The 142,865-nt window shown below is 47.9% G+C and overlaps 4 protein-coding genes across 8 annotated transcripts in view; 2 read left to right on the top strand and 2 right to left on the bottom strand.

Annotated features, from left to right (window-relative positions):
- Positions 1–27,279: 27,279 nt before the first annotated feature.
- XCR1 (X-C motif chemokine receptor 1) lies at positions 27,280–28,293 on the top strand (the record flags this gene model as incomplete). The annotated part of the gene is made up of 1 exon (XM_082664436.1): positions 27,280–28,293. The coding sequence occupies exon 1, from the start codon at positions 27,292–27,294 to the stop codon at positions 28,291–28,293; it is 1,002 nt and encodes a 333-aa protein (XP_082520562.1). The 5' UTR covers positions 27,280–27,291.
- A 6,091-nt stretch (positions 28,294–34,384) lies between these two features.
- Positions 34,385–120,118, top strand: FYCO1 (FYVE and coiled-coil domain autophagy adaptor 1). 4 transcript variants are annotated; one of them, XM_082663129.1, is made up of 19 exons: positions 34,385–34,484; positions 43,912–44,054; positions 47,040–47,146; positions 48,760–48,885; positions 52,777–52,883; positions 62,352–62,495; positions 65,949–66,039; positions 66,988–69,360; positions 70,417–70,509; positions 71,211–71,329; positions 73,791–73,958; positions 75,919–76,068; positions 76,833–77,044; positions 78,436–78,580; positions 103,429–103,524; positions 107,036–107,246; positions 114,137–114,246; positions 114,689–114,828; positions 116,249–120,118. In XM_082663129.1, exons 2-18 carry the CDS (start codon positions 44,000–44,002, stop codon positions 114,789–114,791), a joined length of 4,410 nt encoding a protein of 1,469 aa, XP_082519255.1. In that variant the 5' UTR covers positions 34,385–34,484; positions 43,912–43,999; the 3' UTR covers positions 114,792–114,828; positions 116,249–120,118. The 4 variants fall into 4 exon arrangements, with proteins under 4 accessions (XP_082519255.1, XP_082519254.1, XP_082519256.1 ...); XM_082663128.1 differs by lacking the exon at positions 34,385–34,484 and adding an exon at positions 43,279–43,456; XM_082663130.1 differs by lacking the exon at positions 34,385–34,484 and adding an exon at positions 43,279–43,560.
- CXCR6 (C-X-C motif chemokine receptor 6) lies at positions 84,619–87,162 on the bottom strand. Its single transcript, XM_082663132.1, has one exon. The coding sequence runs from the start codon at positions 86,654–86,656 to the stop codon at positions 85,631–85,633; it is 1,026 nt and encodes a 341-aa protein (XP_082519258.1). The 5' UTR covers positions 86,657–87,162; the 3' UTR covers positions 84,619–85,630.
- A 15,774-nt stretch (positions 120,119–135,892) lies between the features above and the next one.
- Positions 135,893–142,865, bottom strand: part of CCR9 (C-C motif chemokine receptor 9) — a gene marked incomplete at both ends in the record, with an annotated part of 14,603 nt that continues 7,630 nt past the window's right edge. For both annotated transcript variants that reach the window (XM_082662758.1, XM_082662757.1), the window contains one exon: positions 135,893–136,981. In XM_082662758.1, the coding sequence (XP_082518884.1) occupies positions 135,893–136,966 (1,074 nt within the window). The remainder of the gene's footprint in view (positions 136,982–142,865) is intronic.

Here is a 142,865-nt window from a genome sequence, read left to right as displayed (position 1 = left end):
ATGACAGCTGGGACATATTAGCCATATTCTAGGCAGTGATGCCTAGCTAAAAATCCAGGGCTATATTATTTTGAGAGAGAATGAATAGTAGGGGACATCTCCAGTCTCTACTGGTCAGACCAGCATCCTCTGGAATCCGGAGCTGGAGATACCAGAGATGATTGTCTTCTTGAGAGTAGGAGGAGATGAAAGGTGACACATAGAAGAATCACAGCCATGAAGCCCAGGAGAGAAGTCGAGGGCATGGGCAGACTCCCTGTGACACCCAAAAGCGCTCCCACCCCTGCCCTCACAGCTGGGTGTCCTCTCAGGAAATCCCCTTCTTTTAAGGGGCCTGAGGTACTCAGAAGTCTTTGCTGCAAGTCCGGGGTATTCAGTCCTATTGTAGGTGAGGTCTGAGCAATGTTTTAATTGTGGTTCCATTCTCTAGATGAGAAAACTAAACCCTAAATGCTTCATCATCTGTCCTCAGGTCCCTTGGCCCTAATGAATCAAAGAAGAAAAGATACATCAGAAACTGTTGCTTTCAGCCTCTTGATTAGTGAGACAGAAACAAACCATCGATACACAGTGCTATCTGGCTTCCTCTGTGTGGAAAGTGCAGATGGAAATTTTGAGGGTCTCGTTTGCCAAGGCCACAAGCTCAGGGTGAGTCAGCCATATAATATAACAATAGAAAAGATATGAGGCTAGGATGTTTAATGGGCACAGAGCACCAGACACACAGGCCCTCGCTGAGGTTCCATGTGTATGAAGCCTCCCTTGGAGATCACAGTTCAGTCAGCCGGAGTGCACAGTGGTTCTGGGACATGTAGGAAAGGAGAATGGGGCCAGGACATAACTAGCGTGGAGGGGATAGGATTAGCCTTAGGTCTTGGGGGAAGAAGTCCTTCCCAGAAGGCAGAAATGGTTCTTGAAGGGGATGGCCAGGGTGACAGCTGGCCTGGCATTGTAACTTTTGAAGATAAGAGTCCAAAATCACTTTACAGGCCTTAACTGATCTACAATATGCATGAGCCAGTTGTGGGGAAGCTCAGAGGTGCAGACATCCTACTAACCCCGAGAGTGGGCGTCTGCCAGACACACTGGCCATAAACCAACTGCTCAGCAATAGTGAGAGTCTCCATTCTTGCCTAGATGGTCATCAGGTTAGGACCAGGAAGCATCAGGAGGACAGAGTGGGTGATTGTGGTCCTTAGCACCAAGCACCAGAGGTTCCAGCAGCAGCACAGGGCTTCAGCAAGGAAGGTAAAGGTGGTCCTGTAAAGCAACTACTGACCATTGCTGATGGATAAGTTAATCAGAAACTTAAACCAGCTTGCACCAAAAAAGGTCACCGTGGGCTATATAACCAAACCACACAGAGTGCACATTTGGGTACAGCTGGACCCAGGGACAACTGGATTTAGAGATTCAACTGTTGTCAGGACTTCCTATCTCTCCACCTACATCTTAATCAGCTCAGGCTGCTGTAACAAAATACCATAGACTAGGTGGTTTAAATAGCAGGCATTTATTTTTCATAGCTCTGGAGGCTGGGAAGTCCAAGATCAAGGCACTGGCATGTTTAGTTTCCACTTCCTGATTTCAGACAGCCACCGTCTCTCTGTATCCTCACGTGGTCTCTTCCTTGTATGAGTACATGTTGGGGGAGAGAGTATGAACTCTGGTGCCTCTTCCTTTTCCGATAAGTGCACTAATCCCATCACTGGGGGCTCACCCTCATGACCTCATCCAAACCTAATTACCTCCCAATCCCCACCTCCTAATATCACCACCTTGGGAATTAGGACTTTAACATATGAATTTGATGGGAGGGACACAAACGTTCAGTCCATAACAACGTATGTCTCTGATTCTCTCTGCATATTGGATTTATCCTCACAATTCAGCTGTCTCCACAAGGCCAAAGACATGCCTGCAGGCAGCTTTAAGAGAGTGTCTTTGCGGAACTTCCCTGGCAGTCCAGTGGTTAAGACTTCGCCTTCCAATGCAGGGGGTGCAGGTTCGATCCCTGGTCGGGGAGCTAAGATCCCACATGACTCACAGCCAAAAAACCAAAACATAAAACAGAAGCAATATTGTAACAAAATTCAATAAAGACTTAAAAACAAATGGCCACATCAAAAAAAAAAATCTTAGAAAAAAAAACAAAAGAGAGTGTCTTCGCCAACTCTGTATTGAAAAAAATCTCTAGGAAGTGTCTTGATTGGCTTTGCAAGCCCCTTGTCCATTCCTAGCCAGTCACTTTGGCCAAAAGGATGAGGCTGTAGTGATTGGCCCAGGAAGGTCACATGCTCATTCCCACAGGCACACGATGGCTGGAGTGGGGAAGAAGCAACTTGCCCCCAACGTGGGGAGTGCTGTTGTAGGCATTCCAAACAACAAATGCCTGTTGCAGAGGAAGCTGGAAGTGAAAAGAGATGAAGTGGGGACTGTGTTGAGCTATAGCTAATGAACCCATTGGTGAGTCCACATGAGACTCCTGGCAGTACCTAGAAATAATTCAGGGGACTTACTTTGCAGGGGACTGAAAACCATGGAATAACATCTTGTGAGCCAAAGAAATGCTGATTATTACTATTATCATGGAGGCTGGGGTGCCCTAGTACTATGACGTCTGCAGTTTATACTTCAGCACTGACAGCGTGGTCTAAATGTGGTTCATTCCTTTTTTTTTTTTTTTTGCGGTACGCGGGCCTCTCACTGCTGCGGCCCCTCCCGTTGCGGAGCACAGGCTCCGGATGCGCAGGCTCAGCGGCCATGGCTCACGGGCCCAGCCGCTCCGCGGCATGTGGGATCTTCCCAGACCGGGGCACAAATCCGTGTCCCCTGCATCGGCAGGCGGACTCTCAACCACTGCGCCACCAGGGAAGCCCGGTTCATTCTTTTTTAATCTATACCCTAGAGGAGGCCAGTTGCGCTAATCTGGGCAACTCCAAGGGTGGTAACTAGGGCTTAATCAGAAGTCCACACTCAAGAGGAGCTCTCACAAGTGCTTCAGCTATCTTTATAGCTGATCAGTACTAGAGGTTTTGTTAATTAGCATAATGAATGGAGAGAAAGGTGTTCACTGGTGAAGCATGGAGGAACTCCACAAACATATATGAACAGGGTATTAGAATCTAGTGACTCTTTCCTCCTTCCCTGTTAGGAATGTTGCCCACAGTCCAGCTGCTGATTCCAGAGAAGGTGGGCCAACCTGAATCTGACTAGATGGTTCTCCAATCCCACTACTAGAGTATTATCACATTTGCCCCAAGTGAAACTTCCTTTCACGTGTGATCTTGTTGGAGCACCCTAAAGGACAGAGAGTTTGGACTTTATCAAGCTCACAGGAGGTGGTGTGACTTGTGCTTATTTGCTAATCGTTGTCTCTTTGGGGGGAGAATTTAGTCTGAGACTTCCTTTAATGCTAACCTAGAGTGAGGCCATAAGAAGGAGCCAGCCCTTGAATCTTATAACTAATGGCGGCTGTTGATATTAACCAAACAGAACCTCATGGTTGTATGTGACCAAATTGGGAAGTGGGAGCTCCCCTTCCAAGTCTAGGGACTCATCAGTTTTCCTCAGAAAGACCTGTCATCCATCAGGTCTCAGGGTCCCAGCTGAGCTGGAGTCTGGGCAGGAATCCAACCCCCAAAGAGGTGGAGGAAGGGTGTTGGGTACAAGGCAGGGCTCATTCATAATGAGACTGGGGATTGAGCAGGCTTCCATGAGGGAGACAGGAGAAGACCCAAGAAATGAAGCAAAGATCTGGTACCCAGAACTGGAGTAGGCCTGGAGCCAGAGCGCACAAGGGGCCTCCATGGATGTGAGCCTCAGGATCTGGGCTGTAGCCTCCTTAGAGATCTGGCAGAAGTGAGCTGAAGGTAATGTTGGCTGTAGAAAGAACGAGGCTGCAGAGACTGGAAACCAGGCCAAGCCTGACAGCTGTCCATCCATCCCAGCAGCACCCTGGAATTACCACAAGGAAATGCAACAAGATTAGAACTCGTGATGCCTCACTCTGTGTCAGCAACTCTGACTCATCACCCCTACTTTTCGCTGATCAGCACTTTCAAGGTAATTGCAAAGACTATGGAGAAAACGTCTTTGTAGCTGCTGGCATGAACATTTCTTGGAGGAGAAACGGTCTTTGAAAGGTCCAATTTTCAAGGGTAGAAAGGGCCCTTCCAGCCTGGACTTGGAGCTTCTCCCCAGTTTTCTGTAGAAGGAAGGAGATTTTCTGGAACATGAAGGAGGAAGGAGAAGTGGGGCTGGGTGCTGTAGGCAGGAGGCCAGGGGAGAAGAGCGATGCCACCATAGCCCAGAGGAAGAGTTCAAGGGACTTGTTGGATACATGCATATGAGTTTAACTTTCCCTGGTCCACTGCCCCCAACTCAAATCTTTAGTCAATTCTCCACTGCCCACTAATGCACCTCCTACTCCCCAGTGTTAGAACTGACCTAAGCCACTTTAGTCCTTTATAACCGTTCAGGTCCTTTTGGTTAATAACAACAGCTGCCATGAGCTAAGGGAGTTGACAATCACCTACTCCCCTATAACCTCACTCAGTGTCACCAAAAGCATAAGTTTCAGAATGAATTTGGCCCTGAATACAGACATTTGTTAGCAAGAAGGCAGTACTTTGAAGTGCAATCGTTTGGGACCACAAAGAGATGGTGAGGATGAAAACAGAGACCTCAGGCAAAGAGGAACAGATCTTAGTGGGCACTATTATAAATGGATTTCCTGTGTATTTATTTATAAACACCTATTACTTCATTCAAAAACTCACTGGAGGCAGGGACTACTTGTTTTGCTTTTAAAATCCCTGTGTGACCTTACTCCCTAACCAGCTGGGGAGAAATATGACAAAACATGAACGACCTAAAAATGTGCCTTGTGCACTGAGAAACATGAACAATTTTTGTTCTGCTATAAACACTGCAGCTGAAAATCTAGGCTGTTGTCCCTCTCAAACCAAGCATTGTCCCCCAAGGTGTCCACCAGGAAGATCTATAAGGAGATTCCCTTCTGAGGGCAGAAAGGGAAGTGTGGGAGGGGCCTGTCCAATGCAGGTGCAGGGAGAAAGTCCAGTCCAGCAGGCAGGACTGGGTGTCTGGAATCTGGTACAAAAACACGGTACGAAAACAGACCTAAACCTAAACAGACCTAAACCCCAGCACTGGGGTCCAGCCAGCCAGGCACCAAGATGGGTAGAACTCAGAACACAACAAAGAGGACCCCAAGAGCAGTGGTCCTCACAAATCCAGGAAGATGGGCAGCAGTTAGGACGGCACCCGGACAACAGTGGATTATAAGGCTCTAGCCACTGGAGTGAGATTTTGGAAGTGGAGGGAACTGCAGCCCTAAGCAGGAACTGAGAATGACAGGAGTAATAAGAGTGGGTTCCAGAGGGACTGAGCCACTGTCAGGTAGAGGCTGAGTGCAGAGAGTGAGAGAAAATCCCAGCGTAAATGAACAAGGACAGATTCAGAGGCAACTTTGAGAGGCTGTTTCTGATAGTTGCAAAACAGTGAACGTATCTCAGTTCCTCTTTTTGGCTAGTTAAGGAATCAGTGGAGAGATTCTTTGGAAGCGTGCTCTGTGGGCATCTTACCAGGAGGTAATAACGATGGACTTTCACGTTTATGCAGCTCTTTGGAGTTTGTGAAAAGTAAACTAACTAATTTAAATGTCAGAACTAAAGGGCTAGGGCACAATTCAACCTTCACCGTGGCCCAGCACCTCCTCCTGGAATTCCTAAGACTATGACCCACCTGCTTTCCTTAGAAAGAACACTTATGGCTGAGCGCCATATGTAATGGGCACATTGTCAGGCACTTTCCTAATTGTCTCCACATTGTACCTTCATATGGGGACAGCAAAGAGGACTGGAGGCCTCTGAGCTACCACGTTCCTATGTTGGTCCTCCTTTTACTTGTCCCAGAGCTTCCTGTGATGGTCTCAGAGTCCAGTCTCCAGCAACCCTTTTTACAGCTGTTTTTAGCAGCTGCTGTCTTGACTCTTATCAGGTGCATCCTCTGGTTAATGGTTTTTCTTGCAGTGGGTATGCAAACAAAACCTCCTGATGGCTCTGTGAGATGGGCAGAGCAGATATTAATAATGGTACTAATTACTTCTAAGGTGGTAGCCAGCCTTCCTGATGGCCCCCAGTGGTTTGTACCTTCTGGTGTTCACATCCCTGATTAGGGTTGACTTGGATAACAAGTGAGATAGTGCAGAAATAACAGTGCTTGACTTCAGAGGTTAAGATATAAAGATCATAAAAGATACTGTGGCTTCTGTCTTGCTCTCCTCGATTGCTCATTCTAGGGGAAGCCAGCTACCACGTCAGGAGGACGCTCAAACAGCCCCATGGAGAGACTCATGTGGCAAGGAACCGAGGCCTCCTGCCAGCAGCCATGTGAACAAAGCTGTCTTGGATGTAGGTCCTCCAGCCCCAGTCAAGCCTTCGGATGACTGCAGCTCCAGTGGACATCTTGACCTCATCCCATGAAAGACCATGAGCCAAAACCACCCAGGTGAGTTGTTCTCAAATATCCGACCCACAGACACTGTGTGAGATAATAAATACTTACTGTTTAAGCCACTAGGTTTTGAAGGAATTTTTAAAAGAGTGATAGATAATTAATACACCCATTATACAAGTGAGAACTTGAACCTCAGACACATACAGTGCCTAGCCCAAAATTGCACAGCTAGAGTTGTAGCAGAACTGGGAAGAGAGCCCTCATCTTGTGACTGCTGATCCGCACCACACGGGTTCTCTTACAGTCCCATGATTCATCAGTTCTCTAATTTGGGTTCAGAAGAGGCAGAGATGAGGTTGCAGGCATGATGCAGCAACTATCCAGGCACCCGTGGCCACACTCAGGGCCTAGACTCACAGGGGTCCTTGACCAGGAATCCAGGGTAGGGAGAGGGGCTGAGACCCTTTGCTCCCACTCGTGTGTGGCTCTCATGAGGAAGAGACACAAGCCAGAAACAGAGACTTCTTCCCACCTGGGCAGACCCACACCTGTGCAGGCTCACACACATGTTCGGGCCTCAACCCAAACTCAAAACAAACTACAGCTGACCCATAATGCTGTAGTTCTGCGGGGGTGTGGTGGGGAAGATTTGTGGTGTTAGGGCTTGCACTTAAGATCCCTGCCTGCGACGCAGGGTCTGGCCTTGCCTCCCAGCTTCCCCGCCTCTGATTCATGTGTCCACTTTAGAGAAGTCACCCCACTGAGGGGTGCTTTCAGTTTCCATGTGACTCACCAGCCATGTGATCACTGGTCCCCACTCTGCAAGGAGGGCCTGTGGGCAACGTGAGCTGTCTGTAGTAACAGAGGGTGATGGACACAGGGTCAGCAGGTGATCAGTCTAGCTGGCTCTATTTGCTCATCCTTCCAGCTGGGTTGGACTTATTCCAGCAAGAGCTACGATGGCCCCCTGGGTGGGACTGGAATTGGACAAGTCTAGAGGATAGTTGAAGACAAAAGGGTGAGAAGGGCTCTGTAGTCACTGCTTGTCTCCACGGTCTCTATCCAGGCTGTCAGCGCCAGGGAGGAAGCAGCCAGATAGAGCCCTAAAGCAGGGCTGGGCTTCCTAGCAGAGATCAGAAAAATGCTTACGGGGTTGGCAGAGGATGCAAGAGGGAGTGGCCCCTGGGCTGTGCAGGAGACCTGTGGAAGCAAACAGCGAGAGACCTGAGGTGGTGACATTTCTTGATAAAGGACCTTAAAGGCCCACAGGACATAGTCTTGTGCCTGTGTCCTCTTGTGGCATTCAAGGACCTCCATAATAGGAGAAATTTTTTAAAAAGGGTATAGGACACCTGCATTCTAATCTAAACTCAAGATGCCATCACTTGGATCACCTTGGAAAAGTTGTTGGCCCTTGTGGGCCTCAGTTTCTTCATGAGTGGTCAAGTGAATGGTTTTCTAACTGGGTGCCTTGCAGACCAAGGGTTCTGCAGACCACCCTTAGAGTTTGCCATTAGGAGGGAGCCTCTAAACTTATACTGTCCAATAGAAATATGAAGTAAGCCACATGTGCAATTTTAAATTGTTTAGTAAACATATTTTTAAAAATCTAAAAAGAAATAGGTAAAGTTAATTTCAAGAGTGTCTTTAATCTATCCAGAATATCATTTCAACATGTAATCACTTTATTCCATTTATTAATAAGATATTTTACATTCTCTCTTTTGTACTAAATCTTCAATATCTAGTGTGTAATTTGTACTTAAGCACATCTCAGTTGGGACCTGCCACATTTCCAGTGCTCAATAGCTGGAGTTGTGTACCTGACCTGTGAAGAGGGAGGAGGAATCAGGCCTTAAGAGAAGACTTCCCCCTGGTGGAGAAAATAGGAAAATACATGCAAGACCAAAAGATTGGAATGAGCAAAATGTCTTTGGATTGTGAACTATCACATCCATTTCCTTGATTCAGTAATCATGTATAATATCAGTATTATATGTGTAGTGAGGGTGTTTGGAGGGAGCACATACAAATCAGAGAAGCAGGTCAAGGCCAGACTCCTGAGGAGTTTGGGAGTGAGAATTGATGGCAGAGTCTTTTGCTTCTGGGAAGAAAGTGAGTGTAGACTATACTTTCAAGGAATTTTACTGTGAAAGGGAGGGACCTATAAGGGATGGAGCATAGACTTGAAGGTGTTTTAGATGGGGAAAAAGTATTTGAACAAAATACAGGCTGCAGAACGATTGTCATGATCAGACCAAAGGAACCAGAGGCATTCAAGAGTCAGACCTGCAGAGCTGGTTAAGAATACAGACCTTGGAGCCAGCTTCACTGCTTCCTGACTGTGTGACTTCGGGCAAATTACTTCTCTCCTTGTGCCTCTGTTCTCGCATCAATACAATAGTACCTGCCTCTTGTGTATGCGCTGTGTTGAGTTGTGTTTGTTATGAGGATTGATTCTTTTTTTCAAAATAACATATTCAAATGCTAATAATAGACATAAGAAAGTAGCTATATTGTATTAGCTATGATGATTAGAGGGATTCCTTTAGTGGGGCAGCATTTTCTGTGAGTGCTGAAACAGCAGTCTGCGTTTTCCCCAGTGAGTCGAAGTTCACATGCTATTATTACATGGCAAGTCTGAGAATTCTCTCCTCGGAAGTGACAATATTGTTTCAACAGGGGGCAATGGCCAACAACATATTTCTCTAGCATCTTCAAACTGAAACTGCCAAGGCCAGCTTCCTGACCTAGTGGGGACATTCTGGAACATGGAGGTCCAGCCCCTTGTTTTACCTCCTTCCCAGGGAAATATGGAACTTACCAGGATTCACAGTTCTATTTTTTTAACTTTGATGCTGATGAATTCAATGATCTCCTACTTTTTTTTTTTTCAAAATAATGGCTACCATCTGTTGAGCCACTACTAAGTGGCAATCAGTGACCAACATCCCGTCTGATCCATTCAATTCTGCAAGGTGAGATTGGTTTACGTAAATGACATTATGCCATAAATATCATTCAGAATACTTTTTTATTCAATATGATGTTTCTGTTTTTGTTAATTAATTTATTTTTGCTGTGTTGCGTCTTCGTTTCTGTGCGAGGGCTTTCTCCAGTTGTGGCAAGTGGGGGCCACTCTTCATCGCGGTACGCGGGCCTCTCACCGTCTCGGCCCCTCCCGTTGCGGAGCACAGGCTCCAGACACGCAGGCTCATTAGTTGTGGCTCACGGGCCCAGTCGCTCCGCGGCATGCAGGATCCTCCCAGACCAGGGCTTGAACCCGTGTCCCCTGCATTAGCAGGCAGACTCCCAACCACTGCGCCACCAGGGAAGCCCCAATATGATGTTTTTGAGCTACAACTGTGCAGCTGTAGTAAATGTATTTCTGATTACTGCTTTGTCTTACTGTGTGTGAATGTTCTGGCATTTATGTATCCATTTCCTAGTGACAGACACTTAGACTGTCCCCGATCTTTGCCGTCAAAAACAATGTTGGAGTGAGCATCTTTCCATCTGTCTCCTTATGGCCTTATGCAGAGCTTCTCTGGATGAGGAGCCCAAGAGTGGAACTGCTAGATCAGAGGTATTTTCAGCCTTACCTTCTTCCAGGTTGTCCCTCAAATGCTACGCCAGTCCATACTCCCACCAGCCTTGCCTCCAGGGTTCTCACTTTCCTCATTCTCATCAGCCCTTGGTATTATGACTTTCTAATTTTTACCAAATACATGGGCAAAAAATGATGTCTGGCAGCTTTAATTTGCATATGCTATTGAAATCTCCTCATATTCCTAGAACCATTCCAGACTTGAATTCAAAGGGCTGTGCAAAGGGCAGTTTCCATCCAAGAACAGGTAAACATTTCTGACAGATGTGTAGCTTTTCACCAGGTGACTTCGTGTATCTATTGCTCCCACCAGGCCTGGGAAGTACTCACAGCAGATGAGACTCAGAGGGCTTAATGACTGACCCATGGGTCGTCCAGCCAGTTATTACTAGAACTAGGATGAGAATCAAGGTGTCCTGACCCCTCACCACAGCTCTTCCTACTCGACTGTGTTGTACCCGGAGCCCATCAGTAAGAGATGGCCTTTCCACCAAAGCGCAGGGTTCAGATGTTTGTGAGAGAGCTGGGTATTTTGTTTGTTTTTGTTTTGTATATTTAATCAGCTTCATTGAAGTGTCATTCACATACAAGAAAATGCACCCATGTTAAATGGGTGTTTCCACGAGTATACACCAGTGTAACCACAACCAATCAAGATATGAAACATTCCTGATACCCCCAAAAGTTCCCTTGTAACCCGCCTTTCCAGGTAATCACCCACCTTCCCAGATAATCACCCACCTTCCCAGATAATCACCCACCCTGGCAACTACTTATTTTCTTTCTGTTGGTGTAAATTAGATTTGTCTTCCGCAGATTTTCCAAAGTTTTGTTCAGAATATGTACTCTTTGGTGTTACTCAGCATAACATTTGTGAGGTTCATCTATTTTGTTGCACGAATTAGTAGTGTGTTCCTTTTTATTGCTGACTAGCATTTCATTGTATGACTATATCACAATTTACTGGTCCCTTCGCTAGTTGGTTGACAGTTGGTTGTTTCCAGTTTGGGGGTATAATGAATAAAGCTGCTAAGAACCTTTAAATCCAAGTCTTTATGTGGAGAACAGGGCCAGGAGCAGGTGGAGGCAATCTAAGATGCAAAATTTAAGGAGGACTCACTCTAAGGTTCAGGAAGTGCTAACTCTGCACTTCCATGGACCCGAGAGTGAGTGCCTCCTTAAATATCACACCCTTGGCTCCTTGCCTGCCTTACCCCGTCCTGGATCTGGTGAACATATATTTTTGTTGTAGAGGAGAGTGTTAACTGTAAACTAAGAGCTCAAGAAGAGAGCCAGAGTCTGAGTTTCTCAAAGTGTGACCTGAAGACCCCTCTTGGAGCCTAATCAACTGCTGAGCTCGTTAGATGTGCTGACCCCCGCCCCACCCCCTTACCTACTGTATCAGAATTTGCATGTTTAATACAACATTAGTGATACTTACCTACACTAAATTTGTAAAACCACTGCCATGGGCAGTGGGTAATTGGTGAAGCTTTTTGAGCTAAAAATAGCAAGATTATAGCTTTTTTGTTTAACTTTGAAATAATTATAGATTAGCAAGAAATAATAAAAATAGTATAGAGAAATCCCACCTGATTCACTCATTTTCCTCCAGTGGTTACATCTTCCATAACTATAGTACAGTATCAAAAACGGGAGTTAGACACTGGTACAATGTGTGTGTACAGTTCTGTTCCATTTTATCACATATGTAGATTCCTGTAACCACCACCCCAATCAAGATACAGAACGATTCTGTCATCACAAAGATGTCCCTCCTGCTACCCTTTTATAGTCACACCTGCCCCCACCATTCCTAACCCCTGGCAACCACTGATCTGCTTTCTATCTCTATGATTTTGTCATTTCAAGAATGTTATGTAAGTGGAATTGCTCAGCATGTGACCTTTTGAGATTGCATTTTTTAAACTAATCATGAAACCCCTGAGATCTCTGCAGATCATTGCATATACCAAAAGCTTGCTCCTTTTTATTACTAAGTAGTATCCCATGGTATGGAATTTAGCCATTCACCCATTATGGGACATTTTGGTTGTTTCCAGTTTGGGGCTATAAAGAATTAATCTTCTGTAAACGATCGTGTATTGGTTTTTGTGAGAACATAAGTTTTCATTTCCCCAGGGTAGATGCCCAAGAGTGTGACTGCTGGATCATATGGTGTGTGTTCAGTTTTTTAAGAGACTGTCCTACTCTTTTCCAGAGTGGCTGTGCCATTTCACGTTTCCTACAGCACTGTATGAGAGATCATTTCTCTACATCCTTGCCAGATTTTGGCATGGCCCCTGGTTTTTATTTTAGCTTTTCTAATAGGTATGTGGTAATATCTCATCATAGTCTTAATTTGTATTTCCCTCATGGCTAATGATGTTGAATATCTTTTCATGTGCCTATTTACAATCTGTATATTCTCTTCAGTGAAATGTCTCTCCAAGTTCTTTACCCATTTTTAACTGAATTGTTTGGCTTTTTTACTGCTGACTTTTGAGGATTCTGTATATATTCTAGACATGGGTACTTTGTCTGATATGCAGTTTGCAAATGCTATCTCTCAGTCTGTAGCTTATCTTAACAGGATCATTTGCAGAGCAAAGCTTTTTCATTTTGATGAAGTCTAATATATCTCTCTTTTGTTTATGCCTTTGGTGTTATGTCTAAGAACTTGTCACTAAGCTTTAGGTCCCCAATATTTTCTCCTATGTTTTCTTCTAAAAGTTTTTATAATTTTATATGTACATTTATATCCGTGATGCATTTTGAGTTAATTTTTATATAAAATCCAAAATTTAAGTTGAGGTTCTTTTTATTTACTTATTTATTTTCTGGCCTATGAATATCCAATTGCTCCAGCACCATTTGTTGAAAAGTCAGCTATCCTTCCTCCAGTGAATTGCTTTTGCACCTTTGTCAGAAATCAGATGGCCTTACTGGTGTGGGGCTATTTCTGGGCTTTCCATTCCCTTCCATTAATCTTGGTGTCCACCCCTCTGCCCATACTACGGTCTTAATTACTATAGCTGCGTAATAAGTCCTGAAATAGAACAGAGGGATTACTCCCATTCCTTTCTTCTTTTTCAAAATGTTTTATTTATTCTAAATCCTTTGCTTTTTATATAAATTTTAGAATAAGTCTGTCTCTGCCTACAAAAAATCTTGGAGGATTTTGCTAAAAATTTCATTATAACCATATATCATTTGAGGGAGAATTGACATTTTTACTATGATGAATCTTCCAACCCATGAATATCTCTCCATTTATTTAGATCTTTTTTATTTCATCAGCATTTCATAATTTTCAGTGTACATGTTTTGTACATTTTGATGATTTATGCGCAGGTATTTCTTTTTGGAGAGAGAGATTGTAAATAATATTGTACTTTAAATTTTGCTTTCTGTGTGTTTATTGCTAATATATAGAAATACAATTGATTTTTATATGTTGATCTTATATCTTGCAACTTTGCTAAACTCACTTATTATCCTAGGAATTGTTTCAGTTTTGTTTTGTTTTTGGATATTTGGCATTTTCTGGGTAGACCATTATGCTATCTGCAAACAGGGACAGTTTTATTTGTCCCTTTCCAACCTGTACGCCTTTTATTTCCTTTTGCTTACTGTGCTGCCCGAGGCTTCCAGTACTATATTGAACAAGAGTGGTTAATATAGACACCCTTGCCTTGCTCCCAATCTTATGCGAAAACATTGTCTTTCAACATTAGTATTTTGTCAGCTGGTGTGTTTTTTTGTTTTTTGCGGTACGTGGGCCTCTCACTGTTGTGGCCTCTCCCGTTGCGGAGCACAGGCTCCGGACGCGCAGGCTCAGCGGCCATGGCTCACGGGCCCAGCCGCTCCACGGCATGTGAGATCTTCCTGGACCGGGGCACAAACGCGTGTCCCCTGCATCGGCAGGCAGACTCTCAACCACTACGCCACCAGGGAAGCCCAACTGGTGGTTTTTAATAAGTATTTTTTATCAAATTGAGAAAGTCCCCCCAATCCTTAGTTTTTTCTGAGAGTTTTATCATAAAGAGTTGCTGAATTTTTTTTTAATAAATTTATTTATTTATTTATTTTTGACCGCATGTGGGCTTTCTCTAGTTGCGGCGAGCGGGGGCTACTCTTCATTGCGGTGCGCGGGCTTCCCATTGCAGTGGCTTCTCTTGTTGTGGAGCACGGGCTCTAGGCACGTGGGCTTCGGTAGTTGTGGCACGTGGGCTTCGGTAGTTGTGGCACACGGGCTCGGTAGTTGTGGCACACGGGCTCAGTAGTTGTGGCTTATGGGCTCTAGAGTGCAGGCTCAGTAGTTGTGGCGCACGGACTTAGTTGCTCCACAGCACGTGGGATCTTCCCAGATCAGGGATTGAACCTGTGTCCCCTGCATTGGCAGGCAGCTTCTTAACCACTGCCCCACCAGCGAAGTCCCAATAGTTGTTGAATTTTGTCAAATGATTTTTCTGTATCAGTTGATATGATCATGTGGTTTTTCTTCTTTAGCCTTTTAATACAGTGGATTTCACTGATTAAGTATTGAACCAGCCTTGCATCTCTGGAATAAACCCCATATTCTATTTGCTAATATTTATTAAAGAGTTTTTTCATTTGTATTTGTGAAGGATATTCGTCTGTAGTTATTATATGTACTTTTTGGTACCATCTTTATCTGGTTTTGGTACCAGGGTAATACTGGTCTCACAAAGTGAGGTGTGAAGTATTCTCTCTTCTTCTATTTTCTGGAAAGGGTTATGTAGAATGGGTGTTAATTTTCCTTTAAACATTTAAAAGAATCATCCAGTCAAATTATCTGGGCCTGGAAATTTCTTTCTCAGGAGTTTTAAATTATGACTTCAGTTTCCTTGAAGGGCTTATTGGGTGAGCCCTTTCATATTGGGTGAGTTTATTTATTTAGTTATTTCATATTGGGTGAGTTTATTTATTTAGTTATTTCATATTGGGTGAGTTGTGGTAACCTGTGTTTTTTGAGGAATTAGTCTACTTCATCTAAGTTATATAGATGTTCATACTATTTGATTATTATCTTTTTAAAAAATATTTTTATTTATTTATTTGGCTGCGCCAGGTCTAGTTGTGGCATGCAGGATCTTTTAGTTGCAGCATGTGGGATCTTTTAGTTGCGACATGCGGGATCTAGTTCCCTGACCAGAGATTGAGCCTGGGCCCCCTGCATTGGGAGTGCGGGGTCTTAACCACTGGACCACCAGGGAAGTCCTTGGTTATTATCTTTGATGTCTGCAGAATCTGTAGCAATAACCACTGTTTCCTTCCTGATATTAGTAATTTGTGTCTTTCTCTTTTCTCGTTAGTCTTTCTAGAGGATATCACTTTTATTGATCTTTTCAAAGAACAAACTTTTTTTGTTTCATTTCTCTTGGGTTTATGTTTGCAATTTTATCAATTCTTCTCTTTATTTTTTCTTTCCTTCTACTTACTTTGAGTTTATTTTGCTTCTTTTTCTATGTTCTTAAGATAGGTGCTTAGATTATTTATGTGGGACATTTTCTCTTTTCTAATGTAAGCATTTAGTGCTAAAAATTTCCCTCTCAGTGCTGCTTTAACTGTGTCCCACAAAGTTTGATGTTGTATTTTCACTTTTATGCCATTCAATGTGTTTTTTTTAATTCCCCTTGAGTCTTGTTTGATCCTTGGATTATTGAAAACTGTGCTATTTATTTTCCAGTAACTCACTTGTTGAAGATTTTCGGGTACAGTAAGTTGGTTTACTGTTTTTATTATATTCTTTTCAGCTGTTGATTTCATAGTGAGTGTGGGTTAGAAGGAGACCCATCTTTATCATTGAAGGAGTCCAGAATTTTGCCAGCCAACTTGTGTTGACATGGAAATCTGTACATACACACACAGGAACACACAACCACACACATGCATGTACACACACACCCCCATGGCATACTTATACCCACACCTAACCAGCAGAGCTCAAATTCTCATTTGCAAAAAACAAGGCTAATGGCAGAGACCATGGTAAGCAAAAAACAGGAAAAGGAAGCTGATTAGGAAGGGAAAAAAAAGTACCAAATCAGCATTGCATCTCTAAAAGAATTAGGCCAAACCAGAAACCTCCAGCAGAAATACCAGTGACATTTAAGGGTCTGAGTTGACTGTAGACAAGCTGAATTTCTTGTATGTTGGCAACCCCTGCCTTCTAAGTCAGCTTCTTCCCCACTTCCCACCATCACTGCCCCTATCACAACAAGGTCAGTCCAACTAATTCTGCTTCAGAAAACTGAAAGGAAAAAAGACACTACACTGACTACAATAGAATAGAAATTCCAGGAACTAAAGATGTATCAAGAAGAAAGCAAGCTATATCCTGCAAACCAATTCACTGTCTGACAGATGATAATACCCTCCTCAAATGACATGTGCTGAAAACCGTAGACATATTGTATTTATGTTTATATGCAATATATGTAAACATATGTTTATGAAGTCGTTCCCCATCCATCTGATAACTATTTCTGTTTTCCCCCTTTTTTGGTTTCACTTCTTACATTTCAGTCTATCTAGAACTTCATATGGTTGTAACTTTATAATACATTGACATATCTGGCAGTGTCTAGTGTCCCTTAGCAGCTAAGCCATGAAACTGAATCTCTGGGCTCTTAGCTCCAAACGTGCAGTGACACAACTTCACCTCCGTGTATAAGCTAAGGGCACCCAATCCGTTTAGACCATCGTTTCTCAACCTCGGTATTATTGCCATTTTGGTAATTTTCTCTCATGGGAGTTTGTCCTGTTTGTCAGCATCCCTGGCCTCTACCTGCTAGATGTCAGTACCTCCTTCAAGCTGTGAGAACCAGAAATGCCCCCCAGACATCACAAAATTGCCCCCAATGAAAGCTGCTTGTTTAGACATATGCCTCCTTCCTTCCTGATTTGGATGCTTTACAAAGCCGTGATACTTGGTGCCATAGCAGCCATCTTGTAGTCGTGAGGAGTGATGCTACAGAGGCGCTGAGGCTAGTACAAGAGGTAGAAGGGGCCGTGGTTCTTGATGACATCGCCAAGTTGCTGCACCAACCCTAGCATTACCTTCCTGTGGAAAATTAACAGCTTCGACCACTTAAGCCTCTTCAGTCCTGTGCTTTGTCACTTACAGCCAAGAGCATCCTAGTGAATCCACAGATCACCTTATTCCTCTGCTTAAAACCCTTTACTAGTTCTCCATTCAGGATGAATTTCAGACTCCTGAGCTTAGCACCCAAGGGCCTTTGCCTCCCTCTCCTGCTCATCTCCCAGCACCCCTCTCGGCACACATCTCATCTCGAGCCTAAGTTGAGTCCTTTGACCCAGCCTCAAGACCTCCTATCTCCTGATGTTTACATTTGCTGATCCCCGAATGGCACATCCTTCCTCCTCTTCTCTCCCTGTTCAGTCCTACTCACCTTTCAAGACTTGGCCCATGTCCTCTCCTTCAGGAACTTTTCCCTGAATCTCCATGTGGTGATTTTGAAACATGGACTCCAAATTATTTGACACTCCTCCACTTGAGAGTGACTTGGGCAGGGATTTGGACCTCTGTGACTTTTCATACTCTGGACACTGAAGCAGGGTGCTAACTGACTAATCCAGGGGACCGTTATTCAGTGACACACGAGGCAGTCTTCGTGATAAGGACGTGCAGTGCGTGAGATGAGCTAGTCAGACCTGAAGGCACTGGGCAACCCAACTCAACCCAGCCAGCTGATGCTGCTCATCTTTCCAGCCTCAAACCCTAGCGGTCTGCTTCTTCCACCACACGTCTCTCTCACTTCGAGTCATTGGGAGGCTCAGAATGTGCCCTACTGCATAAATGTTCCCCCACACCTGGCATTCAGCCCCCTTTCCCTGCATAACTCCTACTCATCCTTCAGATCTCCCTTTGACATCACCTCCTCTAGGAAGCCTTCCTTGCCTCTCCAAGGCTGGTATGCCCAGAGCCTGTCCCTCACATCACACTTAACACACTGTATCCTAACCACCCATTTCCACATCTGTGAGCCTGTGAGCATCTTAAGGGCAGGGAATGATTTATTCCTTTTTGAACCACCAGCACCTAGAATAATGCCAGAGCTTGCTATAAAAATAAATGTTCATGGCATGGTTGTGCCAGTGGTATGGCTGAACGTGTTTTGCTCTTGTCCTCCATTCAACAAACATTTATTGAGATCTGACCCTGTACTGAAGGTACAGCTTCCTGCATTGCATCTACTGCCATCGTCCGGTTATTGAGCGCTCACTGGGCGTTGTCCTAAGTACCTAACTCATTCACTTTGTCTAATCCTCATAACAAGTCCGTGAGGTTGATGCTGTAATTATCTGCAATTCACGTGGGGAAACTGAGGTGCCAAAATTCCATGGGCACTGAATCCTGGAGTCCACGTTTGCACCCCTGCAGCCTAACTCTGGAGCCCGTGGTATTAATCTCTACACTGTCTGGCTTCCTTCGGAACCCCCCGGACACTTGTCACAAATGCAGAGGCCCAAGCCTCACCTGAAGAGCTTGTCTCTATAGGTCTGGGCAGGGCCTGGGAATCTGTATTTCCCACGAGCCCCACATAGTGCAGAAATGATGGCTGTGCCAAGGGCATCCAGGAGCGTCCGAGGCTCTGTGAGGTCTGGCCCTGATGCACCTGTCTCACTGCCTCACGAACACATCCTGTACTTGCTCTTCTCCAAACTCTTGCTGCCTCTGCCAGGAACGCTGTCATGACGCCCACCCACCCACCCAAGTGTGCTTGAGGAGCACCGGTGGGAGTGAGAAGAGGGAGACCTTGCTGCTCAGGATGGGCTGGCAAAGCCCCAGGGACATCCGCACGCGGCCCCTTCCGGAGGCCCTGGAGAAGGTCAAGAGGCCTCAAGCCTCTCAGGCGTCTCTTTAGCCTGCGGTGCTGCCAGAAACGTCCAAAAGGCTCCATTCAGAACCCTGCACACCTTCAGAGCACACCCCCAGGGATTAGTCCTCTAGCTGCAACCCGTGTGGCCCTCGGAAGCTCCTCACAGACAAGTCCTGGTGATGCCAGCAGTGTTTGCTCTGCCTGGGACGGGACCAGCGGGGAGCGGGGCAGCAGTGGAAGCCGGGGCAGCCCTGGCCAGCGCCTGATTTCCCCAACCAGGCCTGTGCGTGGTCGGGTGGGCAGAGCAGGTCTCCAAGGAAAGGGCCTCTCCCCGGGAGTCGGTGATTTCACCGTCACAAAAGGTTGAAGGGGGCCATGTGACGATTTGGCAGTTGACCCAGAACCACTCAGCTCCCTTTGCTGCCTACAGAGCAGCCAGGCCTGCCCTTGGGGGATTTCCCAGCCATGTTCACATGGAAGCTCCCTTGAGTGGGCACCTCTGTTAAAGCCACATCAAAGGTGACTTGCTGGAGAGTCAACAAGACTCTGGGTGATGACAGTCGTCAAGGGGCACGTAGAACGTGGGATGGGTAAAGGTGGGATAGAAAATCAGCATAGGGATTTCCCCCTAACCAATACTATAAGTTCTGACTATTGTTGTGTAATTAAGCACTCTCAAATATAGAGGTCTAAAATAAGAGCCATTTTATTATATCTCATAAACTGTGACTCAGAAGCCTGAGCAGCACTCAGCTGGGTAATCCTTTTTCGTGTGGCGTCAGTGACGGTCCCTCGATGCCACTGAGCTAGGAGATGGAGGGCTGCTCCAAGGCAGCTTCCCTCCCAGGTCTAGCCCCGACGGAGAAGGCTGGAGAGCTGGGCTCAGCCAGAACTGTCAGCCGCTCCACATGTGGCCTCACCAGCACGGTGGCCTCATGGAGTTGGACTTCATAAACGGTGGTTCAAGGCTATCAATGAGAATGTTAGGGACCCAGCTGAAGTCCCAGAATCTCACTTTCACCACGTTCTATCAGTCAAGTACGTTACCAAGAGCAGCAACATTCAAGGAGAATGGAGTTAGACTTTGCCTCTCAGTGGAAGGAGCAGTAAAACATTTGCAGCCATATGTAATCTCCCATACTACAGACGAGCTGGGAAACACTTGCTAGGGTCCTTGTGAGGAGTTTTACTCCACATGTTTGTCAAGCTCCTAGTGTGTTCCAGGCTCTGTCCCGGGCACTGGAGAGAGAGAGCAATGAACAAGACAGAGACATGGTGCCTGCCCTCTGGAATACAGCCTAACAGTTACACAGTGCCTGGCGTGTGGGAAGTGCCAGTAAATGTTGGCTGCTGGTATTTTAATTGTTAAATGAATCATTATTGGATAAAAATGATAAGCATAATAAGCATTAGCAGAGAATTGCTTTGCAGAATGACAAGGTGTAAAAGAACACAGGCAACAGGAGGGTGAAGTTTAAGCCAAGGAGGAGGGGTAATGAACTAGCGGGGGAGGGAGGAAGCAGCGTGTGTGGCCACCGAGTGCAGTGGGCAAGGGAAGCATGCATCAAATGAGCTGGATGGGGACGGACCGCTTAAGTCTCTGAACTGGATGCCTTACTTCCGTCCCTCCAGGTCTGCCTTCCACTTTCCTCACCCGCCTCTGCTTCTGAGGCTCCCCTGTATGGGCTGCATCAACAGTCTCCCCTGCCTCCCTGCTGGTGCCAGTAGAAGGCACCAGCAGGAGCTTGGGTGGAGGGGGGTGGGAGGAGAAAGAGGTTGGCGTATTTATTCTTCTGGCTCTCTTTCTGTTGGGCAAGTGGTGGAAGTGAATACTTCCTCTGCCAAAATCCACATCCAGTGTCCAGCAACCTTCTTGTAGGGCCCGTCTCGCCAGGTCCTTCGGTGGCTCTTCCTCCTGTGCATTTAGCCCTGGGCTCAGTGGCAGCTGCCCACTCTTGCTGGCCCAGGGGTACTTCACCATCGCTGCTCGCATTCCCTACACCCTGCCCACACCTTTGTAAAAGTCCTTTCCCTGCATTGTCCTCAGTCACCCTCTTGAGAGGGCCACCTGTCCCTTTCTGGAATCCTGAATGATACCACTACACCAGCAAGGATAGGAATTTGGGACTTTATCTTTGGAGCAATTCTAAGAAAATGCTAACCTTCTATCCAGTGGTGTGCTGGTAAATCTTAACAACCAGCTCTCCAGAGGGAAAAGCCCTGATTTGCAGTGATTGCCAGATTCCAAGGTGTCAATACTTCCACCATGGTTGATTTCATGCTACTAATGCAACAGCAACCAACTTGTAAAATTCCTAAAAATGAAACGCACACAAGCTGGTATGAGCCAGCTCCAGCATACCTCTGCCCAGATCAAACACTAGCTCTAGTCTCTCCCACTAGGGCCACTCCAGCCAGGGGCTAGATGTTCCCACAGAGAGGTGGATGGGCCTTCTGGATGCTGTCAGCCTCCTCCCTCCTGTGCCCTGGGAATGTACTTCCCAGTGAAGCCAGGATGCTGTCTCCAAGGGCTCCCAAAGCTGCAAGACCTTTCATTTGCCCATGCCTGTGCCTGTTCTCATGTGCATGGGGCTGAGGCTCAAACAGAACCATCCATCCTGCTGGACTTGGTCCAATTAGATCATGAGACCCTGGGGATCTCGAGTCAGTGGTTCCCCTATTAACAGCAATTAATTCCCGCCAAGAGCCCCACTCTGATGCTGATGCCAAAGACCTCTGATGCTGGTCTCTGCCCTGGATCCCACTTGCCCACAGATGGGCCCAGACCCTGAATGTGATAACCAGGCCCCTATCCACATTGTGCTTTACCCAGAACTGAACTTCCCCTTCTGTATGTCGAGTCTGTATGAGGCTGGAACTCAATTCCGTCTTTGTCCAGCCTGACCAGTGTTTTAGAACTTTCTGTTTAAGGCGAGAGCATGAACTTTTTTCACAATGAAACCAAATGTGAGGAAATGTGAAAATGTTAGTTTCAAATTGTGCCTTCATATTTAGGGAACAAACATTTGTTAAACACTTGCTATATGAGTCCTTGCAGTAATTATCTCCCTCAGCAAGGAACAATTACACACACACACAATTGGATAATAAATCTGTAGAGAAAATTCCTGACTCCAAATAACAATATTTTAATCAAAACAACATGATGCTACAAGTATCCTTTCAGAATGAACAAAATTTTTCAAGTTAGTAACGCCTGATTTTTGACCAGGTATACACTATTTTGGAAATGTAAATAAATACAACCATTTTAGAGGTTCTAAATGGTAAGTATTTTGGCAGTACTTACCAAATGTAAAATGCACATTCCCTATGACCCAGAAAGGCACCACTGCTAGAAATCCATCCTACAGTAGTTCAACACCAGTACATTAAAGGTGTATGTATTAGATATACCTTTAATCCCTGCAGCATTGTGATAATTTTAAAAATTGAAAGCAAACTGGATGTCCATTGACAGGAAAATAGGTAAATCCTGATACCATAATGCAGTGGAACACTTTCCAGCTGTTATAAAGAAGAAGACTTGGAAAGGCTTTCATGCCATTTTGTTTAACGGAAAAAGGATAAATCAGTGTACATGAGACGATCCCATTTTTGCAGTGAAGATCAACAGAATTGGAGCCTTCATACATTACTGGTGGGAAAATAAAATGGCACAGCTCTGTGGAAAATGATTTGGAAGTTCCTCAGAAAGCTAAACATGGGGTTACCAAACAATCCAGCAATTCCACTCCTTGGTAAATACCCAAGAGCATGGAAAATATATATCCATACAGAAATTTACAAGTGAATGTTCAGAGCAGCATTATTCATCATAGCCAAAAAGTAGAAACAACCCAAACGTCATTCAATTGATGACTGGTTGAAATGTGGCTTATCCATGCAGTGGAATATTATTCAGCCATAAAAAGGAATGGAGTACTGATACATGCTACAACATGGGTGAACCCTCAAAATATTATGCTAAGTGAAAGTAGCCAGACACAAAAGGTCACATACGATTCCACTTACATGAAATGTCCAGAATAGGCAAAACCATAGAGACAGAAAGTAGATTAGTGGTTGCCAAGAGATGGAGCGAGGTAGGGAGTAGGATCTTCTGCTGACAAACAAGCATGAATTTCTTTTGGGGTGATGGAAATGTTCTGAACTGGATGGTAATGGTGGTGTACAACATTGTGAATATGCCCCAAACTACTGAATTATACAATTTAAAATGCTAAAATTTTTATTACATGAATTATTTCAATTTAAAATAATAATAAAGCATTACTGGTACATTAATCAAGTATAATTTTTGATAAGATTAAAATACCACTTTAAAAAAATACATTATCTTTTATGATCCCTTCCAACTCCAAAATTACCTGCATCTATCCTTGGTGGAACCCAGGGGCTTAGATGACCCCTAAGCTGTGGACCCCACCTTCCTGTGGAGACAGGCTGGGTGACCAGCTCTTTTCCAAGTGACGAGTGACGTAGCCAGGTTCTACATGAGGTCTTGGGTGGAGTGGGGGGTTGGGAGCAGATCAAGCCAGGACGCCTAGTGGTGGGAAGAGGGGGGTTAGGAAGACTCCCTGTCTCTCCCTCTGTCTCCCTCTGAGACTCTGCACATTAGCCTTCCCCCACCTTCCTCTAGCCTACTGGGCAGGGTGGGTGTTTCGGTTTCTTTGCGCAAAATATGAAACAAAGAAGCACCATTTCTGCCTCAAGAAGCGTGTAAAGAGGTGCAGATATAGGTGAGTTCCTTTACAAACATTTCAAACGTATGTTTTCCTCTACTTCTAATAGCCTACAGCAGGAGTTCTTAAACTCCCGGGTAGGTATCAGAACCACCTGGAGAGCAGGTAAATAATGCAGATTCCTGAGCCCTCCCTCCAGAGGCTCTGATTCCCTGGATCTGAGGATTCCCAAAAACCTGTATTGCTAAAAAGCAGGTCTGTGGACCGTGCTTTGAGTACAACTATCATATAATGCTTTGCTTTTCCTTGTGCTAAAGAAAGTGGAGGTGTTTGGTTATAAGTCTCTATGTAAGGCATTGTTATTATTAGTGTTTGGGTAATTGAGAGCTGTATTTCTCAATCCAAATTATAATGTGGACCAGAAAGCTAAAGTTACACTGCTAGAATTGAAGTGGGCTTCAGAGATGGGGTGGGAGAGCAATGACAGGCAAAGGGAACCAAACCCCTAGGATGTAACTCGGAGAGCTTTGGGGTTTGGCACCATTCTTCTTTCTGTGCCCAAGGCCTACCAGGCCCTGACTGGCAGCTCCTCTGAAATTTTGAGTGAATGAATCAATAACCAACAAAACACTGGAATGTTTTTTTGTAGGTACCTGATATCCCTTTTATTTCTAGTTTGCTGAGTGTTTATATCATGAATGAGTGTTGAGTTTTGTCAAATGCTCTTCTGCATTTATCAAAAAGGATCATACAGTTTTTGTCTTAATATGGTCACTTAAATTGATTGATTTTCAAATATTAAACCAACTTCATCTTTCTGAGATAAACACTTGGTCATGACGTATTAACCTTTTAAAATATATTGCTGGATTTGATTTGCTAATGTTTGGTTAAGGACTTTTATGTCTGTCTTCATGAGGGATATTGGTCTATAGTTTTCTGTTGTTGTAATATTTTTCTCTGCTTTGGTATCAGGGCTATGCTGGCCTCATAAAACAATTTGGGAATTATTCCATCCTGTATTTCAGATAGTTTGCCTAAGATCAGTGTTCTTTCTTTCTTAAATGTTTGACAGAAGGCACTAGAAAAATCATCTGGGACAGTTTTTTAGAGTTAACTAAATTACTATAATAAAGGTAGGACTATGTCATATCATTTCATGTCAGTTCTGGTAGGTTGAATTTTTAAGGAAATCTGTCCATTTCGTTTGTTGTTGAATTTGTTATAACTGATCATAATATTTCTCTGTTATTCTTTTAAAGTCTGTAAGATCTGTAGCAATAAGCACTCTTTCATACCTGGTATTGACAGTTCGTGTTCTCTCTCTTTTTGTTCTCAGTCTAGCTAGAGTTTTAGTACCTTTAAAAAAATTTTTTTCAGACAACCAGCTTTGGCTTTGTACGATATGAAGGGTGCTTACAAACCCCCTGTTCCAAAATATCTCCAGGAAATCCCAGATATTTGTATCATTTCTGATTTCATTCTAAACTGTAAGCTTCTTGTAGGTAGAGTCTATTATGTTCACACTATATAATCCAGCATCGATCATAGCACCTGACATATGTCATTGGTCATTAAGGGCTGTTGTATTGAGTCAGATAAGCTCTTCTTTAAAATGTAAGTACCCAATTTCTAAATGTCAAAAAAGTAAGACCATAAGACATAGTCAGAAACAGAATGGGTTGACCAGACTAAGTAAAGTGCTCTTAAAAATCCATAAGAAAAACAGTGTTATCCTAAGTAGAAAAATGAATAAAATCCATAAACACTAAAAATAAGAAACAGAAGTGGACGGGAAACATGCAAAAGCATACGTATCCCTCTCTAGATATCAAAAGAATACAAAACAAAACCACCATATTAATATTTTCAACTATCTTCACTTTTGTGTTTAGAGACACAAGTTGATTTATCTACCTAAAATAGGATACATTTTGAGACTGCACCCTCACCGCTATTTTTCCTCCTGTCCCAAACCAGGAAGTGGGAAATTATTTCTCCAGTTCTCCTCCTCAGAATACAAGGTCATAAAGCCTGGGTTCCAGTCTTGGCCCTCCTTGCTGCTTCCTGGCTTTAGAACATTGAGAAGGTCATTTTACCAGTCTGAACCTGTCTCCTCTTCTATAAAATGGAAATGGTCACGTCTTAAGAGAGAGCGTTGCAGGATTAAGGGAGCAGTTGAGTATAATGTGTTAGCACAGTGCCTGACACATAGTGGATGATGAGAGTTCTCTTATCTGTTTCAGGCAGCTGCTTCATCCAAGTCTCCCATCCTTCTCTGAGGCCCTGCAGCTTCATTTGCCCCTCTCTCAGTGAAACTTCCAGCCTTCAATCACTTCTCTTTTGTCTCCTTGGCCTTCTAGTCTCACTATTTCTTTTTTTTTTTAATTTATTTATATTTTATTTTTGGCTGCATTGTGTCTTCGCTGCTGCATGCAGGCTTTCTCTAGTTGTGGCGTGCAGGGGCTACTCTTCGTTGCGGTGCGCGGGCTTCTCGTTGCGGTGGCTTCTCTTGTTGTGGAGCACAGACTCTAGGCATGTGGGCTTCAGTAGTTGCGGCACGTGGGCTCACTAGTTATGGCTCACAGGCTCTAGAGCACAGGCTCAGTAGTGTGGCGCGTGGGCTTAGTTGTTCTGCGGCCTGTGGGATCTTCCTGGGAAGGCGGATTCTTAACCCCTGCACCACCAGGGAAGTCCTAGTCTCACTACTTCTAAAATCTCACTAGCACAGAGGATTAAATCAATTTGACCATATGTTTTCTTAGCTACTCCCCTCCTATTGGACACTTAGGATTTGCACTTGCTTGTAAGATACTCTGTAGATCAGACTCCCAGATGCTGAAGCTTCCTGCTCTGAGAGTTAATCCTCTGTGTTAGTGGGGATTTGATCTCCCAGATTCTCAACATTCACTGAAGTCTTGAGGTGATTTCATAATTGGATTTACGTGAGAGAGATGTTTGCTCCTTTTGTGTCCTCTCCTTTCGGACCAGTTCCTGGAGACAGCAAGTTTCCTGAAACAATCCTGCCATCAGGGTTTGTACACTTTACGGGAGGAAAAAGGAAGGAGCAGAGGAAGAAAGAAAGGAAGGGAGGGACAGAGGGAGAGGAGAAGGAAAGGCAGGTGGGCATAGTAAATTCTTAGTAGATATTTGTTGAATAAATGAAGGACTGACCCTGGGATCATTAGTGCTGTTTTGTAGATGAGGACCCGAGGTTCAGAAAGGTTAAAAAGCTTGCCCAGGAATGTGATATTGGGCCCCACCTTTGATCTCAGGTCTTTGAATCCAGTTCCACTGTCTTTCTCCTACACCTACTGGGACACTGGTCTAGCTTAGCGTTACTCAAATGACAGTCTTCAAGAAGGGAAGGGGCTTATGACATATTGTAAGTTAATGTGTCACTTCCTTCAAGAAAGTCTTGCTAAGAAAAAATGCTAACCAGACTAAACAGCATGCTCAGTGACTTCACATTTTGGCAAAAGTTCCTAATTTCCTTATAAATAGTTCGCTGCCCAGTAGCTGGAACATGGACTACGCTTTTTTGTATCATGGGTCCTATTGCTCTCTAGCCTAACCACATGGCTTTGAACTCCATGTCTGTATCACTTCAGATGCTCTCAGCGTCTGGATGGAGCCCTCAGACATCCCGGAGACCACCACCCCTTTTGAGTATGATCCTCAGAGCTTTCTGTGTGAGAAGAAGACCTTTGTCTTTGCCACCTTCAGCACCACCATCCTGTACTGCCTGGTGTTCTTCCTCAGCATGGTGGGCAACAGCCTGGTGTTGTGGGTCCTGGTGAAGTATGAGAGCCTGGAGTCCCTCACCAACGTCTTCATCCTCAACTTGTGTCTCTCAGACCTGGCGTTCTCCTGCTTGTTGCCCGTGTGGATCTTGGGGTACCACTGGGGCTGGTTGTTGGGAGACTTCTTTTGCAAGCTCCTCAACATGATCTTCTCCATCAGCCTCTACAGCAGCATCTCCTTCCTGACCATCATGACCATCCATCGCTACCTGTCCGTGGTGAGTCCCATCTCATCCCTGCGTGTCCACACCCTCCAGCGCCGCGTGCTGGTGACCATAGCTGTGTGGGCAGCCAGCATCCTGTCCTCCATCCCCGATGCCATCTTCCACAAGGTGTTCCCTTCGGGCTGTGATTATTCAGAACTCGAGTGGTTCCTAGCCTCAGTCTACCAGCACAACATCATCTTCCTTCTCTCCTTGGGGATTATCCTGTTCTGCTACGTGGAGATTCTCAGGACCCTGTTCCGCTCGCGGTCCAAACGGCGCCACCGGACAGTTAGGCTCATCTTCACCATTGTGGCGGCATACTTCCTCAGCTGGGCTCCCTACAACCTGATCCTGTTTCTGCAGACACTGTTGAAACTTGGCGTCATTCGGAGCTGCGAGGTCAGCCAGCAGCTGGATTATGCCCTGCTCATCTGCCGCAACGTTGCCTTCTCCCACTGCTGCTTCAACCCGGTGCTCTACGTCTTTGTCGGGGTCAAGTTCCGCAGACACCTCAAAAGTCTGCTCCGGCACTTCTTGCTCTGCCGGCAACAGGCACCTGGCCTTCCCCTGTCACCTCACCCCCCAGGTGCCTTCACCTATGAGGGCATCTCCTTTTATTGAGAGGGAGTTTGGTGGAGCAGGTGGCGGTAGACAGAGGAGCCGGAGGAGGTGGAGCTGAAGGAGAAGCAGGGCAGGAAGGAGCATAGAAGGCACAGCTCTGGGACACGCTACCACTGCAGCGACGGGGGTGAAAGAAGTACATTACGTCAAGGGGTCCTATATGCCCCCTCTTCTGTGGAAAATTTCCCCATCTGGAAATTTTATATTGCCATCCAGAAAAACGTTTCTTAGATTTTGAGAAAATCTTTTAGCATTTATTCTTTCATTCAGACATGGATTTCTTATCCTTGCTTAGTTCAGAAGGCTCTAAAATAGGAAAGCATGCCCTGAAAGGAGCATCCCTCAAGACTTTATGAGGGTCTGAAATTCAGCTGTGCAGATGTAGGCTGCTGGCAAGACGGTCTCTCCCCTCCCTGACGGTAGGGCTGTCCCAGCTGATTTTGGAGGGGGTTGGCTCCGGATGGGGCTCTCTGCAGAACAAAAGTAATCACATCCTCAAATAAGCACAGTCAGAAGGAAATCTGGACTCTAAAAACCCGCAGCTGGACTCGAGACGTGTTCTGTATCATAGTTCCAGTTGCTAGCACGTGAACCGGCACTGGCATATTTAGTCTATAATCTTAAGAATGAGTGCGATAAGTGCCATCTTCTGCCGGCATTTATTTGGAGGATGTAAAAATGAATGAGATGCAGACGCTACCCTCCAGGTGCCAACAGTCCAGCTCTGAAGCCCAGATAACCAAACACCCACCTTGATGAAGGCATCCAGCGTTGAAGATTCCTCCAGCATCGCCTCCTTTCCAGCTGGGTATTGAGCTGACATTTCCGATTCATCATGTTCCACCTAAAATGTTCTCCCCCTCCTGGGTGATGGTCCCAGCTTCCCCCTAAAACCAAGTTATCTTTGAGCCCTGCATTTCCTTCCCCTCCACTCCTACTCCCACCACCAAGTCCTGTTGATGTTACCTTCCCAGTGTCTCTCACATGCCTGTGGCTTCGTCCCCAAACCGCCTCACTTCCGCTGCACCTTCCTGCTGCTCATCTCTTTCCCCACCAAGCGTCCTCTGCATTGACATCAGGGTGCTTCAAAACCCTCAGTGGCTCCACGTTACATGGCAAATAAAGCCCAAACACCGTAGGCTTTATTTGCATGTAAATAAAGGCCCCTACGATCTGGTGCCAACTAACATTTCCATTCTTTCTAATTTTCTTCCAACCTAAGCCCCCACCCCCCAAGCAGCCTGGGATCCAGCCACAAAAGGCCACGGGTCCTCTCCCAGATACCCTTTTCCCAGTCTCCTCTGGGCCTTTGTCATGCTGGGCCTTCTACTCCCTAACCTACGAGCCCCAGCTGAAATGCCAGCTCCTTCAGGAAGGTGTCCACAACCTGTAAATCAGAAGAGCACTCTCTGGGTTGCCACAGCACTCCGCTTGTTCTCTCTAAAATAGTATTTGGCGCTCTCCAGCATGTCGTAGTTACACCCATGGGTGTCCTATCTCCCTGCCCCATCACACTGCAGGCTGCCGGAGGGCAGGAACCTGGTCTTGCACCCTGCCGAGCGGTGGACCCTGGTGTTCTATCACTGTGTACTGAGTGGGAGAAAAGAATGATAGCTGTGATTACTCTTACGATTTGTGCTCTTTGTGAGAGCCATGCTCATGTGACATGTTCTGCCTTGTCTGCCCAGGCTGCTGCTTTATAAATCTTAACCTTTCTTCGCTAGTCTCCACTCTCACAGCATGTTGCTTATCTCTCTCTGTGGCATTGGGTAAACTTGCCCTTGCTTTTTAGTTAGTGGTACACATGCCTGTCTCTTACACTGTCCCAGAGCTTCACATCCGAGGACATAGATAAAAACCACCCTCTGAGCTTCCCCATACCCCACAGACCTGGTCTCAATCTGTGAACCTGATTCAGCTCTGGAGAGGGGCCTTTGGAAAAGCTCCCCATGTGATCCTGACATGCATCCCAGTTACGAACATTTGGCTGCAACTCCTTGAAAATGGGAATTCCAGAGTCTTCCACAGTCCCTTGAGCAGGACTTTGCACTCAGCAGGCACTCAATACATGCTTGTTGAATAAAGTAGCTACTAATAGAGCCCTCACCTGGAGCCTAGAGAGCTTGTAAAGCATTTTCCCCTTCCCTTCCTGCTGCAATTGATCAATGATCTATTTGCCCCTGGGCAGCCAGCCTTGAAGGAGTTTGAGCCGACTGGGGAAGAGTGAGGGTCTAGTTTTAAGAATTAGGCCTGTAGCACCTGTTGGAGAGGGCTGGGTAGTGCACCCTTGAAGGGATAAAACTCCCGTGGACTTATAGCCAGTTGGTGGGGCCATCACTCACCACAGAAGAAAGGAACAGCAAAAGGAAAGACAGTTATGGGGTCAGAGCTAAGCCTATGAGCTTCTGGTCAGGCTAATCATTCTGCACTCCTTCAAATTGATATTATTACAATTTTATTCAACTTTTGTTCAGAGGGCGGGCTGAGCCCAGGGATCAGGAGAGCTGAGGACTCCACTGACACACCCACTTCGCCAAACCAAAGCAGGTTTTGAGCCCACTCTTCTTAGAAGGCAGGTTTGGGGAGCTTGTATCCCTACAGAGCATGCATGCCCTCGCTCCACCGTCTTCTCGCCCCATCCCATTCCTTTACATCCCAAGATACTTACCTAAGTATTCTTTTCAACACATATAGCTGTATCCCTGGGAGCACTTCATCAGTACAATCACATTTGTCTCTTTGCATTTCTAGTGATGTTTTGGCATCCCTAGTAGACTAGCTCCTGGGGTAATCTTTTTAATCCAGAGTCTTCTCCTAATCTAGCTCCTTGGGAATCCAAGGGAAGAGGCACAGAGAAGGAGAGGGATGAATGGGAAGATGGAGGGGCATCCGTCCTACCAGAAAGGGAACCTGGGCAGGACTGCTGAAGGAAGCAACCCACAAGCTGCACCCCAGTGACCACACCCCACATTTGTTGACCACACTCTTCATGGACCACAACCTCCTGCTTTCCCCTCCCCCTACCCACTGAAACCACTGCTCAACCTCAACTGGACCATTGTGGGCCTATGCCTCCTACTCCAGTCAAAAAATGGTGCCCTGGACCCGGTGCTGCAGACCTCCTACCACTCCTGGAGCATAAAAAAATCCACAGCAGCTCTGAGGGAAGATCCTCTTCACAGCATTTCCACCTCCACACTCTCGGACAAAATCAGCAAGAGAGAAACCTTGCTGATCTCTAAATAGGAACATGCCTGCAAGCCTGGGGCAGCCCCAGACCTCAGATGACCCAAGCCAGAGTGGAAGTTCCTTGAGGGCACAAACCCCATGTTGCATGTCTAGAACCTCCCTCAGTGCCCAGCAATGTTTGTGGTTGGTTGAGTAAGTGGATAGGAGACCATCTTTTTGACTCTTTTCTACTTCTGTTTCTTCTTCTCACACTTGCTTATGTCTTCCGGTCAACACCAGGCACCGCCCCAATGGGCTTCCCATGAGCTCTTCTCTTGGGCCCACCAGCCCGGACAGTGCCTGGTTTGTTGAACTCGCGGCTTTCATTTATGAAACCTGCCTGTGACGGGACAAATATGAATTATTCTTAAAATCATCTCATAAAAACAGAAAGCATCACTGTATCATATATGCAAATAAAAGATTAGCATGTACTGACTTACCTCAGACTGGTTATGTTCCCTTCATTTCTACCCAAGATCATTATTTAGGATTCTCAAAATTTCTCTGCTTATGAAGGATCTGGGTTAAGATCTTGGGTGAAAGGAGTGATACAGAAGGAGGACTGGAGATAAAGTGTCAAACAAGCCCTGTGTAGGTCAGGATGGTAGGAGATTGGCTCCATTCAGGCCTTAGGTGAAATTGTCCAGGAGGCCAAGTCTGTCTTGAGAGCTCCTAGCTTCAGCTTTCTGTCCCTATCTCTCCCGTGGTCTGGCACCTATGTTTTCTGCCTTCAAGTCCAAGGTTTTTTCTGTCTCGTGACCTATGGTGCCTGAACAAGTACCTTCCAAAGATCAACCCTCCAGCCAGAAGGAATGATACCACTTCCTGCTGGGAATTTCAGGCATCCTGAAAACTTGGTAGGATGTATTTGGCAGGTTTGCAGGGGATTTTGGTAAGGGAAAGAAAGTTATCCTAAATCCTCACCAAGTTATTCCAAGTACAGAGCTCCCCTCTCCACCTTGGGGTCAGCCCAGATTTTAGGTGTAGGGTTGTTGCAATCCCCCCACATCCCACACCCCTATCCCCTCCACAAAAGAGTGTGGCTAGAAGGACCAAAGGATGACAAAGGTGGCCTGCCTGGCTCCTTGACTTTATCATTTCAGAAAATCAGCCTTGGGAACTTCCCTGGTGGCACAGTGGTTAAGACTCCACGCTCCCAGAGCAGCGGGACCGGCTTCGATCCCTGGCCAGGGAAGTGGATCCCACATGCATGCCGCAACTAAGAGTTTGCATGCTGCAACTAAGGAGCCCTTGAGCCGCAACTAAGGAGCCCACCTGCCACAACTAGGATCTGGCACAACCAGATAAATAAATTAATTAAAAAAAAACGTACTAAAAGAAAAAAGAAAATCAGCTTTGAGCATCACCCACAGTTAGAGAGAAGACATGGGCAACAGATGGCACGTGGAATTGGATGGTTGCGGGGAGTAGAGACGAGGGTGGGGGTGAGGGAGGGATATGTAGACCTCCAGCAGGTCCCTGGCCACTTTTGTAGAGGGCCTGTTCCGGGCCCTGTGCAAAGGCTATGGGAGGGCCACGTTGAGGGGAGTGAGACCACAAAGCCCCACTCTCAAGTTGACCAGCCTCTGGTCATTCCTGTGTGGGGAAAGATTTCCATAGGATTACTTTTGTCCCAGGGAATATTGGCCCTTTTTCCAGGTGACCTGGATGAACCCTCTTGACTGAGAGAGAACGACCTGGCTTGATTGTCCACACAACTGGGAACGGACACCTTAAATGTGTCATTAAAATTATTCCAAGGCACTTTGCAGTGAACTGTGGGAGTCTGGGGAAGGAAGTACCCACCTGTGTCTGTTCCCTTGGCAGGGGGACTCAGTTTTAGGGGGACTGCATTTCAGGATGAATGATTTCCCTTTGCCATCTCCTTCCCCCTCTTCCCTTTTCCTTTCATTGTTTCCATCCCAACAGGAAGGATGGAAATCACTTCTCCCCAGTTCCCACAAATTGACTATTCCATTCATCTAACTCACTGCCTTCTCTACAACTGACTCAGAAAAGATGGCTAATGAGATGCCATAGCCTAAATCTATTTCCTTTCCTGAATTATTCTACCAGATAACTCCCCTTTTTGTGCATTTGTAATGTTTGGGCCATGGCTCCTGACTGGACACCAACAGCTAAGTCCTGTGAGGTAGAAGGGTGTTTTGGAGCCCAGTCATAGGCTGAAGTACTCCAGGTACTGTTCCTCTCCTCTCTTGTGACCATTCATTACTAATGAGTGCATTTTGTTCTATTGAGTGCAGCCTCAGAGTGCTTCACAACGTATAAATAGAAAATGTAACTTATAAATAGAAATTGGGCAGAGAGAAGGGAGGTTAGGAGTGATAGTTCATTCATTAACACATAGTTTTTGAGCAGTGATTTTAAGCAGGTCCCTGTGTTAAGTAGCAAGGGGGATGAAAAGGTAGACCATTAGGCCCAGCAATATATAATGCTTTTTATTTAGCCCGATATATTAAAACATTATTATTTCAACATGGAATCAATATAAAAATGTTAATGAGCTATTTTACATTCTTTGGGAACTCAGGTGTATTTTGCACTTACAGCACATGTACAATTCAACTCAAACTAGTCACATTTCAAGTTCTCAAAAGCCACACGTGGACAGCACTGCTTTCAGGATCCCAGACATACGATTTGTGGACACACGTGCTCCCAGGGATTGCAAGGGTTAATTTAAAGCCGGCTGCCGCCATGGAACCAGTGGGCGTTGTGAGCATCAGCTCTGCGGAGCATGCCGGGAGTTGTAGTCCGCACTCTGTCCGTGGGGTCCGATGGGAGTTGTAGACAGAGGCCCTGTGGAGCATGCTGGAAGTTGTAGTCTGCGCCAGTCTGCGGAGGGGTCTGCGTATCATGGCCGCCTACACCGCGCTCTCGTACTCTTCCGCTTGGCAGCAGAAAGTTTCGGTTCTGTCCCAGCGTGGACCCACGAGCGCGTAAGTGTTGCGGATGGCCGTCCGGACTCATGGGGCACCTCTAGTTGCTGTCGTCTCCGGAGCGGAGAACTTCCCTCCAGGCGCGGCTTGTCACCTGTTGCCCTTACCGCCTCCGCCCTTATGCCGGGTGTCCCACAGACTCCGCCGGAGCCCTTGCCCAATGCCCTTGCCCAGCGGGCCTAGGAAGCACCTAGGGCCGGTGAATCTGACCCTGGAACCCAGGCTGCCTCTGGTAATCAGTTAGAAAGACAGACAGCCCCCCTCCCCCCTCCGCCCAAACACCAGTTCCAAAACACCCGACGGCCAAGGATCCCACATGTGTGGTCTCAGAACAAGTCTTGGAGTCTTTAAGCACAGGAGGGACAGGTCCCCGAGTTTCTGCTTGCATTGTCCAAGAAGCCGATAACCTGAAGAGGCGTATTTCCTGGCTCAGCTGGGCCGGGACAGCCCAGACCTTAACTTTGCAAAACTCCAAGACTTAACTTTGCCCGGGTCTCTCCCCTCTCGTAAGGGGACGGTTTGTTCATCCTGGGCCATCCCCAGGCCATGGCGCATTCTCTTTACCCAGTGTCTCTTGTGCTTTGGTGTAGGGTTTCGAGATAGCCCCCAGGTGATTGTTCCTGAAACACCTGTGGATTTTTGGATTGTGGTGTGGCTGCATCGGACTTCGGCTAGGGTCCGTGATATGAAGAACCTAGGCCGGAGGGTGTAAGGGGAGGGCTGAATTTTACTTTTCCTCAGAAAAGCATGTGTGGTTGACACCTTAAGCACGTGGCTCCCAGATAGTGCACTTGTGTCATCTGATGCCCCTTGTCACTCTTCACAGTTCCATCCGCTGCCCCCCTCCAGAGCAAAATAGAGCACTCTTTGAAACTACCGGTGTTGGCCGCAGCCTCTCTGTCCCTCTGCCTGTCTTACCACAGCAGTTTCCTTTCCCAACAGAGAAATGGGTCAGGGGCTCTTTGAGGGCAGAGGATCAGGCGTTAATCTGCTCACTGCTCTCCTGCCACTTCCAGCCTTGTGCTCTGTAGCAAGCTTAACTCCCCTGCCATCTGCCTAATGCGGGCTGCTGGGTATTGTAGCTGGGGAAGAGCTGTCACGCTGAGGTTCTGCTTTCAGTGGCTCCCACCCCTCTGAAGTGGGCCCATGTTGAGTAGATTCCACTTGACCCTCCCTCCCTTGAGAGCTACTGTTCAGAAATTATTGAATGCCCTGTACCAGTTTTGAGCCGTTATTACTAATCACCCTGGAAATCAGAGTTAATTGTCTCAGTGATGGGACGGGGCCTTCTTTGATTAAAAGAACGTGAAAAGGCTGTAGGAAAAAGATTTTCTGTTTCTGTTAAAAGTGTTCTTTGCGTAATGCTTCATTCAGTTTTTAATTTGGGAAAACAAACATACAGAATCATTGAAAGAATTGTATAGAGAACATATACCCACCTGTTAGATTCTACAGTTAATATTTTACTCCAGTTATTTTTGTGTTGCTTTAGAGTCGATCCTCTAGCTACTCTTTGGATGGTCTTTGCTCCTTGTGACTGGTTTTGGGACACCAGCATGGGTTCAGGAGCCATGCTTTTAACCTGGTCCTTCTGGGATGGAATGGCCCCCACAGATGTTTGTGACAAGAGGAACCACCCAAAACAGCACAAGATCAGAGCAGTTGGTAACTTTGTCCCATGTTGGTCACTGAGACTGTGGGCTGCTGCCTCTAGAACATACAACAGGCACTCAAGAATGGCAGTCCCCGTCTTCCCTTTAGGGGAGAGGCTTGGCTAATGGGTAACCTGCATTTTCTGGTGATTCCAAGGACAGCTTTGGTGACTCAAAACCAAAGTGTCTTTAAACCTGAGGCAGAGGAAGCGTATTGTCTAGCTGTGGTGTCATGGTGAAAATCACTGATAGGAACTCAGAGTCTGGAGCCACATTCACTAGCCAGCCCAGGCAGCAGAGCAGGTAAGATTCGTTAACCAGAGGCCGCCTGTGAGCAGAGATGATTCGAGTTTGGCCTTGTGAACATCTGTTCACCTAGTGGATGGATGTCATTGTGTTGCTCAAAAGATAAACAATATTTCCTGTTTGTGATCTCAATGCCAGATTTTTTTTTAAGCTTTTGGTTGGTTTAATAGCCTCTGTTTGAACACCTAAATCAATCAGTAGGGTGGGTTTGGAACTGTTTCCATGGATCTCTGTTTATCATGCTGTTCTTAGATGTGTTACTGTACTGTCCTCATAAGAGCTTCGGCCTCAGAGTGCATGGGCTCCCTGGCTTTTACAGGATGAGGATGACAGAACTGTGCTGATTTGGGCAGGAGGTGTTTCTCCCTCTTCCTCACTTTGGAGCCAGTCAGCCTGGTGGTTTTAGTGGCCGCCGGTGGTCCTTGCTGTTCTCTGTGGCATTTGAAAGAAACCAGGTGCCTGTTTCTAGTTGGGTCAGATCCTCCTCACGGGGATGAGGATGTGCGTGCCGGTGTGTTTCGGAGGACAGACTTAAGGAGAGTCTGTGGTCTGGGTATAGTCCTGTGGCAGTGTGGCTGGTTTCAGAGCCCAAGGGCAGGTCCGGCTAACCATCTCAGGAGCCTGGGGTACTACACCCTTGGCCTGGGGCAGAAAACCGAGTTAGGGGAGCCCTTGGAATCCAGAAGAAAATCCTGAAGGGAAAACGCATTCCAAGCAAGCCATCAGTCTGCAGAGGGCTAGGCCAAGAGGAGGATCCCTGTAAGAGGTCCAGGGTGGGCTGGCAACTGAACCAGAGGTGGCGGCTTAATGTGGAGCTGGAAGGAACTGTAGCCCCAGGTGCTTTTTCCAGGGCATCTACAGCCTGGGTCAGGAGCGGGGCCTAGAAGCCTCAGCCAAAGTTAACCACCGAGAATGTCTGTTCTTCTTGCACACCTCCTCCGTGGAGGAAGGTAAAGGGTAACCTCTCTCCACTGTATCTGAAAACACACACACACACACACACACACACACACACACACACACACACACACACACACACACACACACACACACACAGTAGGAAGAGGTCAATACTTTGAACTAAATGTACCATGGGGCTCACCCAATCATGGCATAATCTTTATCGCATTATTTGTTACATGATAGGGAATGGAAATTTCACAAGATGAATCTGATTCTGCATTCTGAATAGGGTCCAGCTTGGCAGGACTCAGCTGTGATTGAGAGAAGAGAAGACACTTTCCTTGCCCATTGCTTCCTGGATGTTTTCTCTGGGCTTTCCAGTGGCAAGACCTCCGCCCTGCACCCCCAAATGTGGATATGTGGCTCCTTCCTGAGCAACTGCCCACCTTCGTAAAAAAGATAGCTTTCTCCAAGCCCAGAAGCAACACCGCACAACCACAAGTCCCTCTTGACCCTGCTCTCCTGGGTCAGCAGACTGGAATCGGGGCTAGTTTTGTGTATGTTCCAGGGGGAGTGACCAAGAGACCTGGAATTGTTGGTGGGAGGGAGGGGGCCAAGAGAAGTTTCAAGAAGTGATGGCAAAGTCTCAAGTCTTCATGCCCTTTAAGAAAGAGAAGATTACAAGCAAGGAGTGGTTTGGGCGAGATGACCCAGGCCTGCAGTTGGTCAGCCCTTTAATTATAGGTCTTTAATTATAATTGTGTCGCCTAATGAGCCTTTGTTCACGTGTGCTGAAATCTTGGCCTCTGAGCTGGCCTCTGATAAACTCTTGAGCACTCTCCTGGGCACCATCTAGAAGCTCTGGTGAGGGCAGTCTGCCTGACCACTGACCGTTTCAGCACTGAGCCCCAGGACCTCCAGGCCTTCACAGCTGCAGGTACCAGCCAAGTGCCCCCTTTCCATAGGTGGTAACTAGATAGATGCTGTTGGGTGTGCTGAACCAGGCCGAGGCAATGGACTCTTCGGAAAGGCTTCCTGCTTTTGACTGGTCTGAACTGTCCTTGTTAACTTCTTTCCCAGTCAGGGTGGAGTTGACAACGTGTGTGCCCCAGCTTGTTTGGGAGTCGGGGAGGAGCCGACTGTATGGTGCCCTCTCTGGGTCATGTCTTAGCTGCTGTGTTGGGAGCAAGTATGGCAAATTTGGCAGGCAGGGCAGGGTTGTCTTCTGTGCCCCAGACCTCCTCCTCCCCTTCTGATCCTTCTTTCCTTATGTGGCTACTCAGATGCTGTTGTCAGCTGAAAAAAAAATACACAACATGAGAGCCGTGGGTTAAGTTTTGTTAAGGGGGGGAAGGTCAGTATATATGGTTTTAGTGAAGGGGGTGCGTGCAGTCAGTCACACATTGTGGCAAGGCTTGCTGCTAGTCACGAGGAGCAGATGTCACTGTTAATGATTTGAGTGCTTTTCTGTATATGAGAAGATGGAAGAATTTAGGCTCGTAAAATCTTCTCCTGAAAATGTCGAACTATCGGAAGGCTTGTTCTGCCAGTTTTTCCCAGAGCACAGAGTGCCTCATTCCTGATCTCCACCCTGAACTCCTTTCAGGATGTCTTGAAGGTCAATGGCTGCAGTGGCTTAATCCTTGTAGAGGCAGATGGCAAGTGGCAATTTCAGCTGGCACTGTGTTTCTCCTGCCAGAGCCAGTTTGGGGGCAACATCATGAGTATTAGTCATTTGTACCATAGTGTAAAGAAGTTTCCATGAGTCAGCGTCTTCGTATCTTAATTTGGGACTGAACTGCCGTCTCTGTTGTTTAAGGCACATCTAGGCAGGTATGGGAGGAATTTGGAGGTCAGGGAAGATCCTTTACCTCTAAAATAATACATAGGCTGTGACGAGGAACCCAGGTAACAGTACCAAGTAATAAATAAGAATTTTTAAAAACGCGTTTAGTCCCTTTTCCTCTTTACCAGAAGATTGGATGTTTTCAGACATTCTGGATAAGCTTAAACATAATTTTGAGTTGTTGGCAAGAGAATCCAGTGTTCCCCCAAATTTTATAAAATAAATTTTCTCTGCTATTTGAAAGAGCTTGCTAGAGACAGTGATGGAGGTGTTCACAATGTCTGCAACAAGGACCCTGGGTTGATGGAGGTGATTTGCACTTTGGGGGCCTTGCAAGGCGCTGGAGTCCTGGAGCCCATGGCGGTGTGGAGTGTCTCCTGAGTTAGGAGAGCAGGTTGCCAATGGGTTGTAGAGGTCAGGATCGCACTGGTCCATGCCAGAAGTCTGTGATTCCCGTAATATAATAGGAAATATATATTTGATCTCTTACCCTGGTTCCTGGCACAGAGCTTCCAAAACTCTTGGAATTTCCTGAGTAATAGGAGTGTCTTTTGTTATTCATAGCAAAACCCTTTCAACCATAAGCATAACCATATGCTACTAAGATGACTCTTCATGGGCCCCTGGATAGATAGCTTCTGCCTGAGGGCTGGTTGCCAGAGGACTTTCAGCCCCACCCTTAGACCCCTCTGGGGAGTGGAGAGGGGCTGAAGGTGGCATAAATGGCCAGTGGCCAGTGATTTAATCAGTCATGCCTATGTAATGAAACCTCCGTAAAAACCTCAGATGACAGGATTCTGAGAAATACTGTGCTGATGACACATTGAAGTACTGGAGGGCGCAGAGCTCTGAGCGTATGGAAGCTCCCACCCCACCCCCCTTATCTTGCATCTCTTGCATTTCACTGTTGCTGAATTGTGTCCTTTAAAATAAACCAGTTATAGTAAAATGTTTCCCCAAGTTTTGTGAGCCGTTCTAGCAAATTATAGAACCTGAGATGGGGATTTTGGGAACCCCAGTTTATAGCTGGTTGGTCAGAGGTACAGGTAGTGACAGGTACTGGGACCTGTGACTGGTGTCTGAAGCCGGGGCAGTCTTGTGGACTGAGCCTTTAACCTATGGGGTCTGCACTGGCTTCAGGTAGTTAGAGTTATAATTGAATTGAGAGACTTCCCTGGTGGTCCAATGGTTAGGGCTCCACGCTTTCACTGCCGAGGGCACGGGTTCAATCCCTGGTCGGGGAACTAAGATCCCGCAAGCCCTGCGGCATGGCCAAAAAGAAAAAGAATTGAATTGAATTGTAGGACACCCATTAGTGTCAACTGGATATTGGTGTGGGGGAAAAAGCCACACATTTGGTGTCAGAAGTGTTGTGAGTAAAAAATATCTCATCCCTAAACCAAAGGGCAGGCTTATCTAGAGACACAAGGAAGTTGACCAAGGAGTGGAGAGAGACTGTGCCCCATTCTGTGTCTTTTGAAGTTTAATAATAACCTCAGGCCCAGGAAAAGGGAGGCCAGAATGCGAAGAGTCATTCTTTCAAGTCCATGAAAATAGCATTCCTGTGGTGACCATTTGCTTCCTGAAAACCTGTGAGGTGGTGACCCACAGCTGTGGTGGGTCACTGTGTAGTCACTGTGCCCTTATAGGCCCAGCAGCGGTTTCTCAGGGCTCATCTTGGTGGTGAGGCAGAGGGTCTTTGGAAAATCAACTTGTGTAATCAGTGGTTGGGCACAGCTCACCCCGTGGCCTGGGAACTTGGCCTCAACGGAGGGAGGCACTCCGAGGCTCAGGCGGAGAAGGCCTCCTGGGCTTGGGCTGACACTTGCGGCTTCACCAAAGTGCCAAGAAGTCTTGAAGGAGCATGTTTCTACCTGTTCAGGCTCGTCATTCCAAGATGCCAGTTTGGTTTACAGACACTATTGCCCTTGTGCCAGGCTCCAAAGAGGGCTGGTTTCTAGGACATCCAGCTGGTCTTATAGTTCATGCGTTGTCCCAGCCAGAGCCTGGATGACTAAGAATCTGTTGTCGTTAGTGCTTCCTTTCCAGGCTCCGCCCTCTCTGTCATTTGCGAGTCTCAGCCTAGTTTTAAGTAAGTATACACAGAGACCCAGTGGACTCATGGGGTATAGGTTATCTTCTTACAAGATTATTTCTTCCCGAAGGTACAAAGCTCTCTGGTGACCATAGTCAAATAAGGGGAGTGCAGGTAGACAAACAGCCTCTACACCTGCTGTGCCCTCCACCCTGGCGCCCTTTCCTCCTCAGGTCTCTTCAATGACGTCCTGTTCATCACCCAACTAAGTTGCCATTACTGAGAGTGTCCACCATCCTCTCCCTTCCCCCAGCAGAAGGAAAGTTCCCTTCCTCAGGTCCCATTGCATCTTGCTAAATTCATACCAATGCTGCTCTTTTGTTTGCTGAGATAAGATGTACAGTATGTGAGTTTTGACAAATATATATTTGTCAAATATATACAGTCATGTAACCAACACCATAATCACGACACAGAGTAGAGTTGCCCAGCAAAATTTCTGCATACTCTCTTGTAGTCAAACCCTCCCTTCCCCCTCAGCTCCTGGCACCCATGGATCTGATTCCCCCCCAGTGTTTTGCCTTTGTAAGAACAGGATGCAGATGGAATCATAAAGTAGGTAGCTTTTCAGTCTGGCTTCTTTCACTCGGCAAACATCATTTGTTGTGTGTATCCCTGGTTCATTCCCTCTCCTTGCTGAGTACCCATAACTTTTTATTCATGTCTCTGCATGGACCTCTTCTGCCATATCCGCATATCTGGATGCTTTTCTGTCTGTCTTCTTGGTGCACAGCCGAGCTCCTCCAGGGCTGGATGGTGCCTTGTTGCCCCAGTATCCCCAGGCTGCACTTGACCGTGTGGTGCCGGGACAGCTGTGCATTGACAGTGATGATCCTTGGTCCTCTCCTCCTCGCTGGGGGAGGAGCCAAGTGTCTGCCCAGGCAGCAGAGCCCCTGCAGAAGTCTGGCCCATCCTGGGCTCCTGCTCTCTAGGGCCCTGGCTGGTCCCTGCTCAGGCTCTGTGTTCAGCAGCTGACCTAGAGAGCCGCCCAGGGATGGGCAGGCTGGCTTCTGGTAAATCACACCCACCCTCGGTTTGGTGTCTGTGATGGCAGGTGCCAGCACTTGCTAGGGACTTGGGCGGAGTCTTTGTGGATGCCCTGGCTCTCTGGCGCTCCATGTCACGAATTACTGGGAGTGTGGTACAGGTATGTACCTGTCTAGTTCCTCCTAGGCTGGAGAAGCCCTATTTGGACCTTGTTTTCACTGACTCACAGCTGCACTGGCTTGTGAGTTAAAAACAGGCCTTGGCATATCTGCGCCATGACAGGCCCTCCCCAGGCCTCAGGCTGACCTGGAATGCTTGTGTAAATATTTGGAGGAACTTGAGGTTGGCGACCATTTCTCCCCCTGGATCTTCTTGCCTTGTCTCCTAGAGCAGTAAGGCGAAGAGCGTGGTGGGAGAGTGAGGACCAGTTCATGTTTGAAACACTCAAGGTGGTGGCACATTTGAGAGGTGCTGGAGTTCCGGGCAGTTCCTAGAAGCCAGTGGAAGTGGTTGACATTTGCTGTAGTGACAGTGGCTCCGTTGTAGAGCCAAAGGGGTTGAATTCAGACTGACCAGAGTTCACATCACGATTCCCCTCCCTACTGGCCCGGGGCCTTAGACAAGTTACACAGCTTCTCTGTATGCCAGTTTCTCCCTTGTACGTTATCTATCTCCCAGGGTGCTGCTGAGAATTAAAATGAGTCAGTGTGTAAAGCACCTAACAGGCCCAGTGCGCAGCAGGCCCTCGTCTAGGGGTAGCTACTAAGGCCACCTCTAGTCTTGCCAACTGCTTTTGCCAGCAAATGTTACGCCTTTGCAGCGGACATCTAAGGAAAGGGTTAGAGGTTCTGAAAGGAGAATATGGTGGTGTCCAAGTGCGTGTCCAGACCTCCTTCCGATGCTGCTCATATCTCCTCCTCTTTGTTGGTCTCCAGCCACCTCTGTGTCCTTAAATCACTTCAGCAGCTGCCCAAGTAGCGATGGTAACTCGGGACTCACCAGCCGTGAGAGAACTGTAACCGAGCTTAAAATAGAGACTGCCCTTGACTGGTCCTGAGGGCTGCGCAGGCCCCTGACGGCCCCTGGTGTCTGCCCTCCCAAGCTGAGCGGGACTCTGGTGGCTGGAGGCTGCAGACCTCCCTGAGAGGCAAGCCAGGCTCTCCTTGGTCCGGAGGCCCTTAGGGTACGTGTCCTCAGCCTCAGGCCTCCACCGCTGCCTGGGGAGGGGGGAGGGCCCGGCCTGGAGGAGACAGCTGATTTGGTGTGGTGGCACCTTAGGCTTAGCAGGTCAGTGAGCGGGGTTGGACTAGTTCTGGCCTTGGTGTAGGGGGATGGGGGAGCCACTGGGAAGCGTTTTTAAAGGTGGAAAGTGCGGCAGGCCTGCCTAAGGGCAGACTAGAAGGGGAGCTCAGAAAGAATAGGTCATGCTCTTTAGTTGATCTTGTTTCTTTTGAAGCTCCCAACCAGGTCCCTGTGTCTGAACATAAGTGTATCAGAGAATGCCCACAGAGCAAGGCCCACACAGAAAGGTCAAGCCCTTCCCATTGAGGGAAGATGCCCAGATGGGGCGACTTTGTGCCCAGAGCAGTGTGCCTCTACTACTGTCTTTAAATTGTGTCTGTGACCGCTCCTGTGCAGGTGCCACCTCGGCGTCTGACCACTGCTGAGCGGCCCCAGGCAGGAGGCCCACAGCCAGGAAAGGCGGCCCCTGACGGTCCCGGTTACCATGGCGTCCACCAGCGTGGAGAGCCAGCTGCAGAGAATCATCCGCGATTTGCAAGGTACGGCTTGGCTGCAGGGCACACCGAGCTTGGTGTTGAGAGAGCTGTGACTGTGCTTTTGCTGTTGCCAGCTGAAATTAGCCCTGTGATCTGTGTTTACACCGAGAGTAATCGGAGCCCTCGGGACACATCATATTGAAATATTTGGGGCTCAGATGTCCGCCCTGTTAAGGCTGGGAGACCTTGCCTGGCCCTCCTCTCAGGCACTGTAAAGGCACTTTGTAAACAAAATCAAATACCTCTTTCTGGGTCTGGGTCTGATTTCTGTGTGTGTGTGTTTGTGTTTTCAAACCACCCGTTAAGTCTTTGAATTGTGAGTCTCTGGGAGACGGCGGAATTGGCTCATTTGCAGAGATATTCTGCCTCCTTCTAAGCAGGAAGACGAGACACCCATCTTGCTTGTTTTGCTCTTCCACCTGGTTCCGGGTGGGACTCACTCCAGTTCTGGGCCTGCTGCCCCCCAGACTTCCCTGAGCTCAACGTTGCCCAATGAGAGAGACTTGTGGGCCTTGGCTCACTGGACAAAGGCAAGGCAGGCGGGGGTGCGTGTGCAGAGAGCAGGCTCGGGAGGAACCCGCTGTGTTCTGTACTGGCTGTGGAGTCCAGGGCCCAGGTTCACCCTTTCAGATGACGTCCCAAGGGGAGAATTTTGGCAAGTTTTCCATCCCTCATGAATCACCAGGGCAGGTCTTGTAAGCCTCTCTGGAGCACCAGCACATTTGCTACAACACAGTCTGAAGCTGACTCCTTCCTCCGTGTCATGGGGACCCCAGTGACACTCTCCTGACAGACTCAAGGCGCAGGTTCCTAACTGCTCAGACACAGTGATAACCGACTGCAGTCTCTCATACCCAGGTTAGTGGAGGCCACAACAGTCTTCATTGTGAAGGCAAATATCGATGAGATAAAAATCACTTTCTCAGGCGTATCTCCTGTTTATGTAGTATTTTGGGCCTTCATGGCATTTCATGTGTGCCAGGCACGAGTCTCACAGATAATAATAGCTCATTGAGTCCTCACGTTTGGTCCTGTGAGGCAGGGACCATTATTATTCCCATTTTGCAGATGTGGAAACAGGCACAGAGAGGTTAAGTGACTTGCCTACGGTCACACATCCAGTCAGGCAGAGCCTGGGTTTGCACACACACCTGGTGCCAGGGTCTGTGCTCTTAACCACACCAGTCTACATCCAGCTAAAATGTGGGAGATGGCTTTTTTCTTTTTAAATCTATATACACACACACACATGCACACACATACACACAGAAAGTAAAATGACAGTCCCTGCAAATCTGAGTTTGCCCCTGGTCTTCAGAGGTTTCTCCACAAAGTAAGCCATCTTCTCTCTGTTTTAGTCTCTGGTTCTCAAGGATGAGTCTGGGACCCAGAGGTCCTTATTGGAGGGAAGAGAGGAGCCCATGGCAGAGCTCCTGATCCAGGGAGGAGGACAGGCATCAGAATTTGTTCAGTTGCCCTTTCCCACCCCATGTGCTATCCTCGTCTGTCATGCCCCACATCCCAAGGCCATCTCAACGTCCTATAACCAGCCCTCAGAGCACTTTGGTGGGAATTTTTAAAAGGCACCACACTTTCTCAAGACCCTTTCTTTTCATCTGTTGGTAATTATCAGAGATTAGAGCTGGAAATTTCATATTCCACGTCCAAGGCTCCTTCTTTCAAAATTTCAGGAGTTCCCAGGTCAGGTTATGAGCTTTACCCCAGCCTGACGGTGGGGGAGGAAGGCTGTGTGTCTTTCCTGGTCCCTGGCTGCCGGCTGTCAGTGCCGCCACAGCAGACACTTCTAGTAGGACACACCAGACCACAGTCACTTGTTGTGAGACTCAGTCCCAAGAACATGTCTTCGCCATTTGCTGACCTTTGCTTGAGGAGTCAGTGTTGATTAACTTTTAGCAGCTCAGGCTCAGCTTCAGTCCTGGCAGGTCTGCTTTCTAACCATGGTGTTTGAGAGCAGTGGCTAGGGGTTCCTTTTCTTTCAAGAATTGTCAGAGGAGGTAGCTTTGTGCAGCATGTCCCAGCCGTCTCGGCTGGGGACATCTTTCTCAGTGTCTAAACCAAACGCAACTTCTGACAGTCCCTCTGTCCCACGGCAGGGCTGTGAGTGAGAGTCAAAGGGGTTTTTCCTCTTTTTCTACACTGGGAGGTAAATCGTCTTAGAAGTTAAGAGGTGCGCTCTGGGGTCAGAGAGCCCCTGAGGAAACCAGGGTTCTCATTTCAGCCCCGCTGTTTGCCACCCGTGATCTTTGGCTCTGACCTCTCCGTGAGTTCCTCGTCTGTAAAGTGGGGATGATGATGCCAGCTTTCATCAATTCTACCGTGCATTTACGTTTTTTTCACATTTCAACAGCTCTGGATTTGGGATCATCTTAAAATCAGCTGCATCTTAGATTTGTTGAAATAAAGCAATTCCTGCCTCACAGTGCTCTATTGAATGAGAAAAACACGCAGAGGCCTGGTGCCTAGCCAGTACTCAGTTAACAGAAGCAGGTGGTGGTGTCATTCTTGGCATTGTCGTCATGACCTCTGCATATTCTGGGTCCTCTGGAAACCTGGACTTAACTGTACCGAGCAGTGGGGTTACAGTGAAGAACAAGAAACATGGCTGGAGTAGAGGATAAAGCTCTCAGGAAGTCAGTATTAGGGGACTGCTGTATGATTTATCCACACAGCAGACATTTTTGACGAAATACTACTCGCAAATGATAAGGCCTACATGGTGGGCCTACAGGGATGACCAAGAAATGTGCCCAGTCAGTGAGCTGTTGTGAAGTACCTGTGGGCTCTCAGGACATCCTAGCGCCTTCTGACTTGGAGTTCCCGCCCATGGATGTTTATGTAGTGCTCCACGTGTGCACGGTGCTTTGCCATCATGGGCCACTCAGGCCTGCTGCCCCCCCGGGGCCATCCCGCTGCTCTCTCGGAGGCCAGTCTCCATCTGGTGACATGCTCCTGTTTGTTGTCTTAAAGATGCTGTGACAGAGCTAAGCAGAGAATTTAAGGAAGCAGGGGAACCCGTCACAGATGACAGCACCAGCTTGCATAAGTTTTCATATAAACTTGAGTATCTCCTTCAAGTAAGTGACTCCTGTCATGTGTTGATTTCTGCTCTATTGTCTCTTGTCTCCCTCTTGGCTTCTTCATCAACATTCAGGACGCAGCTCTGAAAGCTCAGTGCAGCCGTTGAGCCCTCCTGGTTAGACTGAAGGTCAGAGCCATCCCCAGCCTCCAAGTGTGATCCTCTGAGGAATCAGAATGTTGCCCCTCAGGATGGTTTTGGGAATCGAGAACATTCTTCAGAGATTTAGGTCATCTTAATGCAGGTCACAAGGTCTCTCTGTATAGCAGGGATCTTAACTTTGGGGGAGTCACGTACCCCTTTGGCAGTCCGGTGAAAGCTATGGAATCTCTCCCCAAACACATGTATACACATGCAATCACACATTTTCTAGGAGTATGCGGACCCTCTGAAGATTATCCAGAGGCCCCTGTTTTAGAGCCTCGCTCCTCAAAGTGTGGTCCATAGACCAGCAGCATCGGCATCACCTGGGAACCGGTTAGAAGTGCACTCTTGGTCCCCACCTTGACGTGCTGAATCAGGATCTCTGAGGTCAGCTCAGGAAGTTTTCTTCTAACATGTTTACAGTGTAATGCTTATATCTGCTTGGTTCAAGAAGCACAGATCTAGAGAACTCTGCAGATGTGAAAAAATACAGGCAACTACAATAGGCAGGAAGGAAATGGACCAATATGATAACAGAAGTTATCTTAGGGTGATGGTGTAGGCATTATAATTTTTTCTTTTCTTTTTTGTTTTATCCAGTTGTCCTAACAATGTATGCAAATCTTTTATAATAAAAAAATGCTATAGAACATTACGTTATAGGAAGATATCCTCTATCATTTTGAACACCATAAGTTTGCAATGTCACCTCCCACCAACGTGTATAGGATGAGAGCCCACTGGAGGAGGTGTCTCAGTGTATTGAAGGCTCACCTTTCATGTGCCTTTTTTTTTTTTTTTTAATTTTTATTAGAGTATAGTTACTTTACAATGTTTTGTTAGTTTCTGCTGTACAGCAAAGTGAATCAGCTGTATGTATACATATATCCCCTCTTTTTTGGTCACATGCCTTTTCAACTGGTTCTGTTGTTTTACATTATGAAAGTATTAATAGGGCGCTTTTTTTTTCCAGCCCATTTTGGTTTTAGATTTGAAATGGCTCATGGCTGACATTTATTTGGATTTATTCTATGTATATTAAAACAGTAATGAAACTTGAGTTGAGTAACGGATAAAATGTCACTAACACATTTCCCTATGTCAAGACATCGTTAACACTCTTCATGTTACCCTTAAAACGTTTCATTTGAGTTTCTTTACCATGTCTTAATAGCACCTTTGGTGTCTTCCACCCAACTCTATACACAGAGGTCCCTTTGGGCGCCTGTTATTCCTGAACCTCACTAGTTGTATGACCTTGAGCTAGTTACTTAACCTCTCCTAGCCTCAGTTTCCTCACCTGTAAATTGAGGGTGAAAACCCCCTCATTCACCAGTAAATAAAAATAATGCCAATAAAGGGCCTTGCCCAGTGCCAGGCAACTAAGAAGCTGTCATTATTCATCGTTTAAATGGTGGGATAAATAGCAGTGGGTTTGGACGTCCTCACTCTCCTTTCCCTGCCCAGTTTGATCAGAAAGAGAAGGCCACCCTCCTGGGCAACAAGAAGGACTACTGGGATTACTTCTGTGCCTGCCTGGCCAAGGTGAAAGGAGCCAATGACGGGATCCGATTCGTCAAGTCTATTTCAGAGGTAAGCAGAGAAGCCAGGGACCTCACCTCTTTCCCTTGCCTGCCTTAAACCTCTCTCGCAGAGACCTTTGCTGCAAACAGCCAGGTGAGGAAGTGAGGGTTTACGTGTAGGAAGGAAGTAAAGAAATCCAGTCCAGGTATATGCAGTGCCCACTGAGAGCTCTGGGAAGCCACCTAGGTGAGTGTTTACCAAGCCGAGGAGTGGCTCAGTCCTGACTGTATTAGACCCCAACCCAAATGTAACCTAACAGGGTGGGCTGCTCACATTGTGGTCTGCTCATGGTGCCCCCGAGAGGTGTACAGCCTAGGACACCTTTACCTTTTTTAAAAGAATCGGTTTCTTAGATAAAATTCTTAGAGTTTGCTAGGCTACTTTCCCTATGATTTGCCCAGGAAACTTGGATTTAAAATGAAGAGTGATGTGGGATCTTGAGAGACAACTAAGCAGCTTCGCACATTAAGTTCTGAGCCCCTCAAGAGCAGAATGCCGTGGCTTTGCTGTTTTACAAAACTCCAGATCAGCAACAACGCGCATACTCTGTCTCTCTGTCTCTGTCTCTCTGTCTCTGTCTCTCTGTCTCTCTCTCTCTCTCTCTCACACACACACACACACACACACACACACACACACACACACTAGCCTAGTCCATCTGGGAGTGAAGAACTTTGCGCATTAAGGAGCAAGTAATCCCCTAGATTTGAGGCAGGAGGCCTAAAGGGTTTGTATATTTCATCTTTCTTTCCAGTATCTCATGAGTAAGTCTAAGGTCCCTTTGAAGTTGGCAGACATGCTCCTTGGCCAGCCTTCCACAAAGGCCACAGGGTCAGGTGCTCTGGGAAGAACTCCCTGGCCGTGCCAGCTGGAGCCAGGTGGGTTTCTCCTTATAGCGAATGATGGTGTTAGACACGTGGACACTGAGGGCTGGGCATTTTCCACCAGCTGTACCTTCTGACAGCTGAGAAAATGAGGAAAGATCCTGGCTCATAGGAGTTGGTTTAATGTCCAGGTAGTACAGATACGTCCCGTGAGATCTTGCCTGGTGGGACATTCAGGTGCATGATTAAGTGTTGTATCGCTTCTCAGTATAGTGCAATGAGTTCTGATTAGATGCTAACAAAAATTAAGAAAGTGGATGATGAAAGTGGACCCATGATCTCAAAAAGTTCAAAAACAAAAAAACCCAACAAGGCTATGCAGTATATTCATTTGCAGTATAAGGGAACTATTACTGTTCCCTTCCCCAAAGGATGTTTAAAAAGACCTTTTTTTAAAAAAATAATAAATTTATTTATTTATTTATTTTATTTTTGGCTCTGTTGGGTGGTCTTTGCTGTGCGCGGGCTTTCTCTATTTGCGGCGAGCGGGGACTACTCTTCGTTGCAGTGCATGAGCTTCTCATTGTGTTGGCTTCTCTTGTTGCAGAGCATGGGCTCTAGGCGTGCGGGCTTCAGTAGTTGTGGCACGTGGGCTCAGTAGTTGTGGCTCGCAGGCTTTAGAGCACAGGCTCAGTAGTTGTGGTGCACGGGCTTACTTGCTCCATGGCATGTGGGGTCTTCCTGGACCAGGGCTCGAACCCGTCTCCCCTGCATTGACAGGCGGATTCTTAACCACTGCGCCACCAGGGAAGTCCCTAAAAAGACCTTTTAAAATAGCTCCTTTTACATATATAATCAGTTCAGTTAATAGGCCTGATTTAAAATGTAGCCTCAACTCTTTGCCTTCAAAAAATTAAATGTTCTAAATGCTGTTACAATGGCCATTTTATTACTAAGGAGAAGCCCCAGGACATCCCTGGTGGTGCAGTGGTTAAGGATTTGCCTGCCACTGAAGCAGACATGGGTTCGAGCCCTGGTCCGAGAAGATCCCGCATGCCGTGGAGCAGCTGAGCCTGTGCGCCACAACTACTGAAGCCCTCATGCCTAGAGCCCATGCTCCGCAACAAGAGAAGCCACCACAATGAGAAGCCCACGCACCACAAAGAAGAGTAGCCCCCGCTCTCCTCAACTAGAGAAAACCCGCGCACAGAAACGAAGACCCGTCACAGCCAAAAATAAATAAAAACGAAAAAACAAGCCCTTCCCTTGGGAGCTTACAGACATGGGCTGTTATGTGGGGTTCTTTTTAGATGCTGCAGGGCCTCTGTGTGGTGTGCATTTGTATGACCAGTACACTTCACTTCAGGATGCCTTGCTCAGCTGTTCTCGGCTGCCTGGGTCTCCTAGTTATCACCACTGAACACTTTGTGCTCACCTCACTTATCAGTGGAGAAGCATTTGGACATAGGGATGTCATCAAGATTCTCCCCTGGGCATCTGTCTTGATACACTCCCCACGGACATGCCATGGTGGTTTTTATAAAGCCACGTCAGGCTGCTGCCCACCTTCATTTCCAGACCTCCTGGCTATACCCCAAACCCACAAAACTCACATGGAAAAAATGTCTTACAGCCTCTTACATAAATGTCTTCTGAGGTTTCACACCTTCTTATTTTTTAAAACTACTTCATATTGTGGTATCATTTCCTCGAGTCAGCAATGAGAAGGCATATAGCTCTGAGCTAAAAGGTGCTGGGTACCGGGATGTTTATAGCATCATGAATGTGCCGGTGCTTGAGGTCATACCTCATGTTTCCTGTCTCATTCCAGCACCATGGCTGGCTTCTTAATAGGATGGAGGATTAGGACCATCTTTTGGTCAAACCACTACCGTCCCTTCCCCCAACCACCAAGTTAAACATTTCTGACCTTTGAAGAGGTGAGGAGGGAATGGGTCTTGGCTTACCCTGCTCAGAGCCAGCACCTGACAGAACAGGTGCATGTGGTAGGTTGAGAGGTTTTGAGTTCCTGCCTACTTATCTTGAGCTTCTGGGGCTGAAACATTGGGAGCATGAATCCTAATTTGATCAGATCTACATGGCCCATGGTCCATCCTGGCAACTAGGGCCAGAGTCTGTGACCAGCATACCCCACCACCGTCACAACAAGCTTCCAGAAACCTCTTTAGAAGCCATGTTTTGGCACTGTGGGGAGAGTTTTTGAAGACAGGCCTGCACCTGGACCCTCCGTCCACCTCAGACTTCCTGAAACAGAACCACACCCATTTTTCATTACTTCAGTGTAACTGGGCCACCTAGAAACACCCCTGCCCTCACCCCCTGGGCACCTTCTGACTAAATGCAGTGTGTTGGTATAGCTGAAAATAAATCCAGCTAGGAAAGCATTGACACATATGTGGATTTTAGTGATGGTTCCACGAGGACACAGAGGAGGCAGTTATACATCCATCACAAGTCCCCCTAACACTCCTCTGCCTTTTGCCCTCCTCTCTCTTGCCGCTTCCACATGGGCTCCAGCCAAGCCCCTTAGGCCTCTTTCCCTGCATCTCTTCTCCCAAAACTTCAAAAATAAGCCCAGGCATTAGCTAAACTGAGACCGTCTCTTCCTCTTCAAGTGTACTTCTGGTATGAGAAGCCCTTCATTTACCTCCAAGCTGTTTTGTAAATATTCCAAATTAAGTCAGACTGTTTCATCTCTGACTCTAAACCCAGGGATTCTGATGGAGCAGAGGAGGAAGAATGACATTCCGGTAGAATCCACAGTAGATATTTGAGCCTTTCGTGACTGTATCTTCCTTGACACGTATGCTGGAATCTACAGATTATTCTCAGATGGAGGCCTGCAAGACGTCCACCCACTTTAGGCCTCCCTCTGTGGGGTGACATTCTCAAATGTTTTGTGTTCTTTGAGGGACGTAAGTGAAGGTTATGTGTAGGGTAGGATTGGGTGACATTTTCTGCCCTGTTTTGTTTCTGCTTTTGTCAGCCATCCATGAGGCCTGTATTTGGAATTAGGCTAACAGCTCTTCATTTCTATTTTATCTACATTTTCCAGCTCCGAACATCTCTGGGAAAGGGAAGAGCATTTATTCGCTACTCCTTGGTGCACCAGAGGTTGGCCGACACCTTACAGCAGTGCTTCATGAACACCAAAGTGACCAGGTAAATACATGACAGTGCTGGGCTTTACCCCACACCATTCAGAAATGACCCAAAGTCCCCTCACTAATAATAACGATACAACTTAAAGTCAGATGGAGAAAGACAAATATCATATGATGTCACTTATATGTGGAATCTAAAAAACAGTATGAATGAACGTATTTATGAAACAGAAACAGACTCACAGACATAGAAAACAAACTTATGGTTACCAAAGGGGGAAGCGGGGAGAGGAATAAATTGGGAGTATGGGATTAACAGATGCACACTACCATATGTAAAAATAAACAGAGATTTACTGTATAGCACAGGGAACTATATTCAATATCTTATAATAAGCTATAATGGAAAAGAATAAAAAAAAGAATATAGATATGTACATGTATATGTGTAACCAAATCACTTTGCTGTACACCTGAAATTAACACAGTATTGTAAATCAACTAGACTTCAATTTAAAAAAAAATGGTGATGCTAGTTACAATACACAAGATGGAAGCCATCAATGTCCAATGATGGGAGGCTGTTAAATTACAGCAAATTAGGGCTTCCCTGGCAGCACAGTGGTTAAGAATCTGTCTGCCAATTCAGGGGACACGGGTTTGAGCCCTTGTCCTGGAAGATCCCACATGCCATGGAGCAGCTAAGCCCGTGCGCCACAACTACTGAGCCTGCGCTCTAGAGCTCACGAGCCACAAATACTGAAGCCTGCATGCGTTAGAGCCCATGCTGCACAACAAGAGAAGCCACTGCAATGAGAAGCCCGTGCACGGTAACGAAGAGTAGCCTCCACTTGCCGCAACTAGAGAAAGCCGCGTGCAGCAACAAAGACACAGTACGACCAAAAAGAAAAAAATAATAAATAAATAAATGAATTTATTTTTAAAAATTACAGCAAATTATTTTAAATGACGTAACAAGGCATCATTTAAAATTGCAATAAGGTATACCAAAACCTGAGATGAATTACCATATTTTAGTATATGTTACCACCCTTTTGCTAATATAAATATGATTTAAGTAGCGCCATGACTGTCCAGGTTAGACTGTATAGGGTTAAAGGAGGAACTAATTATGTAAGCCTTGATAGCTGCCCAAGAGTGAAGAAGAGGTGGTCTCCCCTCCCCAGTTTTTCTTTGATTATAAAAATGTAGCCTACTCTGTTCTTGGGGCCGCTGCGCTGCCTTGCCTGCCCACTTGTATCTCTCACAAGTTTCCTATGCTAATAAACTCACTCTTTGCCTGCCAAATAAATAAATAAAATTGCAATAAGGAAGTCTGTATAGCAACAAGGAAAATAACAATATAATAATCAATGAAAAAGAATGCAAATCTTATCTATCCTAATGGCAACAATGAAATTACAAAAATATATATAAAAGAATTAGAAAGTATATGAGAACATGAGGAGGCGGAGTCAAGAGGGCGGTGTGGGAAGACGCAGAATTAGTGTCTCCCCACAGCTAGGGTGCCTGCCAGCCGCTGGTGGGGGACTCTGATGCCCAAGGAGATGGGAGGAAACCCCAGAGTGAACCAGTAGGGGGACTGAGCAGGGAGGAGAAGTGGAGGCCAGACAGGATCAGTGCCCCTGAGGCCGGGGAGATCAGGAGAGGCAGGTGGGAGGGACCACCCAGGAGGAGCAGAGGGCATTTGCCCTGCCAACTTGAGTCCAGGAAGACTGCTGGGCGTCCAAGAAGCCCGCTGGGCTCCCAGGTGAGGTCCCCTGCCCTCTGAGACCAGGGGTGGGGAGCATGCCTGGGCCCCTTCTGTTCCTTGAGCCTAAGCTGCACCCCAACAGCCCCCAGGGTGTTTTCCAGCCCTGTGGGTCCTGAGCATTGGCCCCACCCACCACCCAAACCTCACCCTTGCTTAGGCCCCACCCTCCACAGGCAAGGCCTTTTCCCCCCCTGTTTTAAATTTTTGTTTATTTTTTTTCTTTTCCCTCCTCTTTTTTACTATTGTGGTACTAATGTACCTTACGGTTGTTGATTCATCTATATTTTTATTTTTATATTTTTCCTAACATATCTGTTAGTTTCCTAGTCTAATTTTATTTTTTACTTCGCTATTGTTGTATGTTTCTTTCTTTTCCTGCTGCCCCAGGCAGCTTGCGGGATCTTGGTTCACGAGCCCAGGGTTGGGCCAAAGCTCCTGCGGTGGGAGCTCCAAGTCTGAACCACTGGACTAACAGGACCTCACACCCCAGGGAATATTCTTTGGAGTGAGGTCTCACGGAGCTCCTCATCTCAGCACCAAGACCCAGCTCTACCCAATAGCCTACAAACCCTAGTGTTAGAAGCCTCAGGCCAAACAACCAGTAAGACAGGAGCACAATCCCACTCATTAAAAAAAAAGTGAGATGGCAAAAAAATACGTCACAAATGAAGGAGCAAGGCAAAAACCTACAAGACCAAATAAGTGAAGAGGAAATAGGCAATCTACCTGAAAAAGAATTCAGAGTAATGAGAATAAAGATGATCCAGAATCTCGGAAATAGAATGGAGGCATGGATTGAGAAAATACAAGTGTTTAACAAAGATCTAGAAGAACTAAAGAACGAACAAACAGAGATGAACAACACAATAACTGAATTACAGTAGAAGGAATCAATAACAGAATAACTGAGGCACAAGAACGAATAAGTGAGCTGAAAGACAAAAAGGTGGAAATAATTGCTGAGGAGCAGAATAAAGAAAAAAGAATGAAAAGAATTGAAGACAATCTCAGAGACCTCTGGGACAACACTAAACGCACCAACATTCAAATAATAGGGGTCCAAGAAGAAGAAGAGAAAAAGGGTCTGAGAAAATATTTGAAGAGATTATAGTTGAAAACTTCCCTAACATGGGAAAGGAAATAGTCACCCAAGTACAGGAAGCACAGAGTCCCATACAGGATAAACCCTAGGAAGAACACACCAAGACACATATTAAACTAACAAAAATGAAATTCAAATAAAAAATATTAAAAGCAGCAAGGGAAAACCAAAAAATAACATACAAAGGAATCCCCATAAGGTTATCAGCTGATTTTTCAGCAGAACCTCTGCAAGCCAGAAGGGAGTGGCAGGATATACTTAAAGTGATGAAAGAGAAAAACCTACAACCAACAGTACTCTACCCAGCAAGGATCACATTCAGAGTCAATGCCAAAGTCAAAAGCTTTTCAGACAAGCAAAAGCTAAGAGAATTCAGCACCACCAAACCAGTTTTACAACAAATGCTAAAGAAACTCCTCTAAGCGGGGAAACACAAGAGAAGAAAAAGGCCCACAAAAACAAACCCAAGGGCTTCCCTGGTGGCGCAGTGGTTGAGAGTCTGCCTGCTGATGCAGGGGACATGGGTTTGTGCCCCGGTCTGGGAAGATCCCACATGCTGTGGAGCAGCTAGGCCCGTGAGCCATGGCTGCTGAGCCTGCGCATCTGGAACCTGTACTCCGCAACAGGAGAGGCCACAACAGTGAGAGGGCCGCGTACCGCAAAAAAAAAAAAAAAACAATTAAGAAAATGGTAATAGGCACATACATATCGATAATGACCTTGAATGTAGATGGATTAAATGCCCCAACCAAAAGACACAGACTGGCTGAATGGATTCAAAAACAAGACCCATATATATGCTGTTTACAAGAGACCCACTTCAGACCTAGGGAAACTTACAGACTGAAAGTGAAGGGATGGAAAAAGATATTCCATGTAGATGGAAATCAAAAGAAAGCTGGAGTAGCAATACTCATATCAGATAAAATAGACTTTAAAATAAAGAATGTTACAAGCGACAAGGAAGGACACAACATAATGATCAAGGGATCAATCCAAGAAGATATGACAATTATAAATGTTTATGCACCCAACATAGGAGCACCTCAATACATAAGGCAAATGCTAAAAACCATGAAAGGAGAAATCGACAGTAGCACAGTAATAGTAGGGGGCTTTAACACCCCACTTACACCAATGGACAGATCATCCAGACAGAAAATAAATAAGGAAACATAAGCTTTAAATGACATAATAGACCAGATAGATCTAATTGATATTTATAGAACATTCCACCCAAAAGTGGCAGAATACACTTTCTTCTCAAGTGCACATGGAACATTCTCCGGGATAGATCACATCTTGGGTCAGAATTGGAGCCTCAGAAAATTTAAGAAAATTGAAATCGTATCAAGCATCTTTTCTGACCACAATGCTATGAGATTGGAAGTGAATTACAGGGAAAAAAACTCTAAAAAACACAAATACATGGAGGCTGAACAGTGCGGTGCTAAATATCCAAGAGATCGCTGAAGAAGTCAAAGAAGAAATTAAAAAATACATAGAAACAAATGACAATGAAAACACAATGACCCAAAACCTATGGGATGCAGCAAAAGCCGTTCTAAGAGGGAAGTTTATAGCAATACAATGTCACCTCAAGAAACAAGGAAAATCTCAAATAAACAATCTAACACTACACTTAAAACAGCCAGAGAAAGAAGAACAAAGAAAACCCAAAGTCAGTAGAAGGAAGGAAATCATAAAGATCAGAGCAGAAATAAGTGAAATAGAAACAAAAAAAACAATAGCAAAGATCACTAAAAGTAAAAGCTGGTTCTTTGAGAAGATAAACAAAATTGATAAACCCTTAGCCAGACTCATCAAGAAAAAAAGGGAGAGGACGCAAAGCAATAAAATTAAAAATGAAAAAGGAGAAATCACAATGGGCACTGCAGAAATACCAAAGATTATAAGAGACTACCAGAAACAACTATATGCCAATAAAATGGACAACCATGAAGAAATGGACAAATTCTTGGAAAGGTACAGTTTTCCAAGACTGAACCAGGAAGAATTAGAAAATATAGACAGACCTATCACAAGTAATGAAATTGAAACCGTAATTAAAAATCTTCCAACAAACAAAGGTCCAGGACCAGATGGCTTCACAGGCAAATGCTATCAAACATTTAGAAAAAAGCTAACACTGATCCTTCTCAAACTCTTCCAAAAAATTGCAGAGGGAGAAACACTCCCAAATTCATTCTATGAAGCCACCATCACCCTGATACCAAAACCAGAAAAAGATATCACAAAAAAAGAAAATTATAGACCAATATCACTGATGAACATAGATGCAAAAATCTTGAACAAAATACTAGGAAACAGAATCCAACAGCACATTAAAAGGATCATACACCACAATCAAGTGGGATTTATCCCAGGGATGCAAGGATTCTTCAGTATACGCAAACCAGTCACTGTGATACAACACACTAACAAATCAAGGAATAAAAACCATATGATCATCTCAATAGATGCAGAAAAAGCTTTTGACAAAATTCAACACTCATTTACGATAAAAACCCTCCAGAAAATGGGCATAAAGGGAACCTACCTCAACATAATAAGGGCCATATATGACAAACCCACAGCAAGCATCATACTCAATGGTGAAAAACTGAAAGCATTTCCTCTAAGATCAGGAACAAGACAAGGATGTCCATTCTCACCACTGTTATTCAACATAGTTTTGGAAGTCCTAGCCACAGCAATCAGAGAAGAAAAAGAAATAAAAGGAATCCAAATTGGAAAAGAAGTAGTAAAACTGTCACTGTTTGCCAATGACATGATACTAAACATAGAAAATCCTAAAGGTGCCACCAGAAAACTACTAGAACTAATCAATGAATTTCATAGGGTTGCAGGATACAAAATTAATGCACAGAAATCTCTGGCATTCCTATACACCAACAATAAAAAATCAGAAAGAGAAATTAAGGAAACACTCCCATTTTACCATTGCAACAAAAAGAATAAAATACCTAGGAAAAATCCTGCCTAAGGAGGCAAAAGACTTGTACTCAGAAAACTATAAAACAGTGGTGAAAGAAGTCAAAGATGACAAACAGATGGAATATACCATGTTCTTGGATTGGAAGAATCAGTATTGTGAAAATGACTATACTACCCAAAGCAATCTACAGATTCCATGCCATCCCTATCAAACTACCAGTGGCATTCTTCACAGAATTAGAACAAAAACTTTTACAATTCGTATGGAAACACAAAAGACCCCGAATAGCCAAAGCAATCTTGAGAAAGAAAAATGGAACTGGAGGAATCAGGCTTCCTGACTTCAAACTATACCACAAAGCTACAGTAATCAAGACAGTATGGTACTGGCACAGAAACAGAAATATAGATCATTGGTACAGGATAGAAAGCCCAGAGATAAACCCACACACATACGGGCACCTAATTTATGACAAAGGAGGCAAGAACATACAATGGAGAAAAGACAGCCTATTCAATAAGTGGTGCTGAGAAAACTGGACAGCTACATGTAAAAGAATGAAATTAGAACACCATACACAAGAATAAACTCCAAATGGATTAAAGACTTAAATGTAAGACCAGACACTATAAAACTCTTAGAGGAAAACATAGGAAAAACACTTGTTGACATAAACCACAGCAAGATCTTTTTTGACCTACCTCCTAGAGTAATGGAAATAAAAACAAAAATAAACAAATGGGACCTAATGAAACTTCAAAGCTTTTGCACAGCAAAGGAAACCATAAACAAGACGAAAAGACAACCCTCAGAATGGGAGAAAATATTTGCAAATGAAACAATGGACAAAGGATTAATCTCCAAAATATACAAACAGCTCATGGAGCTCAGTATCAAAAAACAAACAACCCAATCCAAAAATGGGCAGAAGACCTAAATAGACATTTCACCAAGGAAGACATACAGATGGCCAACAGGCACATGAAAAGATGCTCATCATCACTAATTATTAGAGAAATGCAAATCAAAACTACAATGAGATATCCCCTCATGCCAGTTAGAATGGCCATTATCAAAAAATCTAGAAACAATAAATGCTGGAAAGGGTGTGGTGAAAAGGGAACCCTCCTGCACTGTTGGTGGGAATGTAAATTGATATAACCACTACGGAAAACAGTATGGAGGTTCCTTAAAAAACTGAAAATAGAACTACCATATGACCCAGCAATGCCACTACTGGGCATATAGCCTGAGAAAACCATAATTCCAGAAGAGACATGTACCACAGTGTTCATTGCAGCACTATTTACAATAGCCAGGACTTGGAACCAACCTAAATGTCCATCGACAGATGAATAGATAAAGAAGATGTGGCACATATATACAATAGATATTTCTCAGCCATAAAAAGAAACAGAATTGAGTTATTTGTAGTGAGGTGGATGGACCTAGAGTCTATCATACAGAGTGAAGTAAGTCAGAAAGAGAAAACCAAATACCGTATGCTAATGCATATATATGGAATCTTAAAAAAAAAAAAAGTACTGATGAACCTAGTTGCAGGGCAGGAATAAAGAGGTAGACATAGAAAATGGACTTGAGGACATGGGGTAGGAGGTGAAGCTGGGGCAAAGTGAGAGTAGCATCGACATATATACACTATCGAATGTAAAATAGTTGTCTGGCGGGAAGCAGCAGCCTAGCACAGGGAGATCGGCTCCGTGCTTTGCAATGTCCCTAGAGGGGTGGGATAGGGAGGATGGGAGGGAGGCTCAAGAGAAAGGGGATATGAGGACATGTATATGCACGTGGAAGATTCGCTTTGTTGTGCAACAGAAACTAACAGTATTGTGAAGCAATTATACTCCAATAAAGATCTATTTAAAAAAAAGTATATGAGAACATGATTTGATAAAGGATAGGATTATGTATATTTTTCTTTTTAAATTATTGTTTTTGCAGTGAACAATTCTTCAGCACTTTTCAGCATGTATTAAAGTGTATAACATCTCTGAAACAAGTTCAGAAGACCTCAAATAAATGTGATAAACTAAACAATAATAATGACAACCACAGCAGCAGTGCCTGTCTGTGTCACACCCTGGCACAAGCAGGGACCTCCCCCTATCATCCTCCTCTCCCCTTCCCTACCACAGTCCTTGGCGCACATTGGGCAGTTAGCACTGAGCTGTCACAGGTGAGGAAAGTGAGGCTCAGAGAGGCCAAATGCCTTTCTCTGGGCCCCACTGATGCTGAGGCAGAAAGCAGGAGCTTGGGTCTAGGTCTCTGAACTTCTAATGCCAGGTAGTTTCCTCTGGTGGATGGCAGGTCCTTGGTGCTGGCACTAATGGGCAGACCCCACTGGTCACCCTGGGCCAGTGGGTTGCAGCCTTGGCCTCTCATCAGAATCACCTGTGGGGTTTTTAACACCAACGAGCCTGGGGCCTCACCTGAGACAGAGTCAGCACCCGCCCCATGGGTCTGGGCTCCCTGGGGATTGTGATGAGTGACCAGATTGGGAGCCTTTGTGCCCCTAGTGCTGAAGCCTCAGCAGGAGGGGAAGGAGGAGGGAGAGGTGGGGTTGAGCGTGTAAGGCGGGGAGAGGATGTCAGATTAGGAGCCGCAGATCAGCTGCCAGTCAGCTGAACCTCTTTGGCTTGCCCGGCATCCCTTTTCCAGCTCTGCCTCCCCTCTACCTCTGGAGTGTTCTTCCAGTTAATTAAAAGAAATACTTCTGAATTAAAGGAAGACCATTGGGGGGGGAATATTTTGTTTCATTTTGTCCCCTTTAAGATTGATTTGCATAAATGTGTATTGCTCTTGCATGTGCCAGGCTTTGTGAATGCATGTGAGTTGAGAACCTTTGCACATTTGATTTGAAGGTTATTTTGTGATGTTTGGTGAAAACTGTCATAAACAGCTTGACTCCCAGTGTATCCCAGTTCAGCCGAGTAGCTCATTAAACTCATCAGTGTTGTCTTTTTAATTCTTATTGCTTCACGTGAAGTGAAACAACTACCACTTCCAAATGGAGATGTTTTGTTCCTTGGCTTTTATGTTGGTGTCTGGACAGAAATTAGCAGTGAGTTCATTGTCCTGTATTGAGTTCTCTGGAGGGGATAGAAGACAAGATTTTCTTTGAAAAAAGAAGTGTTCTGGGGCTTCCCTGGTGGCACAGTGGTTGAGAGTCCGCCTGCCAATGCAGGGGACACGGGTTCGTGCCCCGGTCCGGGAAGATCCCACATGCCGTGGAGCGGCTGGGCCTGTGAGCCATGGCCGCTGAGCCTGCGCGTCCGGAGCCTGTGCTCCGCAACGGGAGAGGCCACAGCAGTGAGAGGCCCGCGTACCGCAAAAAAAAAAAAAAGTGTTCTTTCCCCTACAACTGCCTTTTCTTGGACAGTAATTCAGATTTAAGGTTTCTCGCATTCATTTGGAAATAGATATGATATAAATAATAAACAAATAAGCATATAATTCATTTCAGTAATTTCCCTGAAGAAGAGCAAACTTATTTGAGAGTTATGTGCTCCTGCAGTGAAAATCAAATTGGGGTGTATGTGTATGTGTCTGTCTTTAATTAATTTAGTTATCTGAGTTGGAATTTGATGAGGCAGAGCCTTACTGGGAGGACTGATTTCTTGCCTTTCTTTATGTACTCCTGCACTTGACCCCTTTTTGTGTTTCCCTGCAGTGACTGGTACTACGCAAGGAGCCCCTTTCTGAAGCCAAAGCTGAGCTCTGACATCGTGGGCCAACTCTACGAGCTGACCGACATCCAGTTTGACCTGGCATCGAGGGGCTATGACCTGGATGCTGCCTGGCCGACGTTTGCCAGGTACCTTGAAGAATTAATTGCTTGGTTGAAAAGAGCGGAAAGAGGTGTTTGAAGTTTTGAAGCTTGCCACCAGTCTACTCAAAGCAGTTTTGCTCATGCAGTAAATTACCTGTAGCTTTGCAACTCTTATCCTTGCTGATTTTACAGACTTGGTTGAATCGTGGCTAGCGATAGCATCTGGAGGCTCCAACCTTAAACTAACCTAACTGGCCAGGTGGCATGAGTCAGTGGAGACGCATATGTGAAACCCAAGGTTTTCAGATGTGTTAAGGGGCTTGGTGTGGGAGCAAGCGGGGAGCAAGTGGGCTTTTCCCCAATATGTTCTCATAGATACAGTTATCGTGGAGGCCAGTAAGAGAGGGAGCGAAGGCTCGTCCATGTAAGGTTTGCTGGAAAGGTTGCTTTGCTGTGTTTTCTTTTCCTATACCAGTATGGCACTCACACACTGTCTAACTGCATCCTCACAACTGTTCCAGGAGCAAGGTGCTGAGGAAACAGGCTCAGAGAGTGGAGGGACTTGCCTAGATTCACATAGCTGGCAGGCAGCAGGGCCAGGGTACTAGACTTGAGTTAAACTCAAGTCCAGCATTCTTTGTTTTGTTTTGCTTTCTGTTAATAAGGTGGTGTTTTGTTTTGGTTTTTTTCCAATTTTTGTATTTCTTATTAGCGACTTCTTTCTATGGAGGAAAAAATACTGACTATAATGGAACCCATTTGCCAACCACCAGGATTTAAGAGCTAACCTTTTTGCCATATTTACTTCGTGTCATTTTTAGAACTGTTCAATTTTAAAATCATTTCAGACTTACAGAAAAGTTGTAAAAATAGTACACGGTACTCATTCACTTTGATTCCCCAGTTATCAGTATTTTACTACAAACGTTTTAATCATTCTTTCTCTCTCTCTCTCTTTGTTTTTTTTTTCCGGCCGTGCCACGTGGCATGTGGGATCTTAGTTCCCCCACCAGGGATTGAACCTGCGCCTCCTGCAGTGGAAGCGTGGAGTCTTAACCACTGGACCGCCAGGGAATTTCTTATCGTTCTTTATCTTTATGTAAACATGTTGGTTTATTTCCTGCATCATTTGAGTATAAGTTACAGACCTGATTCCCCTTTACTCCTAAGTACTTCATCGTGTATTTCCTAAAATCAGGGACATCCTTTCCTAAAGTCAGGGATATCTATATAACCTCAGTTCAATTGTTAAAATCACAGAACATTGATACAATACTGCTGTCTAATCTACAGACTGTGTTCAAATTTTAAGAATTACACCAGACATGTCTTTTATAATCCAGGATCACATGTCAGTGAATTGTTGGGTCTCCCTAGTCCTTGTTCATTTGGAACAGTTTCTCCTCTTTGCACAGACATTTTTGAAAAGTACAGGCCAGTTATTTTGTAAAATGTTCCTTAATTTGAGTTTGTCTAGTGTTTTCTCATTATTGGATTCAGATTAAGCATTTTTGGCAGAAATACCCGAGGTGTTGTGTCCTCAGCACATTGTACCCAGAGACACAGGATGTTGGTTTGTTTCATTACTTGCAAGGTTAACCATGATCATTTGGTTAAGGTGGTGTTAGCCAGGTTTCTCCTAAAGTTACTGTTTCTCTGTTTGTAATTAATATGTATCTTATGGGAAGACATTTTGAAACTAGGTTTTTTGTTGTTTTATTTTTGCGGGTACGCGGGCCTCTCACTGTTGCGGCCTCTCCCGTTGCGGAGCACAGGCTCCGGACACGCAGGCTCAGCGGCCATGGCTCACGGGCCCAGCCGCTCTACGGCATGTGGGATCTTCCCGGACCGGGGCACGAACCCGTGTCCCCTGCATCGGCAGGCGGACTCTTAACCACTGCGCCACCAGGGAAGCCTGAGACTAGGTTTTTATCCTGTTTCTTTTAAATCTCCCTCCTGTTAGTTTTAGCATCTGGTAAATCTTTCCTGAATCAGTTACTATCATGGTTACCAGAGTGATTTTCTGACTCCATCATTCCTTCTACACTAATAGTTGGCATTCTATTGTAAGGAAGATCTTTTCCTTCTTCCCCATCTATTTATTCATTTATAGCAGTATTGACTCGTGGATTCTTATTTTTTTCAATAGGTTATATTCTGTCACTGTAATTATTTTAAACCTTAAGGTGCCTTATATTTGGCCAGTCAAAGTCCCTTCAAGCTGGTTCTTGTGGGATTTTTTTGTTATGTCTGATACCTTTTTTTTTTAAAGAAATAAAATATTATAGATCCCAATAAAGCCCCACCCCACGGCCATCCTTTCTCCTTTTCTCCCTTTCTAGAAGTAATTACAACCCTGTAGTTAATGCATGTCATTCCCCAATATTTGTTTCACTACATGTGCCTGTAAATATTACGTATGTATAGTTGTATTTTATATATATATTTTTAATTTGCTACATTGATTGAATCATGAGATGGCTATACTTTTGCAGGTTGCTTTTTTCATTCCACATTGTTTTTGAGATTTTTATCTGTGTTTGTACAGGGAGTTCTATAGATGTGGAGTAGGGCTGGCAAACCACGGCCCACAGGGCCATGTGTAACACACCTTCATTTACCGATTGTCTATGGCTGCTTTCATGCTACAGTGGCAGAGTTGAATTGTGACAGAGCCCGTAAGGCTTGCCAACCGAAAATATTCACTATCTGGCCCTTTACAAAAAAAGATTGCCAACCTGTGGCATAGAGTATTCCATTGTGTGAGTAAACAGTTTATCTGTTTCTCTAGTGATGTGGAGTTAGAAAGGTTCTGCTTTTTCCACCATGACGGTGCTGCCAGGAGCATCCCCACACGTCACCTTATGCACATATGTGACTGTCTTTCAGGTAGATACTGAGAAGTGCAGTTGTTGGGTTGTGGAGACTAACAAGGTTTAAAATGCAATAATTGCGGATTAAGGAGAAGATTCTGGTCGTTAAGTAAAAGTGTGTTTCGTTTGCAATGACTAGCGCCATCAAATAGAACTTTCTGCAGTGAGGGAAATGTCGTGTGTGAACCAGAAGAGGTCTTCCAGCCACGTTACTCGTGTAACATAACGTAAAGCAGTGACCTCAAGGCCTGAAGCACAGCATGACCTTTATTTACCAGATTGACTGTTGTTGGTTCCTGCCTGGTAGACAAGTTATGGCTGGCATCGAAGGTTCTAGGAAAACTTAAACTAAAAACTGGGAAATACTATGTTCACTTCGTTCCTTTTTGGCAGTGAGAGCAAAGCCATCATGCTTAGACTTCAACAGCGGGGTCCAGCTGCTACGACCAACCTGAATGTGTGCTTTGGTGGAAATTGTTGGATTTTGCCTTCTTAGTGAACCTGGGAGGGCACTGCCGCTACCACCACCTGGTTGCCTAGTGACAACCAAGGCCTCCCCGAGTGTGTGTGTATGTGTGTGTGTTCTCTGCTCTGATGCAAGCATGTCTGTTTTGTGGCCCCGCAGGAGGACCCTGGGCACTGGCTCTTCTGCTTACCTATGGAGACCCCCCAGCCGAAGCTCCAGCATGAGCAGTTTGGTGAGCAGCTACCTGCAGGTAATGCCAAGAAGGCTGGGGACTCCCTCTCTGTCATGTCAACCAGGGCATGTTCTTGCCCCTCCCAGCTCAGGGGGATGTTCTCAGATGCCTGGTGTTCCAACTCGAGCGATATAACCCCTCAGTCCTACCCACTGTTTCCTCGAGTCCAGGTTTTTATAACCAAAAGGAATTTAGACCTTTTAAAAACTAAATTCTTTTAAAAGCTTTTTAAAGTGTTTCAGAAGAAGTGGTTTGGCACTGTGATTAAAAGTGGCAAGGTCAAATCCTGACTGTCACTCGCCCCCTGTGTGACCCTGGGAAGGTGACTTAGCCTGTCGAAACTTGAGCTCTCTCATCTGTACAATCTCATACCAGCCTGTAAGGTGGTTGTAGGGAGTAAATGAGGGCGCACACGCACAGTGCTTAAGGACTTGGCACAGGCTAGCGCTCAGTAAACGTTAGTGCGTCAGGTCAGTTTCATTAATTTTGTTAGAAATGTGAATGTATCGTATAGTTTAATGGGAAAGAACACTGAAATTAATCAGCAAAGCAAAATAAGACTAATCAGTATAAGTAGCATTTTTACCCTATTTTGTGATTTAATTGCAACAGGAATTGTGGGTAGGGTGCAATGGGGAAGCAGTAGTTTACATATAACATCATTTCTCTAAGAGCCAGCATCCATTATGTTACCAAAGCTACAGGAGGCTGAATGGGAAACGCAAGTTCTGGGTCTCAGTGGAGCTCACACGTGTGGCGTTGCATCATATTTTAGGATGTGCTACTGACCTCCTCTGGCATATGCTTTGAGCAAAGGGGTCCCAGTCCTTTGAATAGCTCGATAGACTAAGCTTAGGTCATGTAATTGCTGTATTTTTACTTCTGTTCTCATTAACTTCTAAAGTTTTGCCAAGCAGCAATGTGGCTTCATACCCAAGCCACTTGTTTTTCGTGTTTCCTCCCCAGACTCAGGAGATGACCTCCCACCTTGACCTGAGCAACCCCTTAAACCATGAGGCACTGGAGGGCTTTGACGAGTTGCGGCTAGAGCTGGACCAGTTGGAGGTGCGGGAGAAGCAGCTGAAGGAGCAGATGCAGCAGCGGGAAAGAGAGAACCAGGAGCTGAGGGCGGCCGTCAGCCTGCATGGAGAGCAGCTGCAGGCAGAGAGAGAGAGGGGCCGTGCTGCCGCCGAGGACAACCTTCGCCTCGCCGGTGTGGTGGCCGCACTCCAGGAGCAGTGGGAAGTCACCCAGGCCACACAGAACACTGTGAAGGAGCTGCAGACGTGCCTGCAGGCCCTGGAGCTGGGGGCCTCGGAGAAGGAGGAGGATTACCTCTCAGCCCTGCGGCGGCTGGAGTCCCTACTGCAGCCCCTGGCTCGGGAGCTCGAGGCCACACGTGACTCCCTGGGCAGGAAGGACCAGTGCGCAGCTGATGTCCCAGACCAGCTGAGTGCAGCCGAGCAGAAGGCTGACATGGCACTGGACGCAAAGGGGCAACAAAAGCGCATCCCCAGTGACTCGCCCCTGGAGACTCAGGAGCTGGGGGAGAAGCTCCTGGAAAGGGAGAGCACCCAGCTGGAGCAGCTGGCCAAAGAGCTGCAGCTGAAGGAGGAGGCCCGGGCCAGCCTGGAGCGCCTGGTGGAGGAGATGGCCCCGCTCCGGGAAGAGCTGTCCAGGAAGGGGCAGGAGGCAGCCCAGCTCCAGCGTCAGCTGCACGAGTCGTTGGCCCACTTGAGCTCCCTGGAGGAAGAGCTCGCAGAGGGGAGGCGAGAGGAGCAGCGGCGGCAGGAGGAAAAGGGGCTGCTGGAGCAGGAGGCCAGGTCCCTGACGCGGCAGCTGCAGCTCCTGGAGACCCAGCTGGCCCAGGTGAGCCAGCACGTGAGTGACCTGGAGGAGCAGAAGAAGCAGCTCATCCAGGACAAAGACCGCCTCAGCCAGAGGGTGGGGACGCTGGAGCGACTTGCTGCGCAGTCAGACCCAGATCTGCCTGTGGCGGCTGCGGAGCACGAGGCTCTGAGCCCCACCCTGCAGCAGGCCTGTGAGAAGCTGGAGGAGGAACAGAGGGGCCTGTGGGAGGGACAGGTGGACGATCCCAAGATGCAAGGGGCCGGCCAGGAGAAGCTCCAGCAGGCCAACAGGGAGCTGGAGAAGGAGCTGCAGAATGTGGTGGAGCGCAACCAGCTGTTGGAGGATAAGCTTCAGGCCCTGCAGGCTGACTATCAAGCGCTGCAGCAGCGGGAGGCGGCCATCCAGGGCTCCCTGGCCTCCCTGCAGTCAGAGCAGGCCAGCATCCGGCACATGGGAGACCAGATGGAGGCAAGCCTCCTGGCTGTGAAGAAGGCCAAGGAGACCATGAGGGCCCATGTGGCTGAGAAGGAGGCTGCCCTGCAAAGCAAGGAGGCCGAATGCCAACAGCTGCGGGAGCAGGTGGAGCAGTGCCGGCAGCTAGCGGAGGCCCGGGCTGGGGAGGTCAGGGCGCTTGAGGACCGGTGCCGCCAGCAGACCCAGCTGATCGAGACCCTCACAGCAGACAAAAGCCAACAGGGGTTCAGCCCACCTCAAGACCACGCATCCCAGGAGCTAGCAGCCCAGCTGGCCCTGTCTCAGGCACAGCTGGAGAGCCATCAGGGGGAGGCCCAGAGACTGCAGGCTGGGGTGCTGGACCTCCAGGCCAAGCTGCAGGCAGCCCTGGGTGACCGGGAGAAGGTGCAGAGCCAGCTGAGCGTGGCCGAGGCCGCTCTGAGGGAGCACAAGGCCCTCGTGCAGCAACTGAAGGAGCAGAACAAAGCCCTCACCAGGGCCCACGTTCAGGAGCTGGTGCAGTGCTCGGAGCGTGAAGGGGCGCTGCAGGAGGAGAGGGCCGGAGAGGCCCAGCGGAGGGAGGAGCTCCAAGTAGTGTGGGAGGAGCTGTCCCAGGCAACAGGCAGCTCCGAGGAGGCGCAGCTAGAACCTGCTGAGCTGCAAGAGCAGCCGCACCGGGCCAACACGGATATGGCCGAGCTCGGCATCCAGGTCTGCGCGCTGACTGCGGAGAAAGAGCCGCTGGAGGGGGCGCTGGCCCGCGCCATGCAGGAGCTCCAGGATGCCAAAGAGGCAGCCTCCAAGGAGCGGGAGGGCCTGGAACACCAAGTGGCAGGGCTGCAGCGAGAGAAGGAGAGCTTGCAGGGGAAGCTGAAGGCAGCTGAGGAGGCAGCTGACTCACTGCCTGGCCTGCAGGCCCAGCTGGCCCAGGCCGAGCAGCAGGCCCAGAGCATCCGGGAGACTGCACGCCAGGAGCTCGACACCCTCAAGTTCCAGCTGAGCACCGAGATCATGGACTACCAGAGCAGACTTAAGGTAACCCTCACCTTGACCATCTGAGCTGCACTTGTCTCCTGCAGCAGGGCCTGGTGGGTCCATGGGTGGTTGGGATGCACCTTGGGCCAGGTGGCACATGAGGGCCCAAGAATGTCCTGGGGGCCCAGGCCAACATGGCCTCATCCTGGTGTCATAGCTCACAGCATCCTTCTCCCTGCAGGAACATGTTAGGGATACAGCATTGGAGAGGGATGCCTTAACCCAGACGTCTAAATTTAAGGCCATTACAGACAAGTTTGGCCCACACAGAATTTTTTTTAACTTAGTAGCCAACATTTCAAGAGCAGGGTGTTTATAGATTCAGTTTTTGGACTTCTTTTGAAATCTTGGGAGTTCCTAAAGCCTGTGCTCTCATTCCTACGTGGCAGCAGTCAGCAGGAGCTGGGTGGGCACTGCCCACTTTAAGGAAGCGTGCGTCCTCTGCTATTTTCCTTGTACTCGTTTATGTACTTGTTCAGCCCCTTTTGGCATGTGAGTTCCTGACTGCCTCGAGTCCTGTCCCTGGATTCTCTGTCCCTTCAGGTGCCTCCTGATAGCAGAGCAGTTGTAGGAAACCAACTCAATTCGTTTTCACAGAGCCCTTGAGATAGACAAGCTTATGAGAACAGCGTTTACCACGTGTCTTGAACTGCAGAGAAAGAGTTAAGAGTGAGGACACAGGCAGACATCTACGGGGCTTTGGCTTCTGATGTATCTGTTTGCTTCTGGGTCTGTGCACTCAGACCACTCCTGACCTCTCTCTTAGGCAACTATTGCGTTCCCACAGATGTGCCTCCCACCTTGTGTCACCCCACCCCTTACAGTTCCATGTGGCTCATACTCCACCTTTCCTTGGCAGAAATGAAACTCTAAGTTTGGGGGCCAAGCTTAAGTCTCTTGGCTTGACGAGATTGTGTTACCAGGGAAGCCCAAAGTTTATTGAGTTTGGGAGAAAAAGAGAGAGGTAGCTTGTTTTTACCCATTTTGGGGGAGTGGGGCCGAGGGAGTCTCAGAACAAGGACCCCACTTTTCTGATCCCTTTCTCATCCTCTCCAGACCTCCAGTGAAGAATGCAGGAGCCTCAGGGGCCAGTTGGAGGAGCAAGGTCGGCAGCTACAGGCTGCCGAGGAGGCTGTGGGGAAGCTGAAGGTAAGCCTGGCCGCTGAGGCCCAGGGGAGGTGCTCCTGTGAGCCCTGAGCAGCGGCCGGCCCATCGTTCACCTGGTCATTCCACTCCCAGGTTGTGGGCCTGTCGAGGAAGGGGATGTGGCTTGGCTTTCATTGGACCATCAGAGAGGCCTCCCTGCAGGAGTTCCAGTGCCCTGGCTAAAGCTGCCGTCAGCTCACCTTTGTAGACAACCTGAGTCTGTGTCATGACTCTTCCACTCCCTGAACACCTGGCTAGAGCTGTCAAGTGTGCTTTTCACCGCCCCTGTGTCTTATGGAAAGGAAATAAGTCATCCCCCTCTGCAGATGTTCTCCAAGTCAGTGTTTCTGACGTGAGCCAGAGCAGGGGTGGGACTGAAACCCGTTTTCATGGCAGTGACTTTTTTCAGTTACTCCTGTACCCTGCCACCCCACCTCTACCCCCACCCCGGAGATTCTGATACCTGCTGCCCCACCAGCCACCACAACAGGTTGCAGCTGATGCTTGAGGGACATAATTACAAATGGGAGTCTGTCATACTCCACACACATACTAGTTCATGGTTTCTTGAACTTAAAAACAGACAAAAGCCCCTCCTGTTAGAAGTGCGCCAGCCAGATGGGGTGGGGAACATGCCAGTCACTTGATGGCATCTTGCATGGGCTTCTGCAACCGAGCGTCTTCTCTCTGCTGTCCTGTGCCAGGCTTCCCAGGCCGATGCGGCGGAGAAGCTGAGCTGTACCGGCAAGCACCTTGCTGAGTGCCAGGCCGCCATGCTGAGAAAGGATGAGGAGGGGGCCGCCCTGCGCCAAGACTTGGACAGGTTAGTTACACGGTCCACCCACGCGGCCAGTGGGAGAGTCCTCAAGGGAGGGGGTGTTTGGTACAGTCATTTAGAAAGTCAACCACTCATATCAGGTTAAAGAAGCCCTTTTGCAAGAAAAGCCACAGACTCATAAAGTGCTTATGTCAGAAGCATGCCACGGAGAACCTTGGCAATCTGCCTGTCACAAGCCTATAGAAGGCTGCAGAGACCCTTTCTCTTAATTCCATTGTCTTATCTCTAGCAGGGCATATTTCAGTTCAGTAACTTCATGCTTTGGTAAAACTAAAATGAAGTGAAAGCTGGGAGATTATCATGGTACTACTAACAGCAAACATTTAAGTAATGCCTAAAATGTGGCAGGTACCGTTTTAAATACTTGGTATTTATTTGCCCATTTAATCCTCCCAACGGTCCTGTGAGGATGGTATTATTATTTATCCCATTTCATAGATGAGGAAAACAAGGCTCAGAGGAGTGAAGTCACTTGCCCAGGGTCACACACTTGCCCAGTGTGTAAGTGGTGATGACAGGATTGGAACTCAGAACATTTGGCTCCAGAGTCTTTGTCTCAACAACTACCCTAAAAAATATATAGACAGATAGTTTAGTGTTTTGTTTTGTTTTATTTTAGGGTACTGGTGTGAGAGTATTGTGTGTGCATGTTTTCCCTGCGTGTGTTTTGACTTGAGTTCTTCATTTCCTCTCTGAAATGAGAGGCTGCGGGGTTAGGTGTGAGGTTCTCGCAAGCTCATCTGAGAGTGAGTGAGCGAGCCAGGGAGCAGGATCGGCTTGTCTTCCTGGAGACTGTCTGGTGCTGTGTCTGTGGAGAGCACATCGTGCTGTCGCCCTTTCATCATAATGGGTTTTTTTTTTTGGTTGTTTGTTTTTGCGGTACGCGGGCCTCTCACCGTTGTGGCCTCTCCCGCCGCGGAGCACAGGCTCCGGACGCGCAGGCTCAGCGGCCATGGCTCACGGGCCCAGCTGCTCCGCGGCATGTGGGATCTTCCCGGACCGGGGCACGAACCTGCGTCCCCTGCATCGGCAGGCGGACTCTCAACTACTGCGCCACCAGGGAAGCTCCATCATAATTTTTTTTTAACCTTAAAGTATGGCCCTACCTGTGTCCACCCCCGAGACCTCTTCATCTTCAGGCTTGGGGGCCACCCGGAGTTGTGAGCATCATCAGCCCACTGTCTGGTGATGGGGCCAAACTGGAGTATTACAGGAGTAATACAGGTAATACAGTAATACAGATCCAGGAGTATTACAACAGGGGATGCTGGGACCTGATCGCATGTGTGCTCCCAGCAAAAACAGACACACCAAATTCTCCCGAGGCTTTAACTTTTCCACCCATCTCCTACCATCTGCTTCTAGGCCTGGGCCCAGGCTCAATGGGAGATCCAGACCACGCCGGATGTTTAGTAACCTCAACGTACATTTCTTCTCATCTGACTCTTCTCAGCTGACTCCTTACAGAGTTTGAATCCTATAGGACTCTGGCTTCCCTTAGCCAGGTGGTGTTCATGTGACAATTTAAGTAGAACCTCCGAAGTTGGTGGCATTCTTTTTAATGCTATAACTCTGTGTGTGTGTGTGTGTGTGTGTGTGTGTACCCGAGATCATTTTGGAGGACAGTGTCTAGTAAACAACAACCTCCTGACAACTTTATACTGGACATGGAAAGGCTGGATTAGATACAGATTCATTGGTCTTGCACAGCCCTCTGTTTTAATGGAGCTGTTATGAATGCCTTGCTTTATAAGGCATCCTTGGAAAACCACTGCCTTAGGGGACAGGTGAGCTGAAAGAGAAGTAGGCAAGGGCGGGAAGACAGTGGTTCAGCCGGCCCCCCCGCTGCAGCTTGAGGCTCCGAAGCACCCAGAACAGGATTCCTTAGGCCTCAGCGTTGTCAGGTTGAACGCCTCGCAGTGTAGATTGAGTGCCTGCCGTGTGCCCCATGCCAAGCCCCACGTGTAGAGTCCCAAAGACACATGGAAGATAGACGCTTCTCTGTGTGGTCATCTCCAGGAAGCTACGCCTCTGTTCTTTCTCTCCTGGCTCCTTTTTCCTCTTGTGTGTACTGCCATCACCAGCCCATGTACTTAACCCGTTGGGCTCCTCTCAAAACCTCAGTCTCTGCCCAAGAACCAAGTGGTACAGAGTTTGACGCACGTGGGGTGCTCCTAGTGACCTGAGCTCAGCCTCCTCTCCCAAATGTCCCTTGTATTTGTCGTGAGGGGTAGTGGTGGGTGAAGAGTTTGGGTGTGTGAGGGAAGTTTCGAAGGCTTAAGAGAGTGTACAGCCTGTGAGTGGGGCCGTGCCAAGGGGCTCCCCCCATGAAGGGGAAAGCCTGGTAGGGCAGCAGGACCCCCCATTAGAGGCCTGGATTAGCCCAGAGGCACGGGGGAAGCTGGAAGTGGTGGGTAATAAGGAAAACTTACTACTCCTCCACCAGGACCCAGAAGGAACTTGAAAAAGCCACGACAAAGATCCAGGAGTATTACAACAGACTCTGCCAGGAGGCGACAGACAGGGAAAAGAATGACCAGAAGATGCTTGCTGACCTGGATGACCTGAATAGAACCAAGAAATTCCTGGAGGAGCGGCTGATAGAGCTGCTCAGGTGAGTATCAAACAAGGGGCCAGGGGCTGCCCCCAAGCTTGGCTTTTCTTTAAAGAAATGCAACTGTTCTTGAAAGGACTCTTCGAGGGAAATGGGCCCCTGTCTGCTTGTGTTCTGTTGTAAGCGCCCGCACACGTGAACAGGGTCTGCTCAGGCCCTTGGCAGCCTTGCACCTGGTCCGTGTTTTCTTATTGCTATGCTGTTTTCAAAATCTCCGTGTGCTCAGCCACAAGAGTGACAATCAAAGATGTTTAATATCCTCAGGGACTTCTCTATTCCCTTGTCCCTCTCTCGTGAGCCCTTTTCTCCTTCTCTTCCGTCCCACACTCCCCAGCACCTGGGCCCCCAAACTCCAGTGCCTGCAGGTAGCAGACAGTGATGTAAATGTGTGAACCGGGCCAGGACGGGGCTCTGAGAAACAGGAGGACATGACCTGCTCTGCTGTTGCTGACTGTTGCCCCGCAGGCATCGAGTCCAGGGTTGCCAAGTCACCTTACTTCTTAAGAGAATGTGGAAATCTGAATTTTTATGTGAAATTGGCCTGGCTTTTAAATGTTGACAACTCATTCAAAAAGTTTTGAAAGGTTTTTGTATGGAATTATTATTATTATTATTTTTTTGGCTGCGCCTGGCTGCTTCTGGGATCTTAGTTCCCCAACCAGGGATCAAACCCATGCCCCCTGCAGTGGAAACGCGGAGTCTTAACTACTGGACCTCCAGGAAAGTCCCGGAAATTTTCAAAAATACAAAAATAGGATAGCAAAATGCACTGCTGTGTACCTGTCACCCAGCTTCAACATTATTCAGCTCATGACCAGTCTTGTATCATCCAAGAGTCCTACCCATTTCCCCCACCTCCTCAGATTATTTTGAAGCAAATCCCAGACATCCTGTCATTTCATCCACAAGTATTCTGATACGTACCTCTCCAACACAAGGACTCTATTTTAAACAACCACAGCATCATTACCGCGTTTGAAAATTAACTAATTCCCAATATCATCAACTATCTAGTCTAGTTTGAAATTTTTCTAATTGCTTTATAGGTTTTTCTAATTAGGATCTATATTAGATCTATACATTGCATGGTGATATGTTTCTTAGATCTCTCTTACTTAGTCATGGTTCCTCCACCATCTCACTCTCTTTTTTTTTCCTTTGCAGTTTACTTTTAAAGAAAGCAGGCCATTCATCTGGTAGAGTTTCCCATAGCCTGGACTTTGCTGATTGCATGCCCATGGTGTCATTTAACATGTTCTTCCATCCTCTGTGTTTCCTATAGCCCCGAAAGTTAACAGCAGTTTTCAGGAAGGCTTTATACACATCTTCCCTGGTGCATCAGGCACATGCAGGTGCTGCCAGAGCCTCCTGAAAAGCCTGCCACTTTTTTCAGTGTGTTTGCTTCCTGTAGTGGCTGTGCTGTCTCTCTAAGGAGTGGAGGAGGTCAACATCCCATCGGATTTTCAGGCTGGAAAAGCTTGGCTCTCCTCCATTAATTGTTACTTAAACCATAAAAACATGAAGGATCTCGAGCACATTTAAGATTTGGGTTCTTGGGCTCACAGCACACAGACAGTCATGTAATCATGGCAGCACGTGACAGCTTAAACTCCCATTGGCCACGTGCACCGTCATTTAGACATCTGAGCAGCTGGTGGCCCTTGTCAGTGCCAGCAGGTCTTTGCAGTTGCCAGAGCCTTTTATGGACATCACAGACCCCCCTGTACCTTCACACAGTGTGGTGTCAGATGAGGACTTAACACGTTGGGAGGCTCCTGCTGAGTCTGGGACTGGTGTGGGGTGACAGAGGAGACCTAGACTGGGGGTTTATTTCCAAGGTAAAAGTGAATTCTCCTTGTGTTTTGAGAAATTCGGAAGCAGTCTTTTGAAATGAACCAGAGATAATTCTATTGTTTTCATGGATTCTTTCTTCTATTTTTCTAATGTGGCTTTTTCCCAGGGACAAGGATGCTCTCTGGCAGAAGTCAGACGCCCTGGAATTCCAACAGAAGCTCAGTGCTGAGGAGAGGTGGCTGGGGGACACGGAGGCGAACTGCTGCTTTGACTGCAAGCGGGAGTTCAGCTGGATGGTGCGGCGGCACCACTGCAGGTCAGCAGGCGGCCTGCGGGCAGGGCCCAGCACTAGGGCAGACGCCTCTGAACGAGGACTCCGTGGCAGGCGTTGGCACCGCAGCCAACTGTCTAGGAAGAGCACGTTGCCTCTTAGTTTCGAGGGAACCAGTTGAGGAGGGTATGTTAGGCAGGGTCTCAGCAGGACACTCGGGGATCCCCGAAAGGGAAGAGAGTTTAATACAGGGGGTGTAGGCAGAGTTAAGGGGACCCACAGGGATGTAGAGCACCCAGAGACCCAACCTCTGGCCCTCTCTTGGCCTGCGGGGGTCAGAGGGGAAATGAAACCCAGAGAGAGCAGGGGCTGAGGCTTCACCAGAGGAACACAGAGCAGAGACCCCCCCACACCCCCCAGGGCCCAAAGAAGGGCAGGCAGGAATGAATCTTGAGTTGGGGTGCGGACAGATGGAGAACGGTCAGCACAGGGGGATGGGGTCTGTGGTCTCTTAGAGCCCAGCCCCCGAGGCCTAGAATGCACACCTGCATCGTTGCGTTAGGGAAGGGGGCTCGGCCTGCCTCCCAGGACCCTGGAAGTAAACGTGTCTCCCATCAGGCTTACCAAGATGGCTTTTTTGGAATCTTATGAGATAGGCCTTCAGGCCCCACTCTAGAGTGGGGGCAGAGCCAGGTCTGACGAGCCATGTGGCATCCAGAGCCCAGAACAGAGCCCGGTTCCGGTCCCAAGCAGGTCACTCGAGACCTCTAATGCAGCGTCCTCAGGGCCCGTGCCTGTGTCGTCCCCAGGATATGCGGCCACATCTTCTGTTACTACTGCTGCAACAACTACGCTGTGAGCAAGCACAGCGGCAAGAAGGAGCGCTGCTGCCAGGCCTGCTTCCAGAAGCTGAGCGAGGGCCCCGAGTCCCCCGACAGCACCAGCTCGGGCACCAGCCAGGGAGAGCCCAGCCCCGCCCGGTCACCAGCCCAGGCCGCACCCCAGGCCACCGGAGGCCAAGGTCAGGCTCCGCCACTGCCCTCCGTGTTCTCCAGGTGCCACCCTCACCGCTACCCTACTGTGGCTGCTTAGCTGGAACATGTGTAGTTCAGTGTTTTCCAAACTTAGGCACTAAAAAGGTAGTACCACCAATCTGAGACTTTCTTTTTGATGTAATTAGGATTGAAGGAGAATTGAAAAGGGAATAACTTTCTCCTGATATGATTCAGTGTTATTTAACGTGGTGTCTGTTTACTTCTCAACTCACACCACCAGTGGACCCACAGCGTTGGAAAACGCTGTCTCCCAGGGCCCCAGCCCCATATCCAGCCCTCTCTTTCAGGGTAACCAAAGGCCAGGAGTTGAGTGTGGAAACGAGCACATCCTTCCCTGTCTCCCTGTAGCTCACATTCTCTCTCGGCGGCCAAGAAGGATATATTCTCCTTCATGTCCTCTCACTCAGCTCAGTAAAAGGAAGCGGGATTTGGTTCCTGCTCAGCACAGCCTCGCAGACCAGCCCAGGCTGCCCTCTCAGGGCTGGACTGTGGGTGTCTGTTCTAAAGCACGGCCTGTACCAGGAGCCATGCGGCAGGGCCTGCTAGGAACTTCCCATGAACCGTTCTTCTTGCTGAATCTTCCCCTCGCCTGGCTCACTAGTGGGTGTTCCAGTGACGACAGAGGGTGGCATGGTGCCAGCATGCTGAGGTTGCTTGTTTTGCTTTCTGACATTTCCTGTCTCCTCCTCTGTCTGTCTGTCTTACTTTCTGTCTTGTCTTCTTTCGTCTCAGGCCTGCCATCACATTTTCCATCACATGCAAGAGACTGCTTGTTGGCGGGGTGGGGGGTGACTAGCACAGCAGCATCGCACAGCATCCTTCCTACTGGGTAGCCTGCAAAGTTGGGCACAAGTACCCTGGTCAGAAGCACAATGGCTGCTGTGCAGAGGGAGGTTCTTTTCCACCCCTCAGTGGATTGAGGTGAAAATGCAGGTCAGACAGAATCCTCCTCTCAAAGAGGCATGAGTGAGGTCTGTGTCTGCTGGAGCAAGGATTCAGCAGCACAGAAGTATGATTACCTTTTTGTTAGGTTCTTTCCTGATAAGGTTTTGATAGGTTTTTTTCCTTCTAAATAAAGGGCCTCAGAGAACATGTAAGAGCTTAAAACCTCTCCACACCACTGCCTAAGGGACTTCAGAGAAATCTCTTACATGGTGCATTCAGTTTCATCTGTAGTCCCTTCATCTGCTTTTCTGGAACATCCCAAGAGCCATTTCTCTCCATCTGGACAGAGTAGCTGTCGGTTGAGTGAGCACTTAGAGTGTGTCCTGGTGGCTCGTCCCATGTAGCTACACTCCCTCCCCGTACTGTCCATGACTGCATTTCTCTTCTCTCCCGACCTTCCTCTGCACCCCAGGTGCTAACACAGACTGCCGGCCGCCAGACGATGCCGTGTTTGACATCATCACAGATGAGGAGTTGTGCCAGATACAGGAGTCCGGCTCCTCCTTGCCTGAAACACCCACCGAAACTGATTCTCTTGACCCAAACGTGGCTGAACAGTGAGTAGACATCACCTCCATTTCCTGAGTGCCCATTAAGTGCACTCATCAAAGGATTAGTTTCTTATCAAAGGATTAGGAAAGCTTGGAAGCAAGATTGGCTGTCTTTGCTTAAAGGAAGGTGCCTGCGAACAGTGCTCGGGGCAGGGTGCCCTTGAGGAGCACCAGGACTCGAGGAGTAGTCAGTGTTGAGCCTTGTCAGAGGGTTCCTGGGCGTGTCTGTCAGCGGTCCCCCTGATTTCAGCATCTCCAGGAAGGCCTTTCTGGGCTTAGGCAACTGTATTAATCTGCTCAGGCCGCCATAACAAAATACCATAGACCAGGTGACTTAAACAACAGAAATCTATTTTCTCACAGTCCTGGGAGTGCAAGGCCAAGGCAGGTTTGGTGTCCTGAGGCCTCTCCTTGGCTTGCGGATAGCTGCTGTCTTCCTGTCTCTTCACATGGTCATGCCCGCTATGCATGTGCCACCCATGTCTCTCTGTGTTCTAATCTTTTCTTCTTATAAGGACACCAGTCAGGGTGGATTAGGGCTCGCCTTATTGGCCTCATTTTAACTAACTTACTTCTTTTAGGTCTTGTCTCCAAAAACAGTCACATTCTGAGATACTGGGCGTTAAGACATCCACGTATGAATTTAAGGGGGGGACACAATTCAGCCCATGAGAGCAGCGTTTGCTGGGCTGCTGTAGCCATGCTCAGAGTAACGCGCTGCTCTTTAAAAACCGTGTTCACCTTTTGGAACCACTCGTCAGGCTTGGTAATGGTGCCACAAGCTTAATTTCTGTTGTCTCAAGTAGGCGTTTCTCTCAGAAGTCCTCTTTTTTTTTTTGGCTGCGCCATGCAGCATACAGGATCTTAGTTCCCTAAGCAGGGATCGAACCCGTGCCCCCTGCAGTGGAAGTGGGGAGTCGTAACCACTGGACTGCCAGGGATGTCCACCCCAAAGTTCTAAAAGCAATAAAAACATAACCAAGTTTGTTACCCGGTGCTTTCCCCTCCCCCATCCCGTGCCTGCCCCACCACCAGTATCTTGTGCTGCTCTTAATCAGTGACCCAGACCCACCAAATGTTCCTGATGCCGCAGATGGACAGCATCAGGCACAGGGGTGTCCTTTAGTACCGGCTCTCCATTGGCCCTCTCATTTTTCTGGGCCAGCTCTTTTCCAACAGGGCCTGTGAGGAGAGTTCTGCAATGGCTAGTTTCTAAATATACGAAGTAACTGCACAAAGTGCTATTGTATTAAAGTGTCAAGAGCTTAAGCCAGGGGACCCTTGGGAAAAGTCAAGTTCCCCTACATGGCAGCCTTGCTCGGTGTTTCTCAGCCCCTGGGGTCTGGCTTAACTGCAGTTCCTACAGCAAAGCACTGCCTGTTTAGAAGCTCAAGGGAGAATTGACTTGGCTCCTGTGTCCAGACGTTCGTTGACTCACTTTCCATCCAGTTAGGGAGTTTTGTGATGCTCTTGCCGACTTGTATTGAGACCTCTGTTCCTCTATTCCTGCCCAGAGTTCAGAGGACGGGCTGTCAGATTTATCATCCAGGATTTCTGCTGCATGGGAGGAGATGCACTTAATCTTCGGAAGGTTCTCAGCACAGGAGATTTTAGGCTCAAGTGTATGTCTCCATACTCTTCTGTTCTCTTGCTTGAAGGTGACTGACCTTGCCTCATGGATAAAGCCAGCCCATCACCCAACCCAAGAAAGCCTCTGCTCACTGTGACCATGGGCCCTTTCTTTTCCTTCTGAAGCCTTTCCTGGCTGCGTGAGCCTGCAGCGTTCTCCCCAACCCCCATGGTTCAGTGGTCCCCAGGGCATGTTCTCTTGCATTTGCAGTAAGCCATACTCATGCCGTCGTCACCTGGCAACTCTTCACTGACTGTGCCTCAACTGCTGGCCAGGTGGGTAGGTGGGTTGGGGGTCCGGGGAGCAGGACCGGAAGCTCAGGGCCTGGGAGGATGACCTTGGGCTGTCACCTGCATGAGGAAGTGCCGCGCTGCAGCTCCCTCTTCCCTTCCCCTTTCGCCTTCCCCTTTCTCAGTAGGAGCAAAAGCAGAAGGTCTTCTGACTGCTGACAAATAAGTGTGTTTTGGGTCATGGGGAATCAGGAAGCGGTCCAAGGAAAGGAAACTGCCAGCGTGCTGGCCTGTGGCCTGCGGAGGAGATCCAGGGCTAATGGATGGGCCTGCAGTCCCCATGCGTCCTCTGTTTGGGTGAAGGGCCAGCCCTCCAAGTCATTTCAGGGCCTGCCTTGTCTCACACCTTCCTTGTGAGTTAGCCAGAGACGGACCCCCGTGTCTCTGGTGGCTTTTTCTTATGTTCTTTTTCTTCCTAAGCTTAGGACCAATCAAAACCACCAGGAGTCTGAGGAGCTCTGACGGGTTTGGTGGGGTGGGGGGTGTGAGAAGTTGGTATAGAGCCTGGGTTTGTGTGTGCATCCCTGCCAAGACACTGAGAGAAAGAAATCAGCAAGTCCAAAGGAAGAAGTGGTCCAGGAGGGGTCAAAGGCTGTGAAAGCCCTGATGTGGGGGGAAGGAGGCTGCCTGGAGGCAGTGTCTGTCGAGCACTTTCCCTGTGTAGCAGCTTTTGCACGTGACCTCACTTAGTCCCTGCCCAACCCTTCAAAGAGTAGGGATTATGGTCCCCATTTTACAGGTCAAGGTACTGAAGCTCAGGAGGCCAGGTAACTTGCTCAGGGTCAGGGGGCTGTAAGTGTCAGCATTAAGCTTTGTGCCCAGAACCCCTCCCTCCAGTCCACAGGCCCGAGATTCATTTTGAAGAGTACAGCCCTCTCCTCCTGGTCCCGTTTCCCTATCTTCACATCAAGCACCTGCCCACCTTCCCTGCCTCTTTGTCCACTCCTACCCCCCCACACACACACATTCTCAGGACAAACACAGTTGTCTGCCTTGGCCCTCCTGGCCGTGATGGGACAGGAACAGGTCCCAGAATCCAGCTCTCGGGGAGACCCGGCAGGATCCCGCAGATCCCTAGGCAGCCTCCCAGAGGCCCCTGCACGTGGCTCAGGAGCACAGCCCACCTCAGGTGGAGGGGAGATATTCTCCAGAACCCTGCAGCTGTGCACACCCCTCCCAACTGTGACCCAGGCCCACCCTCAGCCGTCTCCCTGACCAGGTGCCCAGCTCTTCTCAGGACCGAGGCAGGCAGAGGAGGAAAGAAACTCTGTCCTCCAGCAACAAGCCTGGCCTTGGGTCCCTTGGCCTCTGCTCTGCTTCCAGCAGCCATTCCCTCCTCCAGGCCCGGCCTCCCTTCTCAAGCAGACTGTGCCCATGAAGAACTTGAGGTCCAGAGTCAGACACTCCTGGTCTGCTGCCTCCAGGTTCCCTGGCTTTGAGCACCACAGGCCCCAAACTCAGTTCCCTCCCTCGTACAGAAGAGACAGGGACGGCACCTCTAGGGTTGTTAGGGTCAGATGGAAATGATGTGGAAAGCCTTCCATGGAATTGCGTGGTTTTGGTGATGTTTCCCCTGAGCTGTGAGGTCAAGGGCCACACTGTGATGTCTACTGCCACGGGCCCTGGTTCCTTACATCTTGTAGCTCAGTTGTGTTCGCCAGCGAAAATCCCACCAGATGCCCAGATGATACTGAGCTCAAACTCACGCACGGAGACTGTCCCTGACCCACAGAGCATCTTTGCCAGTACTTGCTTTAGAGCAAGTGCTCTGTGGTCAGAGTGCTTCGGGGATCTGTGGCAGGTTTATCACCAACCAGGAGATACGATACCTGGTATCTCAAACCGAGAACAGGATATGGTGATAACAGTTAAGGTTAGAAAGCCACCTTGTCCTTGGGTTAACCTAGCATCTCCGCCTTCAGACAAGTACAGAGTTGTCAGGTACCCCGGGCCATCTTAGCCAACGTTTGGGGGAAGAGAAAGAGGTTATTCACCGGGGTTCCAGCCCTAGCTCTGCTGTGTGAGCTTTGGCAGGTAGTAATGTCTCTGAACTAGTTTCCTCATCTGGAAAACAGGGATGATAGTACCAGGTGTCCTACCAAACGGCATTGGGAGTTACTGTGGACCACAAAGGACTGGGCCTGTGGAAGGGGTGCTGCGCTGAGAGAACGAGGCTAGAGCCAGCGCCCCGGCCACTCCTGGGCCCTGTGCTCTTTGCTCCGCCTCCACCCCTTCAGTACGGGCAGCTTCTGTTTTTTCTCTCCTGCAGCACCATTTCCTCAGTCCAGAATGCTCACTGAGAATCCCGGGCTTCTGGCTCCAGGTAGCCCCTGGAATCAGGTTCACCCTCTGTTCACCACATCTCAGACAGTGTGGCCGTCATGGTCTCTAACCGCCCCGCCCCCGGCCTGTAAGTGCAGGGAACCTGGTCGGGGAGGAGACCCTGAGGCCGCACGTGAGACCAACTGGACTCACCCAGGGTCCACACCCAGCCTGACCCCCTCCCGCCAGTTTCCCCCACACCCCAGGCTGCTTACGTCAAGCACTGGTGCGTGGGAGCAGAGGGGAGAGCAAGGGGAGAAGGGCGGGGCTGAGCTTGTGCTCCATGGGGCTGTCCCGTGGATGAGTGAAGTCGAGAGTGAAAGCCTTGTTTGGGCTGTGCCCGTGTCTGTTGCCCATAATGGTGTGTACCCAGGAGGGGGTTGGGAAAAAGATCTCTACTCCCAAGTGTGAGCAGGTGAGGGCCCAGAGAGTAGGGCCAATGAGTGACTGGGGAGGCAGAGAAGGTGAAAGAAGATTCAGCTGCTGTGCTTTTCCTCAGGACAGGCAGGCAGGTTCTCCTAAGCTGTGGAAGGGCCAGTGCAAAACCTTTTTGCAAGGAGGCTGGAGAGAGGGCATATAATAGGCCTGGGATGGGGCACGGCCTGATGGGTGCCTGGTCTCCTTTGACTCAGCCAGGCAGGCACCGTTCAACAACAGTGGTCCCAACAGCCGCCCCTCTGTTGCCGTGACCAGCAGCCCCCAGCGTGGCTTGGAGTGCACTGTCCGTGCCTCACAGCGCTCCTGGAAGGAGGGCCGTTGTCAGCTTGGGGTGTGGATGGTGAAATGGGCTTGAGGAGGCTGCGGCGTTTGTCCCAGGATGGACAGATGTGGAGCTCTCTCCGGGGCAGTGACTGAGTCACCCCAGAGCCCTGCTTTTCCCATCCCACCACACTGCTTTCCTCCGTGGGGACACATGGAGAGGCCGCAGGGCCCCTGGCTCCCCAACTCTTCACTCCCTCCTTCCCAGTTAGGGCCTCTGCCTCTTGTTTTGGGACATTGTTGGGGAGGCCAGGGGCTCGTGGTCCCTCTACCAGAAGTGCTTGACATTAAGGTGACAGCACAGAGGAGGGTGACCAAAACTCCCCCTCTGAAGCCAACGTAAACAAGTTGAAAGTCAGCCTTGTCACCACGAAAAGGGCAGGTTTTGGTGTTCGAGGAGCGCTGGGTAGTCCATGCGGCCTGAGCACAGTAAAGCCGCTCTCCCCGTGGGTGCATTTAGGCACGTGTATGAAACGGTCAGTGGCCCTGTGGGCCCTGCAAGGCCGGCCTGTGCGCAGCTGGACTGTGCTGTGCGCCTCTGGAAGGCACGAAGCCGACCCTGCCCCGCCCTGCCAGTGCACAGAGAAAGGCAGGCGGCTCACGTTTTGTGTGGCTGGTTCTTGAGAGAATAACAACTACCGCCATTTTGGGGGCCTTCCTCCCACAAATGCAAACCGTGCTAAGTGTTTGTGTGCACCCTCTCCAGTCCTCACACGCCTGCCCTGAGAGATGGTACTGTTATGGTCTACGTTTCACCAAAGCGGAAATGATTAAGAGATTACCAGCTGGTCTTACCCACTCGTGACTCGGGTCTGTCCAAGCTGCGAAACCTCACTGTTCGGCCCTTTCTGGCCCACCTCCCTGAGCGCTCTTAGCTGTTGTCAACAGGTTCTCCATATTTCAGTGAGTGATTTTGTGACATGTGAGCCAAAAAGGCCACTCTTAAGCCTGTTGAGCAGGTTGCTGGGATCTAATAAACATGCTAAAACTCTGCCTCATTCCGTGACCACATCTCAGAGGTAACAAACGCACCCCTCGTTCTGGGCAGGAGGTTGAAGCCACAGTTGTTATCATTGGTGTATTGATAGAGCAGTGCCCTGAAAGTTGACAGTTTTAACTTATTTCCTGTGCTCTGAGCCCACAAGTGATCACTTTTGGTATATTCAGGAATACCACAGTAAGGTGGAATGTGCCTAAGGATAAAAGTAGTTTGGAGACTTTCAAAAAGTTTTATTTCTCAGTCATGAAAATCATGCTGTTTGAGATGTGTGTGTGTGTATTACACGTACATTCCTATATGATGTGTGTGTGTGTGAGGCACGGGATAAATGCAGGTTTTAAATGAGCAGACCCACCGCAGATCCATTGCAGAGGCGCTGCTTAGACTCACGGTAGTCTTAGACTCAGCTTTGCACATTCTTCTGGCATTCTGTGGCCCGCTGGAATCCTCAGCCGACCCTCATTTGCTTTGGCCCATTCATATTCCCTGGTGCTAGCCCTTCCAGGATTAATGAAAGAGAACATAAAGCACCTATCTATATAAAACCAAACCCACAAGGCGTGGCAGAACCTGAGCTCATTTCTGTTGGGTGCCTGGTGATGGAGGTCTGAGTCACAGTGTCAGCACTGGTTTTCATGGCTGCTTTAATCTCCCCTGCTTCCCAATCGGCAGAAGAATCTTCTGAACTTGGGAGCCCACAGTGTCACCTGCCATCAAGACCTTTGTTGGCCCGGTCCCCCTGTTCAACCCTTAGTCCCATTCCCATTCCCACTGAAGGAGAACCTGGGGTCTGGAGAATCACACGTCATTCCCTGGTGTCAGTATTCTCGGGGTAGAGGAAGGAAAGCTCTGGCAGCTTTCAGCCTCCCCTTTGAGCTTTAGGCCTGGGTGTGAAAGAAGAGGGCACAGTCTGCGCATGCCTGAGAAGAAACATCCCACCCCAGCTGCACTGTTTGATAACTTCTCCTTGAGAATGCCCATGCTATACACAAAGCCTTAGAGGACACAGCCATGGTCCTGTGACTTCTGAGCAGCCTCTCCAAGCCCAGCAAGGCCTACAGCTGGAACATGCTGGTCGCCTCCATGTTGCGAGAGGCTGAAGCAGTCCTGGAAGTGTCCTCTGAACACTTCCGTTGGCTTGAGACATCCAGGTAAGGGAGGCAGCCAGCGTCTTTCACAAGTTTCCAGAAGTTCTTCCGAAACTTCAGGCCAACAAAGGCATAGAGCACAGGATTAAGGCAGGCACGCAGGTAGGCGATGGCCTCTGTCACTGTGATGGCATAGTGAAAGCTAGTCATCGTGTGGTACTCCCAGCTCACGCTGCGGATGAGCTTCACGAGGTTGAAGGGCGTCTGGGTCAGCAGGAACACCGCCACCACCAGGAAGATGATCTTCAGAGACTTGTGCTTCTGGAAGCCTCGGGCCTGAAGCAGTGTCTTGATTATGACTGAGTAGCAGACAATCATGGCAAGCAATGGCAGGAAGAACCCCAGTGTCATCTGGGTGGCCAGAACCATGGTAGAAATCTCCTCGTTGTGATAGCCGCAGACAGGCTTGTCAAGGTAAAGGACGTTGCCATAGATGATCTGCGGCAAGGAAACCAGCAGGGAAACTACCCAGATGGACAAGCAGACGGCCTTACCCCAGGCCATCCGCTTGACCTGCTGGTTATAGGCCTTGGTGGCCTGAACCACTGCAATGAAGCGGTCCATGGTGATGCAGGTGAGGATGAGCATGGACGTGTAGAAGTTCAAAGTGTAGATGCCCAGCAGGGTTTTGCACATGACTTTGCCAAAGACCCACTCGTGGAAGCCTGCATAGGCCCAGAAGGGCAGAGTACAGACGAACACCAGGTCGGCCAAGGGCAGGTTCATTAGGAACACGTCCGTCAGGCTCTTCAGCTTCTGGTAGAAGATGTATATGACCAGCACCAGGGAGTTCCCCACCAGGCCACAGATGAACACCACCACATACACGCAGGGCAGGAACAACTTGCTGAACTGCAGGAAGTGTTCGTGCCCCTGGCTGCTGTCATTGGAAGCGTTGAAGAACCCGAGGTCTTCGTAGTCGTACTCGGCCATGGTGTCTGTTCTGATGGACCCCTGGGAGTCAAACCACAGGAATTATATATATTTGGGGCTGAGGGTGATCCCTCCTGTCTTCCCATTGCCCACAGTTAGGGGGCAGATAGTCACCTCCTAAACCCACCCACTGTTCTGCTCAGGAACAGCCCAGTATATTGGGGACAACCAGTTCTGAGGGGAAACTGCTCAGACAGGACGAGGAACCCTTCACTGGCCCTAAAGTTCTCAGGATCTCACCTGTCTGGGAGACAACACATAACTGACCCCACCCACATTCCATAAAATCCTGTGCTCGATGGCCTTGGAAGCAAAGGTCACCACGTGGTGAACTGGGGACTGTGTCCTTTTGGAAGAGCGGCGCTGCTCTTCAGTGGGGAGGGCTGTATTCATCTGCCCATGCCTCGCAGAAGGTGCCCACCTAGCCTGTGCCCCATCTTCTGTTAAGTTGACCCCTGGACTACGAATTGTGAAAGCTAAGGCAATATCCCCCTTCCTGGGGGTCCACCATCAAGGAGACTCCTGGAGACCAAGAGGTGTTTGGTCCTTTCTGCCTAGATGGGCCATCCATCCTGCCTCGTCTTACCGTGATGGGGAGCCAGGGCAGGGAAGAGCCCAGGCTGCCCAGTGCTTTGGCCGAGCGGCTTTCTGACCAGGGAACTGGGCAGTTTTCCTCACGCCCAACCCCAGCTTTCCCCTTCATCTGTCACAGTGTATGACATTCCACCCTCAGGGCCTCTTTGATCTTCAGGAATCTCTTACAAGGTAGATTCCCCCAGAAGGGAACATTGCTTTAGCTTTTATGACCAGCAGTGTAGGGCTGAGGGGTCTCCTTTAACACACGGAAGAGCTGATTGAAATGGGACGTCAGGAGGGTGGGCTACCACAGCAGGGCTCGTGGCCAGCCTTGCAGTGGGACTACTTATAGCAAAGACCAAATAGCTATCTTTCTTGCCTGGGGGTCCCAGCCCTTCAAGGTTATCGCTTCCCTCTGACCCTTCTCTGGGCCCTGTGACTCTGCTGGGGACCAGACACGGGTGATATAATCTGTGGTGTGGGAGTAGGGGCAACTGCGGCAGCATCGGCCTTGGAGGGCCAGGTCAGTCCCTGCCACTGTCTTGGAGGTACTCAATACGCAGGGACTCTTCCAGTGAGTGGTGCCGTATCCCACTGGCACCTCAAGGAAATGTTTAAGAAGAGCGGGCATTTGGTTTAGCAAAGTCAGAATATCAACCGGCCAGACAAGGGGGTGTAAAAGGAGAGATGATCTTTCCTTTCTGGTCTCCTCAGAGACTTTTCTTTTCCTGATGCTGGGTCCTGACAGGAAGGGATTTTAGCCCTGCTGCCACCTTGGTATTTCATGGGCTCAAAGCACCCTTTCTCTCCAAGGAAGAACCTTGTCTTTGGGCTAAGACTACTCAGTGAAAAGTCCCTCCTCCTGGACCACAAAATGTTGGATCTCTAAGAGTGAAAGGCCAACCCATGGGCATTGTGCCCCACCAGCTCTGGGCTGCTAGGTTAAGTGGGTCAGACGATGCTCTGTGGGTGTTACTGCTTCACATGGGGACAAAAATATATTCTTCGTCATTTAGAATGTGACATTAAAAGTAATGTCAGATCTCCATTATTGTTTGACTTACTCTTGGCCTTTAAAAAAAATTCTCCTGGGACTTCCCTGGTGGCGCGGTGGTTAAGAATCCTCCTGCCAATACAGGGGGCACGGGTTTGATCCCTGGTCTGGGAAGATCCCACATGCCGCAGAGCGACTAAGCCTGTGTGCCACAACTACTGAGCCTGTGCTCTAAAGCCTGCGAGCCACAACTACTGAGCCCACATGCCACAACTTCTGAAGCCCGCGTGCCCTAGAGACCGTGCTCCGCAACAAGAGAAGCCACCGCAAGCAATGAGAAGCCCACACACCACAACAAAGAGTAGCACCCGCTCGCCACAACTACAGAAAGCCCACGCAGCAACGAAGAGAACCAAAAATAAATAATGAATGAATGAATTAATTAATAATTCTCCTACTAAGGCTGTTGCTGCATCCTTAGGCTGGCATTGCAGTTTCTTCAGATGACCCATGCAAATTCATTTGTAATAATTGGTAAACTAAACAGTGTTTAACAGGTTGGGACTGCACAGTTCTGTGCAGATAGAGTGTTAAAAATTACTTTCCCTTCTAGAAATATTAAAACCATTTGTTTCTTTATTTTCTCTAACCAAAGTCCTATGTTGATTTGTGAAAATTAAAAAGAAAGTAATATATGCAACTTTGGAAATAGTGTCTGATAATAAATAAGCAAAGTATAATTTAGGCATAAAACAGAATATGACTGAAATGTTTAGGAAGTGCCTTTAATGATTTTGGAAAATGCAATACATTTTAAAAAATTTTTTATTGGAGTATGGTTGATTGACAACGTTGTGTTAGTTTCAGGTGTACAGCAAAGTGAATCAGTTATATATATATAACTGATATATATATATAAGTGACATATATATATATATATATATATATATATACACTCTTTTTTTTAGATTCTTTTCCCATACAGCTCATTGCAGTATCGAGTAGAGTTCCCTGTGCTATACAGCAGGTTTTTATTAGTTATCTATTTTACATATAGTAGTGTGTATATGCCAATCCCAATCTCCCAATTTATCCCTGCCCGCCCCCCCCCCCAATATGCAATGTAATATTGGCTGTTACTATTACAACGAATAGATGACAAAGTGAATGTAAAATTGATCATGATTCTCGGCCTTCTTTGGTCATAAACCCCTTTGAGAGTCTTATTAAAGCTGTAGCTCTTCTCCCTCAGTAATAATGCACAAGCATGCCTGCAACTCTGGGCGTTCATGAACTCTTTAAATCCCTCTGCCCCATATTCTATAGACTTTGTTTACAAATCTGTGATAAGCTATATGATTTTTTTTTTTTTTTTTTTTTGTGGTACGTGGGCCTCTCACTGTTGTGGCCTCTCCCGTTGCGGAGCACAGGCTCCGGACGCGCAGTCTCAGCGGCTATGGCTCACGGGCCCAGCTACTCTGCAGCATGTGGGATCTTCCCGGACCGGGGCACGAACCCGTGTCCCCTGCATCGGCAGGCGGACTCTCAACCACTGTGCCACCAGGGAATCCCAAGCTATATGATTTTGACTATATTTTTTAAAACATAGAAAAATGATCAGATTTTATCAGCAGTTCACCCCTGGCTGGTAGAATTAGGGGTGACTTATTTCCATTCCTCCTTTATATTTTTCTGTATTTTCTGAAGTTGCTACAGTTGTATATTGACATATATGGAGAAAAGAAAGTAAACCATAATCTAAGATAACAGCTTGTCTTATAAAATGGAAAAGAAAAACAGAAAAAGAGATTAGTCAATGAACACACACAGTGACTAGACTCTCCTTATCTCCTGGGGAGGGTCTAATTATGCCATTACTATCAGCATCATCTTACAAGCATCATCTTACAGAACGAGGTTGTCATAATCCTCTCCTCGGACCCTCATGGCAGCAAATAGCAGAGATGGAGTTTGAGCCAAGGACAGTTGAGCTTGAAAGCCTGGGCATTTGACACCATACCGTGCTGCAGGCAGGACTCTGAGAATCCCAACAACCTGGAGTTAGCTCCTCTTTTAACTATGAAGAAGACCAATGACTCACCAGTAGAGATGCTCTTTCAGTTTGTTCCTGAGATGAGGTTGCTCACAGCAGCAAGGTCGGCCTCTGCCTCTCTGATGTGGTCCGTTTCCGTTGAGTAATTTTTAAGAGCCCTCGGTTGGTGATTATAGGAGACCCAGCCCTTTCCAATCTTGCAGATCAGAATCCACATGACCAGCCTGCACCCACGTAATTTGGGAGTCAAAGAGACGAAGCAGTGGCTCTGATGCTGCACACCCCCTGCAACCTGGCTGGGGTCTTACTCTTTTGCCAGGATCCAAGAGGGTTTTAATTTGTAAACTGAAGGGGAGCGATATGCAGTGTCTGGTAGTCCACTGAAGATGGTGGCATTTGTACCCTAAAATTATTTCATTCACTAGTCGTATGTCTCTTTGGGGCAGTTTGGGTCTGGACCAATGCAAAGTCGATGCTATGGCCTGGGTTCCCTGTGTGCCTGCAGCTCCAGTATACGTGACAGCCCTGATTCTCATACCAGTCCTGCAAGTAGGTATTACACCATTTTATAGATGAGAATACAGAGGACTGTAGCCAAAGAACAGACCCACGGACTCACAGCTAATAACTGCCACTTCCAGGATACGAACCCGGGTCTCCATCATTGCCGGACCAGTGGACCAAATGGCTTCTAGATGATGGGTCTGCCAGAGGGCCAGACACAGCCCTTCCTCCTAAACCCACACCACTCAGACAGTGCTCACCGCTCTGCTTGTCCAGACTAGAATCAACAGTGAACAGGCTGAACCAAATAGTGCAGGTCAAAGCACCCATCTTTCTGAAAGAAATCTTCTGAGACAAGACATTCCTTCACAGTGAGCCAGCCTGACATCTTGGAATCTTTAAGCTTTGAGAGATGAGTTTTTCCCAGAGACAAACGAACCGTGTCACTTAGGACCAGTTCACAGGGTGATGTTAGAAGGGGCTGAACCTTATCAGACACACTGGCTCAGCCATGGTCGTCCCTCTCAGCAATCGCTTTCCCTCCATGGGGAAGAACAGGCCTCGGCCCGGTGCCCTCCGTGACCACATATATGCTTGGGAAGGAGGGGTGATGTGTACCTTAGAGAGAGCGTGACCATACTTGTCATAACCATTCTCCAGTGGAAAGTTCTCCGATGGAAAACTTGCAACTAAATTAGATGGTAAGAGCCCCTCACAATTTGGGGGTCAGAATTTTATTTCAGCCACTTTGCAAAATGCCTTCTGTTGTCTTCCGATTTGTAGTGCTCATTGCTTTTCTTTGAAACAAAACTCTGAACTTCTTAAGGGCAAGTACCCAACCCTGTGTCTTGGGTTTTTCCCAGAATATGTAAACATTTCCGAAACAGAATCGGGGGAGAGTAAAAGTGCTGTTGCAGCCGTGCCCCCTGCAGATTCTCAGAAGTCAGACTGTGTTGACCTGCTTCCTTTTTCTGAACACCTGACATTCTGGAGCCAGGGCCCTGCGTAGGACGGCAGTTCAGGACGCAGGGATGAGGCAGTTGCTGCTGGTAGAGGAGTAACTGCCAGGCGGTGGTGGGTGGCGGCGGCTGTGGAGGATGAGTTGGAAAAACCCTCAGAAAAGCAGCCTAACCGGAAGGCAGCAGGCGGCAGGCCAGTTGTCAGGACGGGCATGTGGGTCTGAGTGTTTTGGTCAGCCCATAGTTACCAAGTAATCAGAAATCAACACCAGAAGCGATCTTCTTCACTTGGTTTTTAGGCAAAAAGGAAAATGACTACAAGAAAAACTACTAGGAATTTAACAGTAAAATAGAAAGATGCACCCAAGCCCCGCAGTGAATGTGGCCCACGTGTGGCTCAGCCTCTCCTTCCAAACCCAAGCTGTTCAGTAGAGCCTTCTGAGATGACAGGCGTGTCCTGTGTCTGTGCATCCAACACAGCGGGCACTAACTCCTGTGGCTGTTAGGCACTCGAAGTGTGGCTAGTGCAACAACAGAGCCAAGCTTTTAGTTTTGTTTTAATTCTGATGAATTTGAATTTAAGCAGCCACATGAGGCCAGTGGTTCTGTACTGAACAGGGCAGTTGTAAACCAAAGACTTCTCCAGTTCACAGGAGACCCCGTGTAACAGGCAGAGCAGCACTCCAACCGTGCTGGCTTAGCAAGGCGGAGGGGTGGATGGAGCCCTCTGGGGAAGGCTGTCAGCAGGACACTCAGGCCATGAGGCTCTCTGGGCTCCATTCCTTCCTCAGCCAACCTGAACAGCCAGAGAGAATCTGCTCCTTGGGCAACTGGCAGAATTGAAGTTAAAGAAAAAAGAGGCTAAGGCGTTTTGATTTGTGACAGGAGAATACTGTATATTACAGCTGCAGAGAGCAAGCTGGAGGGACCTCACCTGTGACCCCCTAGTCCAGGCAGGCGTGGACCCCTGGACTGCGTTGTTGGGGACTTCCTCAGCATCCTTGCCTGTGGTCACCACTTTATTCTTACTTGGTTCCGAAGTGGAGCAAGCCTTGGTCATGTCCTTGGGGACATTTGGGGCAGAAGACCACCTTGGCTGTGTGCATGACGGGTGCCCAGGCCAAATGTGGCAGGTGTGGCCAAGGTGACTGCCCTGATAGGGTGGAGCAAGTTGACAGATGTACATGCCTTAGGACAGTTCAGCTCGACCAACCACAGGCTCAGGGACAGAAATTCAGATGGACAGGAAGGGATGACGTGCCATCAGCCATGAGAGGCCACCATAGCTAGCAGTAGGCTCCCATGGCCAGAGCAAGGGGCGGAGGAAGGTCACTTGTGGGCAGTGAGCTTGTCTTGCATCTTTTCTGAGGGAAACACCTCAATGGCAACAAAAGGAGATAGGGTGCCCCCTAGTGGCCTTATCTTTGTTCCCCGTCATTCTCAACTTAAAAATCCTTTGACATCTTCCAACACAGTTGCTTGAACATTTTCTACTGCATCCCACAGTCAGAAATTTACATGACTACCCAGGTGTGTATGTGTATAGACAGAGTCAAACAAGAGCCTCATAAAACAATGCTTATCCTTACCACATGCAGTATAATGCAAAAACGCGTTCATATTTTCTATTATATCCTATTTCTTTTTTTTTTTTAACCCTTTTATAGGAACATTTTTGCAAAAGCATCAGAGTACACCCAGAACTGTCTGTAAATGACAAAAGACTTAAAAATGACCACGGTTAAACATTTGATGAAAGTTCATAATAATGCAATTGACAAGGAAATTTAGTTATTTCTGAGATACACATTTTAAAATAATAACTAGAGTTATGACTTATAACATTATACCAGAACATATAAGATTTTTAGGAATTTCATGTAATGTCTGAAACACTTATATTAACATATTTCCATACAAATAAACCAAAGAAAGTTTAGTATTAGTTTTTTTGTTTATTTTTTTAATTTTTGAATTTTATTTTATTTATTTTTTTTATACAGCAGGTTCTTATTAGTCATCAGTTTTATACACATCAGTGTTTACATGTCAATCCCCCAATCGCCCAATTCATCAAACCACCATCCCCACCCCCCCGCAGCTTTCCCCCCTTGGTGTCCATATGTTTGTTCTCTACATCTGTGTCTCAACTTCTGCCCTGCAAACCGGTTCATCAGTACCATTTTTCTAGGTTCCACATACATGCGTTAATATATGATATTTGTTTTTCTCTTTCTGACTTACTTCACTCTGTATGACAGTCTCTAGATCCATCCACATCTCAACAGATGACCCAATTTCGTTCCTTTTTATGGAACGAAATTCCATGAGTAATATGGCTGAGTAATATCCATTGTATATATGTACCACAACTTCTTTATCCATTCATCTGTCGATGGGCATTCAGGTTGCTTCCAAGACCTGGCTGTTGTAAATAGTGCTGCAATGAACATTGGGTGCATGTGTCTTTTTGAATTATGGTTTTCTCTGGGAATATGCCCAGTAGTGGGATTGCTGAGTCATATGGTGATTCTATTTTTAGTTTTTTAAGGAACCTCCATACTGTTCTCCATAGTGGCTTTATCAATTTACATTCCCACCAGCAGTGCAAGAGGGTTCCCTTTTCTCCACACCCTCTCCAGCATTTATTGTTTGTAGATTCTCTGATGATGCCCATTCTAACTGGTGTGAGGTGATGCCTCATTGTAGTTTTGATTTGCATTTCTCTAATAATTAGTGATGTTGAGCAGCTTTTCATGTGCTTCTTGGCCATCTGTATGTCTACTTTGGAGAAATGTCTATTTAGGTCTTCTGCCCATTTTTGGATTGGGTTGCTTGTTTCTTTAATATTGAGCTGCATGAGCTGTTTATATATTTTGGAGATTAATCCTTTGTCCGTTGATTCGTTTGAAAATATTTTCTCCCATTCTGAGAGTTGTCTTTTCGTCTTGTTTATGGTTTCCTTTGCTATGCAAAAGCTTTGAAGTTTCATTAGGTCCCATTTGTTTATTTTTGTTTTTATTTCCATTACTCTAGGAGATGGATCAAAAAAGATCTTGCTCTGATTTATGTCAAAGAGTGTTCTTCCTATGTTTTCCTCTAAAAGTTTTATAGTGTCCAGTCTTAAATTTAGGTCTCAAATCCATTTTGAGTTTATATTTGTGTATTGTGGTCAGGAGTGTTCTAATTTCATTCTTTTACATGTAGCTGTCCAGTTTTCCCAGCACCACTTCTTGAAGAGACTGTCTTTTCTCCATTGTATATCCTTGCCTCCTTTGTCATAGATTAGTTGACCATAGGTGCATGGGTTTATCTCTGGGCTTTCTATCTTATTCCATTGATCTGTGTTTCTGTTTTTGTGCCAGTACCATATTGTCTTGATTACTATAGCTTTGTAGTATAGTCTGAAGTCAGGGAATCTCATTCCTCCCTCTCCATTTTTTCCCCTCAAGACTGCTTTGGCTATTCAGGGTCTTTTGTGTCTCCATACAAATTCAAAGATTTATTGTTCTAGTTCTGTAAAAAATGCCATTGGTGATTTGATAGGGATTGCACTGAATCTATAGATTGCTTTGGGTAGTGTAGTCATTTTCACAATATTGATTCCTCCAATCCAAGAACATGGTATATCTCTCCACCTGTTGGTATCATCTTTAATTTCTTTCATCAGTGTCTTACAGTTTTCTACATACAGGTCTTTTGTCTCCCCAGCTAGCTTTATTCCTAGGTATTTTATTCTTTTTGTTGCAATGTTAAATGGGAGTGTTTCCTTAATTTCTCTTTCAGATTTTTCATCATTAGTGTATAAGGATGCAAGAGATTTCTGTGCATTAATTTTGTATCCTGCAACTTTACCAAATTCATCGATTAGCTCTAGTAGTTTTCTGGTAGCATTTTTAGGATTCTCTATGTATAGTATCATGTCATCTGCAAACAGTGACAGTTTTACTTCTTCTTTTCCAATTTGTATTCCTTTTATTTCTTTTTCTTCTCTGATTGCCGTGGCTAGGACTTCCACAACTGTGTTGAGTAATAGTGGTGAGAGTGGACATCCTTGTCTTGTTCCTGATCTTAGAGGAAATGCTTTCAGTTTTTCACCATTGAGAATGATGTTTGCTGTGGGTTTGTCGTATATGGCCTTTATTATGTTGAGGTAGGTTCCCTCTGTGCCCACTTTCTGGAGAGTTTTTATCACAAATGGTTGTTGAATTTTGTCAAAAGCTTTTTCTGCATCTATTGAGATGATCATATGGTTTTTATTCTTCAGTTTGTTAAAATGGTGTGTCACATTGATTGCTTCACATATATTGAAGAATCCTTGCATCCCTGGGATAAATCCCACTTGATCATGGTGTATGATTCTTCTAATGTGTGGTTGGATTCTGTTTGCTAGTATTTGGTTGAGGATTTTTGCATCTATATTCATCAGTGATATTGGTCTGTAATTTTCTTTTTTTGTAGTATCTGTCTGGTTTTGGTATCAGGGTGATGGCAGCCTCATAGAATGAGTTTGAGAGTGTTCCTTCCTCTGCGATTTTTTGGAAGAGTTTGAGAAGGATGGGTGTTAGCTCTTCTCTAAATGTTTGATAGAATTCACCTGTGAAGCCATCTGGTCCTGGACTTTTGTTTGTTGGAAGACTTTTAATCACAGTTTCAATTTCATTACTTGTGATTGGTCTATTCATATTTTCTATTTCTTCCTGGTTCAGTCTTGGAAGGCTATACCTTTCTAAGAATTTGTCCATTTCTTCCAGGTTGTCCATTTTATTGGCATAGAGTTGCTTGTAGTAGTCTCTTAGGGTGCTTTGTATTTCTGCGGTGTCTGTTGTATCTTCTTCTTTTTCATTTCTAATTTTATTGATTTGAGTCCTCTCCCTCTTTTTCTTGATGAGTCTGACTAATGGTTTATCAATTTGGTTTATCTTCTCAAACAACCAGCTTTTACTTTTATTGATCTTTGCTATTGTTTTCTTTGTTTCTATTTCATTTATTTCTGCTCTGATCTTTATGATATCTTTCCTTCTGGTAACTTTGGGTTTTGTTTGTTCTTTCTCTAGTTCCTTTAGGTGTAAGGTTAGATTGTTTATTTGAGTTTTTTCTTGTTTCTTGAGGTAGGCTTGTATAGCAATAAACTTCCCTCTTAGAACTGCTTTTGCTGCATCCCATAGGTTTTGGATCGTCATGTTTTCATTTTAATTTGTCTCTAGGTATTTTTTGATTTCCTCTTTGATTTCTTCAGTGATCTCTTGGTTATTTAGTAACGTATTGTTTAGTCTCCCTGTGTTTGTGCTTTTTACGTTTTCTTCCCTATAATTCATTTCTATTCTCATAGCGTTGTGGTCAGAAAAGATGCTTGATATGATTTCAATTTTCTTAAATTTACTGAGGCTTGATTTGTGACCCAAGATGTGATCTATCCTGGAGAATGTTCCATATGCACTTGAGAAGCAAGTGTAATCTGCTGTTTTTGGATGGAATGTCCTATAAATATCAATTAAATCTATCTAGTGTATTGTGTCATTTAAAGCTTGTGTTTCCTTATTTATTTTCATTTTGGATGATCTGTCCATTGGTGTAAGTGAGGTGTTAAAGTCCCCCACTATTACTGTGTTACTGTCGATTTCCTCTTTTATAGCTGTTAGCAATGCCTTATGTATTGAGGTGCTCCTGTGTTGCGTGCCTATATATTTATAATTGTTATATCTTCTTCTTGGATTGATCCCTTGATCATTATGTAGTGTTCTTCCTTGTCTCTTGTAACATTCTTTATTTGAAAGTCTATTTTACCTGATATGAGTATAGCTACTCCAGCTTTCTTGTGATTGACATTTGCATGGAATATCTTTTTCCATCCCCTCACTTTCAGTCTGTATGTGTCCCTAGGTCTGAAGTGGGTCTCTTTTAGACAGCATATATATGGGTCTTATTTTTGTATCCATTCAACAAGCCTGTGTCTTTTTGGTTGGAGCATTTAATCCATTCATGTTTAAGGTAGTTATCGATATGTATGTTCCTATTACCATTTTCTTAATTGTTTTGGGTTTGTTTTTGTAGGTCCTTTTCTTCTCTTGTGTTTTCCACTTAGAGAAGTTCCTTTAGCATTTGCTGTAGAGCTGGTTTGGTGGTGCTGAATTCTCTTAGCTTTTGCTTGTCTGTAAAGCTTTTCTCCATCAATTTGAATGAGATTTCTCCATCGATTTCTCCATCGAATCTGAATGAGATCCTTGCCGGGTAGAGTAATCTTCATTGTAGGTTCTTCCCTTTCATCACTTTAAGTATATCATGCCACTCCCTTCTGGCTTGTAGAGTTTCTGCTGAGAAACAGCTGTTAACCTTATGGGAGTTCCCTTGTATGTTATTTGTCACATTTCCCTTGCTGCTTTCAATAATTTTTCTTTGTCTTTAATTTTTGCCAATTTGATTACTATGTGTCTCGGCTTGTTTCTCCTTGGGTTTATCCTGTATGGGACTCGCTGCGTTTTCTGGACTTAGGTGGCTGTTTGCTTTCCCATGTTAGGGAAGTTTTCAACTATAATCTCTTCAAATATTTTCTTGCGTCCATTCTCTTCTCTCTTCTCCTTCTGGGACCCCTATAATGCGAATGTTGTTGCGTTTAATGTTGTCTCAGAGGTCTCTTTGGCTGTCTTCATTTCTTTTCATTCTCTTTTCTTGATTCTGTTCTGCAGCAGTGAATTCCACCATTTTGTCTTCCATGTCACTTATCCATTCTTCTGCCTCAGTTATTTTGGTTTTGATTCCTTCTAGTGTAGTCTTCATTTCAGTTATTGTATTGTTGGTCTCTGTTTGTTTGTTCTTTAATTCTTCTGGGTCTTTGTTAAACATTTTTTGCGTCTTCTCGATCTTTGCCTCCATTGTTTTTCCGAGGTCTTGGAACATCTTCACTATCATTATTCTGAATTCTTTTTCTGGAAGGTTTCCTATCTCCACTTCACTTAGTTGTTTTTCTGGGGTTTTATCTTGTTCTTCATCTGGTACATAGCCCTCTGCCTTTTCATCTTATCTGTCTTTCTGTGAATGTGGTTTTTGTTCCACAGGCTGCAGGATTGTCATTCTTCTTGCTTCTGCTGTCTGCCCTCTCTATCATATTTCTTTTAATATTCGTCATAACTTATTAATTGATTCACAACTGACTGAATGGGTCATGACCCACAGTTTGAAAAGCCATTGAAAGGAAACTCTGTGTCCCTAATCATTGCCTTTGAGACTGCATCACCCACCCATGCACACTCCCACCTCCATCTGTCTCCCCTTCCCACCTCACAAAGCTCCCCCATGTAGGTCCTCAGCCAGGACTAGCAAGGGTTGCAGGACCTACTCTGGTAAGAGGGTTGTCTGTGTTGTGATGGTCAGAGAGGTGGGGAGATGGAGGAGGAGAGGGAACAAAAGATTAGGACATCTTGGGGGTTTTTTGGCTGCACCCCACGACTTGTGGGATCTTAGTTCCCCAACCAGGCATCGAACCCATGCCCCTTGCAGTGGGAATGCGGAGTCCCAACCACTGGACGACCAGGGAATTCCCAACATCTTTTATTCTTAATGAGGGAATATGAGAGAACCAACCACAGTTTTCAGAGTTCGTTTCATCATATGTTATTTATCTTTCTCATTTATGGTATTTGCACTTTGCACAAGGAAGAGAGCAGATGAAACGAGGCAGGCCTGAGTGGCCTTGGGCCCGTCTCCTCTCCCCTGGCCCCTGCCTCCTTAGCCATCAAGTGGGGTTGGACTGGATGGTCCTTTGAGCTTCTTCTCACACTGACATTCTGTGATGGGGGTGGGGGAATCTGGAAGCCAGCGATTGGAAGATGAACAAGAAAGAGGTGTTGGACAGGAAGGCGGTCAGAGGTGGGCTGAGCTGGGGAGAAAAAGGAGTGACAAGGCTTGCCCTTGGTGGCAGCAGGCACTTGAGGACACGTCCTTGCTGTACCTTCCCTGGGAAGAGTGGGGAAGGCTGAGGGCACGAGCTGCCGACCAGAGCGAGCCCACCTCTTTCCCAGCCAGTAAAACGCCTTCTCCAAGTCCTTTGAAACTTACAGCCTTTTTAAGCCAGCAAAACTTGGAGTCCCTCCGGTTCCATCTCCTTCCATTTAGAAAGGAGAAGTCTGAGGTCTCAGAGGAGGAAAGGGCTCACCCAGAGTCACAGTCATAAAGCCAAGACTGGGACCACGTGGAGTGATACCCCTCTCCCCTGAGCCATACCACCTCCCCTGCCCTCTGGAGCCACAGGGAGCTACAGCCAGAGGGAGCCCAGCGCTGAGGGCGAGGTGTTTGTGAGGACGCGCTCTCCCACCTGCCGTGGGCTGCTGTAGACTGTGCACAGACAGCCCGCCTGACACCTGAGTGCTAGTGGGCGTCTGATTATCTAGGCAGCCCTGGAGGCCCCCGTACCAGCCAGCGGCTTCAGCGCTCCAGCAGTAGACAGGAGTGAGGCCGGGAAGTGGGGCCATGTGGCGGAGCGAGCAGGCGTGATGTCCAGCTGTCTGAATGAAGCCAAGTCTCGAGCTCAGAGATTTCCAGAGAGGACGGAGGCCTCCCTCTGTGCAGTGCTGTCCTCCAGACAGAGAAGCTTTGTAAGTTGGCAGCGAACAGTCTGTTTTGTGTCTGAGAAAATCCTGTTCGAGGTGAAGGTGCTGCAGTTTGTCCCCAGGTGTGGCTCTGCTAACCCAGCGTTTGCCACTCCACGTGTGACTTGGGGTCTTCCTCCTTCAGGATCTGTTGCTGATTCTTCTCTTGATTTCATCAGCATTACCTCTGCCCTTTCATCCTGAATTTACACACTAACAATTTACACCCCTACATATATTTCTTAGCAAGTAGCACAGACATTCTTTGGTTCCTGCACACGGCCGTGACCTGTCCTTTGGGACAGGGATAGCCCAGCCACGGCCCCTGCTTGCAAAGAGCATGTGGACCAGGGGGAGCTAAGACCCAAAAGCAGATAGGCAGAGCCCAGCGTGAGCAGGGCTGTGACACGTGGGTGGCAGGGGGGAGTATGGGGTGCAGGAGCGTGGGGGGTGGGAGCGAGCTGCAGGTGCCGCGTCTGTCGCAGCCCCTGGGGTGACACCACCAGTCGCTGACCCCAAACTCCTGGTGCATCATGGTTGCTGCAGGCGCACTGCATGTCGCACAGGTATTCCTGCCCCCAGGGTTGAGTGGCATCCGGGACAGGCTTAGGCGAGGCTCCCTGGATTTTGCCAGCTCTGAGCCACCCGTCTTCGCATCTGCATGAAGAACACCTGGGTGCTCCCAGGACCTTCCCAGCGTCCTGCTGACTGAGTGAGGAGCCTCAGGCCTCAGGCACAGGGCGTAGACTTCGGGGGACGGTATCTGCGGCCCCTCCCCATGGGTGGGTTGTGCATCTCTGCCCATTGCTAGTGCCTCTCCCTGTGGAAGGATGAGCCTCGTGCCCCTGCTGTGGCGTGTTTGGCCACGGGACCCACCCGGCAGTGAAATGTGAGGAGCAGTGTGGTGAGAACCACTTCTGAGCAGAGGCGATGCCGCCACCTCCAGCCAGAAGCTCTGTGAGCGTTAGGGTCTGGCCACCCACTGTGCTCTCTTGTATTTCTCACGTTCCAGAGATGATGTGAGGTCCCAGGCTCACCTGAGCTCTGGGATCCAGGGTCTGTTAACTCCCTAGGAAAGCTGCAGAGCCCCTCCCCAGGCGTGACACCTGGCCACAGCCCAGATGGCGCTCTCAGAGAAGCACACCAGTTTCCCAGCGTGAGTTGTAGGTCCACTCTAGGGGCAGCCGTGAACTTGGTGCTCGAGTGGGTGTGAGGGTAGGTGAGGAGGGCCATCTGAGCGCGTGGTCTGGATGCTTGCTGTCAGCCGCTGACCTCGTGTGCGCTGTATGTGCCGAGGCCGCCTTCCAGTCAGGCCGCAGCTGTCTGTCCCTGCCTCAGAGGGAGCGCATCTGTGGGGTAGGGCCCGTGCCCGCCTCACGTGTCCTGCGCAGTGCTGGGCCGCCGCCTCAGGACCCGCTCAGCAGCAGGCAGGGTGAGGGTAAGGCAGGTCTGAGTTCACACAAGTTCACACAGGGCCTCAGAGGTTGAGTGAATGTGCCCGGGGGCCAGGCTGGTGAGAGCCCAGGGGCATGTGCAGGGGGTGGGATGGGGGAGCAGAACTGGGTGAGGGCATTTTGGGGCCTATTGACCTCACCCCAGAAACATCTGGGGAGAGCCTACTAGGACAGTTGAGAAGGAATTATCACAGCATTTTGGGAAAAAGCCATGCTGCTCAGGAGATCTTCCTCATTAACCCCTTCCCATGGGGCAAATCAGCAAATCATTTCCCTTTCCTGGACCTAGGTTCTTCTCAGGCAGCATTGGACACTGGAGCTGGTTGGGTTTGAGATCCCTGAGCTCATATAAGCGATTGGCTGCAGTGGGCGTGGGACCCAGCAAGATGAGCACTGAGCTGGAGTCAGGGTGTCTGGCTCTGGCCCTGCCTCTCAAGACCTGCCTGGGCCTCTGTGTCCCCATCAGTGAAGTGTGGGCACTGCTCCGAGGATCAGCAACTCAGCAGTGGTTAAAAATGTTCCATGGGAATGCTAGAGTTAAAATTTAATAGATGTCTTGGGACTTCCCTGGTGGTCCAGTGGTAAAGAATCCGCCTTCCAATGCAGGGGACTCGAGTGTGATCCCTGGTCAGGGAACTAAGATCCCACATGCCGTGGGGCAACTAATCCCGCGTGCCGCAACTACTGAGCTCGCGTGCCTCAACTAGAGAGCCCGTGCGCCACAACTACAAAGCCCGCGTGCCCTGGAGCCTGCGTGCCACAACTAGAGCGAGAAAACCCCCACGCCACAACTAGAGAGAAGCCCCGAACGCTGCAAATAGCGAAGAGCCTGTGCACCGTAACGAAAGATCCCGCATGCCTCAACAAAGATCCCATGTGCCACAACTAAGACCTGACGCAGCCAAAAAAATAAGGAAAATAAATATTAAAAGAAAATTAATAGATGTCTTTATTGCAGGACCTCTCAGAGCCTTGAATTTACTGTTTAAGAATGCCATGAGTTTCTAAGAAAGAGCGCAAGATTCCCCTCCCCTGGCAGTGGTGTTCCACAGAGCACACTTTGGGAACCATGGCACCTCTGTACTGCCAGGCAGCTCCCACAGCTGGTTCTCCACACAGCAGGCAGTAGGTTGTAAGGGAAGAGGAGCTGTGGCGTGGATCTGCCCTCTTTGTATGAGTCTCTGTCCCACAACCTCCTTCTCAGGCCATGCTGCTTCCTGCCTCATCAGCTCTGGGTGCCTGTCCTGTTCTCCAGAGATGGGCCAGAGCAGGCTCGTCTAGTCAGGGACTGGCGCTGAAAAGGCAGCATCAGTGGTGCTGGAAACTTACCCCATGGCTGTAGCTCTGCTGGCGTGGGACAGGAGGGTGGTCCATTTGTGCTGTGGTCACCCATCCCACACCCACCGGGAAGACATTGGGGAAGTCACTGCAGCCCTGTTGTCTTCCCTCCCCATCCTGCCTGCCTGGGCCTGGCCCCCATGGCTCTCCACCCCCAGAGTCTGCGGGGCCTCTGTCCTGGCCTCCATGATTGAAGGGTTCCCCGTGCATTCTGAGGTTGGCTACCAGACTCCAAGACTACAGGCTTCAGGATGTGGGACCCTGTGTGCTGATAGCTAACTGGCTGTGTTCTCGTTTGTGACATTTCAGGGACACCACGTCAAACTCGCTAACCCCTGAAGACACTGAAGACATGCCCGTGGGGCAGGATGCTGAAATCTGCTTGCTGAAATCGGGAGAACTGATGTAAGTGATGGGCTCCCAAGCTGGACTTCCCAGGGTGTCACTTCTGGGGAGGAGGAACACCAGAGGAGGCCTGGCCTTCCGGTGTCCCAGCTGGAAAGCACCCCAGAGGCTCAGACTTGGCACCCATGGTGGTTTTCAAGTTTGTGCTTCTTTGTGTGTGTGTGTGTGCGCGTGTGTGCTTCTTTTTCTTCCTTCCTCCCTTCCTTCCTTCCTTCCTTCCTCCCTCCCTTCCTTCCTTCCTTCCTTCCTTCCTTCCTTCCTTTCCTTTGTAAAATTTATATACAGTAAAGGTCCCCATTTGTAGTATACGGTGCTTGGATTTTGACAAGTAACACAGTGTAATCACCAGGCATCTGCCAGCCCCCACATCGAGCTCTGCCAGTGGCTTTACAGTCTCAGGCCTCAGCACCCAACCAGCTCCACTCCCAAGTCTGCCGAAGAGGAAACCTAGGTCCAGAAAAGAAAATTGACCGGAGTGAAGATATAGAACAGTTCCATCACCCCAAAAAGCTCCCCTGTCTTTGATACTCATCCTTCCCCCACCCCATGTCCTGTGTTCTTCCTTTTTGAAAATAACTTTATTTTCTTATTGTAAGAAAATTTTCCTTGTAGAAAATCAGGAAACAGAGATAAGCAAACCACCTTGGATATAGCCTTCCAGTCTTGTTTATACTAATATACCTAATTTTTCAACATAAACAAATATCCTACGCCTTATTTCACAGTCTTTTTAAACTTAATATTGCATGAGTATTTCCCCATATCATTCTTTTTCTCCAGTGTTGTAACGAATGGCTGCATGATTGCATTATGGTCATCGAGTAGATTCAGTCACTCATTCACAGATATTTATCCAGCACCTACTATGAGCTAGATACTCTTCTAGGTCCTTAGAGCACATCAGTGAACAAAGCAGACAAAGATTCCTGCCCTCATGTTCACTTTACATTCCAGCAGGGGTGACAGAAAATAAACATCAGTAAATAAGTAAATTATATAGTATGTTACAAGGTGGTGCTTGCTTTGGAAAAGAAACCAAGAGTAGGATTGGGGGGAGGGGTTGCAATTTTATTTTTTCTTAATTTTTTTAATTAGTTATCTATTTTATACATACTAGTGTATATATGTCAATCCCAATCTCCCAGTTCATCCCACCACCACTACCGTCACCACCACCCCACGCCTGCTTTGCCCCCTTGGTGTCCATACGTTTGTGGGGTTGCAATTTTAAATAGAAAACGCTAAGAAGGTAAGACTTGAAGGAGTTTTCATGCAGATATGTGAGGGACAGCATTCAGGCAGAAGGAACAGTCAGTGCAAAGGCCCTGGGGCAGGATGGTGTCTGGTGTGTTTAAGGAATAGGGATAGGGTCAGTGTGACTGAAGCAGAAATAGAGAAGGAGACTGGGTCAGAGAGGGAACAGGGCCCACGTCACATCAGGCCTTCTTGGCCATTGTAAGGACCCTGGCTTTTAATCTGAGGGGAATGGGAGCTTTAAAATTAGATTTGGAACAGAAGTGTGACTTAATATAATTTACATTATAAAAGGAGTCACTCTATTTGCCATGTGGAGAATGACTATGAAGGGACAGAAGTAGGGAGACCAGTTGAATTTACATTTATGATGTGAGTCTTATGGACAACAGACTTATTTAAGATTATATTTGAGCAGAGATGGCAAACCCTTGATTTCTTTTTATTAGCATCTCCTTTGGCGAGACTGAGAATTGTCCTCTCACTGAACAGATGAGGTCTAGAAAGGTAAAAAAGATTAAAGGCACAATCCAAGTAATTCGGTGCAAGGGGAGAATTCTGGAATGTAAAATTATGAAATGACCCAGCATTAGTGGGGCACCCTGTCAGAGTAAGTAATGCAGCAAGATTGCCATGTTGTAAGAGACCTCTTTTCCAAAATGGACCCTTCTCCCTACTTGCAGATTCTTGAAAATTGTAAATATTGGACACGACCTTTTTTTACTATAATTAGCAATAAAGCTTAAATTAACACATGGGAAAATGGTCCATGGAATTAAATTTTTGCACAGGTGAATGACCTGTATCAGAGCTGTTCCTTAGAGCATTTTGGTTTTCTAATCATTGATTAGTCTTCTCATTTGCAAAGCTTGGGGAGTATTCCCATCCACCTCTACGACTTTGGAGCCAACAGAATTCTTAGCACCACCACTTATTTGCTGTGCAGTCTTGGGCAAGTTACCTGCCCTCTCTGAGTTTTGGTTTCCACCCCTGTGTTAAAGGGGACAGTAATATTTTTGTCCATGAAAGGCAGTTTGGTGTAGTAGAAAGGCAGTGGCTTTGGATCAGACCTGTATGGACCTGGATAGAGTTGCTTAGTCTTTTTGAATCTTAGCTTCCTCGTGTGTAGACGGGAGCATCATGCTTCCTCACATAGCCCTTGTGACAACACCCGAAGCTGGCGAGCAGAGTTAGCCCTTGCACAGTTGCGGAGAGGAGATGGGAACGTCCAGGGCCACACACTCCTGAGCTGCAACCCCGCACTGGAGGCCCTGCCCTTGTGGCCCTCGCTCACCTGCTGCCTCCAGATTTGCTGGGCAGGAGGAGGCACCACTTAATCAGGGAGACTTTGCCCTTCAGCACAGGTTCATCTTCTAACGTAACTGTCACACCCGCCAGAGGCAGGCGTGGTTGTGTCTGTCTGCAGGTGAGGAACATGAGGCTGACATGAGGGTGAGCCCTGTGGCAGATGAGAAGCGAGGCAGGTACCAGCACCGGGTTCTCTGGGTCCTGCAGAGAAACTCACTGTCCCTAAACCCTTTAAACTTTTGGAACTGGCTCTTAATCCAGCTAATGAGAGTTAGAATAGGGACACAGCCCCAAGAAGCCTGTCTCCCCAGGGCCCTCAGACTACCCTGCATTAAAGAGTCTGGGGTGTTTGCATTTATGAAAAGTCAGGGTGCCTGCTTGGAATTTTTTGGCAGGCCCCGGATTTCCGCTGAAAAGAGGGATGACTGACCGAAAGGGCAGGAGGTTTCAAACGATGCGTGTGCTTACTTCTGGTGCTAATTAGGTAAAAGCGGGAGGCGAGGAACTGGAAGGAGAAAGGGGAGAGAAAGAGTGGACAGCTGAGCCGCAGGGCAGCTGCAGGAGAGCTGCAGAAAGCTGAGGCCTCGGCACGCGCTTCCCGTCCTTGAGCGGCACAGAGCGGCCCAGGCTGTCCTCTCAGTCCCAGCCGGCTTGCAGGGACCACACCAGCTCCTCGCGGGCAAGGATTATCATCTGTATTTTTTACTTCTGTGTCCCCAGTGCCTAGAGCTATGCCAGGCACCTAGTAAGTGCTCAGGAAACATCTGACGGCATGAGCTGCACATCAAGAATTCTCCCATGTTTAAGCGTGTCAGTCATGGGGACCCAGGGCTTTTCCTCCCAAGAGCCTCCAGGGTTTCCAGTCATCTCGGAGTCACAGACAACCTGGCCAGTGGACTCAAACGCTTTCCCTGCTTTGATCAAGTCCCTCTCTGCATTTGTATTTTAGGATAAAATTACCCCTCACGGTGGAAGAGATCGCCAACTTCGGGGAGGGCAACAGGGAGCTGTTTGTGAGGTCCAGTACCTATAGCCTCATCCCCATCACTGTGGCCGAGGCAGGCCTCACCATCAGCTGGGTCTTCTCCTCCGACCCCAAGAGTATCTCCTTCAGTGTGGTGTACCGGGAGGCGGAGGACACGCCGCTGGATCAATGTAAGGTGAGGCCATCTCCCTGCCAGCAGGATTCCCCGGGCAGAGCTTATCTGGGATGTTCTGAGAGGGGCACAGAGAGACCAGAGTGGGAAACCCCCCTGGGTTGCATCATGCAGAGCAGGCAACACACCCGGGCTTGTCCAGCCTGGGGGAGGAGAGCTGCCTTCTAATGTCTGAAGTCCTGCTCCTGAGTCAGCTTCAGACTGACCTTAGAATAGGTCGGTAGGTGAAACTGAAAGGAATACAGATGTGTGACTCAGTTTAAGGATCATTTCTTTAACAGAGCCATGTGGAGCAAGAACGGGTCACCATGGGAGGTGGGGACCAAGATCTTTGCTTCTGGTTATGAGCTTAGGGTGTTCAGCATCTCACCTCAGAAAGGTCAGTAGAGGCTCATAGCCATTGTGTCACTTGGGTGGGCTGGAAATCTTCGTGGCAGATACCAGTTCTTAGAATACTAAGACATTCTAAACATGGGACATTGACAGTGGCCGGGACCATAGTTCTCAACCTTGGCCACACATTAGAAACACCTGGGAAGCTTTTTTTAAAATAAATTTATTTATTTTTAAATTTTATTTATTTTTGGCTGTATTGGGTCTTCATTGCTGTGTGCATGCTTCCTCTAGTTGCGGCGAGCGGGGTCTACTCTTCATTGTGGTGCACGGGCTTCTCATCGCAGTGGCTTCTCTTGTTGCGGAGCACAGGCTCTAGGCATGCGGGCTTCAGTAGTTGTGGCACACAGGCTCAGTAGTTGTGGCTCACAGGCTCAGTAGTTGTGGCTCACAGGCTCTAGAGTGCAGGCTCAGTAGTTGTGGCTCACAGGCTTAGTTGCTCCGCGGCATGTGGGATCTTCCCGGACCAGGGCTCGAACCCATGTCCCCTGCATTGGCAGGCGGATTCTTAACCACTGCACCACCAGGGAAGCCCTGGGAAGCTTTTTAAAACACACTTCTGAGTCCCCACCCCAGACCACTAAACCAGAATCTCTAAGGGGGATCCAGGCATCCTTAGATGGTCCCAGTGGGCAATCAAGGTTGAGAGCCACTGGTGTAGCTCAAGGGGAAGAAGAGTAGAAAGGATGGAGTAGGATGCAGAGCACAGGACAATGAACAGCCTCCGGGGGCGCTGATTCACTGTGGGCCGAGGAAGAGGGAGGGTCTGAATTCCACACCTGAATCTCTGCAGGGAGGGTGCCAGGGGATGATGGAGGGAGAGCTGGTTTGGGTGGAAACACGAGTTCCATTTGAATCACTGTGAGTGGAAGGAATAGTGAGGACAGTCACACAGGCTGGATTGGAGCTCCAGGTAGATCCTAGACTTTTAATACAAAATCTCCATTTTCTAAGAATGAAGCTAGAGAGGAGCAATTTGAAGTTGTGTGAAAGAAGCCTTCTGTGAAGTCTCTGCGATGACATCCACTAGTCCCTCACGCTTGTGGTCCTCTGGGTGTCCTAAGGGGCTCGCGGTGAGGGCTGGGGAAGGCCCAGAGCCCCAGGAGGGCCAGGCTCGGGCATGCTGGCACACAGGTCGCCGCTCCAGCTTCGGTATCCACATGGGCGGACGTGTGTCCGTCTGTGTTTGCTCTCCTGCCATCCCTGTCCTGGTGATATCTGCCTATTATAGAGATTGCTTTGTCATTTCCTTCCTCTTCAAATTCACTCCTTAAATTTAATTCTAGCCCCCCTGAGTTGGCCTTGATTATTGGAGTCTTGTGCTCATGCTTATTTAAAAACTGCTCTGCCCCTCTTTTCCTTTTGGAGGCTCACAGCCACACCACACATGTAGCCTTGGAGCCCTTCCTTCCCAAGCAGTTCTGAGCGTCCACCCGGGAGGTCCTGGGCTTGTGGTCAGGGAGTGGATTCAGGCTCACTGCTGCCACCTGGGCACATGTCTCAGTCCATGAGGCAGGTCTTAGTCCCACCTTGCTGATGAGGAAACTCGGGTGCAGAGCGGCCTGCCTGGGCAGTTGGTTGGGCAGCAGTTTAAGCAGCGTGCTGCTCAGCTCTGCACTAGCAACCAGCTGCACCACCTGGAACTCAGCACCAGCACCTTCGCTGTTCACTTCCTGTTCCCAGTGCCCGCCGAGCGCCTCGCACTGTGTCTGCCCACGTTAGATACTGGTGGATATTTGTGGGAGGGAGAGAGGGAGGTGACTAGATCCGGTCTTCACGCCTCTCTCCTTGCTCAGTCACTCACCAGCCTAATCCTCATGGCCCTGGGAGACCTGTGTGGTTCCTCCCAGGAATCAGGAGCTCAGGGACGCCCAGGAGCCATCCTCATCTCTGGCTCCCTTATTGCCTGAAGGATATGGTTACCATTGTCTTTCCCACAGTGGACGCCAGGGGGCAGAAGGAGCCCATCTGCAGGGTGGGTGAGAACGGTGCTCAGGTGCTCCTCTGCCGTCACAGGCGCAACTGTCACCAGCCAGCTGTGGGGATGGCTGTGATGTCTGCCTGTGGTCCTGTACAGACATCAACCTGGAGAATCTACATCCAGGCTCACACCTTTAGCATCTATCCTGGGGACTCCCCGTATGATGCCCTGACCAGACTGGACCTTATTGGGAACAATGGGACATAGTGCAAATTGCAACACTCAGGTTTCGTGATTGTGGAGGTTCAGGCATGAGGAGCTATGCTGTGTACTTGCACTCTGTTCACAACCATTTAGTGTACGCTGTATACTGGGCTCTGTAGGGTGGGCCCACTGGGGATAAAGAGAGAAGGAACAGCATGAGATCTGCCCTTGAGGAGCTCATGGTGTGATCAGAGAGAGACCTTATTTAAAAAACAACTGTGGGGGAAAAAAGAAAGAAACAACTGTGATTCCAGGTGGTGACTGTCGTGGTGGAGTGGCACTTGGGGGTGGGGGGCAGACACGTAACCTGGGGAGCAGTGATCGGGGCAGGAGACTCTTGGGCCAAACCAAGAAAAGCTGTGGGGAGGGGATGGCAGGGGGACATGGGTTAGAGGAAAAGCGTACAGGTGGAGGGAACAGCATGGAAGGCCAGTCCCATCTCTAGGGGCATGTCAGACACTCCCACTCGGGACCACCCTCTCTCCAGAGGGACCTCCTCTATCAAGGCCATGCCTTGACACTGAGATTAGAGACTGTGACTTTGGGAAGCACTTGACGAAAGAAGCGGTAAATCAAGGACTTGAGGCTACCCATGTGCAGACTGCTGCCCTGAAGCCTGGGACAAATCAGGGAAGAAGACCGAGGCCCTGCCTCTCTCTTTGGCCAGAGAAGCTCAGAGGCCTGCCTTAGGCTACTGGGAGCAAGGACCCTTGATTTTTTAAACAGCTTTATTGAGGTATAATTTACACACCATATAATTCACCCATTTAAAATGTGCAATTCACTGTTATTTCAGTATTATTCACAGAGTTGTGTAACCATCACCACTGTCTGATTTTAGATCATTTTCATCATCCCCCAAAACAAAAAGAAACCCTGTGCCCATTAGCAGTCACTCCCCAACCTCCACCCAGCAACCACCAACCTACCTTCTGTCCTTACAGATTCCCGGTTCTGGACATTTCATGTGAATGGAATCATGCAATATGTGGCCTTTTGAGACTGACTTTTTCCATTTAACATAGAACCCTGGCTCTGCACCAGGCCGCCAGGTCACTAGAGTCCCTCGAGAAAGCAGTAAAACCAACTTGGACTGTTTTGCAGATATATCACTTACATCAGGTCATGGGCGCCCAAGCACTGGAGGCTGATGCGAGACGCCCCCAGAGCTCACACAGCAGAGACCTGTCTCACTCAGGGTTACATGAGACCCCAGTCATCTCCCGTCACCTCTGCTGTATGGGCTTTGACACCAGAGCCTTCGTTAATCTCCCCTAGACGTTTTGATTGATTGATTTTAAAATCAGTCTTACAGATTTTGACCGTGGTAGAAAAAACAGCAGCTGGAATGAACCAAAAGTCCATAGAGTAGACTGTTTAAAGAAATGAAGAGTATTATCTTACACGTGTCCTCTTCAGAGGACCTGCCTTAACAAGCTCTTGGGTTTTGCTTTGTAATCAAAGTAGTGTGTGGGAAGCTTGAGGTGCGGGGCACACAGGTGTCCCTGTGTAAACAGCAAGCCTTTCTCCCCAGCACTTCCTCCTACATGTGGTTGCTGAAGTATCTTAGGCCAGGCTCAGAATTTTTAGGTTATGCATCACGGGAACAGACCCAACCACCCAGCCTCCCAGGATTCTCAGTCCCCAGTGGAATTAGAATATTGTAGAACATTAATGGAACTTGATAAGAAGCAGCTGCCACAGAGCCCATGCATAGTAGGTCCTCATGCATCTTTGTCCCTTCCAGGCTTGTCTTGGGCCCGTCCTACTCCCTCACCACCACCAGCTTCCTGCCAGAGCACATGTACTGTGGTGTCAGGAACATACTGTGTGCTATCTCTCTCTCCCATGCCTTTGGGATCTCCCTCTTGACTTCTCTCTGACCCATATGTTATTTAGCTTCCAAATATTTTGGGATTTTCCAGGCAACTGCTTTTTTTTTTCTTACTTAATTCCATTGTCAGAAAATGCACTTTGTATAGTTTGAATCCTTTTAAATGTAAGTTTTGGGTTTTTTTTTTTTTTAATGGCCTAGAATATGGCCTACCTGGTGAATGTTTCAAGTACACTTGAAAAGCATGTGTGTTCTGCTATTGTTGGGTGGAGTGTTCTATACATATCAGTTAGATCAAGTCAGTTGATAGTGTTCTTCTATTTCCTTACTGAGTTCCTGCCTACTTATTTCATCAATTATTGAGGGACATTAAAATATCCAACTATAATTATGAATTTATTCTATTTCTCCTTGTAACTCTACCACTTTTTGCTTCATATGTGTTGAAGCTCTGTCATTAGGGGCATAAATGTTTAGGATTGTTTTGTCCCCTTGATGAAATTGACATCTTTATCATTATGAAACTGTCCCTGGCCACATTCTTTGATGTAAAAATCTACTTTGATATTAATATAGTCAATCCCTCTTTCTTTTGACTAGTGTTAACATGGTATATCTTCTTACATCCTTTTAACTTCTTTGTATCTTTACATTTAAATTGTATTTCTTGTAGGCATGTTGGGGTTGGGGCTTGCTTTTATCCAACCTGATAATACATGCCTTTCAATTGGGATGTTTAGCCTACTTACATTTAATGTGATTGTCAATAAGGTTAGGTTTGAGTCTCTCATCTTACTGTTTTTTATTTGTTCCATCTGCTTGTTGTTCTCTTTTCCTCTCAAAGCAGTAACCTAGGGCAGTTGCAGGGCTCACCTTGTTCTCTCACAGATCACTGTCCATCATTGCCTGATGTACAGTGTCTTAAAAACTGTTTTGTATATTTTGTTGGTTTGGGTTGTTACTTGAGAGGGTAAATCTTAGCCATTCTCCCGTGCTTTTGAATATGTTGTCCCTGCTGCCTGGAGCTGCCAGAGCTCCCTATAACTAGCTAAGTTGTCCAAGCTCAGTGTTGCCTCTTCCAGGAAGTCTTCCCTGATTCTGCCTCTCCTCCCTCCCACCCAGAGGCTGGGATAGGCACCCCTCCCTGGTAGACCCCTCGTGACAGTCTCACCCAACATAATTGAATGTTTTTTTTATCTGTTGTCACCATTAAACCACAAGATCCTTAAGGGCAGCAGAGCCTTTTGTGGGAACTTACTTCACTTTGGGAACTTTGTGGCCACCATGTAGTGTTTCAGGAAACAGGTAGCTGTATTCAAGTTTGAGTTGAAAAAGTAACCACATCTTTATAACTATTTTGGAGTCAGTCATTTTGCACAGGTTGAAAAATGTTTAATAGGAAAAAATTAAAACTAAATTTAACAAAAATTGAATTTCCAAAAAAGGAGCAACATTTAATTTTGTAGAGAATGAAGATTTTTACATTGTGGGGCAGCTCACCACCTTAGGAACCCGTCGCTGAGATGTTACATGGTCTGCGTGACCATTTATATGTAGTCCCAAATGGGAGGCTTATGGATGCTTAATGAGACAAGACCCTCTAAGACCCCTTAGAGGGTCTTGTCTCTAAGTGTCTCTAAGTGCTTGTCCCTTCAAAAAAATGTTTTTAATTTTGGTTGGCTCTTGTGTTCATTCCTGTCATATCTTCAATTTTAAAGTATCTTAGCTGGCTAACAGGTTGAAGACTCTGCCCATGGGAAAGAGGTTGGCCATCGAAAGACCCCAGCCCTGGCCCTGTCCAGCTCACAGCATTTGCTCAGATTTGGCCTCTGACAGTGAGGCCCTTAGAAAATAAATGTCTCCTGGGATTAATTTCTCATTCTCAGAGGAGATAGAGAGGAAGCAGGAGACTTGGAAAGATGAAAGGGCTCTGAGGCATATGGACCGACTGGGGCCAAGTGAGAAGCCACGGGTGGAGCCAGGGGTGGTCAGCCTGGGGCCCAGCAGCTTCACAAAGTGTGGAAAGAGGGCTCGGCCTGTCCTGTGAGACCCCCAAGGGTAGCAGCACCTGCGCAAAGGAAAGAGCCAGGCAGGATTTCACCTAGAATAAGCCTCACCTTCCTGAAGCCAGAAGGGGGCTGTTCCTCTGGATGGTGGAGCGTTCTGTCACTGGCCATGGTCAGAGGAGGCTGGAGGACCATTCTTTTGGGATGCTGACCAATTCATGATTCTGGATGAAAGTCGTGTCTACAGCCTCGCCACTATCTCAAGTTATCGACCCCCCCAGGGCATGTGGAAGGTACCCCACCGATCCTGGGGGCTGTTCTCAGCCCCAACCCTGCTCAGCTGTGACCTTAGACGAGGCAGGCACTCAGCTTCCCTGGGCCTCAGTTTCCTTCTCCAAGATACAGAGTCTGCCCAGAGGATCCATGGTGCCCTCTCAGCTTCTGTTTCACTTTTCCTATCTGCTTTGTCTCCCAGGTGCTCATTCCCACAACCCGATGCAATTCCCACAAGGAGAACATCCAGGGCCAGCTCAAGGTCCGCACACCAGGCATCTACATGCTCATCTTCGACAACACCTTTTCCAGGTAGGGGCCACCTCATTCATCAGCATCCAGAGGAATCCACCTGGCACCTGGTCCCAAGAACAGAGGTGGATGTTTAAAAGAAGTTATTTAATTATCAGTAGCTTATCATCAGTAGTTCTTTGATTTTAGACCTATGCCTTGGTGTTCCAGTGTCTGTTATAGACTGTGTAACACACAGGCTAATACTTACAGACTCTCGCCACATGGCAGGTGTGTTCTCCGCCCTCCGCTCTTACTTACTCACTTCAGCCCCACATCAGCCTCATGCAATAGGGACTGTCTTTCTCCTTGTGTTACTACTAAGGGACTGAGGACCAGAAGGATAGAAGAGTGACAATCCCAAGTCACACAGCTGGTGGTGGAGCTGGATTTGAACCCAGGTGGCCAGGCTGCAGACTCTAGGCTCTTACCCGGGACGCTCTTCTGCCTCTCTGCTGTCCAGATTCCCACTGCCCAGACCAGAGAAGAGCCCAGTAAATATAGTGGAAGGATTAGGTGGATGGATGGATGGATGGATGAGAGAGAAGCGAAGGAATGAAGGCTAAAGTTTGAGACCAGAGCTGTGAGGACCAGAGCTCTGAGGTGAGGCCCCTGGGCCCTCCTGTCATGGGAGTGGAGCAGCAGGTACCATCTTTGGGAAGCACTGTTTCAAAGCACCAGATGCAGATCCAGGAGTGTAGGGCTTGCGGGGCAGGAGGATGGGGATGTAGGGAGATAAGGCTGGAGGGGCGGCCAAGAAAGGAAGTAGGATAGAGGACCACCATTGGTTGAGCATCTGCTGTGAGCCAGGGGCCTACATCATGGAGACGTGAGACAGGTTGCTGGGCACCTGTCCCTTTTATGTCTTCTGCTTCAGCATAAGCCCTTAATTGGGGCTTGCCTCTTTTATAAGACCTGTCTTGTCAGCACCCAGCCACATCCTCTCTGAGCAGGACCTTGAGCTAGCGGCCACATCCCTCCACATGGGCGCCCTTCCAAGCCCACTTAATAGGCTAGGAATAACTTAATAGGACACTCTAAGGGAAAGCTAGAGTGCCACCCCCTCACCGCCTCCAGGCCTTGAACTCTCAGGGCTTGTGGCCGTGGGCATCTACCAAGGGAGAGGTTAGAAGAATGGGCTTCCCACCTTGCCCCACTCCTTCCCCTCCCCCCACCCCCACCCCCCATGAACATGAACACACCTTGAGTTAGCAGGACTCTCGGGCACAGGCCCAGCGTGTCCAGACAGCTGCTTTCGGACTGGACGTGGGCCTCAGCCCCTCTGGGGCAGCAGTTAGGAAACTGGGTGGAGGCCAGCCAGGCACAGGCTCTGCTCTTCCCTCTGTGGGTTTTAGTTGAACCCCAGTTTCCTCTGAAGTGGCAGCCAGCATTTTTACTACCTCACAGAGCCCCACTGTGTGTTGACGGAGAGGCCGGTAGAGGCATGTTGAGGGCAGAGTGCAGCCCCAGGCTGGCCCGCAGTTATCATTAGAAGCGGCCGTGGTGCAGTGACACACTCTGGCCTTAATCCACTGAGGTCATCTCAGGGGCCAACTCGAGACTTCCAAAGCATGGACAGCAAAATGGATTTCGATGCCCAGGCAGAAAGAAATCCAGGCTCACTTCCACCGTATATGTCCTCTCCATGCCTGCTCCATTCACTTCCCCAGTGCAGTCCAGACCACCTAGACCCTGGAGACCCCCGGGACTGCTTCAGAGCAGCAAGGCAAGCGGGGGCGGGGCTTCACAGTGTGAGACCAAATGGGCCTTTCTGCGCCCAAGCCCCAGGAAAGTCTGTGGCGGTGTCCCAAGACCCCTGATACTTTGCAGGGAGATGTCTCTGCTAGACAGACAGGAAGTGGGGGTGAGGGGGCCTGGAAGAGTCCGCATATTCTGCAAGACGCCCCAGCCTCCGAGCAGAGGTCTCTGCACAAAGACTCGCCGTGCCAGGTCACTGCAGCTGCTGCCCCTCGGGCTTTTAGCCCTCAAGGTAACACCTCCTTTTCCATTTCTGTTTCCTCAGGTTTGTCTCCAAGAAAGTATTTTATCACTTAACGGTTGACCGGCCTGTGATCTACGATGGAAGTGATTTCCCGTAGCCTCAAGCACGTGGATGTTAATAGTTTCCCATTACCCACAGGAAACACTACTCTTCCTCTCCTGTCACATAAAGCATTTACAAAACCCAAAAAACAGCAACCAGCTGCTCTGAAGCCATCAAGATCCACTGTGCAGCGGGCCCTTGGCTGCCCTTGGAGCTGGGTTCCTCGCACTCAGCACCACGCACGTCACTCTTAGCCCTGTGGCTTCTAAGGGCTCAAGCAACGTTTCCATTGTCCTCACACCCAGAGGGACACTATGCCAAAGTTTCAAAGACTCAGGAGACCACTGGCCTCTCCTGGGGGCACACTTGGTTCCAGGCCTCCTGTGGAGAGTTTCCCAGGCGAGAGAGGATCCCACTTCTGCTCAGGGAGAGACATGGCCCCCTGTGCCCAGCCTGGGGCCACGCATCATGGGTGACCATGAGCTGGGATGCCCTGGCCAGACCCTGTGAGGCCCTCGAGTCCTCCCAGGAAAAGGAGGTCGGGGCACCCAGGGGCCCACCCAAGATCCCAACCAGCCTCCTCCATCATGCTCCTGTCCCTTCCTGCCCCGTGAGTCCAGGGCTGCTCCAGAACTCAGCCATTTCAGAGGGTCCTCCAGCTGCACGTGCCTCCTGGCCCTTCTGTCTGGGCAATTCTGTCCGCAAGCAAAGCCCTTCACTCAGCCAGACCTCTCAACGGCTCAAAACATCACCCTAAGAATCAGAATTGAAGCTAATCCAGGGAACAGAACCCACCTACTGAGGGCCTGCAGTGCTGTCTGTCTACGGACGGCCAGAGCCCAGATGCTGGGTAATGTCAACGCCATGACCAGAACGCAGGGTTGTGCATCAGCCTACAGGGCTCACTCCTTAGCCGACAGCCTGTCTTTGTTTATATCAATAAGAGCTTCTGCCTCACCTGCAGATATGTTTACTGAAGATCATAAATCAGGGTAGGAACCACTTTTAAAAATTGGGGCTTCTTAACAAAAGTCTTTGGTAACTCAAGTGTCAACAGGCATAATTCATGAATCTGCTCTTTGCACACCTCTTGGTCCCCCCTCCCCACCTACCAGATTCCCCACACCCCATTTGCCCACTTCCTGCTGCTCAGCCTGCACCTGACACCTGTGAGCTGCCTCCCTCTGGGGCAAATGAATCCTCTGTCCTTTTCCAGGACGAGAGAAGGAGATAGTCTTCCTGTTCTCTGTGGCCCTCTTCTCCCACCACAGAGGGCTCACCTTTGACGGCCTTTTTGTGCCCTGTTCACAGGGCAGTCAGGTCCCAGGTACTTTTCACAGTGAGTAGAACATCTGACAAAGCAGCCCACCTTGGCTGGGGACAGGGAGAGGGCGCCGGGCAGGGTGACTGTGGGTCTGAGTGTTGGGCCCAGCCAGCCCTCCAGCTAGTCTGGTGACTAGGCCAAGCCACACCACCTCTAAGCTTTATCTCGTGGTTCACAAGCCTGGTCTGACCAGTTCTGAGAGCTGGAGAATGGGTCAGGAACCCCAGGCCAAGTTCAGCTCAGACCCCACACCCACCATGCACCAGCAGAGAGGACTTGTGGGGCAGGGGCAGGAGGAAATGACTTTGGCGATCGATTCAGAACTTTGATTTAAACAGGAGACTTAGGCACTCCCAGTCACTTTAAGTGGGGTTTGGGACATGGTGAACAGAACCTTCAGAGAGATTAGCACAGAGAAAAGCTGGACCTCTTGTGCTGTCTTTCCTGGGAGCAGCCGCCTGTGGCAGAAAGCCACGTCTCTAGCATCTCCTCGAGCAAGGTCCTGACAGCGCTCAGCACCAAAACGGAAATAGCCAGGCCCCCAGAGACCTCCTAGCCTCGTGCTTGTCCTCACAGGGGGCCACACAGCCTATAGGTTGTTCCAGGGCGAATTATCCTGCCTTTAAAGCCACCCACCCTCTTGGATAGGCAGGTGTAGCTAGTCTACCACATGAGAGAAACTAACAAAACCCAGAGCAGTCTGGGATCTTGGTTTGAGTGCTTAGCTTTCCCAGGATACCGTGGAGACTGGCCAAGCTGATGGCCTTCTGCTGGTATCACCACCGTCACCTGCAGCTAGAACCAGCGTTTCGAGAGTAGCTGATGTGTTTCCTGCGAAAGGCCTGGAACATTCCATCTGAGGCCGATTCTGAACCTCTGTCACTCAGCCCAACTGTAGCTTAAAAAATCACTTGGCTCTTGTGAAGGCAACCCAGAGCCACTGCTGCAGGAGCGCGTGGGCCCCTAGTGGCCCCACAACAAAAGGTGACTGCAGTTGTGCAAAAAGGCCTTTGCTGTGTTCAGAGACCTGCCCCCCGACGCCCGGTCACACCCCGCTTCTGCAGCATATTTATTTTTTGTGTTGAATGGACTCTTGTCCTTTGTTCCTTTGCTGTGCGCGCTCAGGTTTGCTGTGCGCTATGCGGCTAGAGAATATGTATGGCTGCAGATACGCTTGCAGCCATATTTAGGTATGGCTTCTATAAATAGCTTTCTTATTTTAAACAGGTTCCCAATTTTACTGAGGCTTTGGGGTTGCAGTATTTTTTTTGTAATGCAAACGACAATGAAGGACAGCTATTGAAAGTGGTGGCTCCACCCAGTAGACTGAATTACACTAGAAGTCAAGAAGGAGGAAACATCCTTGGGGTCTCAGATCACTATTTAAAAGCAAAAACAAAACCCCAGCAGCCCCTTGATGGCCCAGCTTTCTGAATAACCGTTACTCTTTAGTATTGATACCAGCCACCTTGCTCACCACTGTCTCAGAAGCCACTGATCACCCTCGCCCATGAACACAGCCTCTGTCAGGCACACTCATGAACCTCAAGGAAGGGCGTTTGGGAGGAAGCGTGGCCTCTGCAGAGCGCTTCTGGCTGGAGCCCACCTACTCCAGGTCTACAGGACCAAGAGCAGGCAAGGAAATTCTCAAGCAGGAATCTGGAACTGAAACACCACATAGGGTTTAGAAAGTAGACATGAAAAGCCACACTATGTAGTTCAGAAATAGAAGGGATGGTTTTTCTGGCAGTTTTCAGTTGTCACTCACCTTCGGTGGTGAAGTCATTCCAGACTCACATGAAAAGAAATCCCCATTTGGGGATGAAATCTCAATCTGTTTTATGATACTGGTGAGATGTCCACTGCCATGGTTTTATAGGAGTTTCAATTTCAGAAGCCCACCTTGGTGACTCTACATGGGAGAATCCCATCCTTGACTCAGAGGTTTTGAGAATCAGCAGAGCCACCATCTGTGATGCTCAGAACCAAGGGTTGCCCAGAGACTGGAGTCAGCCATCCACATTTACAAAATGCTTACCTGAAATGTACTTTTCAGTGGAACCTTGGGTAAGTTTCTCTCTTTTCATTGTGCTTCTTCCAAGGAAACAGGAAAGACTGAGTTAATGCCTTTTCTCTCTTAAGCACTTTTTCAAAATAATAAAGTACATCTTTAAATTTGGGGAGGCATTTCTGATGAAAAGGCTTCCTTAGAACCTTAGGACGAGTGTTATCCAGAGATGATCCTGCCCCTGGTGGCTGCAGAGCAACAGTGAAGCCTCAGTTGGATGGCTTCCAAATCGGAATTGCACTTTAATTGACTAATCCTCAGTTCTTGCAGCCTTATGGGATAGCGGGTCTGGAAACCCATCGCATTCTTATCTGCCAAAGAATTACCCAGAAGCACATCAAATGTCAACACGCTACCTGCACAGCAGGGGTGATGAACTTTTGTATCCCAAAACATATTCCTTATAGCATCTGCTGCACCATTTGGGAATGTCTTTATTTTTAACCTCAGGATTTAAATAAACACTATGTCATTGACAGTAGTGTCATCTTTCATTCTGTTGAGACATAAGGCAAGCAATGAAGTTGCCCACAGCAGAGTCGGGGTCGAGCTGCCCTTCTGGGACACGTCTTGTACCATGACTTTTCAAAAGGGCCTGAGCCAGCAGCTGCCCTGAACGGTTGCCACATGGCCTGATATCTGGACCCACAGTCTGCTCTGAGGCCTGTGTTCAGACCTGCCTGAGCCATCGCAATGCACCAACCCACTGCCCTCTGCCAGATGAGCTTTTGCGTTCAGCAAAATTCCCCAGCCCTCCCCTGGTCCTCAAAGAGCGCACAGAGCAAAGAGCGACCTGATTTACCAGAATAATGGGGTGGGGGAGGAGGTCACGGTGACCGAAAACCACAGTTAGTGAATCTGGATATAAATCTGGGCAAGACTGCCAGCACGAGGCAGTACAGAGGATCAGCAAAGAGCCTGGACACAGGCCCCGAGGTGCATGTCCCAGTCACGCCACCGGGCAGATTGAGCTCAGGCTGGGCAGTCCATTTGCACTCACCTCTCCTGAGTGCCTTGTGCCCCACAGAGCCCCTCCCAGTCCCCCTTCCCTCCACCTCCCTCCAACCCTCCCCCTGCCCCCCGGATTCTCCTGTGGCCTCATCTTTCATCAGTTACTCAGGAATAAGTTACTTTCCATAATCGGATTGTTCCCACTAGGGCCAGGACCTGTGTTTCTTGCATCTTCATCTCCCTCTGCCTCACCTCACAGCATCCAGCACTGTGCCAGGCACGAGAGCGCTCGCCAGCCTCTGAATCGGCGAGGACACTCGGTGCCTTGGTCAGCTCTAAGCCATCAACAATCCCACTGGCCAACTTGGCCAGAGACAAACTCCCCAAACCCCCATGTCAGAGAAGGACAAAGGGCAAGCCTGCAGGGGAGGTTTGGGGAGAATGGAGGTGAGCTGGTCACTAGATCCGACCCCTCACAACCCCCTATACCCTCAAGTCAAGCCTCTTACTGTCCAGTAACAAAAGAGTGGTTTATCCAAGTGCCCAAAACAGCACAGCAGAAGGATTTCTTTATTAATAGGACAGTCCCTCCCGAGACTCAGGTGGCCACGTGGACTGGGCCTAGAAGGAGAACCGACGGGGACACATGGATGTGCAGGCTGCTCTATCTGGGCTGGGATCCTTCGTGGCAGAATCCCTGTGCACCTCACCCCACCTGCTGAACCGCTGAGTAGTCCAAGGTGACCAAACCAATCCTCCGCTCCAGGGTTTCCCAGCCCCCACTCGATTCCAGGCATTCTGGCCCATCTCGGCGTCCGTACGCGCCGTGGCACTCGTCCGTACGCGCCGTGGCACTCGGTTCCACGCCTCTTCCGCTCGGTCGCCGAGTGGTGCTGGAGAACGTAGAGATTCCCCAGGTGACTCAGAAGGACACTGTCTGCAGGGTCAGCCCTTTCGGTTTGAAGATGCGTGGGAAAAATCTGGCGAGTGGGGCCCGCCACCCACGCACATCTGAAAAGCAAATAGATGGTGAAACCTGTCGCCCGAGATGAGAAAACGGACTTTTTCGGGGGGAGAGATTGAAGCCGAAGCCATCAAAACCCAGGGGAGAGCCGAGCTATTATGAAAGCCGCTCAAAGTGGGTTAGGGTTGAAAGAAAGGTCAGCCTTTTACTTTTTCCACACCTGCTGGTTTCTAAAGAAAGATGGTAAAGCCGAGCAGAAGTGTGATTGCCGACCTCTGGTCTTTGATGTGTGTCTCCTGGTCCCTCCCCCATCCCCCGAGCTCTGGGGGAGGATGGAGGCTGGTGTAGTTTCCTCACACCTCCTGGCACGTTCGTGCTGAGGTTATCGCAGACTTGGCAGCCCCATCTGCAGCCTGGAATGCGTTGTCTTCTTAGCTCAAAAATGAACAAAGGGAGCCAGGCCTCGCCAACGCTGAGAAGCGTGAGTGCCCTTCCCCAAGGAAGGCCTCATTTCCAGAGCAGGTTTGGCTTTGGGCCTGTGGCTCCACAGAATCCTCAAAGGGAAGGTGATTTCAGGGAGGCCTCCCAGCTTTCCACTCCCAAGGTGGCCTCTGACTGAGCCCCAAGGAGAGAAGGACACCATTCTTGGGAGGTCACACATCCGTCTGCCAGGTCAGTGGGTCAGGCGTTGTCTTCTCCCTGGCGTGAGAAAGGAAAGCGGGTGGGGGGTGGGGGAGGGTGAAAGGATAGGAGAGTGAAGAAGGGGTCCGAAAAGAGGACCAGCAGCAGGGAGGGCCTTTCCGGAGGAGGCCTCGAGGGGTGCCACACCGCAGGCCAGCTTAGCAGAAGCCGCCTTTCTCGTGGGAGGAAAGGAGCAGTGGGGAAATGGCAGGTTTACGGAACAGACACCAAAGGCAGTGACTGCAGACACGGAGAAGGTAATCCAATTTGTCCCTCTGTCTCGGAGGCTGACTTCAAGCCCCCACGTGCTTTCACAAAACAGCCCTTGCGTGTGGCAGCAGGTCAGCCCTCTAAGTGGCCTTTGCACAATACACAGGGTCCACATGTAGAACCAAAGGTCTTTGTAAAGACAGCCCTTCTCCACCAGCAAGGACCCCACAGGACTGTTGGGTGTTCTCAGCAAGAGGATCACACGTTCACACCCCCAAGATGACCCTGTGGAAGAGGGATAGGGACCCGTGAGGCACAGATCAGGCACGCAGGCTCCTTAGGATCAAGGGTTCAGGTGTTAAGCTATCAGGAAAAGCCCAAGACTCACCCAGGGCTCAATTTTGCTCCAGAGTCAAACTGTTCATTTATTAAGTGTCAGTAAATACAAAGCAAGTAGCATAGAGTTGCTTAGAAGAAAGTCCTCTTATTTGGGTTACCTGGTGGCATATTAAAATGCAGAGTCATGGGCACTCCCCGCATCAACTCTGGTTCATCAGGTCTGGTTCATTCACAAGTCGGCCAGGTGATTCTGGTGGAGGTGATCCATGGACCACACCAGAAAGTCATTGATGATCACTACTGGGTCACCATTTTGGTTAGAACTTGAGGAAAGGGACAAAATCAGCTAATGGATATGTCTTCTAATTTAACTCTACCAGTGACCCTCAAATCTTGGAACCAGGACCTATCCCTCAATCTACCGATCCAAGCACTAGGATGCAGTGGTGGAAATTTCATTCTTGGAGAGGAAGATATTTCTAAATGAATCACCTGATATGAAACTATTCTACAGGTAAAATCTTTTTACAACCATAATTTTCTTCTTTATGGCTTGTATTTGTATTCAAGGGACATGTTGTTAACTGGCGTCATTTGTAAATGGAAAGACATTCCCTTCCCCAAATCCAAAGCAGTCCCATATGTGTCCACAATTTAAGAATTAGAGGAAGAAATATGAGTTTGGTACCAAAGGGTTTGGGTTCTTAAGCTGGTCCATACACAGAATTCAGAAGGTCTATGAACTTGGAAAATGACGTCTTTACCCTATTATCTAATTAAAATGTAGGTCTTCCTTCAATTATGAATATAGACTACATGCCACACAAGTATGTATTAGCAAGACCTGTGACTCGGTCACTGGTGGAAATGACAGATATTTTCAAGTTACACGAAAGTTGTTGCAGATGCTCAAAATATCATTTATGCTGATTTCCACTGTGAAATGAAGGTTGTCATTAGGCCTGCTGGTAGATTTTATTTAACGTGTTCATAAAGAGGCATGTGTGTTACTAGTTCACAAATCTGTTTTAATAGTTAGAGAATTATACGTCAGTGTAATTGGTTTCCTTTATAATCCTATTTATTGTATTTTATTCATTTTAAAACATTCTGAAAAGGAGGCTATAGGCTTTGTCAGATTGTCAGAGGGGTGCGTGAGGGGAAAAAAAAGGTTAAGGACCTTTGGGTTCTGGCAGGTCTTCATGGAAAAGAATACAAAGATCATCTCATTGCAGCACTGATTTATTAATAATAACATATAATTAATAGCAGCATATCTAATTTAATAGGCTCTTGCCGTAAGTCAGCCACGTTTTCCAGATGAGGAAACCAAAGACCCAGGGCACTTGATAAGTTAGAACCATTTGGAGAAGAGGTTACTACTAGGCTGAGATGGCTGTGGGAGTAGTTTTCTCCAAACCGTTACCATTTCACTGGAACATAGATTCTCCAGTGATTAAAAAACAACCTTCCGTATACCAGGCTATGCTATGGCAGCTCTTAACCTTCAGACCCTTACTGTGTATCATCTTCCATACATGAGGCTTTATCAGTTGTGTATTGTCACAGTAACACTGCATAATGAACAGTCTCAAAACCGGTGGCTTAAACCACTAAGCATTTATTTCGCTCACACATCTGTAGGTTGACTAGAAGTTCTTCTGGACTCACTCTTGCTGGGCTCACTGATGTGTCTGCACTCCGTCAGCTGTGTGTCATCTAGGCAGTTCCGCTCATCTCAGCTGTGCTCTCTCACATCTGAGGGCTGGCTGGCTGCTCACTGGCTTTGGCTGGGCTCACTCCCATGTCTGTGGTCAGTTGGTTGGTCCCCTGGGGCTGGCTGGGCTAGCATGGCCTTGGCCAGACGACTGTGCTCTGCCCCTCACAGTCTCCCATTCCCCCAGCAGGATGGCCCAGGCTTGCTCAGATGCCTGCTGGGCAGGTTTCCAAGCGAGCAAGGAGTACACAAGCCTTGGGAGACCTAGTCTCAGAAGTGCACAGCCTCACTTCAACCACATTCTGTTGACCAAAGCAAGTCACAGGCCAGCCCAGATTCAAGGTATAGGGAAAGCGACTCCTTGATGGGAGGAACTGCAGGGTCACATTGTAAAGGCTTTGGGGACAAGGGGTGGAGAATTCGGACTATTTTTGCTATCATTCTACCGCAGAGTCAGTCGATCTTCCCTTCTTGCACTTCCCCCTCCACCCCGATTCTCACTCTCCTTCAGGAAAATACAGGCCTTCTCCAGATCCACTCATCCCTGTGCACAAAGATACACACAAGACTCTTCATGGACACATTGTCTGTGACAGCAAAACACAGGAAAGAGCATGTTCAAGGTGGGTGGGTTGAAGAATGACTGCCTGTGGAAATGGGGCTTTGGACATGGTGGCTTTTACTTTTCTCTTATAACTTTTTGTACCATACAATTGTTTTTACCGCATGCCAGTTTAACTTTTAAAATTTGAAAACTAATTTATCCAAAGAACAAATTCACCTCAGTTTATGGTTATCTCAGTTTCCCAGTAAACAACCAAATGCCCAATTCCTCCAAGCTCAAGTCATAACAGAGTTGTTCATCTCTTCCTACATTCACCAGAGGGCCACTGCTCCTGTAAGCATGACCACATGAAGCCAGAAAGGGAGGGCCTGGGAGCAAGCCACAATCTGATCAGGCCTCTTGCTCCCCCGAGCTCAGGGCTGGCCCATCTGGGGCCACCGTACCATCCTGACTCGACCCACATGAGAAGAGAGCTATTCCTAGGCTCCATGGTGGGAGTTTGACCACTGGAACAAAAGTACTTGAACTCCAGTTGGGGAAAAAGTATAGCAGTATCTAGGAGGTCGGATTCTAGTATCAAGAAGGCATGAATGGATTCCTGGTACCACTACCTGCTAGCTATGGCTTGTGGTGATGGGGGTACTCTGTGCCCCACTTTCTCCATCTGTTAAATGGGAGACATAACAGTAGCTACTTCATAAGGATGCTGTGGAAACCACATAAGGACAAAAAGGGCCTTATGGAGTGTTTCCCGTAAAGAGCCACTCAGAAATGTGATAGCTGTTGTTACCAAGAAAGCTCTCTGCATACACCTTGTCCAACCCCTTTTCCTCTCCTCTCTGGGTATCAGTCAGCTAGGTAGTTGAGGGATTGAGCGGTTGGGATCATTGAAGACAAGGTAATTTACAGAATAGCAGCTTCTGGTGGTTGTGAAACACAACCCAAAGTTATTAGACATTCCTCCCATAAGAGGTGGGTCTGGGGCCACTCCGCCCTTGAACCTGGGCTGGCCTGGCACTGCTCTGACTGGGGAGAACAGCCAAAGTAATGCTATGTGACTGACTTTTGGTGCCAGGTCAGAAGAAGACATACAACTTGCCCCTGGTCCTCTTGGACCCTTGCTCAGGAGAAGCCAGCTGCTATGTGAGACCCCTGTGCTGAGGGACCATGGCTTGGCACCCTACTTGGCAGGCAGCGCAGCTTCTGGCCCAGTGGCCTGACCCTCCCAGTGCAGCTTTCAGGTGACCACACCCCCAGCCAGCATCTGACAGCAGCCAGAGGCCTCAAGCTAGACACGCCCAGCCAATCCCCTTCCAAATTCCTGACCCTCACAATGGGGAGCACAGTAAACGGTTACTGTTTTATACTGCAGAGCTTTGTGGCAGCAGTAACGGGGACATAGCTGAACAGAGTACAAGCGCGTTCTAAAAGCACTCCTTTCACTTAATTGTGAGTGAGACAAAAAGAGAACACCGTGTCAAAAAAATTGTTTGATTGGATGACCCCTTATACTTCATCACAGCAGATCTGACATGAATGTTGTCTATACATCCCCTTTCCACATCCTCACTTCCCATTTGCTTCTCACGCAGCCCTAATCTGCCCTGATCAGGCCTCAGAAGGCACTCACATCGAGGCCACAGGCAGCCGCTGCGGAGGCAAGTCCAGAAACGCTTCCGGCCCTCATCCTCCAACTTTTAAGCATCTCAACACAGTTGACCCCTCCTTGATCCCCCTTGCTTGCCTCCCACAGTGACACTTCTCTCCCATTTCTCTTACCTGAGTGGTCGCTGCTTGGTCCCCCACGCAGGCTCCTCCTCTATCCAGCCTCTAATAGTGGGTTCCTAGAGCCGCATCCTGCCCTACCCTCAGCCCTCGTCCTCTCCAGTCTGTCTTGATCTTAGCAGTTCCCATGGGCATGACTGTCATCTTCATGTGGGTGACCTCCGGATTTGCATCTTTTCTCTAACTCCAATCTTGCGTGGAGAGCTAGGCTGGCCCTAGATGGAACTCGATCCACCCCCAATCTTCTTCTCCACTAATCCTCCCCTCCCCAGTGGTGGCACCACCGACCACCCAGAAGTTCAAGCTCAAAACCTCATCCTTGATTCCTTCCTTTCTCTCAGCCTCACCCACGCCTGTTGCTTCTACTCCAGAATGAGTCTCAAAGTCATCCACCTCCTCCGCCACCTCTGCCACCATCACCCTGAGCCCAGCCACCGTCGTCTCTTTCCTGAACAACTGCAGCAGCCTTCTGATCGGTCTCTCTGCTTCTACCCTTTCCTTCCCACTCCCAGAACCCCTGCCAACCTTCCTTCACCCAGGGGCTTTAGAGATCTTTAAAACATGAGTTAGATCAAGTCACACTCCCACTTAAATATCTTATCCCTGGCAGCGGAATAGAATCTAAATTCATCATCTGGGTCTGAGGAAACCCCTACCTTTCTCTCCAGTCTGACCTCCCTCACGCTCATAACCTCCAATCAACAGTGAAAGAAGCCAAAGTCTTCTTTCAGCTCCTGAGCTGTGATAATCACTTCCCTGCCTCAGTGACACCAATGAGGATTAGAGCTGATGGTCCCACACTGTCTCAGTGAGTCAGATCTCTTCTGGCCCTTAGAGGCTTTCTGGTTCAAAAGTTGAACGAGGGAAAGTACTGGGGCTCACTCCGCCTTTGGTAGTCTCCCAGGGTATTCTGAGTTCCCTAGATTATTAGTCCCACTGAGAAGGTGTCGCCCACAGTGTGAGACCTTTTAGAGTCTGCTCATTCATTCCCAACTGTCTCTGTACCTCCCTTGGTCCCTTTGGTAAGGAGTGGCTCAGCCACATAGGAAGTTTCCATCCAGTATTCATTCATTCATTTGTTTATATCTGGAGCTTTGAAAGGATAAGAGCATGATTTTTGAGGGAACTTATGTGATGTCTTGGATTTGCTTTAAAATACTCTAGCAAAGATAAAGGAAGGAGCTAAGGGAGAAAGGTAGGAGTGGAGGAAGAAAGAGGGGAAGGGAGGAGCAAAGGAAGGAAGGGAGGCAAATGAAACGAAGAGTGAAGAGAAAAGGAAAGAAAGAAGAAAAGAGAGTGGGTGGTATAGGCGGGGTAAGAATGGAGAGAATGTTGATCACTGTTGAAGCTGGGTGATGGGTATGTGGGGGTTCATTATGCTATTCTCTCTACATTTATGTAAGTTTTTAAATTTCCATCATTAAAGAGTTTAAAAAGAAAAGAACATGAGTGGAGATAACCTGAACCAACTCAGTGGCAGGGACACTTTCCTAAGTACTTAGCCTGGCATAGGCATGGGTGCCACAGGGCCTTTGCACGTGCCACTCCCTCCTCCCAGTACACCCTCCCTCCCCTTCTTCCTGTAGGTGATTCCTGCTCATCCTTCAGCTCTCAGCTCAATGTCACTTTCTCATGGAAACCTCCCCTGTCTCCCATCCCCAGAGTAGGTCAGAGCCTCCTGTAACGCACTTTCTAGCATCTTAAAACCATCTCTTTGTGACAGTGTGATTAGGGTCTGTCACCTGTGGACTGTGAGCCTCATGAGCACTGGGCCTGTGTCTGCTTTTGCTCAGCATTACCTAAGCCCAGTGCCTGACACGTAGAAAATGTTCCATAAGTTTTTGTTGAATGAGGTTGTTAAAGTATTGTTGTCAATTGCTGTATTTTCCCAAGATACAGGGTTTCACAAGGATGGGTGGTTCATGAAACCAAATGTGTCAAATTGGAGGGGCCACTGATTGATTTGACACACGTTTATTGTCTGTCATGTGTGAAGCCTCTTGTAGGTGCTAGGGAAATAGCAATGAACAGAACAGAAAAACAATCCCTACCCTGTGGAGTTTACGGTTGTTGTGTATCAGGTGGTGCTAAGAGCTGTGGAGAACAACAAAAGCAGGGGTGGGGGGCGGTGGGGGAGGACTGAGGCGGGGCAGGGAAGGCCTGGAGGAGAAGGTGGTGCTTGACCACAGACCTAAGGAGGCGGGGTAGGAAACTTGACTGGTGGGGATCCAGCCACAGTCACCTAGAGAACTGCAGGGTGAACTGCCTGATACCTCGTCCAGCCTCTTCTTTAATGCTGGGTCTTTGCCGTATGCTCCGGGGCGTTCACCCGGGACGGTCACGTTATTGTGTTGACTCTGAAAGACTAACACCAGAAATTGTTGGCTTCTCAGCATTCTGTTCATCAACTGCTACATAACGAATTACCTCAAACTCAGTGGCTTAAAACAATAATAACCATTTTATTATATCTCATGATGTTATGAGTCAGGAGTTTGAGTAGGGCTTGGCAGGGTGATTCTTCTGTTCCATGTGGCATTGACACACTTGGTGGCATTCAGCTGGCGGATGGGCTAGTCTGTTTGTGAGAAAGGAGCTAGGAAAGACAGGTGGGGACAGAGGGGGGTGAGGAGGACAGGTGGGTGTCCGGAAGTCTGGCCAGGTTTGGGTGCAGTCTCCTTGGACCTGCACGTCTGCAGACCTGCAGCGGAATCTGTGGCTCCTTCACACACAATTTGAGGCTCCACAACTGCATGTGTTTGGGGAGGAGCCCGAGAGAGGGAGCAGGGAGGAACCTTCTTGAGTCTGTGAGGATGATGACATTGTCCTGTGCTGGTCCTCCCGCATGGCCCACTTTTGGAGGAGGGCTCAGCACAGCCTCGGCTGTCACATGTCATCATTTAGAGTTTGTGTGCAGTGGTATATGAAGCAGTGCTGGCCAAGGCTGTGCGATCCATCTTTGCATCCCCTGGTACTCAACCTGGTACTGGGAAAATTGTTGGTCGACCCTCCAAAGCAATGGCTGATATGTCTGACCATGTCAGGCAAGGCGGGACAGCATCATGGGCAAAAGCCAAGGCTTGAGTGCCAGACATGCCCAGGGTCATGTCCTAGCCTTGCCGATTACTAATGGCGTGATGCTTAGCGAGTTCCTGATCTCTGAAGCTCAGCTCCTTCATCTGTAAAACGGGGTGAGTTACCATGTCTACCTGGTACAGAGCAAGCAAGCAGGAGATGACGGCTGAAAGGTCATGAGGGGAAACTGTCTGTCCTGTACCCGCGGGGCCTGGCAGGCCGCTTGTGTGCACAAAGGTCTGCTGAGGGTTGAATTAAGATCAGGCAGGCTCGTGCTCCCAGCCTCCTGAGATGAGTTCTGTGACGGATGCTCACAGAATTCTCTGTAGCTCTGGACACCCCGTGTTCTTTACCCGGAGGGTCTCAAATGCGCTCTTGTAATTGGCAACCCCTGAAAAGACTGTTGCAGGCTGCCTTCTCTAGAAGCAGATGCTGAGCTGGAATTTGGGGGGCAAGATGTCTATTAGGGATCAACAACTAAGAAGGGAAGTTGGGGGAAACAGGACTGGGCAGAGGGAGGAGTCAAACTGAGAAGCAAACCCAACAGGTGTTGCCAGCCTGGCAGGAAGCTCTGGAGCAGATGCTGCCTATCAGAGCACCCCCGACAGGCTGACACCCTCCACACCCCCCTTCCAGGCGTTGGACGCAGGGGAATGGACCTTGGGTCACGTGGCTCTGGCCAGGGCTGCACTGTGCAGCGGAGGCAGACCTGAAGGAACTGGCAGCTGGACATTATGTGCTGACCAGGTTCCCTACAAGTTATTTCACGAAAGGACATCCGGTTGGTGCCTCTCCATTAACCACAGAGATTTTTTACTTATCTTGTGTACAAGAGCGGAGAGGAATTCATAAAGGGTCTTGTTTTGGAGAAACACATTTGCATGTCTTTCACAGGATTTTATAAAACAAACATTGAAAGGGACATCAGCTATTTGGGTTGTCTGTAGTAATAATACAGAATTGACTAGAGAAACAGTCCATGTCCCAAGAGGATGCTGGGCTTAGACTGCAGTTGTAACAGGAGGGCCATATGGAATGGGGCAGAAGGAACTGTGTTGCAGACGCACCATGTCTTGGTTGTGATGATAATTCTAAAGCCACAATATTTGTTAATCACACATAGTAAACAATCAGTAAACATTTGTCAAATGAAGAGAGGTTTGTTTGGAGCATCTAAAATGTGTGAGGTGTGGGTGCTGGAGGCCCTGATTATATCCCTTTTCTCAAAGTCACTTAGAGCCCCGTGACCAGACCTCACTTTGAGACAAGCTGACCAGAGTGGAGGAGGAGCAGCTCCAGTGTAGAGAGGTCAAATCCACTGATGGACAGAGATCCAGGGGTGGGATGGGGTGATGCTCCTGCCCATGCTTGACCTGGAGCCCACGGGAAGCTCCAGCCAATGAGGCCAACTCAGAATTGGAAAACCAAGCACACCTGCTGAAAGATTACAACCACAAAACACAGATGCCAGCTTTTCATTTATTAAAGCAGAAAGACAGTTGGAGGTGTCTGAAGGTTTCAGGCTTCATGGCAGCTTTGCTGTGTGTTTAAGCCCATAACACGAACACTCCGCATAACCGCCACACTACGATGGTGACGGCCTTCTGTGAGGCTGACAGGTCAAAGTGGAAGGAGCTCGCTGGGGCTGGTTGCTTCCTTGCACAGGACTATTTGTAGCAGCCGCTATGGACGGACGGAGGAAACCATAACCCCACGCCTCTCCCAGGGGTTGGCGGCGGTGGTCTGAGCCTCTCAGCGGACCGTGGGAAGGCAGTGGTGTCCAGTACCACTCGAGCCAGCCCTCCTTGACCACCAACTCCTCTCAAGCTGCTGTAGGTAACAGGACAGCACTACTGCCCAACAGATGTAATGTCCTGTTGCTCAACCTTGCTAATTTTGGGGGGGAAGTTTTCCGGCAGCTGATTTCTCATATGTGAAGTACAAATTTGAGAAATGACCAATTTTTACAAATTTATTCATTCAGCATAGTGTATCTGCTATATCCAAGGCACTGTGTATGGGGTATGTTTGGCACATAGACCAGATGAGGAACACACAGACGAAGTTGCTGTCCAAGGGCTCACTCACCCAAAGAGGCTGCTCGTCCTGGAAACTATCTACAAACCAGTTTATAAGCCACACAGTGACACCAGCCTCATGATTCTCAGCCGAGGTTGGTGGGGGGGGGGGTCTCACCTGAGACTTGGCTTTCCCATATGGCTAGAATGTAAGCATCTTGACAGAAAGGACTATCATATTCCCATTATAGCCTCAGTGAATAGAAAGGGACTGGCTCAGGGTGTGCACACAATTGTTTGCTGAATGAACAAATGAGGATTCTGTAGGCCTGAAAGACAGGCCAAAGACCAAATCTCTAGGCATGCAAGCAGACTGCTTCAGAATGGCAATCCCCACTTGAATGTGTATGTTGTGATGTGTTGATTTAAGATTAGTTTTTAAAAATTGTTTTTCAGTAGAAAAGGCAATTTCTTTTTTATAATAAACACACATCCAACTTCATTCAGTTTCTTGATTTTTCTGATTTATAGAGTTCCAGTAAAAAGTAATTATATTATAATCCTCTTATCATTATTTCAGAAAAGTACGCACACAGCATATTTTATGGAAATGTTGAGTGGATCACAACTTCCTTGTGGGTTTCCCCTTGTTGATTCTTCCAACGTTTTTATCTTAGGATAAATCTGCTACTAAAACCTAGTTTAATTTGAATATAAAATGGTCCTATTTATGCAGTCATTTAAAAACGAAGACAATTCGCCAACAAAGGATACTTAAAATCTTTAAAATATAATATAGCTGCAGCATGTCTTTAATCCTGCATTGAAGCTGCGTTAGGACTGGGACAGTCTAATAGTGACAGTCGGGTCCTAAAAGAAGTCTTTGGAACTAGGCGTGGTCATTGTGCGTTAGGGTGCAATGCAGCGTTCGTAGTTCTTGTGGTGTTCCCACATCTCCTTTCTTAAAAATCAGGGGGGAAAGGGCTTCCCTGGTGGCGCAGTGATTGAGAGTCCGCCTGCCTATGCAGGGGACATGGGTTCGTGCCCCGGCCCGGGAAGATCCCACATGCCATGGAGCGGCACTGCTGAGCCCGCGCGTCCAGAGCCTGTGCTCCGCAACAGGAGAGGCCACAACAGTGAGAGGCCCGCGTACCGCAAAAAAAAAAAAAAAATGGGCAGAAGACCTAAATAGACATTTCTCCAAAGACATACAGATGGCCAAGAAGCACATGAAAAGCTGCTCAACATCACTAATTATTAGAGAAATGCAAATCAAAACTACAATGAGGCATCACCTCACGCCGGTTAGAAGGGGCGTCATCAGAAAATCTACAAACAATAAGTGCTGGAGAGGGTGTGGAGAAAAGGGAACCCTCTTGCACTGTTGGTGGGAATGTAAATTGATACAGCCACTATGGAGAACAGTATGGAGGTTCCTTAAAAAACTAAAAATAGAATTACCATATGACTCAGCAATCCCACTACTGGGCATATACCCAGAGAGAACCGTAATTCAAAAAGACACATGCACCCCAATGTTCATTGCGGCACTATTTACAATAGCCAGGTCATGGAAGCAACCTAAATGCCCATTGACAGACAAATGGATAAAGAAGGTGTGGTACGTATATACAATGGAATATTACTCAGCCATAAAAAGGAACAAAATTGGGTCATTTGTAGAAACATGGATGGACCTAGAGACTGTCATACAGAGTGAAGTAAGTCAGAAAGAGAAAAACAAATATCGTATATTAACGCATATATGTGGAATCTAGAAAAATGGTACAGACGAACCAGTTTGCAAGGCAGAAATAGAAACACAGGTGTAGAGAACAAATGTATGGACACCAAGGGGGGAAAGCACAGGGGGAGGTGGTGTGATGAATTGGGAGATTAGGATTGACGTGTACACACTAATATGTATAAAATAGATAACGAATAAGAACCTGCTGTATAAAACAAAACAAAAACAAACAAAAAATGGCATGGGATGGAAGAGCCAAACTCAGTTGAGTTCTTCCACTTAACTGCACAGTGTTATTTAGGTTTGGCCCATGCCTATTGCTTATTCTTCTAGGTTCCTCAAAGGTTATCTGGGTCTCCTCCTGGAAAAGGTGACCATATAGACAGCTCCGTCCATAGACTGCCTTGGGGAAGCCATCCTTCCCTTTGACTGTAGGCAGTTCTTGTTGTGCGGGGACCCATGTTGATGTGCTGATCCCAGGCCAATGCTTATTTGCCACCAACCGCCCACACTCGGGGTGGGTTGGCGCAGCCTTTGTATTACCCTTTGCTCCCCCTGGTTGCTGCCCACTTTCTGCTCACTTTATTTCTCACTAACATGTAGTTTAGAAGTGGGTGGGGAGAAAATGGACACCATGGCAGAGTCTAGAGCTTTTGTGTCCCCTTTGGAAGGGATGGCCTTGGAACTGAAACCACAGCAATTCACAGCCTGCTGGGAAAATGAGATGCTTCCTCGGGAGCAAGTGGCAAAGCTGGTATGGTTTATGGTGCTGCTGTAATTGTCCTTCTTGGAAACTCCACTGGACTAACCTGGAAAAACTTGGAAGATAAGTTTGAACAGAGGAGAGATTAAAAATTGGTCAGCGAAGATGATTTTATGGTATTTTGGAAATGTTATTTCCCTATCCTAGTCTCTTATTCTTCACACTCTAATACGGCTATTTGATCTCTAATTGTACACATTTAAAATATAGAGACAGGGTGAAGAAAGTGAAAAGTAACGGATGTATTTAAACAGTCATTTAAAAAGCACTTTTCTAATAAATGAAAGTTTTAAATGTGATAAATTTGCCGAATAGTTAAAAGAAAGACACAGAGCAAAGGTGAATTGTGTTAACTTTTTTTTCAGCCTAATCTCTAAGTTGAAAGCTTTTTTTTTTAACATGTTAGCATTATACAGTATGAAGAAGAGAAGCATGGAAGCAGATATCCTTGTAGTGGCCTCAGAAACAAAAAGGCAAATGGGACCAACCCATTTTATAGGGAGCAGATAGAGTGGACCATCACACAAGCCACTCAACACAGTGAGCCCATAATGGAGCCGGTTCCCACCAACTGAGGTTCTTAGTCTCCGTGCACGGGCTGAGAGGACCACTTCCATGACCCCACTGGACAAGCTGAATCCTTGCTCGGATCAGTGTGGCAGCCAGGTGTGAAATCACAGAACCTCTGGCAGAAATGGGTTGGAAACCAACAGAATCCGGATGACGTGCTGGTATGGTCAGTTACCCAGGGTCAGTTACCCAGGGCCTCACTGACCAGTGCTGCAGATAGCTTCGGAACAGGAACAAGCACGCTCACTGGCCCAAAACAGATCAAGGAGACCAGAAGGGCATTAGATCTGAGGGTGTTTGGAAAGATTCTAGAGCAGGAATCTCTAAGACCTGGCATGGGTATCAGCCCCCCAAACCAGGGTAGAAATTCTCCAACGATGGGAGTTTTCATGAAGCCTTGTGCATTCGTGGACTGTGGCAGTGGCCAGTGCTTCTCTGTCTCCTTTTGGAAGGGGTGGCGTCAGAACTGAAGGCACAGCAATTCACCGCGCACTGAGAAATCCAAGCCTCCTCCAGAGGTCAGCTGCATTAACGCTCGGGCAAGTGGCAAAGCCGGGGAGGCTTGCAATGCTGCTCCGTAGTCCTCCTTTGAAAACTGCAGGTGTGGCAGCCAGGAGCCAATCAGCAGCCCCCTGGGATGGCCAGTCAATTTTGAAGACTCTGGCTTGGCAAATCCTGACGAAAAGTATAATGGTATTCAAATTCATCCCTTTCTGAGTTTTTTATTTCCTTCTTTTCACTTCCTTTTCCTTCTCTGCTTTCCCTTTGGCCCTACCAGTAAGGGAAGTCGTAGCTGTATTTCTTGTTAACTTCCAAAAGGACCATCCACCTCGGGGAGAAGATCCCTCAGAGGGAGAGAGCTCCCGAGGTTGTCTCCAGCAACATAGATGACAGCTTCAGGCTTCCTTCTCTCCTTGTAAAAGAAACCCACTGAGCCTGGCTGATGCAACCCAAGTTCTTTAGGGTCTTCACAAGATCCCGGCGGAACCTCTCACCCACAAAAACGTAGAGAACAGGGTTGAGGCAACTGTGGAGAAAGGCGATGGTTTGAGTGACCTGGAAGCTGATGTCAATGTTGGTGGAGACAGCACAGCTGGAGATGAACGTGCTGTAGGCATCGATGGTCTGCACCAGCAGAACGCAGTTATGGGGGAACTGAGATAGGATGAAGACAGTGAGCACAGTGACGGTCACCTTCAGGGCCTTGTGCTTGGATGACTTCTTGGCTTGTATCAGGGTGTGAATGATGATGGTATAGCAGCAAGCCATGACCACAAAAGGGAGGAAGAATCCCAGGATGACTTTCAGAGTCAAGACAGCTGACTTCAGTTTGGTACTCTCGTCACTGGGGTAAACCATGGTGCAGATAGCGATCCCATACTCCTTCTTGACTTGGCTATACAGGAGTTCTGGGACGCAGAGTGCGGCCGCCATCACCCAGACAGTAAAGCAGACCATTTTGCTGTACAGAAGCCTTTTCTGCCTCCACATCTGCGCTCTCATGGCCTGAGCAATGGCGATGTACCTGTCCACGCTGATGCACGTGATCAGAAGCACACAACTGTAGAAGTTCATCTTGTACATGCTGTTGACCACCTTGCACATGAAGGTCTGGAATTTCCACTGGTCAGCGGCAGCAATGGCCCAGAAGGGAAGGGTGACGAGAAAGAGAAGGTCAGCGATTGCCAAATTCAAAAGGAACATGTCGGTCATGGTCTTCACCCTCGTGCAGTACCAGTAGACAAGGATGACCAGACTGTTGCCCAAGGCCCCCACGATGAACACGAGCCAGTAAAAGGGTGGAAGGAAGTAGCTTGCGAACTGCCTGACGTGGTTTTTCTTACAGAATAAGTCAGTGATGTTGAAGTTCCCGTAATCTTCCATGGAAGACGTGGTGTCATAGCTATAGTCATCTGGCATGTTAGGGATCAGGCTCTGCAAGAAGACACAGGACGGCACCGGGTCAAGGGCATGCTTTTGGAGGTTCTATCTCATGATGGCAGAGGCATGGAGCCCTTGAACCTTCCATTCCCAAAGTCTGTGATAAGACAAAAGAAATGTATGTGTAGGAAGTAGGAATTCTGAGAGCATCTGCTTGGATTGTAAATGATTTATTTATTCAACAAATGTTTATTGAGCACCTACGACATGGTAGGTACTGGGTACATGCTGGAGAGTCAGACATGGTTCCTGCTCTCATGGAACTTACCTACTCTGGGAGGAGACACTCAAGCAAAGGAACAGTCACAGGCTGCATGACAGATGCTCTGACGGCGTGGGAAAGAGGGTCTGGGACCACTGGTGGGCGGACTTTTATCAAACTAAGTGAATGGTTCTGATTGTCTCTTCTCTCTACCCTCCCAAAAAGGTCCTCAGAGGCTTTTAAACTTTTCTGGGTCCAGGTTCCCCTGAGTCTTCTGAAAGCTGTGGATCCTCTGTTGGAGAAGCACCAAAGAGTCACACATGCACCCACTTACACATGTGCACACACATGAACACACACACATATTCATACACTCTCACATACATGCACATACACAAGAACCAGGACAGACTACGTGATTTCAGGGTCCCTTGTTCAAAATTTGTTAAGAATTTCAAGATAGCAGAGCATTAAATCAAGCAAGTGACACTTCTAAGCATGAAGCGTGCAGCATGGGTGTGTGTAACACACCCATGAAACCAGCCCTCACAAGCGCACACACACACATTTACAAACATACATGCACACAAACATGCCTACACTAATACACATACTCACATGTACATATAAGCACACATTCAGACACGTGTGCACACACCCTCATGATGTGTACACACGTGTGCTCACACACACACACACCCCCCTCATTACAGCTTCAATGGGTTCCTGGCTCAGAAGCCTTCCTAGAACCCCTGCTGGGGGAAGAGGAAATAAAGGCTGAGATGGAGCCCTTGAGTCAAGCCTGGGATGGAGGGAATGGAGGAGAGGTTTGCCTGGTGGAGGGGAAACTCGGTCCCGCATCTGACATGTTCCAAGGCCTCCACTTACAAATTCTCACATGCTCTCACTTCCCACCAGCACCCCCCTCCTAGGGCCCCCATTAGGGCCCCCAATCCTGCCAGGGACCACTAGCTCTCGTTCCCTTGCCCCAAGGCACATGCCTTGGCAAATCTCATCTCTCCCTTCATTTCTGCTCCGGAAATGCAGCAGTTGTTCAGTTCATCTAGAAGCATTTGGACTAGAAGTAACCTCAGATCCCCACTAGGTTTTCATTTTGTTTTAAATATTTAATGCCAATAAATATTTAAGTAAAAATATTTAGTTTATGTATTAAACTATTCATGTTGAAATAATAAAACATCTTCTACCAGTCGTCTTTCAGCTGGGAGTTCCCCTTCTACACACATTATCATCTCCATCTATTTCTAATAGTTTCAACCAGCATTTCCCAAACCATGTTTTGGGTGGAACACTAGTAGTTCAATAGTTGAGAATCTCTGCTTACTATATCACCTTCTTTGAAATTCACAGTAATCATGAGCATATTAAAGGCTCTGAGAAGTCCTGCAGAGCTTCTTTTATTTTAACTGCATGATAGCATAGTAAAGGCTCTGAGAAGTCCTTCAGAATCTGTTGAATTTTGTTTAATAATGTTTCCTAATCTTACATGAGCATGGAACCTGTCGTGTGTGTGTGTGTGTGTGTGTGTGTGTGTGTGTGTGTGTGTGTTTACTGAGTGCTTATTAAGATACCAGGACACACTGAGTGGGCTGATAAGATGCAGTAGACACCAGGAGGCTGTGGTCTCCTGAATTCTGAAGCTCGTGCCGAGAGCTGAGGTGATGGGTCCGTTCCGTTTGGGCCCTGACTGGCAGGAAGTGCCAGGAGGACGCCCAAGGTAACCTGGACTGCAATTAGGAAAACCTGAATCTGGTCCTGATCCGCCTCTAGTGTGCGACCAAGAGAAAGTCCTATTGCAGAGAGACCCCTGGGGGCCAGATCCAGGAGCTGGCTCTTCAGGAGCCAGCAGCTGGGAACGGCCTGCTTCTGGGAAGAGCTGAGGAAAACTCTCCATTTTGAATGTGCTTCGTCCCCAGGCCTGGTTCACCCATCCTCAACGTAAATTTAAAGATTCCCCTCCCAGCTTTGGCTGTTGTCTGCGAGCCCAGATCATTGGGAGGACAGATCTTACGGATGACTCATATTTCAGTGAAGATGCTAGGACGCTTCTGCCAAAGCAGGACATGGGAGCCAGGCACCGCCAGTGGCCCCACTGGGAAGGGCATCCCCTAAGAGGTGGGTTTGAGTAGACTTTGAGAGGAAACAAAGAACTTTCAGGTGGAAGGAAGAACACGAAGAGCACAGAGACCCACAAAAGTATCACTGGAGATTTAAGAAGTTAGGAGGTTGACATTTTGGAGGAAAGTCAGTAAAACCATGCAGATGAGCAGGTGTCAACTGTGAATCCACACAGTGAGTAAGTGTCAAACTGCTTTGTGGAGGGTGTTTTTTGTTACATTTTTGGGGGGTTAAATAGATTTAATAGACTCTCACATGAGCCTGCACCCAAGGCTGTGAGTTACGGAGGCAAACAGCATCCCCATTCACAGATGTGGCACAGAGGGGACCCCTAGCAGTCCCAGTGTCCCAGGAGACCCAGCCTTCTCCATGGCCTGGTAAATGAGCCCGTGACCACCGCTCCCCAATACTGTGTCCCAGAGTGGGGACACTGTGTCCTGCTTGAAGCACACGGAGCACGTTTTCTTGTTGGGTGAGGGTTGGAGGACCCAGTGCTTCAGCATAGAATTGTATTTAGTTAGGGACTCCCCAGACATATTTTAAGAGTGACTGAATTCACACACAGAAAACCTGGGTTTGTGTGAATTTTATCAAGACTACAAGGTAAGCCTATATCATCCTTACAAGTTCAAAGCATTGGCCATCTTTTTGAGGATGACAAAGGAAGAATTCACGTCCCAGGCTAGGGGGAGCCTGGACAAACTGTCCACCTGCATCGAGATTTGTACTCATAGCTTTGTCCATGCCTGATAGGTAAATACCCAAGGATCCTTTGAAAATCTCCCAGCAAGTGTAAACGTCGATTATTTACCAATTTATTTGATTCCTTACTGTCAGAGCACCCAGTGCACATCAGACCCAGTGCGGAGTACAGGACATGCATGCATTTAATCCTTGACCTTCCAGGTAGGGGCGGGCCCCTCTTCCAGATGAGGGGCACCTGGCTTCTGGGAGGAATTCTGAGGTTGCCAAGCCATTCCTCCCTCCCTCCCTCCCTGCTCTCTGAGTCCTAGAGACACTGCTCTTGCTGGAGAAGCTACCCACAAAGGCTGTTTTCAAAGTCTGGGGCGGAACATCTTGAGAGAAGATCAGTGTAAGGATCTGAAATCCACACGGCCTTGCGTGCATCCAGGAGCACCTGCTGGAGCCTCCTGGCCTGAGCACTGTGTGGAATGGCTTCCCACAAGCTGCTGTGAGTTTACCCCGGGGTCTGCATCGAGGTGGCATCTAGGGAGCTCCCCGTGGAGCCCACCCTCTCCACCGAGAGGGGACCTCCAAGGGCCTGTCCGTATAGCTCTGTGTCCTACTCACCAAGACCTAGCCTAGATATTTATTTGGCATTTAAATATAAAAGAGAAGTGAAGAAAGGCTTTCGAATCTCCTGAAGAATAGGTGAGGGTTTTTTTTTCTTTTCGCTCACGCACCATATAAGTTTTGTGACTTAATCAGGATTCCCTTTTTAATTGGGAAACTCAGTCAAACTGGTAGCCCAGTTATAGTAACCAAATAAGACCCTTCAACCATTGCTGTCCAATAGGAGTGTAAGGCAACTCTGGGTTACTTTTGCATTTTCTAGTAGCCAAGTGAAAGAAGTAAAGAAGAGACAGGTGGAATTCACCTTAATAATGTATTTTATTGGAACCTAGTATGTCTAAAATATTTTTTCGTTACATAAGCAATGTAAAAGTTACCAAAATATTTTACATCCTTTTGTTGCGGAGATTATATTTGCATGGAGTGCACTTTACACGCACGGGGCATCGTAGTTGGAGTGGCCCCATTTCATGTGCTCACGGGCCCCACGTGGCTCGTGGCTACCTCACCAGACAGCACAGCTTTAGGCTGAAAACCCAAGTTCTAACTCCTTCCCTTGGTCTTTTCTCCCTATTCTGTCAGTTTCCTCTGACCCTGTTGTAACATATGTCCTTTCTTTTCTATTCTGTTGTACGCACCCGGTAAGGTGCCTCAAGTCTGTTATGGAACACAAGGCAGGCAGTGGAGACGGAGTGAGACAGGGTGTCGTTATTGCTGGGAAGTGTGCAGGGCCTGCTCTCTGAAGGGGCTGACCATTCTCTTCCACATCAAATTAGAATGTCTAGAAATCTTACCTAAGGTTTCTCTTGCATTTCTTAGCAAACTGTGTTGTTCTCAGACACTCTTAAAAACATGACGTCTTTACCAACTAGACCACTATTCGGAGCCTGTGGACCCCCATGAGCAGAGGTCTGAGCCAGATCTAGAATATACTTCCAGTGTGAGGTGTGGTGATTTGCTGGGGTGGACAGGGCCCAGACCTGGCCAGGATGGTGTTTGTGTGAAAATGCCACCATCTCATTCCCTGCCTGCCTAGGAAAACGGCATGCTCATCCTAGGCTTGAGAAACAGGTCTCTATTTCTCGTTCCTTGCCGATAAATAGGGTGATTTGTTCACTCATTCGACAGATATTTACTGAGCACAGAGTACGCGCCAGGCAAAGAAGCCACTTCCAAAGGACACCATTCGCCTCGGTGATGGAAATAGAATTGGAGTAAAACGTTAGAAAGGTCAATGGCTCCTGCATCAGGCCTCGCCTGTCAAGCCCGAGGCTGGGATGGGGGTGGGGGCAGGAGGGGAGGTCCATTTGCGTGCAGAGCCCTGACGGCAGCTCCACAGCTCAGAGGTGCCCTAGACAGGGCGGCCTCGTGGGATGGCTCTGTTACTCCCAGGGGGCTACTGAATTGGGGGATTTATATCATTTATTTTGGATGATTTTTTAGCATTTTGATCAAGAAAAGAAGCACATCGTAGTCATAGGTCTAAGTAGACGAGACAATGTGTCACAGCGTGCCCAGTGGCCGGCCCGGAACTCAGCAATGGGCTGCCTTCTCCTCACGTAGCCTTTTGTTTCTGCTCTGGAAAATGTTTTTGGAAGCTCAACAGGTTTTAGAATGATGTCCAGATGTTAGAGACCATCTTAAGAGAGGAGGAGACAGACCCAAGGAATGGAAGGTTCTGCCCCAAACCCTCAGCCACTGGGGGAAGGTCAAGGCCAGAGCCATCCCCCAGCCCCTCAGTCCCAAGCTGGGGCACTTTTAATCCCTGCTGACCCAAAGCCCAGCTCTCCACGTGCTGATGTTGTCAAAGTGGCCACACCAAACGTGAGCCACGGCATCTGGGTCCCAGCACCTGAGCTGGGCCTCACGGAGCCCAAGCAGAGTGGCCGTCAGGTGCCCTACCTCCCCACTCCCCAGCCCAGAAAGATTCTGGGCACCAGAGGATGCCCGGGAGCTGCCTGATGCTAGGGGCAAACCTCAGTGCACGGCCGGGCAAGGGGCCTGCGCTGCCCGCTGGTGCCCACAGCGAGGCTCTGCCCCACAGGCCCTGGCCCCCGAGCCCGGGCAGGTGTGTCCTCCTCCCCTCACGAGAACCTTGGCCCAGAAGCAGCAGCCCAGGCAGTGAACGTCGTGCTGCTCCTGGAGCAGGAGGAAGGTCTCCAGAGCTTTCCGAGGCCTCCCTCGCCGACTCACGTTGTCTCTGGAAACCTTCCCCCAGCCCCA

This window comes from Grampus griseus (assembly GCF_964374135.1).
Source record: "Grampus griseus genome assembly, chromosome: 10".
Classification (NCBI taxonomy): domain Eukaryota; kingdom Metazoa; phylum Chordata; class Mammalia; order Artiodactyla; family Delphinidae; genus Grampus; species Grampus griseus.
Note: the sequence above shows the minus strand (reverse complement) of the source record. Positions and strands in the feature narration are given on the sequence as shown.

Bases quoted from the DNA above. Each gene is read 5' to 3' on its own strand.
- FYCO1 (XM_082663129.1), top strand. From the start codon at position 44,000: ATGGCGTCCACCAGCGTGGAGAGCCAGCTGCAGAGAATCATCCGCGAT. The intron at 62,496-65,948 runs GTACCTTGAAGA...GTGGCCCCGCAG, and splicing joins GCCTGGCCGACGTTTGCCAG to GAGGACCCTGGGCACTGGCT. The intron at 107,247-114,136 runs GTGAGGCCATCT...TTTGTCTCCCAG, and splicing joins CGCCGCTGGATCAATGTAAG to GTGCTCATTCCCACAACCCG.
- CXCR6 (XM_082663132.1), bottom strand. From the start codon at position 86,656: ATGGCCGAGTACGACTACGAAGACCTCGGGTTCTTCAACGCTTCCAAT.